The sequence below is a fragment of the Macrosteles quadrilineatus genome, unplaced genomic scaffold (assembly GCF_028750875.1).
Source record: "Macrosteles quadrilineatus isolate MER2022 unplaced genomic scaffold, UCM_ALF_1.0 Scaffold_9__3_contigs__length_116548681, whole genome shotgun sequence".
Classification (NCBI taxonomy): Eukaryota; Metazoa; Arthropoda; class Insecta; order Hemiptera; family Cicadellidae; genus Macrosteles; species Macrosteles quadrilineatus.
The window spans coordinates 14,655,826-14,800,004 of NW_026542602.1; the positions used below are offsets into that span (position 1 = coordinate 14,655,826).

The window sequence follows — 144,179 nt, forward strand, 5'->3', positions numbered from 1 at the left end:
TACAAAGACAAATATATAACAGGTGAAATGGGAGGGTTTTGGACAGTTGGACACAGATATGATATAGACATTCATAATACGCTTAGAAAGTCAGTAAGCATTTTTAGGAGGATATAGCCGTAGCCTGCAATATGTTTTGAGATGTATATGAATGTAATCGTCATAGTTTAATTTTTTAAATGTATACTTGCTCATGACAAACAACATGGGAGTTTATGGACAATTGGGCACAGTTTTATGTGTTAAAATGGCTTTAGAAAGTCACCCATGATTGGCTTTGGAAATTCCAAGTTTTCCCAGGGGATAACCCCCGAACCCCCTTCTTTATTGAGGGGTGCTCCAAACCCGCCTCCTTGACGATGTCCTAGAACCACAACTGCAGCAAACCTAGGTACTTGTTAAACATAATGCAATTTTAATAGGTTTAATTGAAAATCCAGTCGGGCAAATGGAAATTAGTTTAGTCTGCAGGTTTTCTGTGGCGGGGGTATTTTATTACTTGTTCGGAATGACTTAACAATTAAAGAAATTCTGGAATCAAAGCTTCGTGGTAGCTTGGTAGCCTGTTAATATGTTATTTTAATCAGTAATAACCTTTAAGAATAGTAGTTGGATGAGTTGGATCGTTGGATGAAAGATGAAAATTGTATTCATTGATGAAAACTAGGAGGATTTAAAAAAAATCTCTGCACAGTCAGCTGTACTGTAGATTCTTTTTGTCTATGACTGTAGTAAACTTAAATCTGATGTTTACTTCACTTCAGTCTTCAACTTCAGTTTAATTTCATTCAAAAATTCAGTCAGTCTCAGTGCAGTCAGTCCGTCCGTCGTCCGTCGGTCCGTCTGCTAGTGCGTCAGTGCGTGTCGGCTGGCCAATCCCAATGACTGACGTCAAATATAACGTTCAGTTCTGTTTTGTTTTGACGTTTGGTTTTTGATTTTGGGAAGGAAGGGTTGACGATGAAGACTGTAACACAAATTTAAGGTAATGTATTTTCTGTATATTTAATAATTTTGTTTATTATCCCTCCATTAATAGTCTAACAGTGTCAGTTTCCTTCAATCGAAAAAGAAGATTCATTCGACTTTGAAAATTATTTAAACTAGGCAGATCCTAAAATGCATATTTACTAAATAATAATTAACCGTTAACTACCGTACTGGGTACAGTTTCTTAACTGGGCTATGCTAATATCGAATGAAACTATTGATTCGATTACTAAGTAAACCTTCATGTGATTTTTGCATTATCAGCAAGTTTGGTTAGTTAGGTTAGGTATATGACAGTTTCATTAGGCCTATATAACTAGGATTGCTTTCATAGCAGTGAAAGCCAGTTGAGCGGAGCAATCATTTTACATGGTTTTTAATACCTATATAAAGCAATAAATTAAAAAAATGTTTAGAGATATAATACAAAATACAAATGTTCCCTCACAGAGTAAGTTACTGCTAGCATTTACTACTTCCTTCACCACTTCCTGTCGTGGGCCTGTTTATTTCCCTTCCTATAAGTTAGCATTTTAGGATTACCGATACATTAACGTAACTGTTACAAAGGGTTCACACACACTGCACTGCTAACCTTCACTACTTCATTCACCACTTCCTACATCCTGGACATGTATTCCTTCCTTCCCATAGCGTTATAATATTGCAGATACCTTAATGTAACTGCCACAAACGGTACCCAAACTCTGCACTGCCAGCATTTACTATTTCTTTCATCACTTCCGACGTCATGGACCTGTTTTCCTCCCTTCCCATAGCATTTTAGTATTGCAGATACATTCATGTAACTGCCACAAACGGTCCCCACACTCCGCACTGCCAGCCTTTACTATTTCCTTCACAACTTTCTATGTCGTGGACTTGTTCCCCCCCTTTCCATAGCATTTTAGTACTTTTTTTTAGATATACAAGTCCACAACGTAGGAAGTGGTGAAGGAGGTAAAGGCAAGAAGTGTGGAGTGTGGGGAACGTTTGTGGTAGTTAGATAATCTTTACTACCTCCTTCACCACTTCCTACGTCGTGGACTTGTTTAAGCTGACCATTTATGAGATGGATCCATGAATGTGATTCACCGACAAATTGTTTAAGATAAAATGTTATTTGTTATAACCTCATTGAGCCACATATATCAAATCTGTTAAACAATGTTCTTAGAAAGAAGTATGTTTTGTCTATGACTGTATACCTATTCGATCAGTGGTCGTTTCCAAATTGCGACTTAAATGCAAACCTAAGACTTTCTCTGTATTATTTGATCAGTGGTCATCATCTGAAATTTTCCCTGTACCGGTAGACCTACTTGTACTGTGTTTAGGTTGTGTCTTGATTTTAACATGTGCTATGATTCTTTATTTTGTTTACATTTACGTCGTTATTTTGTAACCATAATGAATGGCAACCTAAGTCCAATGTTAAAAATTAAAAACTTTGAGTTAGTTTAAAATTATATAGGCCCCCTGGGCATTATCAAAAATTGAAATTGGTTACGTCTTAACCAACCAAACATTTTATAAAAAAGCCTTGGTAAGTTTGGCTAAAATATGTTCAGCCGTTATTGAGATTGAGTGTTACAAAGATTGCATTGAAATTCCGCAAGTGCACCTTATAAAGGGTTGATTTAACTCAAGCTGTGTTTACAACAGTGAAACCCAAGTCACCCTAGTATTTAGACTTGTTAAGAAGAAGAAATTTTGGCCTGCTAGGTTTTAAGTATCAAGAATTTAAATAACAAGCTGCAATTGAATAACTATTTCATTGATGATGTATCTCTGTTATATCTCCATGCAGTTCTTTTAACACACTTTTGTCTACATTGTCGATTAACAATTGACTCTTTTACAGGACACATTGACTAATGCTTCACACAAATTAACCTGTTAACTGCATGTTTGTACAACCACTAACACCTAGACAATGTCAGTGTCTGATCCTATGATAAAAGAACTTAAAGGTACGTTTTCCTCTCCATGCTAAGCTTTCAGTAAATTAGATTAGGGTTTCACAAAAATCCCATGTCCTCTAATTTTCAGGCTTACCAGTTAAGTATGAGATTGTTTGATTATAACTTTTGGGAGTATCATTGGTTTTTTAAGGAGGTATTGCAAGACTCTACAAAATCTTGTTAAATTCCTTTCTTCAAATTATCAAATTCTTCATCTCAATACCAATGGTTGGGTACTTTCGCTAGGCCTACATGATGATGTTTAAGCAGTTTGATAATTTATTACATTCATCTTCAGGTTTTACCAGGAGATTAAAGAAATGTTATAATGTCAAGCCTGCTAACAGTTACAATATTGTCAATATGGTTTGTTGTATCAATACTGTTCTCATGACATGTGCAGGGTGTGCGGTTCAGTTCCTGAGTGTGCCACAACCCATCACAGATGGAAGTCCTTCGCTCCGTCCGTTCTGTGAGTCGCTGGAGCGTATCCTCCAGAGAGGTCTGCTGGTCCGCATCAATGCCATCGGCTATTGGCGCGATCCTGAGCCATGGAACTGGATGGAGCGGCTTGCTCTTAGCAAATTCGGGTAATTTTCGCTAAAACTTCATTTTGCTCAAATCATTATGATGGTTAAAGTAGCCACCAGTTGTAGAGCATGGTAGACAAAAAAAGTTTTCCTGAAATTTTACATACATGCACAACATTCTCTATAGAAATAGGACAAGGCAATTATAAGAAAATATTAGGTTTATTCTTTGTAATTTTTATAGATGTGAATCTTGTTGGATAGACATTTGGATTGAATATTTTGTTGTGTTGCAAATAGCCTACAGTTTTAGCAAATGTTAAGGTGCGGTTTTAAACGGTTTTGATTGTACAAAATGTCAAAATGTGTCAAATTAGAAGAGAGACCTATAAGCTACTAATAAAATTTGCCATCCTGGGGGTTAAATACAGAGATCATACTGTAGATTACTTACAATTTAATTGACCAATAAATACAGAGATCAACAGCTTTGAGAAAATTAAGAAACGTTTTACAAATGTTTCACACAATTTTAAAACACAGACTAAAAGAGTAAAGTTCCCTGACATGTAGTAAGACTAATAAAATTTACTGCTGTTAAATATGTAATTTAATGTAGGTATTCTATACAGCATTCTATACAGGTTACAGATTTCTTAACCAATTTTATGCATCCATGAAAAAATATATCCATAGGCCCTCTAATGCTAACTGCACAGTTATTCATAAAATTGTATCCATCTATCTTTTGGCACAATCATAATCTAATTCAAGCCTATAAGGTAAAAACCAAATACATTTTTGGAGGGTTTCTATTTGTATTGAAACTTGGTTCAAAAGGCTGTGGTTGATCAGGTGCCTGCAAAATGATTGACAAATGTGACATTGTCATGTCATCAGGTGTGTTATCAACAGCACAATGCCTTTTGAATTGAAAGATAATCACCACAGTTGTGTGCTGGTAACATATTGAAGTCGTAAAAGTTAATGACCTTTTGTTGCAAATAAGAGACAACGTACACAATATCTTTAGAGTAATTTAGTTTATAGTTTTGTAAATTCTTTAGTGTTTATTTTATAGCTTCTTTTAAAAAGAGGTAAACCATAGTCTTTGAAAATATTAAACAGTGATTTTGTAAATTATGATTAGTCTACTGGAGGCTGATTGAGCACCACTTAAAAGTGTAATAAAATATTTCAATATTAAAAAAAATATATTTTTTATGTTTTAGATTTTTTTATTTATTAGTAATTGGTAGGACAGCCAACTTACTTTAAACCCATTTAAAGGTGAAAATTAATACTAAAATAAAAAGAAAATGCTTAAAATAAATATATAAATTTATTTAATGCAAATTATTACCTACAGGGTGCTTTATAAACCAAGCACAATTAGGACAAAGTCCTATATTCCATTGTGCCTGGCGGGGTATGGCCCTCAGGGAACCATTCTGGCATGTGCCTAAGAGAGGAAAGAAACCATACAAACTTCCCTCAGAATGGCCGGTCTGATAATCAGACCTCCCGAATGTGAAGTGACATCTTTATCATGATACTACCTCACTCGGTCAGATTAATACTAGTTAGTACGTTACAAGATACTTAATACTTATACTATTGAGTAATACTAAATTAAATTACATACCATTGAATACTTAATGTACAATACTTAAAATGTAAGTTACTAAAACTAAATAGTCTTCTGTTAACTGATTCATCTTCTTGACTTTGAGTCTTCTTAGATTTCTACTTTTTCTTACTTTTTTTTAGCTCACTCCTCTGCAAGTTCTCCGTCGTTCATTCAGGTTCTTTAATCCTTCTTCAGTTTGAGTATGTATCCACTCTTTTACATCTTCCTGCAGTTTTATTGTTACTTGACAAAAAAATCTCTTTGTTTATGTTTCCTCTTATTTATTGTAACTCACAACTATTCGTTGTTGAACCTCAAATGAATTTATAATTTTCTTCTCTTATCATTGTAAGTTTGAGGTAATTTGTTAGTCATCTGTATTTCTTGAATTGTATTAATATTTCAACTGCTCTTCTCATTTTCAATCATTCAATTCTGATCCTGGTTTTGGTTTTGGTTTTGGTTTAGTTTTCCCCTTTACCTTGATTTATCGAACAAATTTGAATGTCAAAGATGGAATAAGTAAATTATTTGTTTCCATAGAAACAAAATTGTACCCTAGACACTATCTTACTAATATTATAAATCTGAAAGTTTGTGAGTTTGTGTGTATGTTTGTGTGTATGTTTGTGTGTATGTTTGTGTGTGTGTTGCTCAATCACGCATAAACTACTGGACGGATTGGGCTGAAATTTGGCATGCTGATAGCTCACATTCCCGATTAACATTAAAGCATATTCTTATCTCAAAAACCCTTTCGGGCTCCACCCCAGTGGCTCTGTAGTTCCCCATGTTAATCTTATGAGTTTTCATATTTAAAAGGAATTAATGAATCTTAACAGCTGTCTCAATTAAACAAGTTGGTTCTGTTCTATGATGTTCAACAGCATAAAATTTACAAGGATTACCAACAGGGTGCAGCACTATTAATTTCTTTTTTTATTTATGACAACAGCTAATTTCCAACCAAAAGGTGAGTGAGCGTAGCGAACGAACTTCAACCTTGAGGCGAGTTAGCGTAGCGAACGAGCTAACCTGAAGGCAAGTGAGCGCAGCGAACGAGCTCCAACCTAAAGGTGAGTGAGCGTAGCGAACGAACTTCAACCAGGACGTGAATGAGCCATGCGAATACTTATGAAGTTAAACGGGGCGAAGCCCGCGGGTACAGCTAGTGTTGAATATAAAGCCAAAAGTACCCATGAACTTTTGAGAAAACTACAAGTCACACCCCCATAAACCATATACTTAAAATGTTCGTCATGACGAGAAACCTTGCGCAAAATTATCCATTATGTCATAAATTGCCCTTTAAGGTCGTAATTCCTTTCTAAAGGGAACTTTTCATATACCTAATGTTAAAAATACCTCAGCTGTACTTATTTGTTTGTTATTCTTTCAATTTATTACCTTATTAAAATCAGGTGTGATTATTTGTTTCTTTTACTGTATTTTGTTTATTTCAGGTTAACTTAACCAATCAATAGTTTTATTAATACTTATGATGTCAAACGGGGCGAAGCCCGTGGGTAACAGCTAGTGTTGAATAGTGTTCAAACCTGATGTTTACTATCAAGCTGAGCTTTTGGGAAGGTCGTCTCCTATGATTGTGATGACAACACCTACTCTTATTCCTACCCTAGAGAAATCTCAAGTTAACCTATTTACTGTTTGACCAAGGCTAAGTTTGACTAGTTTTAAAGTTAAACTTATTTATTGTGAGAAATTAACTGTTGATTAGTTAGGAATTAAAAAGTGTCAGGACATTAAACAGAGCCATGCTTGTGAGCCCGGCTATAAGGTGTTCATGTAAGTGTTATGTTACTGTATGTGTTTGCAGGGCCCCGTACATGTACCAGCTGGCCGTGGAGAAGGTACGCAAGTGTGAGAAAGTCAGGACTCACGTAGGACGGATGAGACTGCTCATCAGACATTGTCTCAACAATAGATGTCTTCACATACCCTTCCAGCTGTTGGTGAGTTGTTTTAAACAGAGAATATTTGTTACTCTGATTCATAGAAACAAGTTTGTTGCAGATATAAAATATAGGGTCTAAGAGAGCTTTTTTTTTAGGAATTAAAGGAAAGATTTTAGCCTATTATATTTTAACAACATAAAAATATGAAGTTATAGTTTTTTTCATTTAATATTCAACTCAATCTTTTAATTTCTTATACAAGAAAATAGTCTACCGTAAAACTATTATTCTTTTATAATTCAACATACAAGGCTGGTCCGTAAATAATCGTTTCCAACAAGCTCTCATCACAACAAAGCTAGGTAGGCCTAGTTCAAATCTATCACCAGCTTCCCCCCTCACTACTATTCTACTTTAGCAGCTAAATGTAGAAATTGTATTCCCTCACAGAGTTTGAATTGCTTCTTATATTCAGATTCTGTGGAAGGGGGTTACTCCTATTGAAATCCATTGCTGCTGGTTTAAAGATTTTTATTGAGTAAAATGTGTAGATATAAAATATGAGTGTGAGTGGTGAAGGGAGTTTGCAGGAAGCCGTAGAGACCATTTCAAGACGAGGCTGGCAATCGGCATTCATCAGTTTCTGTTGTGACACCAAACTTTGCTTACACATCTGCATATTTTACACTACCCAGGGTTTACTATTGTCCATGGTAGTCTTAGAAGATGTCTACAATCAGGTTAGATATTTTTGACACGGTCATAATGAGATCAGTATCCAAAGTTTCCCCATCTTAAGTCACTAAATAGAAGGCTCATAGTGCAAATGTTCATGACCTTGTGGTGGGATCTGAACTTTCCAACACAATTTACATAATTTTCCAGTAACTATTTTCCATACATATCAATAGATGACTATGGGTTTAATAGGGGACGACCCCTTGGAAACGTAATTCTTGACCGCTGGAGACCAGCCAGTTCAAGCACCTCTATGGACGAGAGTCTGTGTTGGGAAGTGAGATCCTATTACAGATATTGCTGTCAGTGCTGTTGTTGCCTTGTAGACTAAGGTTCTCATTGGACACAGACAACCTCTATTAGTGTATGTGTTGTAGCTACAGACCAGCCAGTTCAAGCACCTCTATGGACGAGAGTCTGTGTTGGGAAGTGAGATCCTATTACAGATATTGCTGTCAGTGCTGTTGTTGCCTTGTAGACTAAGGTTCTCATTGGACACAGACAACCTCTATTAGTGTATGTGTTGTAGCTACAGACCAGCCAGTTCAAGCACCTCTATGGACGAGAGTCTGTGTTGGGAAGTGAGATCCTGTCACAGATATTGCTGTCAGTGCTGTTGTTGCCTTGTAGACTAAGGTTCTCATTGGACACAGACAACCTCTATTAGTGTATGTGTTGTAGCTACAGACCAGCCAGTTCAAGCACCTCTATGGACGAGAGTCTGTGTTGGGAAGTGAGATCCTGTCACAGATATTGCTGTCAGTGCTGTTGTTGCCTTGTAGACTAAGGTTCTCATTGGACACAGACAACCTCTATTAGTGTATGTGTTGTAGCTACAGACCAGCCAGTTCAAGCACCTCTATGGACGAGAGTCTGTGTTGGGAAGTGAGATCCTGTTACAGATATTGCTGTCAGTGCTGTTGTTGCCTTGTAGACTAAGGTTCTCATTGGACACAGACAACCTCTATTAGTGTATGTGTTGTAGCTACAGACCAGCCAGTTCAAGCACCTCTATGGACGAGAGTCTGTGTTGGGAAGTGAGATCCTGTCACTGATATTGCTGTCAGTGCTGTTGTTGCCTTGTAGACTAAGGTTCTCATTGGACACAGACAACCTCTATTAGTGTATGTGTTGTAGCTACAGACCAGCCAGTTCAAGCACCTCTATGGACGAGAGTCTGTGTTGGGAAGTGAGATCCTGTTACAGATATTGCTGTCAGTGCTGTTGTTGCCTTGTAGACTAAGGTTCTCATTGGACACAGACAACCTCTATTAGTGTATGTGTTGTAGCTACAGACCAGCCAGTTCAAGCACCTCTATGGACGAGAGTCTGTGTTGGGAAGTGAGATCCTGTCACAGATATTGCTGTCAGTGCTGTTGTTGCCTTGTAGACTAAGGTTCTCATTGGACACAGATAACCTCTATTAGTGTATGTGTTGTAGCTACAGACCAGCCAGTTCAAGCACCTCTATGGACGAGAGTCTGTGTTGGGAAGTGAGATCCTGTTACAGATATTGCTGTCAGTGCTGTTGTTGCCTTGTAGACTAAGGTTTTTAATATTGGACTCAGACAACCTCTATTAGAGTCCGTAATGGGAAGTGAGATCCTGTTACAGATATTGCTGTCAGTGCTGTTGTTGCCTTGTAGAATAAGGTTCTCATTGGACACATACAACCTCTATTAGTGTATGTGTTGTAGCTACAGACCAGCCATTTCAAGCACCTCTATGGACGAGAGTCTGTGTTGGGAAGTGAGATCCTGTTACAGATATTGCTGTCATTGCTGTTGTTGCCTTGTAGACTAAGGTTGTTATTGGACATAGACAACCTCTATTAGAGTCTGTAATGGGAAGTGAGATCCTATTACAGATATTGCTGTCTGTGCTGTTGTTGCCTTGTAGACTAGGGTTCTCATTGGACACAGACAACCTCTATTAGTGTATGTGTTGTAGCTACGGACCAGCCAGTTCAAGCACCTCTATGGACGAGAGTCTGTGTTGGGAAGTGAGATCCTGTCACAGGTATTGCTGTCAGTGCTGTTGTTGCCTTGTAGACTGAGGTTCTCATTGGACTCAGACAATGCCAGATTCTTGGATGAATCTTGGGAGCTACCCACCTCCAGACAACTCACTTTTGTACCTGCCAGTCAACTTGGACTATCATTGACGTGAGTGAAATATGTTGAATTTAAAGTTCTTCCCTTTGTTTGTTTAACTATTTGTCAATTTTTTAGCGATAATTATAGGGGTCTGTGGACCATACTTATTTACTTAGGGTCAGGTTATATGTGATATGGTAATAAGGTCACAGGCAAAGATCAGGTTGCTTTGGATTGATGAACAAATAATAATTGTGATATTACATTCAGTACATATCCTGCATCATCTCTTTCATTCCAATGAAATCGATGAACACCTGAGGTCAGGGCAAAATTGAGAACATCATCCGCAGTCACATGGAAATTGTGAATGTCCACTGCGGTTGATGTGAATTCAAGAGCATTTTTGCAGTCACAACAAAATTGAGTACATCCTCTGCAGTTACGGAAAAATCTAGAGTATCTTCCATCGTCACTTCAAAATTCAGAACATCTTTCTCAGTCATGTTAAAACTGTGAACATCACCCGCTATTGTGAAGAAATTGTTGATTTTTGATCATGCATCATTGAAAAAATTAAAACCAAAAAACTTTCTGCAATCATTAAAATTAATAAAGTCTTGTGTTTGCTCGAGCCAACCCAAGCTTGGCCCAAAAATATTTCAGGTCCAAACAGACCTCTCTAGCCAGCTGGTGGCCCTACCTGACCCAAAAATATCAGGATCCTGCTGACCCCTAATTAATACAGCATGCTTATTTAATTTTAGGTTCACCGTAAGGTTTATAGAGGTTCATTTTAAATAGCTGAATTGACAAAGTAAGTAGCATACTGTATCAATTTAAAAATTTATCAACAGATTTTGTAACCATGTAACACTATGTAGTACTATGCCCACTGCCCAGTGATAAATAAAAAAAAAAATTTAAAGGACAAACGGATATGAAAAAAGTGTGTTCTACAAAAAATTTAGTTTTAAAGTAGGGAACTGGTTTGTCGATCTTTCTCTTTAAAAAATTTTGTTTTACTCCCCATCCCCCCTACTAACCACACTTACCACATTTAGTTGTAAAATGGTGTTTATCAAGTCAACACAATTTAAAGTGAATTGAACACCAAGTGAAGGTTGGTTCCGAGTGTTATTATAAATAAACTAGCAAACCCATCGTGGCTTCGCTCACGAAAATTTAAACTATTAAGTTAAATGTTCAACCTGAGTAGGGCCTACACTTCTTGATTTTTGTATTCATTTAACTATTAAAAATCTGTTATGCAGTAAAACCATAGATAAAACATACTCCCTTAGTAGATTTATCATCCTTATGGAACAGCTGAAGACAATTTTATTGTTAGTTCTGTACGGTTTATGTAGAGGTCGTGTTTTGTTTACAATTTGTTTCCAGTTATTACAGCCATTTAAAACCTCGTTTAACCAAATAATACGATCTAATCATAAACAATAACTTGTCCCCTAGTTATATAACCAAACAGTAAAGCACAAATCAAGAAATTAACCCTAAAATAATGGAAACAAAGTTTCATCGACACTAGCGCCTTAGTGTCACGTACATGAACTAGACACAAAAAACGTGCTTCAAAATTTACAATGGGATGAGAAGTCTACTTGTGTTGGTTAGTCTATGGTAAAACACTTTATTAGGTAAGTCCTAGTGCATTTTTACTCATGGTACGTTTTTACCCCCTTTTAAAATATTGGTACCTTACACCCACATATTTGATCAATGTCTTGTCTACTACAGGTTTATCGAGGGGAAAGCAATAGCTGTAGAAGTTTTACCAGACAGCGTAGCTTCTGAGGACGTGAGTTAATTGCTTTTAGTTAGGGATGTGTCAAATCTTAATACCGATTCTCGATACCAATAATTCTCTGACATTTCTATCAGTATCTAGAATCGATTGTCAAGAGTCAATGACGATACCAATACCCGACACGTCTCCTAAGATCCTACTTCCCAAAAATTTACCCTTTTGCCTCAATTATTGATGACGACGATGACGTTTGCATGACTGCGGGATACAATGATAATGTCTACTTGATCGCATAAAATGTTTATGATCATGCTGCGATCACTGAAGTCGATTATGATGATCTCGTGACCGCAGAAGACATTCAGGATTTGACCGCGATCGTGAAAGAGGATGATGCCGATTGACTGTGGGAGACAATAATAATTTCTACACGACCGCGGGAGATATTCATGATCAAGTCATGATCGAGGAAGTTGATGACTGATGATCCTGTGACTGCGAGAGATATTTACGATTTAGCCACAATCGTGGAAGACCATGATAACTACAAGACCGCAGGAGATATTCAGGATTTTACAGTAACCGTTGGATATGTTGATGATGTATACAACACCACACCACGTTGATAGATGTTCAGGATTTAGCTGCTTTTGTAGGATACAATGGTGATGTTTCTATTACCTTGGGAGATATTAAGGACATTGCTGTGATCTCAGAAGACAATGTTATCTACATGAGAGCAGGAGATATTCAAGGTTTCATGGCGGAGAAGGCGATTATGATTATGTTTCCGTTGCGGCTCAGCAATATTCGTGATTATGTTGTGACCGCAGAAGACAGTGATGGTGTTTCCGTGACTAAGAAAGATATTCAGGTTCCTGCAGAGATCGCAGAAGATGATGAAGATGTCTCTATGAGTGCAGTAGATGGTCCTGATTTTTATGATATTTCGAGATTGGCTTGATCAAAAATATCAGGCTGGCACTCCTCTAGTGATAAAATTTTCTTTTTGATATTTGATTGCAAGATATTTATTTACCTTTGATACAGTACAGTAGAACCTCTTTAATCCGAACCCCTGTAATCCGAACGTCCACTAATCCGAACCCCTCATTGCTGTACTCTACACACAGTACAGCAGGTCTTTATTGTATACTGTATTTAATTTACAGTACTGTTTATTCATCATGTTTACTACTGTATTAAATAAACACTGTATTTTACTTTATAAAACATTTTTTCACTTTTCCCAAAATAATGTTGATCAATTTTAGCCATATTTTAGCTATTGTTATGTAAAAACAACAATATGTCCTGTAATCCGAACTATTCAATAGTCCGAACTACCCCTGGTCCCAATTAGTTCGGATTAAAGAGGTTCTACTGTATTTATTTAGGGTATGAAGGGGTTTTTCAACCTTGATTTGTCTAGTTAGAATTTGTCATCACTACTTTAATGTTTTCCTTATTTTAAAAACATTCCCTTCAATTTCTTTGTGAAGGGCATATAAAGACTCAAGAAAGGTTGGTGTAGTATAACCAATCCATGTTGGAAACTTTGTAAAATGAAAAAAATTGGTATTGCTATCGAGAATTGAAAATAGATTTTTCAGGTATCGGTATTGGTATCGAGAATCGATAAATTTTGGTATCCTCACACTTCTAGTTTTACTTAGCAATGTTTTATATTTAGTTAAATTTTATTTCATTTATACAACATATAATTCTAAGGAAAGTTAAATTTGTTGTCCAATACAGATTAGTAGTTGATTACATTATTAGCTATTTAATTGTTTAGAGGAATAATTTTTTTGTGGCTGTGTGATAAAACAATAGGCCCCTAAATAAATAAAAATAGATTTTTTCCAAATAAAGCTTCAATGAATATGTAACATTCAGCCAATCTTATAGGACATTAAATAGCTGTTTTAGCTACAAATATTATATTTCTTTGGAAAAACAAAATTGTATAACATTAAACCCTCACTAATGTGGATTCATTATTTTGGAAATCATCTAACATTAATCCAATTTAGTTATCTGGATTAAATTTAATCTTTCAAAAGATTCAGTGTTGTTTTGGTATTGACTGAAACAGGCCCACCCCTTGTATAAAAATATAATACCCCCGCCGCAGCAAACCTGCAGACTAAGCGAATTTCCATTTCCCTAAATGGATTTACACTAAAATGTCTCCTTAAAAATATCACATTTATTCCCTATTTAAATAGAATCAGTTTAAAACATACTTAGGTTTGCTGCAACAGGGAGGGTAAAAGTGTTTTTTTATGTAAAATGTTAATAGTTAGTAAGAAATAAAAACATTTTCCAAATTTGGGCAAAATATGTTTATAAACAAGCAAACTACAACAGTTTACTTATTCTCCATAAGAATAACATGGGAATTTTAAATTTACAATTTTTTGGAATTTTCTCCGTAACCATTAGGCACATTATAACGCTTCAATATACTAAATTATTTGTTTTTTTAAGCTCTACAAAATAGTTTCGAAAGAAATTGCAAAATTTTATGTTTTTTGGGTCAAAAATGGGAAAAACCCATTTTTACCCCATGAAAGCCCCCATAAACCCCCGTTCCCATGGTCCGATCATGCTGGTTCGCGAACTCGTTCGAATAAACGTAGGTTTACACGTTTGTACCAAATTTCATCAAAATCGGATCATTTTTGCTCGAGTTATCGCGCTAACGGACACATATATATATATATAAATATATCTATATATATAAAAGGTAAAGCCCTCACTGACTGACTGACTGACTGACTGACTGACTGACTCACTCACTCACTCATCACTAATTCTCCCACTTCCCATTTACCTAGGAGGCTGAAATTTGGTACACTGATTCTTTAGGCTTTAAATAGGACAACTAAGTCGTTTTTATTCTGATCGGACTCTCGGGCTCCGCCCCAGTGGCTCTGGAGTTTCCCATGGAGTTAACCTTATGAGTGTACTCATATTTGAATGGAATTAATTAATCTTAACAGCTGTTTCAATTAAACAAGTTGGTTCTGTTCTATGATGTGCAATAGCATTAAAGTTACAAGGATTACCAACAGGGTGCAGCACTATTATTTTTTTTTTATTTATGACAACAGCTAATTTGCAACAAAAGGTGAGTGAGCGTAGCGAACGAACTTCATTCTGGAGGCGAGTTAGCGTAGCGAACGAGCTAACCTGAAGGCAAGTGAGCGCAGCGAACGAGCTCCAACCTAAAAGTGAGTGAGCGTAGCGAACGAACTTCAACCAGGACGTGATTGAGCCATGCGAACGAGCTCATCTTGAAAATTAAGAAGTTAAACGGGGCAAAGCCCGTGGGTACAGCTAGTATATATATATATATATATATATATATATGAATTTGAACGGATGGTGTTTTTGACCTCTAGGGACCTCAAAACGAAAAAAAAAATCGGTCCCGGGTCCAGGTCTTACCGTGAGTACTACGGTAATAGCTTATTCCCTATATGGGAAATTCGCTAAAATGAATAGTGAAACTTTTTTACAGAGAAAATCTAAATTAAGTATGAAAAAATCAAGTAAATTACTTATTTTATTTTAGTTTATTTTACATTCCAACAGACAGCTCCATTTTACTAAAGCATTGTCAATTGTGCAACAAAGCTGTGTAGTTTAAAGTGGCACATTCCTAACTTAGGTGAATAAAATTTTAACAAACTTCAATCATATGGCTGTCACAGAGTAGGTAAAGTCCATTTGAATGGGGTCAGAATGAATGAAGGTTTTCTGTGTTCAAAACATGTTTCAGTAGTAGGAGGTGAAATCAAACTGTTGTTTAGATATTTAATATTTATAGGCCTACTTGTTTTTATCTACAATCGCTCTTTTTAAAATCTATTTGTAAAAATATTTACAATGCACAATTTTCACTCTCTTTTCCACTCACAACAGATATTTTGATGAGAAAGACGACTTGCTTTCCGTAATGTACTTGGATATAAAAATGCAATAATAGTAACTTATTCTGCTGTTAATATAGGATCACTAACGCAGCAGGCAATTGCGAAAATAATAGTTTCTAAATTGTGGTGATATTCTTGCAGGATCAGATAGAAGTGGGGGATGTTCTAGATGAGCTCAATGGTGTTGTGATATCAACAGGACATCAGGGCTGTCTGATACAGGTGCTCAGGAAAAACGCAGGACATCCTATCACAGCATATGTAGTCAAGGTAAATGTCTGGCCTAGTCTACACCATTCAAAAATCAAAATTTGTTTAAGAGAGCTAAGGTATTTTAGAATATTTTAGCTTTTGAGTTACGTTTTACAACATTCCCTTTTAACTTGACGATTATGGTTAGTTAGGTTGTAAAAAGTAGTTGTGAAAATAACACAAACATCCGAGAAGAGAGCTTTTATGATTTAGGAAGGGGAAGATGGATTAAACATGATTTTTCACGGTTATGTCACACTAAGACTAAATTTGGTGAATTTCCATGCAGAACTAGTACTTTCTAACTAACCAAGGCTCTCCTTAAACTCAAGATCTATTTACTATAGAAATTTAATTTATAGGAAGTAGGGATGAACGAGATTGGATTTTTAGTTCGAGACGAGACAAGATTTTTTATTTCTCATAAAATTTCGAGCCGAGATCGAGACGGGATTTCCCTTCTCATACTAAACGGGAAATGCACGTTCAAAATTTTTACCTGATTTTGTAACATTGTTAGATGACTGTTTAAATACAAAAATAATGATAATAGGCAAGAATATTTACAATCTTTTATTAAAAAACATCAGCATAACATTTTTTTATTAATCACGCCTAACTTATTAAAAATGCCTACGATTAGGAAACGTAGAGATATCAGTTAGGATAGAGTTCAACTTATCCTAAAATAAAATAAATCACAAAATAAAAGCAATATTAATTTTTATAAAATAGTTACTTGTTTTGACTTTTTATAGTAATAAAACATTCCTCACACTGCGTACACTTAACAAAACTTCTCAAATGTTATTAAAGTAATATTTACATTTAAAGAATTAATTAAATAAGAACGCCTTCGCAAAGGAAACGCAACTGCAACACGCTCCTGTATTGCGGGTATTGCATTGACTTTCTGCAGGCGTTTTTAATTTTTTTAATTTTTTTTTATTCTCGTCTTGATAAAAATCTCGGCCAAAAAAAAAATCTCGTCTCGTGTAACGAGATTTAAAATTTCCCGAAAATTTCCCGAAATTTCGAGACTTGACCATCTGTTCCGTCAAGTGTCTTTGTTTCATCTATTAATTTAAATGTCTTTGTATTTAACATCCCATCATATGACCATTATCCATTGTTGGATTCATTCTTCGCGAATCACCTCTCATAACAACATGTTCTCATTATTTCTCTCATAAATTAAATCTTTTATACCAAAACCCTCGACCTTTTTACTCTTTATTATAATAACACCGCACATTTTTGGTCCTTTCGAGCCGCACATTTTTGGTCCTATCGAGCCGCGGATTATATTTATACATTAGTGCGACTTTTCTCAAGTTAATTTAAATGTCTCGGTTGAACGTATTTCATCCAACGTGAAGCCGCCAAGGACAAAACCGCATCGCCATTTTGAACTTTTCATCTACGTCATGATACAGTCCACACTCCTCTCATTCCAAGTGTTCAACATCGTCATCGTTCCGCTAGTTCCGCTCCGCATTCATCTCGACTCGACTTCATTTCGTCTACATCGCATCGCAACGTCAAACGTCAAGAAACTCAAAAGAAAGGTTATGTTTGTACTTCGAAGACATCGCACCGCATCTCATCGTAAGTTATCAATATCAACACTGAAATAATAAAGAAACCCTGGTTTTATTCCTCAGTCGTCCTTATCCTCAAATTACTCCATCCATTTACAATAACTAGACTTCTTACTTAAAACTCATTGAACGATCAAGGCCTAACTTTAAAAATGAGATTTTCAACATTTTCTAATAGATGCAAATTGCAATTAAATAAATTAAATTCGATCAGTGAGTATATCCAATCATGTCCATCAGAAATAACAGAAGCTCAAACCACTAAACTTAACCTTTATTTGCACGAAGCTAAAACCATTTCTGCCAATTTTGAAGCTAACCTTGATAAGCTTCTTGATGTTGATGACGATACTAACGTTTTTTCTAACAATTAAGAAGCTATTTCAAAGCTCCAGAACGACATATCAGAACTCTCAATTAACATTCAAACTGAAATTTCTCTTTTAATTCAGAACTTTAATGATGAACACTTGTCAAATAACTCTGTAGCATCAAACCCAACCTCTAGGCCTACTCATAGCGTTGTAAAATTGCCCAAGCTAGAACTGAAGTCCTTCAATGGTGACACTAAAACATGGATATCCTACATTAACCTTTTTGATACTACTATCCACAACAACAGTAGCTTATCCCTTGTTGAAAAACACCAGTACTTGATAAGTTCACTTGAAGGCGAAGCCTTACACCTAATAAAATCCCTACCGATCTCGTCTGGCAACTATACAGTAGCCTATAATGCTTTACGGGAAAGATACCACTCGAAGCGTAGGCTAATCTCTGTCCACCTCAGTAAAATTGTCGATTTACCCAATATTAATGAAAAATCTATCAAAAACCTTAGATCATTTTTAAATGAATTTAATGAAAATGAACAAGCTCTTAGTGTTCTTGACTATAATGTCATGGAAGACAACTACCTACTAAGTATGTTGATCTTACGAAAAATGAACTCCAACCTCTGTCAAGTTTTCGAATCAAAACGCATAAATTCTTCTGATTTTCCTCAAGCTAGTGAAATAATCAAATTCCTCAAAGACTTTTGTAACAACAGTGAAGATGCCTCTCTCTGTCACGCTTCACAAGTAGCTCCTCTCCAAATATCCAACCCTCACCAAGTGCCACGTCAAATTGATGAATCATTTCAGTTTCAACATCCTCCTATGGCTTTGATCTGTACACTTCAAATGATTTGAAATGTTTTTGTTGCCATAAAAATCACAAAATATACAGTTGCCCTGTCTTTAATAGTAAAACCCCTCAAGAAAGGCTTAAAGTTGTACGCGACTTAAAACGCTGCACAAATTTTCTTGGTAATCACTTTGCTAAACGCTGCAAGTCGACTAATACTTGTAAGACCTGTTTGAAACTTCATCACACACTCCTTCATTTTTGGAAGCCTACTAAGCCTATGGCTGATAACAGAAATCACTCCAACCAAGAACAAAAAGAAGCAATATCAAATTCAAAACCTTCAAAACTGACAGCTGTAACTCCTGGCCATTTCCTTATCAACTCTTCTCTGACAACTGTTCCTGACCCTACAAAGATCTCACCTCTTATTGATAATTTACCTCAAGACATTACCCAAAGCCTATGCTGCCGTTGGAGAAAGGAATATTTTAAGACCCCTCATCAGCGTTGTTTCAAGTGGAACCTCAAGAAAGAAAACCTCAATGAAGACCCTGTTTGTTAAAACACACCAGCTCCTCCTAAGCTACAGACCAGCTGGATCCTCATTCAAGACCATCATTTAAAGTGTCTTCATACCATTAAGCTGCATTCTTTAAATAATTTTTCAACCCACTCTGGTCAATTGTCATAAAAGTTTTACATTTTTTCAATTTCTCTTTTGTTGAACCTTGATGGTGCAAAGGGGGCGGTATGTTCCGTCAAGTGTCTTTGTTTCATCTATTAATTTAAATGTCTTTGTATTTAACATCCCATCATATGACCATTATCCATTGTTGGATTCATTCTTCGCGAATCACCTCTCATAACAACATGTTCTCATTATTTCTCTCATAAATTAAATCTTTTATACCAAAACCCTCGACCTTTTTACTCTTTATTATAATAACACCGCACACCATCCCTAAAGGAAGAACTCTTATCAGATTAATGACCACTTTTACTGCACGTGCTATAGACTGATCATAGTAAATACAATTATTCTCTTTAGTTATGATTTAAATGCTGCATTAATTTTATTCATTCTTCACAATGAATTTAAATACACTTTGAAAAAGGCAAGAGAGGTGTTATAAGTTGGTAAATAATATGTGGCTGTACTGTTTTATTCATTAGGGGGCTTACTTGTAAAAATGTTCAAATGTAAACCCAGATTGTCGCAGAAGATACCTTGGAACATGGAATGGCACAAGTTTTTTTTTCTTAAGCATGTAACATCTGTTGTTTCTTGTTCCAGGCAAGACATGGAGAAGGATTGTACGGACCTTTAGTGCCTCTTCTACGCAGGGCTGGCCTCAGCCCCAACCAACTGTTGAAGAAGACTTGTGAAGACAATCAAGAGTAAGTTTACTTATAGTTCCTCATAAAGTAGAACTCCAATTAACCGAATCAATTGGTACTATAATAATTATTAAGTCTTATTTATTTTGTTTCAAACGCATATTAATTCTTCTGTGAGCACGTACTATTACTGATTTATAACTTTGTATCTTTGTGCATGGTACTTGTTAAACAATGGTTTTTGCCCCTTGATCATGGAAGACAATGACGATGTTTCTATGACCATGTGAGAGGATGATGATGTCTACTAGACTGCGTATGTTATTCAAGATTTTGCCGCGATCCCCATAAAACTATGAGGATGACAATGTTTCCGTGACAGTGGGAGTCGGTCATGGTGTTTAATTGACCTCGAGAGAGACTAGAATTTTGCCTTGATCTCTGCTTTTGCCTTCTTTAATAACAATTCTTATCACTGTGGTTTTAGGTTTTTTTTAAATATTTCTGTAAGCTGTTAGAGTTTGGATGGTTGAAGTTCTACTGTACTTATATTTCTCTCTTCGTATTTGAGATTGAAAACACCTTGTGGCAATAGGTCTCAAGGTTTCATGCTTGTCTGGTTGCTGGGGCACAAAAATAAATAACAGCAGGTTTAAAGTTTAGAAGTAGCTACAAATGCTTTTTATCCCTAACACTCAAATTCCCACATGCATGCATCTTTCAATAGTAGAAGCTATGCTGAAGCCTGACAATCTCTCATTTTTGTGGCAGTACATACGTTCAAAAGTACCTATCATAGTAATGGCTTATAATAATCTAGTGTGATTTCAGAAGAACTAGTATTACAATTTTGCTCATTTATAAACCTGATTCAGTTGTGTAGTCAATTTCAAGATCTCTGACATTGAAAAACAGGCTAAGCTACTTGTGATGTCATCAACATTATGTTGTAGTGGGTAGCTAGACGAGTGGTGAAGTGCGACACCTCGGTTTCTAAATTTCTGGGTTCAAATCCCGCCAATAACCAATGGCTCTGTGAAAATACTATGACCCTCCAGGCCTATCCCCAAATAAAGTTTTAAACAGTTCCAGGCAAGAAACTGATGCGAAAGAAAGAGATAAACAAATAATTATGTTGTAGCAGCCAGCAGACGATGACATATATGGGACGAGTGTTGACGGCTGACAGAGGAGATGTGAAGGAGATCAGGAGAGCCATCAACCAGCTGTTGGGAGATACCTCACTACAGCAGTGTGTGGCAGTCAGTCTGGAGTGTCAAGACATGGGCATCACTGTGACAAAGCGGGAAGACAACAAGGTATCATCTCAATCTATATATTTTGTAATAAAAAAAACCTTAATACTGTAAAAATAAAAGTTCTCTCTCCTAGATGTGTTTTTAGTCACAATGATCTTACTCCAGGAAATAAATCCACCCTCAGGGCTTTCGAAAGTCACTTTGGTTCTCAAAGTTACTGAAATGTTGTACTATTTTTGTGGTATGATCGTTGACCCAAAAGTAACGGTAATTTGCCGTAGATATATCATATCGTTACTGTAGTTGTGATGCATGTTTGTCTTGCAGGTGCTCATGAAGCATCTCTACATGCACATCTCGTCATGTGGCTGTACTGTTCAAGTGCCAAACTACTTCGCTTTCATTGTAGAGTAAGTTTCTGTCTATATTAAATTAATTCTATATAATTCTTTAACTGTACTTCAAAAATGCCGAATGCTGCAAATGTGCATCATCTTGATTAATGAGCTACTTGATGGATCACAAATCAATAAATACTGTAGTTGTGAAAGATCTTGTGGTGCTAGAAACACTTTTATATTTTGTTTAAATGATCAAAGTTAATTGCTTATCACCCTCTATTTTTAATGTATTTAATTTTATAGCATATGGTTACATAGTTACTGTATCCCAAAGTCATTAGAGCAAGTACACACCTTTTCCGATCAATTTTTGTACTAGAAGCAATAGGAACTCTAAATAATCTCCACTATCAAGAATACTGCAAACCATTCTTAAAAAAAATCTCACATCAATATCCTTGTACTTGGTTGAAGTAATAATTCAAGCAATAAAGTTGGATCCCATAAAACGAACTGAAACCCATACCAGAATACCTACTAGAAGAAAAAATTAAGTTTATTTACCACAGCATAGACTAGGAAACTGCAAGAACCCTAGAACCAGAAACTAGAAACAAAACAACCAAACCAGAAAAAAAGAAAAATAAGCTGCCTCCCTCAATCTTGATGACTGCAGAGGAGAAGAATAGCAGTACGCATGAACCTAAGTAGAAAAGACTCAAATCAACCATAAAATGTTTCTGTGTTAAATCGTTTTGCCCAGTGACAATCAACTATGAGTAGGTAATCTGGTTGAATATTAAAAGTTTGCACAAGCAATTTATTTTTTATAGCTGAAAAGTGAAAACAAACAAGTCAGCTAAGTATACCTGTTTATTAGCCTAATTAACCATAACCAATCACCTTTCTTATCTTCGTTTTTCTTTTTTCAGAGACAGAGATATTGATCCTGACAACAGATTTGTTTGCCACATATTTCATGCAGAGAGTCAAGAACTGGTAAGAAATTTTATTTAAATCACATTACTATAAAACCATTTTAAAGAGTTTTCACAGTGAAAGCTTATTATAGTCCTCGCCACCCTAAGTTGAGGCAGCCCAAGGCCGCACGGCGTATATCTAGTGCGGCCTTTGGCTGCCTCAACTTAGGGTGGCGAGGACTATAATCTCCTTCTAATATGAAAAATCCTTCTACATAAAAATCGGTTATGACTGAGAGAAATCTGAAAGATTTACACATAGCTGCTGTCCGTGGTAGTCACATACATACAACTACCAAGTATTACCCTGGGCTATAGCAGTACCCCTTATTCAGCCCCTTATCCAGTGGCATTCTAGAATGTTTCTGACTTTGTATAAATAAATAGATACTATAATATGATTCAATATATTGTTGTTAATACATTTATTATTTACAATATTTACATTTATGTAAGTTAGGCTACATTTATTCACCTTCATGTAACTTGATTTTCATTGGGGATTCAATTACTTTATCCTACTATATTATTCAATTTAACACGTTCGCTGCTGACCGCTAGATGCCGGGACGGCGCCAGGAGCTGAACTAACGCTCGTCGCTGCGTAAACATTGCTACCGATACACTGAATTACAGTAAAAACAACAGTAGTTGTACTGGATGGCAATGTTCTGCAATAAAACTGGCTTTGGACATAGTACTAAGTGATTCTGATAGATAGCAGCACTACCCAGGTTGCAGTCGGTAAAGTAGTGTCGCTATCTGGCAGGAAAGAGGTGGGGCAAAGCCCTGTTCTAAACGACCCTGGTGGTGATTTTGGGAAATTACCTATATTTTTTATTGTCAGAAAACTACGTCCCCACGAGCTGCAAAGAAATATAGGACTCTCGTGACGAGCTGGCTGTTCCATGGTAACGTTAAACATCAATGAACGGCGACGTTCCAGAACGTTCCTAGCTCCTGGCGCCGTGGCCCGTTTGACGTTCCGGAACGTCCGTAGCAGCGAACGTGTTAAGTAATGAAATATCCACTTTAAACAATTCAGTGTATCTTCCCCTCATAAATAACCAATAATTTATGAGAATGATTTTGTTTACAGATTGATTACACTCTAACGAGCATAGGTAAGCAATCTATCCATTTATTCTACACAATAGTTAGTATTATATTGTCTGTGGTTATATGGTTCAAATATGGATAGCAGTAGGGCCTATTGCTTGTTGATAGTTGTTGAGATGTCTTACTGTATTTTGATTTTTGCTCAGTGAATGAAATATCACTCTCAAATTTAAATGTTGACTATTAAATGTTACCTAGCTCAGACATCCACAAAACAGTGTCAGAGCAATTAACACAAGAAATGTGATCACCCAATCACAGAGTATAAATCTCAAAATCCCACTCTTAGAAGTGTGTTAAAAGATCCAAAATTGGAGATTACAAATAAAATAAAAAAATCTTATTCATATCAAATCCTAATATAATTTGATTTCCTCATTTTGAAAACAGTTTTCACAAACATATAACAGATCAATATTATAGTAGACGTTTGCTAAACCGGCACATTCAGGACTTTGGCGATACCTGATGATTAAAAATGCAGGATTATTGAACATCATCGAAAACGAAAACAGTTGTTATTGGGAGATGAGCGAATATCCTGCTTATGTTAGATCTTTTGCCAATCGCTCACGATGTCTGCCAATCCCTCCCAACTCTTCCAATCGTTACCGTCTCTTCCGATTAGCTGCAATATTACGCAATATTAGGCTGCAATATACGTCTGCTAATTGCCATCAACTCTTTAGATTGCTACTGACTTTTGTGATCACTCCTGTTGTTTGCTGATCACCCCCAACTCTGTTGAACGCACTTATATGGCTTCAAACAGAATTTTTAAAAGTTTTTAGACCTGTATACTGAACTGATACCGTGTTTTTGAAAGTACTGGAGCATCGGATTAGCAGCCTTTTACTGTACTGACATTTACAAACAGTGACACAAAGTAAAATATTGTTCTTTTAAGCATTGCAAAGCTAGCCAAATTCATTTCCTATACCTTGAAGGGATTACTATAGCTTTGGAATGGTTCTACAGTAGACTCCCTCTTATCCGGACACCTTTTAACCGGACTACACTCAGCGGAAATGACATCTCTTTAACCGGACAATTTTTATCAGTATATCGGTTTAACCGGACTAGATCGGCAGGAAATGGGCGGTAGTGAAACGACTGTTCTCGTGGGAAAGATTCCAGGCCAGCAATCACGTGTCTAACAATGCTCCCCTAAATTTAAGTCAAATTCTGTATACAGTATGCATTTAAATGGTCCGTTTAATGAGTTTTTGGGGACGTCGGTTTAACCGGAAAACCCGTTATCCGGACTGGCCTCAGTCCCGAGGAGTCCGGATAAGAGGGAGTCTACTGTATATGTTTTAGTGTTTTGTGCACTTGCCACAATTATTCCTACTTATCTTCAGTCAACTACTTAAGTAGGCCGTTTGTTAAAGAAACCCCAATCTTAAATCATAAATTGAAATTGAGCCAACCAAAAAGTATACTAAATAAACTTTGTATTTTCTAGGCCAAGGGTTCAAGAGGACACATTTTGCTGTTTAGTGTTTAGTCAATGATTCTACAAATATCTTGCTCTTTTACAATGACCTGGCTTTACAATTTAGACTGGTCCCTTGATTCTTCTTGACACAATAACATATAAATCACAGTATTGACCTAATTAGCCAAGTAAACATTGTGTGATGTAGACATGGCTTAAAGAATGTGATTTTAACTGTCTGGTCATTTAAAGACTTGTACTGTATTCTTAAAAGACATATCATATTTTGTAGAAATTTATTTGTATTAAATTAATCTATAGACCTAACTTGTTTTGCAGAACTTACCAAAGAAATAGTTTGTATTACATGTTATATTATTGTTAAAGAATTATGATTGAACGTCTTTAGTTAGGCTACCAATTTATGTCGCCATCTTAAATATTTTTCTTGATTTTCCAAACCTTAGAGCGTTTTGTTTGTTTCAGTTAAAATTTTTGAAAGTTACTATACAGTTATTTTTGTTAATATCAACAAGCAACAGTTGTACATAATCATAATACATTTTGTTGAAATCTTACTCTTCAAATACTATTGAAACAAGTTGCGAAATAAGGCCTAACTGTAGTGTTTTTGTGTGATACCTAGCTGTAGATAATATGGTTAGGTGGTTTTCATATGATCTTTCATTTTATTACATGCAAAAACACCTAAATAAGCATCAATCCTGTTTTTGAAAATAGATTGACTTTTTTTGAATTAATAAGTAAATAAACGGTATCAGCATTCTGACACATACTTTCTCCCATAAGCTTGTCAACAATCTTTATCATGGGTAAGCAATGGGAGTAAATATGATATTTTATAGTTAAAAATCACAAAATTGCATCAACTTTTGAACTGTAATTGTTGCAGCAATGGGGGGTTGTACATTTTTTTTAGAATTATAAGGACCATAACATATTATTTTGATCAAAACCATCTTTTTTCAAAAAATCCAAATTTCCGTTATTTTATTTTATTTTATGGGAAAATAAACATAAGTTACAATAACTTTTTAACCGCAATTTTTACGGAAATGGGATTTGCACCATTTTGTTCAGAATTTAAAGGACTATATCATAGGCTATTAATCGTTCAGGCCATTTTTGAGAAAATCCTATTTTTCTGTTATTTTATGGGTTTTTATGGGAAAATCCCCATTAAAAATCAAAATTTCAAAAAAATGCCTGGAGGTACCGTGGATTAGTATACAAAATTTCATCAAAATCGGACCACAGGTGTGGTCTGTAGCTCGCTCTGTACACGTCCACACACACACACACACAGACATCACTTCGAAAACTGGTTCAGGGTGGCCCAAAATGGATATATTAATTCAAAACTCAAACAGTACAAAAATCAAATGATTGTGTTGGTCATATAGTTCTCTTTGAAAAAATCGTTTGGAAGCCATTACTTTCCTCAGTTTCTACGCTGGATTTATTCATTGTGGTCCTCATCTTTTGTTTGATCATTACACTTTCAGCCTATCATCTGTGACAGTTGTATATCCGTATCTGTGTGCAGTGTGTATCCGTATGGATTTTAATTTAAATACGGTATTTATTAATTCTCCAAAAAATGTTGATTCAGTAAATTGGGGTTACCATACTGTATAACTCAAATTGTGTTCTTTGAGCTTTAAATTGTTATTTGTAAGTTAATTAGTAATAAGTTCTCTGTAGAATAGAATCTCATTTTAGACAATATGTACAAATTAATACATATTTTTGTTTTTCTAAAAGCAATCAACATAAAATAAAAAAAATATCAGTTGCTGTATACAAGAACAAACATAAATCAATAAAGTAATATAATTTAAAATGTCTTCATGAAGTGTAGTTTTAAGGTGGTAAACAAAAACAAGAATGATTTATTTATTGTATTTATTAAGGTGTGTGCAGTAGTTTAATTCTTAGGAAATAGTAATCAAATAAAAGACACTATTTTAGCTTTATTGAGAATTTAAAGGGTGGTGTATTTGTTACTTTATTTTTTAGAATTTTAAAGGGGTTTTTCACAATTTTGTCGATCGAACAAGTGAATATTTGTAATTTTTTAAGTTAAGGGAGTGAGGATTATGTTCGTGTTTTTAAATATCAAAAGCCATAACTGATCATTTGATGTAATATAATATTTGCAGTATTGTATAAAAGAAGATTTTATTGTAATTGTGTTAATGTACATCAAAGACTTCCTGTACACATCCATGTTACTATTTGAATTCTTGTGAATTTGTCAATATATAAGTATTTTGAATTGTTACAAATTGATATGCATTTGGAACATCCTTACCCCACTATTACTTGATCGTCAAAAAATCATAAAAAAACCTTTATTAAATTAAATAATTAAATTAGAAAATTGTATCAATGCTGTTCCTTCTGGAATCTTCACAATAATTCTTATTATTAAGAATCCTCTTTTAACCAGTTGGGTTGGTTAGCTGCTTCGTAAATATTTAGTGACATTTTATATTTTAGTAAAAGAATATGTGTAGCAGGGAGATTCTGTTTTTAAGATTTAAAAATGTTCAACCAATCCTGGGGCATTCTGAACATTTAAAACCCACATTTAGTTTTAGTCCTCCCATGTTTATTAGGTAGCCCCCATCCTCTCCAGTTACTATTATGTTATGTTCTAGTGTCAACAAATTATAGATTATCGAATATCAAAACCTAAATTGTGATGTATGGTTTCTTTTAACTCCAGATTTGTAAATCAATATATCTTAACTATTTATTATAAAGTATTTCAAAGGTGTCCAAGGTTCCATTTTCATAATAAAGACAACTTTTTGTAAACAATTCTTTATTTCTCAACATTAAGTACGACGTGAATTATAAATAAGTTAAAGTTACCATCATTATAAATTCACAATAGTTACCATCATTAATAAATTAATAATAGTCCACATAGAAAACATCTATTAGAATATTACTCATAAATATAATACAAAAAATAAAATTCTGGTCTAAAGCTAACGAGTACCGATACAGCATGAAATATGCATTACTTTCTCTCTAGGTTTCTTGAAAAGGGCATTCACGTATCACATTGTTTTGACAAGCTTCAAACGAATGGCGTTGCCAAGAAACCCAAAGTTTGTATTTTTAGCCTATATTAATGCTATTTTACAAAACAGGCACAACCTGGTAGAAGAATTTAGGGAGAAGTTTTATAATACAATCCTTTTGGGAAGGTTAGCAATAAAAACAAAGCCAGGAGAGAGGTTTTAGTACTTTTTAGTTTCATCAATCATTTCAATCATCGTTTTATCTTACATAGCTTTGGCTGTACTTTTAAGAAAGACATCCTAAGTAAATTTATAAACTGCACTTTAAGGGCCTCCAAACTATTTACATTAGATTCTAATGGTTTGTTATTCTAGGTAATGTTGATATTTACTCAATTTTTAAAATCAATATACTTTTGTTTTCACTTAATAAACCTTTGACAGTGTGTATAAAGGAGCATATAAAAAATAACCTCTCTACCTGCAATAGCTTATTTAGCTTCTAAAAATGTCCAACAATCCTCACATATGTTTCTTTCACACCCTTCGGAGTGTCCTAGCATGTCTATGCTGTGGTTGAGCAGACCCTCAGAAACGTCCAGTCAGTTGACGTATCCAGTCGAGGTAGTGCGCGACCTTGACGTAGACTCCTGGCACTCCGTATTGTCCACAGCCTATACCCCAACTGACCACTCCCACCAGCTGCCAAGTACCTCCTCGCTCACATACCATCGGACCACCACCGTCACCCTGCGGGAGAAGAAAACAAATTTCATTTTTGGAGATTTAACTTGATCAGGTGTGTTGGAAGTGGGTTTTAAAATGAAGATTTGTAGAAAATTCAGAAGATTAAATAGAAAATTTCAGGGGCTTTGAAAACTATCCTTTAGAAATTAGAAATCTTATATTTATTGTCATGCGACTATTTTACACAGCGTCGTCAACCGTTCAGACATCTATCTAATTTTTATTTTTTTTACATTAAATTAAATAGAATAGAATGCAACTTAATTGTTACAATAATCATACATTTTCAGTGTTCCAGCATGGCTGGGAAAACATATGTATCATTGTTAATATTCTTAAAACTAAAAAAATATGAAGATAAATAGGACACAATAGAAAACATCTTTACGGATCGTAATTTGAATTATCATTGATGGAATAAACTTTAGGTAAAAGACAGGACTTAAGGAAGCATTTTCTTTAAGTTTTGAGATGGCATTATTACTACATTGACACTGTAATAAAAATGATTAATTATTGCAGGACTGAAAATATCATCGTGAATGGAAAATCATTTTGTATTTTCCTAAAAAATAGTCAGGACAAATAAAAGCTTTGATTGTCCAAGATTGTTGATGGGCATTTAAATATTTTGTTTTGTATTCCAAAATCTGTTGCCAGTTTTAATGAGTTTTAATTTAATAATAATATAAAAGTGTTAGGACATCAAGAGTTTTTAAAAATTGTAAACTTTGAAGTATCACAGGGTTTTTGATTTATTTGTTTGGAATATATCAAATAGATAAGAGATGAAATGTATAACAGTTGTTGGTACCAACCTTGCATGCGTCTTTGCCCTCCTCTCCGCCAGCACATATGAAGCCTGGGTGCAGCTTGAAGTCATACCCTAGCCTAGTCTGCTGTAGTTGGGCTTGGCACTGATGATGTGATACTACAGGCACATCCACCTCCTGAACAAATAAACAGATTATAGTTAAAACCAGATGAGCAAGAATAGTGAGGCACTTGACTTGGGTGTGGACAGTGGATAATATATGAAAGATGAAGTTAATTTGGAATATCCTTTCATAGTGTTCAATAAAAGAAGTGACAGATTCAGATTATTATACTCTTGATCAAGAGTTCATAAATCTTACATCTCGCTGTAAGAAAAATTGCAAAACTTGAATTTGCTAAAGAGTTATTAGAATTGCATATTGTAACCAAGCAGAAGTGCATTTGATTTTAGCAAGGATAACTGACCTTGCCAGGAAGGTCAATAGTTGGTTCGGTAGGGTTTCATAGTGTTAGACCAAAGAAATTGCAGTTACATATATTCTTCTCTTAAGAGCTCATAATTTTGAACTAATTCCTGAAGGTAAATTCCTTCAAAATTCAAATACAGAGGTTCTGGATCTTGGTCTTACCACAACCACAATCTACTTTTCCAAACATTCGCGCAAAAAAAAAAAAAAAAAAAAAAAACACTTGTTGAATATTATATTACATATTATATATTATATTATTATATATATTATATATTATATTATATTATATATTATTGAATATTATATTACTATTATATTCCTCCCACCAATTTAAATCACTTCATATGAAAGACCAAACAATGATCTAAAAAAATATATACATAACTTGCCAGTCTAAAAATGATTTAGAAATGCACCTCCACTTCAGGAAAGTGAAAGAAGATTGAAGTCTAGAAAAATCTATTACGTTATAACTTGATTAAATCACCGAGCGAACCCAAGCTAGGACTGACAATTTTCATTCTCCACTACCTTGAGGATGTTCTGGTATTTTCCGTAGTCACCGAAGGCGTCCTTGCCCCAGCCCGTGGTCCAGCAGCGATGTCCAGCGTATTCAGAGTGAGGCTCAGGCAGACAGGCCGGACTGATGTGAGGCGACTGCTGGAAGTCCACGGGGTGGTCCAGGCGCAGCAGAGCGATGTCATTGAACAACGTCCCCGCGTAGAACTCAGGGTGAACGTGGAGAGCCGAGACATCTCGCTCTACGTAGGGGTAGAACTCTACATCATGGTTCACATCCCACTCTCCCAGCCGCACACGGAGGTCAAAGTTGGTGTAACTGTAGCATTTGAGGGATTTAATTATGTATAACAATTTAAATAAATGGTATCAGCATCTGACACATACTTTCTCCCATTAGCTTGTCAACAACCTTTACATAGGTAAGCATAAGAGTAACTATGAGGTCAAATCATAAAAGTTGCATTAACTTTTAATTCGTAATTTTTATAGCAATGGGGAATTCAATTGCACTATTATGTTTAGAATTATAAGGACTCTAACAGACAAATTTCAATCAGATTCAGTTTTTTTTTTCGTTAAGTCCATTTTCGGTTTTTTCATGGATTTTTATGGGAAATGTAAGTTAAAATAACTTTTGAACCGTAATTTTTACAGGAATAGGAGTTATACCATTCTGTTCAGAGTTGAAAGGGCTACAACATACTAAATTTTCATCAAAATCGTTTGTGAAAACAATTCTATTACTACCTTAAATAAGGTTTTAAAAAGTATTTTAAGGCAATTGATTAGGGGTTATGGCTGAGAGGCCTGAAGAATTTGAGTTAGTCCTAGTAGTAGGCCTAAATAAAAAAAAATTAAAATCAGTCACATGATATTGTGTTGAAAACTCAAACTTTAATAAGATATAGAATAAACTAAAAAGTAAAGAACACAGAAAATGAAGGATAATGCACTTAAAAATATCAGCAGACTGAAGGCTGTAATATTTCAAGCTGTATTAACCCTTTTAGTGCCAACGTCCGGGGAACCGGACGTTTTTAAAACGAGCCAAAAGTGCCGACGTCCGGCTGACCGGACGTTTTTAGAACGAGCCAAAAGTGCCAACGTCCGGCTGACCGGACGTTTCGTAATGATCGAACAGTTGTCATAACAACAGAATGGATACTCGGATTCTTTTAACCCATATATTAACATTGAGTCGAAAGTTACTATGCGATACATCGATTTTCGTTGGTCGAAATATCGAAAATTCGATTTTTACGAAATTTTAACCTAAAAATCGCCAGATCGCGCTCGGCATTTTTAGCGCGACCTTCGGGAAAAATCATCGGCATTTTTTGAGCGTTACTTTTATTTCTCGCCTGGCACTCTAAGGGTTAAAGCAAAGTTTAAGAAAATAGTATACAAGTATTATGATGTTCTTAAACTCGCATATTCTGATACCTTATGTCTGAAAACCAGCCTCGACAATAATTTTTAAATGAAGAGGATTTGTATTAGTTTCAATTTTACACTGTAAGACAACAAGGGTCATTCGTTTTCACTAGGCCTACTTGTAGTACTGTATTATACTCACGATTTGACACAGTGAGCTGCTGTTAAGACGTGCTGGTGGTCGATGAGGGTTCCTCCACACACATACACACTCTCTTGAGGGTCCTTCTTGAGGATAGCCACCTGCCAAGGGTATTCTCCTGTAAGAGGAAGGGGGCTTTAAGAAATATTTCTGGTATTTTACAGGTATTTTTTTGTTTACCTTTTAAGAAGTTGGTGGCCTCTTATATCTTTGCCCATCCACATAGACCACGGATCTGTGCATGGAATGCATGGTGAGCCGGAACAGTACAAGGAGGTGGAGTGTACTGATAAAAAGTAGTGGCAGGAATCCGAACCCATGACATTGCTGCCTTGGGTTCAAAGTTCGTGGTGCTACCTACTGAGCCACCCATTCAACAACATTGTAGATAAGATACTGTCGAATTTTTAGACAATGCTAATCATGTTTTTCCAAAAGATTGCTTGACTTGCACTGGGGCGAGTTTCAACCCATATATGAGTAAAGAGCTGAGTGTGGGTTGGGTTACATGCTGTGTCTCTTCAATTTTAGTACGCTTAACATACAAGTTATTTTTTTTTTACTTTTTCACTGTATTAAACGTAGATGTGTGTTTTTTAATTTTACTTCTTAATTTATCAACATTTCTTAAGTCGGTAAAGCCTTTGAGTCTGTTCACAACCAATATTAAATTTCTACTATCCTTTCTGATCCATGCTGTCAGTTAAAAAACGTGAAGAACGAACTCACCAAACTCGCTGTCACCATCGACGTAGACAGGGTTCTTGATCCTACCATGGACACCCTGGGTGTTTCTAACTCCACACTGAGGACTGTGAGGGCGATAGACCTGCTGGGCGGGGGGAAGGGGGCGCCGACAACATACTTGGCGGGGGCCACACCTACCAGCTCCACCACCAGGGTAGTAGGCTTGACGCTGTGTGCGAGAGGTACGTTAGTCAAACATAGTGCTAAAAGTTTTAAATAACAAACGGTTTTAGTTTTGGTTTCTCTGAAATGAGTCCATACTTTTTGTTCAAATACACAAGAAATTGGTAAAATCTGAGACAATTCATAATCTCAAAATGAAAATAGATAGTCTAGTCAAAAATGTAACACTGAAATATACTAAATAAAATATTTTAATTCTTTTTTGTTAAAAGTTTTGTTGTGGTCTGGTACTTCTATTGACCTTTCAAAAGCACTGGCAAGGCTCATTCATGTGCAATACAATTTCATGCTAATTAATTGTGTGGCCTGCATGAGTCTCTTTCCAATAATAAGATTTGCAGCATTGATTTAACAGCATTCCAAAAAAGCATTGGGAATTCTACCATCTAAAATAATGCTTTTATCATTCGTTTAACTTTTTCATGCTCAAAAGCAACGCATGCCAAGAAAAGTATAGTTAAAAAAATGTACTATCTAAAACACAAATTTCATAATTCCATATAATTTTACTATGCTGAAGCGCAATGTATCTTAAGAAAATGTATAACTATTGTATGAGATGAGGATGATATTAAGATTATGGCAACTTATATATCTTGTCTACAATAGGTAGAATGAAGAAATTCCATGTTAATTTTAAAACCAAGGCACTACAAGTTTTTTCCTAAGCTAAAATTTGAGATTGTTTAATCTAGATTATCCTATGTTAGTACAAAACTGTTTAAGGCCAAAAAGATTCCGAATCACCAAGATAGTATAGTACCAGTAAAGTAAAGTAGAGAGTTAACGTTAAGTGAAAGGAAAGTTAGTTTTAAGTATACAATTGGTCACCGTATTTTGTTGTGGGAGTAACTTTCAAACCTGTGACTTTGAATTCTGTTGCTGTGAAAAAGCTTGAAACATATCACAAATGAGTCAAGTACATGTTGATAAGATAGAAGTAAAATGCAATGTTTCAAATGTTTCATATAATATTTTGGTAATATTTTAAGTTCTATATTCTGTGTTTTCCTCAAAGCAATACATGATTATTTAAAGTTTATTAGAGTCTTATATTCTGGTTTTAGTTGTTTGTGTCAAGTTGAATACTAGTACCAAAAAGGTGTCAAGTCCAATAAAATCAGATTAAAACCTAATGGGTTCGAATGAAAAAGGACAGTTTTGGGTGTGTTTTCATAATGTTCTACCTTTGAATTATTGAAAAAAAAAAACAAAAAACTGGGCTTTATCTTAATAAAGTCTTATCGTTTTTGTAAATAAGTCATGTTGATTTAATGTATTTTTTTCAAGTTGTTTTTCAAGCCACTCTTACATTCAAATGTTTTTACAGAGTTTGCTGCTGAACAAATATGTGTTAAAATTGTACAATTTTTTAGTTGTGCTCAAAATTTGGTAAAGTTTAACATAATCAGTTGGGTTCAAGTTATTGTAAACATTTTTGAAACCAAGATTGTATGAACAACATAGAATTTAATCTAAAATAATTTTAGAGTTACCTGTAAAGTACAAAGTCATGTCAGTTTATGGTTAGTGGCACTGGACATCCATCTTACCTTTTCTGGCTGTACCTTCTCACTTTCGTTTTGTGAAGTTTCACGTTTTTGTCTATCACCGGCTCTGCGGTCGCTGGGGAACTGGACTAGGTTGGATTTGGACTCTTTGGAGGAAGAGGCTCCCAAGTTTACGTGGGAAGAAACGTTGGAACTGCGGTAATAATCATCTTGAAAGTCATTGGGTCCATCATAACCGGGGCCATCGTAACCAGGGCCGTCATAACTGGGTGCGTAACTGTTGTCGTAGTGAGAAGGTCCGTGAAGGGAGGGTTTGAAGTCAGACTCAACATAGGAAGGATCGTAAGATGACGAAGCTTTGTAGTCATTGTCATAACCAAAAGGTCCGTTATCGGTTCTGAAGCTGTTGAAGCTTGGGGCATAAGGTTCGTAATAAGGCCTGGGAGGGGGACCGTACGAAGGCTTGTAAGGGTAGTAGCTGGGCTTGTGGTGGTAGATTGGAGGGGGTGGGGGTGAGTGGTAGTGTTGGTGATGATGCTGATGAAGATAAGGTGGATAACCACCAGGGTAACCTCCATAGTGAGGCTCCTTGAACTTATGAATGATATGACCTACTTTATGGATAAGTCCATGATTAGGAGTTACGTGAAGGTTGACCAACGGTTTAACGACCTTTTCACCGTATTCATCTTTAGTGACTTGAACTGAAAGCAGGGGATTAACACTGACTAGTCCTAAATCTAGACCGTTCCCTCCCACGGAGCCGTAGTAAGGGTTGATGGCGGGGTTAGGACCATATGGGTTAATAGGATAACCTCCTCCTCCTCCAGAGGGAAGACCAAAGGAAACACCGAAAGTTGGACGGAGTTTGAGGCCGGAGCCATCGGAATCTGAATCATCATCTCCACCTCCGCCTCCGCCGAGACCGAACTTGCGCTGCAAACATCAACCTCTCTCTCAGTCTTGCCAACCTTACAACAGTGTTGCCAACTTTCTACATCATGCCAGAGTGACGCAGTGAGTTCGTACTGTACAGTGTTCCCACGTGTCTTCCGAATACTGTGAACTTTACAACAAATTCTCGTGATTTAAAAAGTGAAAAATTTTGAAAAAAGAACTCTTGGGGATATAATGAACTTTGGCACCATCTGGAGGAGGGGAAATATACACCCGGTGTTGAAATGAGCATAATGATTTTACGCTGGGAGGTGATGAAGTGAATTAAATGAAACCCTCAACCAATGATGTTAATGAGAACAGAAGAAGGAATCTTGAGTTGAATTCAAACAGTGGGAACTTACGCCAGAACTTTCTGCTGTCACATCATTTTCTGTCACCTCATATCTGGAAGACGCTTCTTCCGCGACGGCTTCCCGCTGCCAAGCAAGCCAAAATGTGCGTTAATTGCTGTAAATGCTTTAGGTGCACAACTACACTTCTACTGTTAACTACTGTGCTAGTGAGTTAAGTGCAGTGCACTACTACCAGTTAAAAATAAGTATTACAAATAAAAAAAATAAAAATTGAATTACATCATACAAATAACACTTTTTACTTCTTCTTTTATAGTGATGAGTCTGTTAAAATGTTTTTCATTACATCTGTAAAATCAATTTTTACTATTATGTAATTTTTCACAGTTAACACACTGTTACCAATAAAATTTACCACACAATAATACAGATAAGTAAAAATATTTTAATCCATGATAAGTATTTTACAAAACCTAAACATATTGTTCTAAAGTAAAATCTCATTTATCATAACCCTTAATACAACAAAAACACAATGATACTAACTCTTTTAGTCTGTTATCATCAAAGATATTATTCAGTTTTAGCTGCACTACTCCCCAAACAGTTTATTAGTAGGTTAAAAATGTTAAACAGTTGGTTGAATTTATTCACCTAAAATTACCATTCTCTTTTTTATTATGGGATTTTCAGTTATATTAGACTAAGATATGGATATCTACTTTTTTAGTTATTCTAGTTTACCTTTTGGTAAACTTTTTTAAACAAACTTTCCAATCATAAACATAGTTAACATTTCATAAAAATTGAGATTTTAACTATAGTTCGGCCGCTTAGAAAACGACCTGCGCGCTAATGCTAAACCAATGCTGGAGGAGGTCGCTTTCTAAGCGGCCGAACTATAGTAAAAACTATTCAAGATCTAGCTATGTCATGCTGATGTTTACTTACAGGTTTGTGCTTCCTCTCTTCAGTTTCTGTTGCTTCTGCCACAGCGTCATCAGAAGCCTCTCTCCTTCTTCTTTCTTTCTTCTCCTCCTTCTTCTCCTCTTCTTTCTTTTCTTCAGTTTCCTTCTTGCTCTCCGTATCCTCTCTCTTAGGTTTTGTCACAACAGTCATGGTTCCATTTCCGTCTGTGATCACAACATCGTTTGGTCCCAAAGCCTCGATGGTAGAACCACCGTTGGTCCTTGGGTCGATGAAGTATCCGTCCTCCTTCCGAGCAATTTCGTGAGGCAAGCACTGATCGAACGGGACGCAGAAACAATCACTGTCCACTCGTGGACTCTCGTAGTTCGGGTAACGGTTGTAATTGTTGGTAGAAGCGACGTAGCTGTTGCCAGGATTGTAGTTGGAACTTCCAGGGTAGTTGGAACTTCCAGAGTTGAAGTTGGAACTTCCAGAGTTGAAGTTGGAACTTCCCGGGTTGTAGTTAGAGCTTCCAGAACTATAGAGGGAACTTGCTGTGTTGAAGGTCTGAGAGGGATTGTAACTGCTGCTGGGGTTGAAGCTGGAAGGAGGCGAGTAGCTAGAACTGGATCCAGTCAATCCGTTTCCTGTAACCATACAATTTTAGGGTTCAACAGATATTTATACAATTTACGACTGGTTATAATTAATAATTACCAAGCTTTTTGTTCCATACCGCCTTTCCATACCAGCTTTTTGTAAACTATTATTACTTATTACTTATTAAAAACTAACAGAACTTATAAAATTTGTATTTATTTGTCAAATTATAATAACCCTTGACTACTTGTCACCATAGACTACTGTACTGACCTGTGTGGTGATCTAAGGACAGCAAAACACCATTAGGCCTACAATTTACATAGTCATTAAGTCAAAGCCACATCAACTAGTCAGTGGTGACGACAGAGATAAGATACAGCAGTACCTGAGACCAGTCTCAAGCATTGTCTGCCTTATCAGAGCCACTGTGCTTGGTAAATATACTTGTAAATTTAAAATCCAAAACTTAACTAGTCCTTATAATTTAAATGGGTTGACTATCAGTGCATCTTTCATTGTAATTGTCAAGTAATCAAGGTGTCTTTTCAAATTAGGTACCTATAATTAAGGTACTAATCAGAGAAAGAAAATAATGCTTAGTCTGATCAACACTGGAGTTCAAAAACATGAAGAGGTTTTGAGATAGCCCCATGAATATGGACTAAAGAAGTAAGAAAATGATACGATGATGGATAAAGCTAAATTTTGAAAATGGGCAAAAGAAGATTTAAAATAGATTGATAGAGAGATTGAATGGCCTTTTAATCCAAGGAGTTTATGTATATGGAGTCACTACAGAAACCATTGTGAACTTACCAGAAGAGTAAGAGCCTTTGAGGTTGAGCTGCTTCTTGTAGAAGTCAGGTTTGCCGTAGGAAGATCCACTAGGGTAGAGTCCCCCTGCTCCAGTGGGAGAGATGGAGTTGCCATAGAGAGGTCCGGGAGGAGGAGGTCCGGAGATGGAAGGAGTTCCATAGCTTCCGTAGGGAGCTGTGTCGAGAGTTGTGTCAATCACACCGGTAAGACCAACCTGGAGACAAATATTGAATTTGAAGGTTGAGTGAGTCAAGAGTGGATACCTGAATATTCTGTGTAAATATATGTATATCTATATTATTTATAAAGTTGTTATCGGAGTGATATGAGATAAAGAATTATTGGTTAAAATACACATTCCATAAAGTTTAATTTCGGAATCATTTATGGTTAAGATGTTTTGTACCTCAGAATATATCACAACTCATGTATAGGTAGGAGATTTTCGAACAAACCACAAAATATCATTATTTTATGTCTTAAGCAGTAAGAGTTTTAGTCACCTCCAAATTTGTTTGGTTTCAAGAAGTAACTGGCCTGGATAGTTCCCTACCAATGATTAATTATTTTAGATGGGGACGCCATTTTCCTTAGTAGGAGCGTATTTTAACCTAAATATGAGTGAAGAATGAGTGTTGAATGGTGCAAGATGATCTGTGTAGCTTTTGTTACTGACTAAGATAAGCTGGTTCAACAGTCAAGAGCATTTATTTAAGGCACAATGATCAGGAACAGCTGGGTACCGTTTCAAACCATCAAAAAGCTATTGACTTTTCTCAGGATCAATCCGGTGACCTTTTGATACTTTAATCACTCAGCTATCCGCCTAATAAACTTTAAAAGTATAACACAACCCATACACCATATTATACCATCGAGATTCACCCGTGACGTATTTAAACCCAAAATATGAGTAAAGGATAAGGATGTTAGTATAGAATGGATTGGGATGTTTCGTTTAGCGTTTAGTTCTGTTAAAGACTAAGACCAGTTTTAATAAATAATTTTGTACATCCCAGTTTGGATTTGTAAAATGTTTCACAGTGTATGAGTTAGTTGATTATTTGCTGTTTACCTTGTCTCCATGATGGTAGTGATGGTGTACATGAGTCTGTACTCCACCACCTGTGCCTCCCACCACGACCACAGGTTTCTCCTCTGGCTCATAGATAGGCTTCTTGAGGTAAGGTCTCAGTGGAGGAGGCGGGGGGCCGTAACCTGGTCGAGGGGGAAGAGGCACTGGTCGTGGGGGACCGTAGCCCCCTACAGAAGCGCCCCCTACTGGCACGGCAGGGATGGGTCGACCCACAGGTTTGATGTGGACTGGCTGGGCGTAGATGAGGTCTTGAGGTGCAAGGTATTTGCCTTCAGCATCCAACTCACACTGGAATATCATAGTAAGGTTAGAACTGGACCACTATTTTTGTCAAACACACTCTGGGATAAAATACAACATGAAAACACAATTCATTAGTAACTGATGCTGTTAATTTATCATGGAGGAAGTAACATGATGTAATAAACATTTCTTTTGTCTGTATGTTTTTACATTTTAGACCAATGGAATACCCAATCAGTATTAATATAAGGGTGTGTTGCTAGCCACTTGCTTGTAGCAACTCGGAGTTTGGTGCGATAGGACAGGCTCAATCTATAGCAAATTCATAAACATTTGAGAGTTTGTATAATGTTGGTTTTACTTAATTTTCTGAGATATACTGGTTACATAAGAATTTTATATATAACTAGCTGTGTACCCGTTCTACGCACGGGGATCTTATAATATTCAGTTGAAACCTTCTTATATAACGAACAGCAGTTGGTTTGCATATTTTAAGATATGCTGGCCAAACTATTATACATAGCTTCATTTTATGTTGTTTTTTGTTGTTCCGGATCGGTATGACAATCAATAAAAGGTTAAATTACCTCTGTGTCTGCCGGTCGATCCTATAACGGTAGGCTTACTTTTATTTTTACTATCTGATCTCGTTTGCATGGCTCAATCACGTCCTGGTTGAAGTTCGTTCGCTACGCTCACTCACCTGTATGTTGGAGCTCGTTCGCTGCGCTCACTTTCCTTCAGGTTAGCTCGTTCGCTACGCTCACTTGCCTTCAGGTTAGCTCGTTCGCTACGCTCACTCGCCTCCAGGTTGCAAATTAGCTGTTGTCATAAATGTAAAAGAAATAATAGTGCTAGTGCTGCACCCTGTTGGTAATCCTTGTAACTTTAATGCTATTGAACATCACAGAACAGAACCAACTTGTTTAATTGAAACAGCTGTTAAGATTCAATAATTTCATTTCTCATAAGGTTAACATGGGCTTCCAGAAATTCCACGTCAAAAATCGACAAAAACTTGATTTTCAAGGGTTTACTGTTAAATATCTAACTGTCTCATATTCGATGAAATACGTCTAAAACCATCTCATATATGTATAGTATTTGGAAAATAAGTTTCAGGCGGGACAGTGCTATAGTTATTGAGGAGTAGTTGTAATAAAGTGCGTATTTTAGCGTTACCAAGAGAATGACAGATAGACAGACAGACAGACAGACAGACAGACAGACAGAAATTGAGATAAGGTTTGATTCGGTTTCTCTGACCTATGAAATGTAAAAATAACCAAAAAGTTCATTATTCTAAGCAATGTACAGACAAAACTCTAATTTTATTTATATAGATTTTTTATAGGATTAATTTACCATATAAGACTTTAGGTTACTTAATTGTGATAAACTCCTCTGAAGCTTAAAACACCACAATTGTAACAACTCTTGTTATTCAATCTTTAAGAGAAAAAAAACTTCAACTAACCGCCATCAGCCCAAGACCGCACAGTCGCTCCTTGATGTAGTGTCTGGCCTGTGTCTCGTTGCCAGCTGTGATTGCTTGCTGGACATCAGGGTCCTCGTAGATCTGGCCGAACCCCTCCAGGGACTTGCCCGCTCGGCCAGACTCTAGAATGTCCTCTATGACTGTGACGGAAGTGGAGCCAGAGGCGGAGGGGGCGGAAGTCAGTTGGTCTCCAGGCTCGGACCTCTGCTTGCCCCAGGACCAGGAGTCATTGTCTGCTAGAGCGGAGGCCAGCAGCAGCAGGGGGGTGAGTGCCAGGAGTCTCATGTCTGTAACAATATCAGGAGGTCAGATATTAGGTGAACACGGTGAAGATACTAGAAGCAATTTGCAGATTTTGTTTAAAATTCAACATGAATAATATTGAGTATTGGATCGAAAGTAATTCGTAAGGGAGTGTCTTACAAAGTGGAAATGTATTCATAATTTTACTCTAACCCGAGAACATTATTTAGGAAAAGTGCATAGGACAAAACACTTGCAGACAATGGCAGAGTATAATTTGTAATACATTGCTAATTGGAGTTAATAAACTATTTAATAAAGAAGTACACGCTTTAAAATATGCTCTTATACAGACCATAGACAATTTGTCTATGTACAGACTGCCTGAATTAAGTACAGTATTTTTTTGTTTTTCATCCAATATAGTCTGGTTCATATATAAATGGAAGTTGTTGCTGAAGGGTTAAGTTGCAGTAGGTATCAAGATTGGTAGGTGAATTATTGGGTGTAAAAACTAATTAACCAGAGAAAACATAAATATAAGCTAGAGATGAAAGTGCTCTTCAAAGAGTTCAGTAGCAAAGCAGTTAAAAGCAGGACACTTAGATGCACTCAGGTCATGTGCACGTGAGTAAAGAAACTATTTTGTAGGTAGCTCCCACGAATACTAGAAAAATACCGGTATGGATCATAAACATAAACAAATGACGTTCTAGTATTCGTGGGTGATCCTAAAGGATAATAGTTTTTACGCAGACGACCAAACCATGGAAATGACGAGTAGAACTTTTTTGGTCTCTCAGAGAAAATTGGCAAACACCAGGAAAACAGCAATTTCGTGTTATAAACAAGTGTACAAAAATTGTATTAATCAGCAAATTACAATAGCCTATTGTTGACTATTTGAAATCTTTCGTAAGTATTTATATTCATTGTTTCATCTCTTAGAAGTAAACCATTTCGAAAAATAAAGACTATTTTCTGGTAGACATTAAAGTTTTGAGTTCCGATCAATCATTTGACATAGGTTGGCCAATCTCCAGTTTATTGGGCCGTGATGAAAGTGACGAAGTTTTGATGAAACATACTGTTACAGTAGGAGGATCAGTTTATGCAACAGTTCCTGGTAGAAACCCCGCGTGGGCTGGTGAGAGCTGTCCTGCCCATAACACCTTTAGCCGCCCAGTCTTATCGCAATTTGCGTGTAAACTCATTTGGCGCGAAATTTGAGACCGTTAGAGTTGGGGAATGTGTAGGCGGTCGAGATTTTGTTTCTTATAGACTTGTCTTCCTTGTATGTTGAAGTTTAGGTCTACGCCCCTTTTTAATGTTTTTCGTGGGGACACTACAAACCCGGTCTTTGTTAACTACCTATCAATCATTTAACCTATACAAACTAGGTCCAAAATTGAGATTGGGAGCGAACTGCTTAAGTTTTCATAGAATAAGAATCATTTTTAACTTTAGTTTTATTTTTTCCTACCATTCAAATTGTATAAAGTACCTAAATTAACAATAGCGGCTTTCAAAGTGTGCTGTGCTCAGAACTATCGGACGCCTCAAAATACATATATAATCATTTGGTTAGGAAAGGATAGTTGTAAATGAGTTGCTACACCCACACAATGATTATGGATGCAAAGAAAATGTAGGCCTACTAGCATTATAAATATGAAAAACAATTTATTAAATATTTTCTATGGTGCAAACAATATAATCTAATTTGTTTGCTACTGTCGTTAATGAGTTTTGCTAAGCTTACTGAACCGTAATAGTAATAAACATTTCGGTCAAATCACAATATTTATTTCCTAATACATATTATTTAAATTCGTGTACAGTGTACAGTATTCGTATCAGGGTCCAAGACTGGTAATATTATGTGAATGTATGGACATGATCCAAGTGCGTTGTAGTCAAGTGTAATTGTGTGAACGTTTATTTTATTTTATTGTATAACGTTTTTTATAAACATGCAATTAGGAAGGTCCGGACTCCGGTCCCATGCAGTTTTAGGCGTAACGGTATGTTAATCGTTATGAGTAGGCTTAATTCGTTACACATTTAATTATTGAGAGTTAATTTACCAGTTGAAAAATATTTGTTTTTAAGATGAACTATATTTCTTCAGTTGTTCAAATAATATCGCAGTTATACATAACAGTGGGAGGAATAATTCTAATTTACAAATATCCATTTCTGAACCCAGGGTTTTACTAATTTTCTGTTGTAATCCATACAAACAAAATAATTTCTTGATCAGCATCGTTATACGTGTTATTAGATTACCTGAAATAATAAAAAATACGTCTAATAACACTTGTTATAATAGATTTAAACTTACACTATTTACTCACAAGACGGTAAATACATATCAAAGATGGTACGTGATGATCGAAATTATACGTTTTCTTACCTTTAGGTTATCTATACAAAAAATCAACAAACTTTTGTTTTTACACAATCAAATCACTCAATTGTGAAGCGGGAAATGCTTGGATCAAATGCTTGGATCAAATGACTCTGATGTCACAGTGTTGCCAATATTTCGCCACCCGGCAGCGGAAGTGCATTTTGTTTGTTCAACAAGCCGATGTTTGGCTGCGAAGTGCTAATCTGTTTGCAACCACAGATGTAATGGACGGTTTGTTGGTTGTGCCAGGTTGGGCAACAGTGAGAGTTTTGTCTCACCTACCTATGACACAAATACAGCTTTGTCCTCCTACATGACGTTGGGCAATTGATGTGTGCTGTGCTCTGTCAAACGGAGAAATTGTATGTCATTAATCGAAAGTGACCCGTTGTGATTGCAGTGAATATGTCTGTATGATTGTCTCAACTGACTTGGGTAGGAGTTTAATCGCTGCCCAAAAATAACTGGATTTGCGAATGTATCTGTGTTGGCAGTGTTAACTCAGTTGTAAGTAGATCGGTATGATATTGAAGTAGTAGTTGAAAAGGTAACATTGTTCTTTAAGTCTCACCAATCGACATTTAAGTTTAAGATAAATAATACATTTTAATAAAATCTTTTACTGTCTTTTGTAGTTTGATTAGCAGACAAAAGCCATATAAAGGTAATCTTATATACTGACAAATTTTGCAAAACTTATAATTTTAATTTTGCTAGTCTGACCATACTACTGGATCGAACTACACGCGGTTCGTACCAAATGAAAGATATTTTCCTCTAGATGTGCAGAATCCCTTTATAAATTAAAAGAGGCTCAAAAATAATCATTAAAAATTAATTTTAAATAATAAAAAAATTACACGGGCCTTATGGGTTGATGTATGGGTTATGTTGGTGACGAAATAACAACACAATATAAAGAGAAAATAAAAAAAATAAAAAAATCCAATCACATGTTTTATTTACAGCGTGGGTTAAAAATAGAGAAGTTTGCACAATACATTATTTTGTTCAAGTTTTCGACCACGGGGTGAGCTCTCGTAACAACCTAAAAGTAACGTAAATTGTAAACACAAGGATACTTTTTGACTTTTGATTGGTAACTTCATCATTCACCATTGATGATTTATCAAAACTAAATTTGTCTATTATCTATTTCTAGATATACAGTCAGTAAAGTACCGTTACTGTATAGTACACGGGGAAACATGGGTCGCCGGAATTTTATCCCCCTGGAATTTGACACCCAGAGCAGAGCTGATGCCGCTATGATGTAGTAACCTGAGCGCTCTCAAGTTTGTTCGCGGGGGAATTTTACTCTCGTTGATTTGGGAGTAATGAAAATTGCCAGAGCGCAATTTCAGACAGTTGGTCCAAACCAATAAATTCCATATCTAAGCACAGGGGGTAGTTTTGATTGATTTGTTCTAGATTGTTTAATTGATTATGGAGTTAAGTAAGACTCTACAACAACCTTTGCTGTTACAACCTAAGCTTTGTCCCCGAATTTTCAAAGTGTTGAGGATATGGCGATTGTTTTACTGCATTAATAAATTTTCTCGGAAACAGTAGGAAAACTAAAGTTTGTACATGTATTGATCATTGATGTATTGAATTACTACAATGTTTTGTTTTCAAATTACAAATTCACGGGACGAAATTCCGGTCCGTCCACTCTATAGGGTTTGTAATTTGATTTGTTCTGATTAAATTCACAACCGTGAAAAGTTATTTTTAAGTTCACCTTTAAACTCATGTTGTGCAACTCAAAGGTTTGCGGCCGAAATTTAACCCCCTAAGCTGGGACGCCAGGTGTGCTCAGGGGGTAAAATTCCAGGGGGATAAAATTCCACCACCCCGCAAAAATGTGGTGTGGTGACTGCAGTGATACGATAGTGAGAAGGTGGGTTTCCAACCGCTGTGTCAGTCCAAGACGATACCACCGGGCTTACTTTGGCATTGTTTGTTTATTAGTAGGTCACAGTTTTGCAAATTAAAATACAAATGTGTAGTATAACATTCCCTAAACGTATAATGTTGAATTGAGTTTTCAATATTCAAAAATATATTAAACTACCTACGATGAAAACAATACAAAACATTTCCATTCACGTTCATATTCATATTCGTTTTAATTGTTGAATACAACCATTGGCGTTAGATATTGATGCACACATCCCAAATGCTGATTAAAATTTTTAATAAAAGAGAACCCATAGCCGAATGAGCTTCTCATACAGTAACTAGTAAGCTACTATTCAAATTCGGATTCCTCTTTTAGATTCCATACTGAAGTATAAACGTGGTTACTGAGTTACTGTACCTGATGGCAACATGAAAGTTGCCCAGACAGTCCGATATAAGAATTCGGTGTTTTTGCACATTAAGTAACTCGATCGAACTAAGTTAATTTATTCTGTAAACTAGCTACAACTTTTAACTCAGAGATGGAATGTCTACCTCACGGTAAAGTATCTATAGTCAATGAATACAATAGTCTTTCTCACCGGATGTCGTGCAGGAGACAGACAAACCGGATGTGGAAATAGAAATTGACTTCCGGCAACAAGGACGTCGAAATCGATTACACGGACGAACACTCGCAGTTCAAGGTTCGAGTCTGTTATTGATAAGTGCATCCTTGTGCCATATCATCAGAGAGAAACCACGGTGCAAGGAGAGGTCCACAGCTTGGTAACTCCTGTAATGACAGCTGTGACGAAACTTGAGCTGATAGAGAACTAGAGTAGGTACATAATGGTTTGTTGTACTTAATATTATTGACATTTAGGTAGGTACCTACTGATAAACTCATCTCATACATCATGACCTATGGACCAGCTGAAGCAATTTCGTTTTCGCATAGGCTTGTTGAACAAGCAATCCAAAGAGTGTAGTATGGTACTACAGTCAAAATTATATTTTCTCGCTAAGTTTTTCGTATTATCATCGTTGATGTGACATACTGGATTTTATAGTCTACAATAAGGGTTTCTTTCGGTTTAGCTTGGTTAAAATTTGGCGTATCCGACAAAAATCAGTAATTGACATTAGAGCACTCTACTGCTCTTTCAACTAGGTATATTTTCACCATAAAACTGGCTACAGCTTAACATGAGAATGGGAAGTCTTCTATAAATCTATCTAGTAAATAGTATTGGTAAACCTGTAAAGTTTAATTCAATTATGTCAATATTAAGCAACATTCTAGGTACAGTAGTTTTTAAGTTTCAAACATTTGTTGGGAAGAACCAGCGATTTTATATGTGACCGAAGTTTAATAGAATAATACAGTTTTGATATTCATTTATAAAAATAAAACATATGACTACCACAATCTGCTAATAAAACAAAAAAAAATGCTTTTCTCGGTGGAATAGTGCTTCAGTTCAGTTTGTTTTTGTCAGTTGTTTGCTTTTAATTTCATCTATTTCAGAAATTCGTAAAGACGATCAATTATGAAATCGTACATAAGATTAAAATTAGTGCATGTCTACAAATGGCAATTTATAGGTTTCACACTAGAATAATCAAAATTTAGATGTGTAAGAGCACTTTACAAATTGAATGTTAAAAAGCAATGAACTTAGGCCTACTAAATGAGAACAGGTTTTCTGTATCTTATAGTAATCTAAGGAACATATAAATTTAGCAATGACTACAAACCTCTAGTGCCAAATTGTCTGCCTCCACATCGAGACAAAGACCAATCCCACGTTATCATAGATGGGAAACGAGGAGAAACTTATCTGCCTACTAGATTTAACAATGGGTCAGCACTTTCCCTGCGGGAAGACTCAAGATCAAGAAAGAGTCTATGAAGTGGTCAAGGACAGAGAAAGAGTTTGTGGATGTGTGTGTGTGTGTGTGTGGTGTGTACCGTACGAGACGTCTAGGCCTTGTACCTCTCTGGTGTTAGAATTAGTTCAAACTTTCAGTCCATCTGTTTTATACAATCGACACAATTTTAAATGCTTGGTTGTGTACAGCTACAGGCATATTTCGTAAATAGTTTGAATTTTTAGAACCACTACGTTGTTTTGGCGGGCAAACTGGAATCTTGTTATCAATTTAAAAAGACAAATACAAAAATAGTTAAAACAGATCAACGAAATACAAAAATGTAGTATTCTAGAGATTCTAGCAGGTATTTGAATATTATTTGGCAATCTTGAGGCTAACATCTACAATGATACTGCCACGGTAATTACGTTTGAGTAATATTATCGTGTAAATACATTAAAATTCTCTTTTGAATAACTTTGTACAATGGACAAATGATTTTAATCCGAATTGAAACATAACAAAATACATTCATCAATGTACAAAAAAATTCAGTAAAAAAATGCAGTGGGAATTTGTAGTATAGATCCTATAGCATTGATCGCAGGGAAGGATAAAATAAATGCATTTGGAGTTTCCGCAACTGAAATCATATCAGAACCAACAGATCTCTAACCAAAAAGTTTGAAAACCTAATCTTTCTATGCTTAAAACGAAATCTCAAGTGCTCTGCACCAGAGACCATTGGTCTGTTCTGCTACCTAAAAACCGTGAAGAAATTAAGGATGACACATTAACAAGTAGGGACCGCAATAGCCGAACTTGAACCAAAAAATGTCTGGCTTATTAGCCCAAAATATTACAGTGATCGTAAATCATAATTATTATAATCTACTAGCATGCATGAATAATATAGTCTAGTGTGTATTTTCCCAAGCACGTCGTTTCATTGACGAACACCAATATATTATTCGAAATATATTAAAATTGAAACTTTTTTATGATATTAAAATTCTGCTGGCTAAAAATCATAAACGCAGAGAAAAGATAAAAAAATTGAGTAACAATTTCTGATTAATCTTTCGACACAACAGTTGGAGCGCTTCAGTCAAACCACCCGTCGTAGTCTCTAGGTGTTAAATAAAACAAATATCGGGATATGGTTGTGGTTTTGGACTAGATTGTGTCTGATTATAGGTTAATTAAAGAATTAAGTTCAAATCGTATATAAATTATGAATTTCGATGCTTTATACTACGAAACAAGTTTTAAGTTCAATAGAATAACTCTTTTTTTATCATTAGCAATTTGTGAAGAAATCACATGAGTATTTATTTTTAATATAATAAGTTATACTATTTTATAGAGTTTGTTAATTTCATCCAATGATGAATATAGATGCTTGGTCTGAAAATTTCGTTTTGTTGACTCTTCTTTAAAATGGTGGTTTTTAGCAAATTTTTAGATAACACATTATTCTGTTTCAGTCGTTAGTTGATTTTATTATCAGTTTTATTGTTATTTGATTGGAAATAAATTAGTAGACTTGTTGTAGAATTACTGAACCAGTACAAATAAAAATATACTAAAGAACATAATTATATTCACCCCATTCCGTACGGTACAAATATTATGATGACAAACGGCTTAAGAAACAATAAAATAATGTATTTAATACGTTGAAACATGTTGGCAGTTAAATTGTTTACTTTATGTCTGCTTGATCGTCTAGACAACTGCACGTACGTACTCCTAAAAGCACAGTTTCGAAAGACAGTCTTTCACCGTGTGTAGTTATCCCATAAGAATTATGTCTAATTCGTGTCCTTCCATTCAGCTACTTTTGGTCCGCTACCTCGTTAAAGTAGCCGAACCTTTTTTCAGTAATCGTATATGCTCTAGCAACACAGCACGACAGTCTATGATTCAATAACTTTCCTTTGACATGTTTCCGCTATTACCGCTATTCGCTAAACGTTTCCTGTTCAAAGCTCAGTTGCGTAGTCTGAGATCACCGCTTCCCTCCCCTCTGCCCCCTCCCTGGCTGGCCATGGTCGACCCGCGTCACCGGACGAAGGCTGAAGGCCACGAGAAAGTGAGAGAGTCACTTTCGCCGATCGTTCAACCCATCTCAAGTAAACACGACCATACTTCCTCACCCGATATACTCATGTATGCGGGGAAATGGGGAAATATTTGGGGAAATGGGGAATTGGAGTGGGTAGACTAGTGTTCATGGATTATATGTTTTGTAGGATATAACAATGAAGAACGTATAATAGGAAAATTGTTATTAGTGTATTGCGTTTGGAATTCAAGACGAGGAAAAATTTACCACTACGACGTGACAGAGGAAAACAAATTGTTGAGAAAAGATCTGAAAGTAAAAAAAATGGTTTGGTATTATTCTAGGTGTTCTAAGTGTGTGGTTTTAAAGTTTTGGATGTAGAGTTCAATGGTAACCGAACAAATACTTTAAGAAACGGAATAACAAAATGTTGTTTAGATATAACCACGCAAGCTTAGCGTAAAAAATAAGAGTAAATACCGATCTGTTTCAAAGAAAATTTTAATTAATAAAAATTTACAACAGGCAATATATATCACATCAGTTAAGTAAATATGATTTAAAATTCAAACTATTTTGACTACGGTGTGTACTAGTTCAGTTACTTAGATATCATAAAGCCGTAAAACTGTCGTGCAGGACATCGATATTAATCACGAAACGTTACCCGTTATATACTTAGGCTTAATGTTTTCAGAGGGCTCAATAGAATTCATATTCCTTAAAAAATCTAAGTCGCCCCATAGTTGAGCTTAAAGCAATAACTTAAATTATTTTGACTTCCCTTAACAACAATGCAGTAACATAAATAACAAAACTCCAGTTCTACAGTATATTTCAGTATGAATATATGAACAATCACTTGAGGTGCGACAAAGAAGATGCAATAAATGTAGCTATACAAGTATATAATACCCTTAATGTATTTAGTATGGTGGTTGGGCTTCTATATTGTTAATCAGAAGTAATAGAATAATAAAATTGCTGTTATATTATTTTGAACTATACAAAACATCACAAAGTAGGCCAACTAATAATATAATCATTTGGTGTATTTATTATTTTATTTTATTATTTATTTATTATTTTATTATTATTATTTATATTATATTATTATTTTATATATTATTTATTTTATTGATGAGGGTGTATTTATTAACAAGTTAATTTTTTAGATGGGATTTTAGACGGTGTCAAAGAAGGTAGAATACTATTAAACTATAATCCACCTATTCATTGTGTTTTCAGTAATTAAATCATCACCGTATTCATTTCGCGAATTAATAACTTTATAAATGTATTATAATTTCTAAAATATAGGAATATGGTTGGTTCCTCTGAAACGCAAATCTTAGATTTTGTAATAAGAAAGATTAGAATAAATACTTTATAATCACTAAAGGTTTTTTAAGGATATAGTTTTAAACTTAACACAAATTGTCCTATAATTAATGTACAGGTTGGATTAAACCACAACGTTAGTGTTTGAATAAAGCTTGTTCCTCCGTCATAAATATTTTACATAAATAAGTAGATAAAGAGAAAAAATAGTACATAAAACCTTTTCACTGTGATTGTGAAAAAAAAAACTAGTTTGATTAATTATACTGCAGATGTTCAATATGTTTCATTGCAGTTATCATACTTTCGCCTAATAAACAGTCCAGGGAACCCTAAGGTAACATATTTAACAATACATTCTTTTATATAAAACATTTATAATATTAGGTTACTAAACACTCACAACATTTATTTCATTAAATATAATTTCAATGCTTACGAAACTTTTTTAGGCCTATGGGGGTAATAAAGAAGTTTCTAGGTTGAAATTAGAATAATATTTATTTATTCGTGCTTTCTTATGGTGCTTCGTATGGTTGGTTGATTTATCATAATCGTGAAACAGGGGGCTCTGATTCACAAAAAAGCTCTTAATGATTAATTTCCTTATTTTAATAAAACTAACAAAGCTGAACTGTTTGATTTACTAATGGCTATATTGAGTATGAAACTATAAATACTGATAGTTCCTAACTAAGTTATTCTCAACTATTAATAAAATAGCCAATCGATTGTTTTAGCTTTAGATATCGAACATTTGAGCGTATAGTTACGAACTTTTTCTAAAATTGATTTAGTTTTCCAATACATTAGGATATCAAAGGATTATTTACTAGTCCTCAACTATTACACCTTTGATAAATTAGTTTGCCTAATATTATTTAAAAAATCAATGTGAAAATAATATTTAACACATTACATTAAAGATCTATTAAAATTACAAATATTATTATACAACCTTTTACACGCATTTTACTTAAATTTAATAAGTTAACCTAAAAGGTATGGCAAAATAATTTAATAACATAAACAGCATACATTATTTGCTGGATTCTGAAAATATGCACTTAAAAATATTTTCATTTTTATAAATTAACTTACACAAAATAATAATAAACAAAGAGAGTAAACAAAAACCACAAACCTGTTTCGGGTTCCTTTCTCACACTAGACACTTCCACTGACTGAGCGTCGCTAGGCTCAGCAGCGTCTTATACAGTGGAGAAAGTGAGGGAAGTCCAGGCGGGACTCTAGGAATATTGGTGCAACCCTGAGGAACCCTGGACCATGGACCACTGGGTCACCAGGATCTGAGGGTGTCTAGGAACATTGGTGCAACCCTGAGGAACCCTGTACCCTGTACTACTGGGTCACCAGGATCTAAGGGAGTCTATGGACATTGATGCAACCCTGAGGAACCCTGCACCCTGTAATACTGGGTCACCAGGATCTAAGGGAGTCTATGGACATTGATGCAACCCTGAGGAACCCTGCACCCTGTACTACTGGGTCACCAGGATCTAAGGGAGTCTATGGACATTGATGCAACCCTGAGGAACCCTGCACCCTGTAATACTGGGTCACCAGGATCTGAGGGAGTCTATGGACATTTATGCAACCCTTAGGAACCCTGGACCCTAGGCCACTGAGTCACCAGGATCTAAGGGAGTCTATGGACATTGATGCAACCCTGAGGAACCCTGCACCCTGTAATACTGGGTCACCAGGATCTGAGGGAGTCTATGGACATTGATGCAACCCTGAGGAACCCTGGACCCTGGACCACTGGGTCACCAGGATATAAGGGAGTCTATGGACATTGATGCAACCCTGAGGAACCCTACACCCTGTAATACTGGGTCACTAGGATCTGAGGGAGTCTATGAACATTGGTGCAACCCTGAGTAACCCTGGATCCTGTACAACTGAGTCAATGGCATTCGATAAACACGGGTTTTAAGTCCAGTGGATCAATATCCCATTACCAAGTAAACTCTTTTAATTAACTATAAGACACATTTTATTGTATACATATCTTTAAATCTTATTATTAAATTCATGAAGCTTATTTAATATGTTTGAACCAGCTGTGTAGAATTGTGAAATCAAAATTCATCTGACAGTTAGTTCTGCTTGTTTCCATTTTAAAACTTTGTAGGTTTGTTCTTTGTTACCATGGATACCACCAATCAATATTTACTTTTAAATCTCTCACCTCAAATTTTTGAAAGCCCACGGGGCAGAGCCCTAGGACTATATCGAGGCGGGAATAGTTCTATATGTATCCTCGGAGCTGTAGCTTCAATTGTGTGCAATTTGAGCCCAGTCGGTTCAGTAGTTTTTGAGATTATCTCATACAAACACACACACACACAGACACCAACTCATCTTTATAATAGTATTTATATTTATTTATTTATTATTATTTATTTATAATAGTATAGATAGATAGATAGATAGATAGATAGATAGATAGATAGATAGATAGATAGATAGATAGATAGATAGATGGATAGATAGATAGATAGATAGATAGATAGATAGATAGATAGATAGATAGATAGATTATAAGTATAGTTTTGCTTAGTACAGGATAGAATAGTCTAGCCATAACTTAAACCTAATCCTATCTTAATGGATCTTGTACCCCCTGGGTCCAATGCTTCTTAGCAGAATCTCCCATTTAGGTCCTTCGTAGATCTTTATACATTTGTCATTGGCTTCATTCATAACCACCTGGTTAGTTATGGGAGAGTTTTCTCAGTCCTCCCGGTTTCTTGGGGTACTCTTATCGGTTCTGAGCTTTATTTTGGGTGATCCGCCCTAGATATAATTTTTTCCGGATGTTCCACCCTAGGATAAAACATTTCCGGTTCTTCGCCCTGGCTCTTAGCTTTTTCATGTTTTGATCCGTAAGCTTTCTGACTGGCTTTGTAACCTTCCCTTAGGCTCAATCTTCCTTTAACCAGCCTTTTGGACTTTGTATTCTGCTTTTACCATACTTTCTTCCAACAATTTTCTATTCTTCCGTAAGCTTTTCCCCGTTTTTACATGGAGTTGTTGAGTTTTTTGAGCTTTTTCATGTGATGAACTCAGGCTCTTTGAGGCATTTTCAGATGACCCACCCAGACCCTTTGTGATTTTTTTATTCACAAGCTTGGTTCTTCACCTTTATCTTGATGCGCCAGCTTGGCTCTTTGCCTTTATTTTATGCGCCTCTTTGCTTATCTTCTTTTCTTGTCTCTAAAAGAGTCTCCTTGGCACTTCTCTCTCCGAGGTTACCCCAAGTTATTATCATCTTTTTATTCAATCATATTTTCATTGGGCGGATGTTGTTTTATTCTTTTTTTATTGTAATGTTACGTAGGTTACGTCAACTTTTATTTATGTTTATTTTCATGAAATAAAATATCTTGTAAATTATTATTATATCCAAGCAACACTATTTAACTTACTTCCAGCTCTTACACTGGGGCAGGTGCAACTTTACCTAGTGTAGTTTAATACCTAAAAAAATAATAGTACAACCCTAGTTATATGTCCACAGTTAAAGAATGTATTTCTAAAGAACATTTTTGTCGGTACACCATAAATTCCTTAATTCTTCACCAATTTTCATAAATGAGGTGCCATTTTAAAGCTTTTTTTTAGCCACTATAGGAAAGTATACAAATCACTCATTTTTCAGTAGTTTTTCGTAAAAACTATATATTACTAGTGAACCTGTGCGGCTCAATGCCCCGCAAAAAAACATATGAATTTAGAAAACAAATTCATCGTGTTATATATTGACTCAACGTCAAAAATTAAATACAGTAATAATAAGGCCTTAGAAGGGAAGCAGTCCAGCCATTTTATAGCTGTATACCTATCATATTTAGTAAATGAATAAGTGTTCAAGTTCAAGTATGTTATAGGGTAGTTATTTTTTTAAAGATTTTTATAAACACATTTAACAAAACATTTTATCATATCAAACCAATAGGCCTATGTACCATATTTTGAGGGTCATAAAATGCTGCTTGAAGAAAACACTTTTAAAAATAAACACTAAAAAACAATATTTTTATCACAAAATCACTTCCATGAATACTACAATTTTAGTCCTTAAGTTACCTTCAGGAATATTACCCTGACCAGAATTTTCCGTAATGAATATGGGTATCCTATTAAATGATGTAGCCTTACTTAAAACAACATATATATAGTTGCTCCATGACTGAAATTTGTCTGGCTAAGAACAGTGCTGCTCTTTAATTAAAGTGCTTGTGCTGCAAATGCCAAAGATAACAGAACTTAGCATCTTTCCATTTTAAAAGGTAAGTTTGTTCCAGAAGGGCAAATTTGTATCCTCCAAGTCAAAATAACTCTATTTTCATTTAAAAACTCAGTTGGATTTTCTAGATAGGTGTCACCACCTTCGTCTGTTTTCGAGGACCCACTCTTCTTCCATTTGGCATACTGACAATTAATTACCTAACTTGTCAAGTTCATGTAGTAATTCATTAATACTGTTAGTTTATAAAAAAAATTAGATAAAAGTTACTTGGCTTGGTGCTTTCATAACTGCAAACTCAAAATACACCCAAAAGTAAAAAAGAATCAAAACTATATTTGTGTAAAAACGTTATTTACATGAAGTAGATGGTTTGTTTGATTTCTCGATCAGCTGTTTCGTTTCTAATGAATTAATAATTCCAAAGATTTGTGATTTTAATTACATACATTATCATAGTAAAGTTTTCTAAATCATGGTAACCTAGTCTCAACTAAATTTTTCTATTCCCAGCATTAAAATAAAGTAGTGAGATCCATTATGAGTAAACTTTAAGGTACACAATCCTTGATTGAAATGTAGTATACATTAACAGCCATAATACCCAGCAATTATTATTTAGTAGACTTTGACTATTTTCAAGTAACAAACATATGTTTCTGTAAATAAAAATGATCTCCCATGTTATCCTTATAGAGAAATACGAAACTTTAAAGGGCCCCAGGGCCTCACTCTCTAATTATTTCCCTAAAAATAATGTTTCCTGCACAACTTCACGTTACGCTTTTTCCAATGACACCAAAAACATATCAATCGGTTTAGTAGTTTTGGAGGAGTAATTGTCACAAAAGACCTGCTTGCGTATTAAATAAGTACTAGTGGTCGTCCTGTGGTCGAAACTCGACCAAAAATAATTAATGTACAGACTTCTCTATTTTCTCCCCACACTGTAAATAAAACATGTGATTGGGATTTCTTCCATTTGTTTTGATTTTCTGTTTACATTTGGTTGTTATTTCGTCACCATCATGGCAACCCAGTTGTTCCATGTAAATTTTTCAAATTCGTTTTTTGTGCTTATTTTTTAGCCTACTTTAATTTATAAAGGGATTCTGCACATCTACAGGCAAATATCTTTCTAACAGTATGCATAGATTTCCCCTGCGATGCACACGAGCTGAGAAAAAGGGGTTTAAAGAAACATGCTTGCCTATTAATATATAGATAGATAGATATCAAAGCATTACAAGTAAAATATTCTGCATATAATTTAAACTTAAATGTTGATTTAAGTTATTCGATCAGCTGAAACATGTGAATTAAATTAATAAAAACAAACTATATAATATTTATTTATTTCTCACATCCAAGTGTTTTGTTTGTACTTCATCCATGACGACCAACATACTTAGTCTGTGCTTTCTACGATGAATAAATCCGGAGATGAAATCAAATTACTCGCTTTAAAGAAGTCAAAAAAAGAACCACTAAAAATAAGCACCACATGGATTCTTCAGCTTTTATATTTGTTTTTTCCGACAAAACCTTCATTTTGATATACCTACCAACCATTCTATGTAGGTAACGGAGTTGCAGTTACTAATGTCTGTGCGCTAAATATTGTTAACTAAGAAGGAATTTTCCTTCAAAGTTACCTTTGCCATGACATTAAATAAGGCATATGGACAGAAGCTACTGAAGGAAGGGCTGCGCTTGCCATACTCTGTTTTTTTACATTCAGTTTGTGTGGCTTTGTCAAGGGTGCGCTTTTTCATTGAAAACTATGTCTGTTTAAAAACAAAGCCGTCAAAACAAAAATCGTATATGACCATATTATTAATTCAAAAATATTGTTCAAATAATTCCTGTAAAGATGTAAAAACTTAAATAACTTAACATTGAAAAATGTTATTATCTAAAATGTAAACACACATCTATTCCTGTAGTAAGAACCCATACTTTAATAAACGATGCACTTACTACGCAGAACTAATTATGGTGTGTACCTCAATAAATGGGATTAGAGAAGGATTCAGTGAGAATGTTTCGTATGGGTCGGCTAGTATAAACCAAAATATAATTACTTACATAAGAAATGAGAAAACCATAATGCATAACAAACAAACTGCGAATTCAGAGGAGAGCGTGTGGCGAAGAATAAGTACGGCGTGGAAATAACTATACGTGCGACTTAGCGAGAAAGTTACAGAAAATATTTTGAAATTCGGTGCTTTGCATTTAATTAAAGTTCATTAACAACGGTTTTAATCTATTTTTCGCCAGAAGGTTTTTCTCTGTATATTTTCTTTATTCGGTTTAAAACAGCCAATTCAGCCTAATTATTATATTACTTATTATACATTATACATTATGTGAAAATAAACGTATATTTCATTCATTCATTCACTTAGCTGGTACAGCTTAATGACCCCTTCTTACAATAACAAAGTTGCAGATTTGTCCTATCTTTCATTTCATCAAAACAATTGGCTAAATTTTGCATAAAATATTTTTCCTACTGTCACCCGACAAAGTGAGCTTCCTTCAATGATTATAGTACTGCAAGCTGCTAATCACCGCATTTACTTACTTTGCCGCACACCTTTTACTTTGTCGCACAGTTTTTACTTTGTCGCACACCAGTATTCCATCAAAACGACACAAAACTAAAACAGCATGCTTTTATTATGCACGTATTCCTTGTACGCTTGGAAATAGGTTGGCAATACTTGAAGATACTGCGACTACGATCATCTGGTGCAGCGATTCCCATTTCGTTCAATGTTTGGATCCCTAAAAACGTGTTGTACAGTGTTTGAAAAACTGTAGGAAAAATATAGTGTGTAACACGAGTGCAAACTGCCTTTGTGCCACTTCGCCCTCTCATCAATTCATGCATTTAAGTGCACCCTAAACATTAATTTTTGTTGAATTGAAGTAGTAGTACTGTAACAATTAACAAATACCAACGTTACAGCAAAGCTGCATATAAAGTGGCCTGATTATATCAATACCAAAATATTTTCTTAAACGTATGAGATTTGTTCAAAATTTATATGACTTTAGGTTTAATAAGTACTTAGGTTTGCTCCTAAGGGGGAGGGAAAATTTTCCTAATCAAATGTTAATAGTTCAGGATAAAATAAATAAAATTGCCAATTTTGATCAACATATATTCATAAACAAGCAAATTACAACAACCGTTCTCTTTTTCCCATAAGAATAACATGGCAATTTAAGGGTGCGCTCTACACAGAAATCTCAGAAATCTCAACTCGGGCCTCAGTGGCTATGCTGCGCCATTGAACAGCGCCGCGGAAACCACTTGCAGACGGATTACTCACTTAACTTTTAAAATATTTTAAAGATATGTTCTAAAAATTTATTTTTATGTGTATAATGCTTTAGAAAAACGCTTATTTCGTTGATAAAATAGAAGAATTACCTTGTCCAACCACAGTTGCTGGTATGACAACTAGTTTCGTTCCTTAGAACCGATGTATCAATTATATATTCCAACCAAGGGTCACAATGAATAACACAGCTTATTTAGTCGTATTTACCAGTCACTTCCCACTTAAAATTCTACTATTATAAAAAAATTTAAAAAATACAAGCCTACAGATATAAGCCATAAATAAATTAACATAAATATATTTTAAATTGGTTAAGAACTAAGCTGACAATAAGGGAGATCCTAAACCCTTGCATTAGCGCGCGGCGGAGAGGTAGAGCGCTTTAACAAACTTTAAATTTAGCAAACTTTTTTAAACAAACTTTAGTTTTAGCAATCTTCTCGGCAATCTTCAATTGTGCAACAATGTTTCAATAAGCAAAATTTGTTATGTAGACTAATGTTTTAAGGGCTAAAATATGAAGAAAAAAACAACTTACATTGTATAAGTGAACTTTTGTGTTAACTATTAACTACACTGTTAACTGTAAATTTGTGTTAACATTCTGAACTTAGTATACGTTTTTAGTGAAATGGCTTTCATAAAACAATTTGTCTTCTAGTGTATTTCTATTTCATGACTAACTTTTTAGGCCTTTGGAATGTTTACACGTTTTTTTTAAAGGAAGGGTCAAATCCTGGTCTTGTTACTACCTACGTTGACCTTTTGTTAAATAGCATCATTAATATTATTCTCAGAGGAGCTCATTACCCTAAGGGGGTCAGGAGCACAACCCCCTATTTCATACTGATCCTTTCTTAGCCCCCCCTCCAAAAAATAGCCACCTGCCCCACACTAAAACCAACGTTTAAAGGATTTTCTTAAGGAAAAAACGTAATATTATGCCCAGATAACTTGTCAATACAAAAACGTTTATTAGGAGCACTAGAATTCCAATACAAAAATGATGGAACAGTCACGATAGATATTGAATAATTTTGAAATTAAGAAATAGTCACAAATGACCAAACGCAAGACCAGGTAGCCGCTTCGAGACGGAAGAATGTAGAACAATATTTCTCCCGGTGGAATATCTTGACATCCCTCCGCGGTAGCAAATCATCACCCCCAAGTAGTGTATGAATTGAACAAAACAAAATTATTTAGTTCTACTTAAAAAATCTTATTAAATTATTAATGGCAATATAAAATAACCCCCCCAAATCCCCCCCCCAAAAACAAAAATCTGAGCACCCCCCCCCTCTGGGCATCCATGTGCCACGACTTGCCCAATCGTTACTCATCCAAAATAGATCCTAACTGCAGATTTTTAACGTTATGATTACTCTGCGAACTACCTGTGGAGGTAACTATAAATATTCAAAATTGCGCGTGAACGTCAATCTTCCATTTAGGCTTCAGCTGTTTTACTGAACCTAACGCTTTTGACTAGACCGACGGCAAACGGCTAGGAAGACACATCATTTATCAACTAACCATATCACCATACTAAAAGCTTTACCAAGCCATTAAGTCAACGGATGCAGTGGCAAAACGGAATCAGTGTTGCCAATGTTGAGCTGAGTGAAAGTGAAGACTTGACAGCGGAAGTACCTGGGGCTATATCCGGAGGCATTGTTGTGGTCAGCTGTTATGATACAAGCTTGTACAACATCTTATGTCACTGTCATGTGTGACTCAGGGCTCATGGCTCAGCTGATAATAGACTTGAGAAACTTTTAATTGAGAAAGTGCTGAATGAGTCTGTGAGATGACAATAAGTGTTTCTCAACCTATTTGCCTAAGTGTTTGTGTTTTTACTGTTTTGACATTTTCACGTTAGTTTGGTCTAGCATTTTTATTTGAATGGTAGATATCACAGAAAATTGAGATGAGTTCCAAAAGGACTAAAACTGTCAAAAATTAATCAAAATCTTACAAAATTAGGTTTAACCAGCCCGGCACAGAAAATAGGTTTACAACATTATTCATTACAGTTCGGACATCTAGCACTCGCAACATTCTACGAACCTCGGGATTCCAGAAGGCCTTTCTTCGCCTTAGTGTAGACCTTCACCTAGTTGGGAGGCGGACTTCCCGTCAGGCCTTCGCCCTCCTGGGTCCGCGAGCAGGAGGTGCACGTGGAGGTGTAGCTGGGAATGTTAATCTTTAAAAGTAAACAACAGGGTATTCTGCGTTCCTTGTCATTTGTCTTAACAAATGGTGCAGGTGATAACCCTCCATTAATGTTTATAAATATTTAATTGCACAGATACAGAGGCAACCGTATAATGAGTCAATATCAGCAACTTATCGTGGTTGTTTTGACTATTCTAAAGTTCTGGTTATTCTATTGCTCACATAGTTAAAATTGTAGTGAAACATTTTAACGTACAAACTGGCCACCTTTTCACATCTCTTGCTGATTGATATTTGAAATTCCATGTGGCCATCCTGTGTGTGTTGTAGGATGACACTTTTTAATATACTTCAAAGAATTTCCTTCAGTCATTAAGCATTTATATGATAGTTTATACCCTTTATCAAACAGAAATAATTTAGTAAACCTATAGTTCTTGATTTTTTTGTCATATCTTGTTATACATTTCTTTAGTGAGAGGCAAGTGCCGTTATTGACATTTTAATGGTAGTGTGCTATATACAAAATTTTAAAAGTATTTTCTGTATTATATTAAAAAAAATACGACTGTTGTACAACCATTACTTTATTCCATACACTTCAACAATTGTTTCCAAAATTATTTTTACTTGGTTTCCCAAAGCACAAAAGAAATAGCTGTTGTGGAATCACTAGAAGATCAATTCTAAAACGGTTACAATTTCTTGGATAAGATAACATATATTTCAACTGAATTCATACATAATACAATCACAAACATTGTAACATCCTGCTCATCTGGTAAGTCCTAACCGTTACTTGATGAAGTAATATCACTGCACGTTTGGCAGGTAAGTCACCGCATTGTTTACATCTGATAGTCGCGATGACCCACTGATGTGAGGCAACTATTACGTAAGGGGGATTCCCGTCTTGCGGCCCGCCAAACCCCTTCCAGTTCCCGCGCTAAAGACAGAGCTGGGCCTTGAACCTTCCACAGGTGATGAATGGATCTGGTTTTGGGAACAGTCTTTGTTTATTAGAACAAGTAAAGCATTGTTCCTCTACAAGGTATTGCGTATGAGATTTAAAAATTCATTGAAGTTGAGTCTCCATGTACTCGAGGTACAGGAATTGATTGAACGTTAGTGTTTTAACGTCATTGTAATTTTAGTACATTTATGAATGGGAACCATCAAAATTCTACATTATAATTTCAATCTAACAATATCGTAAGTGATCAATCAATTTGAGTATTTTTGCTTTCTAAAGATGATTTTTTAAATACTCTTCATCATTTCATGAGACACCGATGACATTTGATTAGTTTGTGTTTGGCCTCGATCGGGATCGGCCCAGCAACGATTTGAAGACCATCATTATAATCACTCAATAGTCGAGACGCTCTCACATGTTGCCTAGTACCACTGATAATAGAGCACCATTGTGGTTCCTTAGTCTAGATGGAGACGACAATAACGTAGTAGCAGCAGCGCAAGATGTATGGAGTAAAAGACATACATTTACACATTTACTCCATTCATCTTGGCTGCAGCGTGCCGCGTCAATCATTCAAATGTTTCAAACAATATCAAGATTTATCTGGAGATATTCGAATAATAATCGTCCTATTACTCTACAATCTAGTCAGTGTTTTTGAGTTTGAATGAATTATATACTGTACCAAGTACATGAGTAGCGATGAAAAATGAATAGACACAACAGTAAAATCTATACAAAATACTTATTTCATATTATGAAGTTATTACGTTTATAAGTAATTTAAGTGGAGTATTTGTGTAAAAAAACACATTTTGGGAAGTAATTTCGACCTTTTTAAGGGAATTACTAGGCTAAAACGGCTTTAAGGTAGCAGTAGGCATCCTCAAACAGAAATGCATTTTCATGATGTATTCGCATTATGGTCAAAACGTACCTTGCTGTGTTTACCTGTGGGTACAGGTTTGAATTAATACGCAATTAAAATCCATATAATCCAAGTAGGTAAAAACATTCCTCCTACTTGAAGACGACCTAAGAGCCAAATAACAACATTCGTATACCGGACCTAGTATTTGGCACTGTGACGCAAGAAGATCCGTGAGTCGATTTTCTGCCATTATAGTGACCTAACACCACAGTAACAGTTACGGTATATAGCTGGCAGCTGGCAAGTCCGGTTGACCTGGTTAACCAACGTGCAAAGAGGAATTAGATCATCCTTTTAAAATATAATAGTGTTAATAATGATTATTTTATTTACTCTGTGCACTAAAATGTTTTGAAACATTTCATTGTAGTTAGAGAAGTCCACTTTGTACTCTTAATTTAATCTATAACGATTTTTTATTTCGTTAACCTACAAGGATGAAATGTTTTGAGTTTGAGTTAAATTATTTTTAAGGAATAATTAATCAAATATGGTAACGAAAATGATATTCACACGACAACTAACATGATAAATATTTGCGTCAAGTTCTTACATTATCATCGAAATACGAATGAACATACCTTATAGAATTATGACTATAACCCGCTCAAAATTCAACTCTTGTTTCTGGAGTGAACCTTTCAATTAGGATATTTTAGAGAATGTTCTATCCATCATGTGTCCTTACAAAATAAATATTAATTTACAAACCTAGATTTTATCCATTTTCAAAGCTCTGTTATCATTCAGAGAATTTGAATTTGACACATACTACAGACTCTGAACTACTAATGCATTTATTGAAACATTGAAACAGCTTCGTTTTAATGTATGTCCAGAGCTAATATAATACAAGGAGAGTGTAGAAATGTAGCCCCGTTAACTAAAACCAAGTGCTTATTTAGCTATCAAAGACCAAAGATAGCACGGCCCAGTTTTGAACCATAAAAGCCACTGACTTTTCTCAGAGTTCGATTGGAGACCTTCTGGTTACCGCGAGCACCATAAACACCCAGATAACCAGCTGAAGGTATTTCCTAGTAATAACACCATTCGACCCACATTATCGAAGAACCGCGTCTCTTAGGTAAACAATGCGATAGTACACCTAAACTACGCATGAATCAGTAGTCAACGAGAATGATGGAGAAATTCATGAATCATGCATGGTTGACGACCCTGTTAATCACTGAACTTAACCTTACAGACGTTGATTGATCATTCAAGGCCTTGAGGCAGTTGAGTCGAGCTAGGATAGCCGATGTTGTTTTCTAAACATACAGAAGGAGTTTTGTCCTTACCAGTGTATTTAAAAAAAAAACAATGCCTCTATTTTAGAATTAGTTTTGGAGCATATTTTCAAAATGTGAGTGTGAGTGATAAAAAATATTGACTTGTCAAATTCAAATATCGGTTAAATATTATAATTTATAATTAGGTTTAGTATTGATTTCTAGTTTACATAGACGATATTTTAAACTCTGAATCATTGAACTTCGAAAATAGTTTGTAAAAGACGTAAAACAGTAACCTAGTCTTTGTTTATGTAAATCTAAAACCTGTTTTGGAACAAAAATGGCGATAATTTTACATAATAAAACAAAAGAAACATCCAATATTCTACTTTGAAACTAAAGCTTCTATTACACAAATCTAATAGTATAATATTATACCAACATGACATGTCTTCACTGTAATGTCCAAAATTATCTTCCAAGGCTTTATTTTGTTGTCTCCAGCGCCTGTCAAGACAGTAGCGTAGTAGACAAAGACAGCAAGGAGAGAAAGTGATGACGTAACCCAAGGTTGAGATGCAGATGACTCGTCGACGCTTCACTTGTGGGGTTTGTAAAACAAAACGGGCTATTTTAGAAGCCGATAGGGTATAAATATACTTTTGCTATCAGTATGAAAAATGGTAAACGGTAAGTGAGAGTGTGGTGCTAAAAGAACCCTTTTGGGGAAACTTTTCTGCAAATGCTCATAAATTGTAGTTAAGTTTCAGTTGATTTGAGATTAATTTGATTATCAGGATAAGTAATGATATTCAAGTGTGATAAATTTTGGGATGTTTGAAATCCAACGGGATACAAAAGGACGCATAACACATATCCACTGTAGTCTGTGGGATAAAATTGGAAACTTTATATTTGGGAGACTTTAATGTGACGGATGACGATCTTTGTTGATGGAATTATTTTGCTCACAAATTGTACTTTTATTTTCAGGATGCTTGGAATAAATGCGATTTCTAAGGTCATAACTTAGGCTAAGAACGGGTAAAGTTTGGAATATTTGTTTTTTCAGTAGAGTGAAATGATGTACAAAGTATAGCAACAATAAGAGGATACGAAGTCACGGACCAGAGTCAGCGAAGACAGTAAATTGAATTGAGTAACAGGATGCTTGATGATGAAACACTCATTTCTTTGATTTGCTAGTCCTCGTTACTTCGGTATGCATATACTGGTGCTGGTAGCATTGTTGCTTCCAAACATTGCATCAAACAACTACAGTAATGTATCCAGTACTCTCCAGTCTCCAGCCTTTGCCAAATATATCCCGACTTGCAACATGCAAGACCATCGGCCCCGGTATCGTGTCCTTTGGAATATATGACCTTTTAAATTTTCAGTTAGTAAGGCAAAATTGCATAACGTCTGCCCAACTAAGCAAACCAGATATTAATGGATCAGGAGAGTTTCCTGATTTTGTAGAAAGTCAAGATGAATGGCGACACTGGATCTGATTAGTTCTGTTTCATAAGACAATCCTCCCACAGCACAACCACAGACAAAAGAGTAAATATTGTCTGTGGTACAACAGTCTTACGGTGATTCTGCAACTACGAATCTCGTACAAGTTAAAACTAAAATGTAAAATAAGATGAAGGTAAACTAGAAGATCAGAAAGAAATCAAATGAGATTTTGTGGATGATTAGATCTGAAAATTTATATAATGCTTTGATAAATAATTGCTGGCCGAAAGTTTTTATGACAGAATTTTTTACATTTATGTTTAGTGACAAACGTATTTATGAAATAGTCACCTATTTTAATTTCATATATTAAATGTAATATAGTATAGATAGAGTAATTAAAATCCCTTCAAATTTTTGACCTCGTCTAAAATAACACTATTTTTAAATTAAAAAAATAAATGGATAGTATATAGTTTGTTTTTACTTTAGACCTGTAAGTCCTCAAACCTAGGCTGTTCCACTATCACAAATGTCAGTAGTTGTAGGTTTTGTTGAAACATTTGACATTTGAACGAAACAGTTTGATTTTATAGCTCAGGAAATTTAAATTTGTGGTTGTCAACTTTAAATACGAACTTTAGGATGTTATAAAATCTATATTTAGCGGTTCAACCGAACCCAAGCCTCTGAGACAGCTGTGGTGACACCAGACGTTTCGCTTGAAGTCCCTCCTAGCGTCGTCAGCGTCAGTTGCTCAACTGAGGTCTTCGTTTGTGACAATTAGCAGAGATTTACATAAGGTTTGTCACCATCTGTCATCCTGGACGCTGTGTCAGCTGGGCTGATGATGGAATAGATATGTGAAATCAAGAAAGAATATACGAAAAAGTGTGTACAAAAGTGTATGTTTTGTAATACAATTATTGGCAGAATATTTTGCAATATTAAAGCACAAAAGCAATTACGGACAGACATTAAGTTGAACCACTAGTTTTATAAAAAGTGTATCAGTCTACAGAAAATACAATCAATCCAAACAAATATTATGCTGTATGCTATTTATTATATCTATAATATTAAGACATAGGTATATAGTAGGATATTCTAGTGATGGTACATTAGCTATGTTAAAATTAATCACTTCTTACTACAATTATTGCACATTGTCAAATAGACTTTAAAGAGTGATGTAATATTCTACAATAAAAATCGACATGATTTCAGGTACTGGGTTCTATGGACCTATTAAGAAAATTATCAATAAAGGTATGAATAAAATTACCCTTATAATGCAAGTACAACTTCTAAAGTGTCACACGCTTCTCCAACGTATTGTCTACATATCCAAAACAAGTCTGCCAGCAATTTTTAACACATTTGAATATTTTTGGTATAATTCTTGAGTTCTTTCAACATCCGCAAAAGTCCGCCTTAATACAAAGAAACTAGTAATTTGTGCTAAATCTTGAAATATAAATCCGTCTTTTGACATACAGTACCGTTGTAAACATGCTGTAAAAGTAATTTTATAGATTACTATTGAAATAGTATTAACAATGTGCGTTTAGTTTCAATGTTTGTTTTCAATGTGTTTACACCTAGAAAGGTTTTACGATCCAACACGATTGGGAAAACCTCTTCTACTTGTCTCAAAGAGAACCAACTGTATACATTTTTCATTTCATCCTCGAAAACTTATACAAATATTTATAAAACATACTACCTCAAACTATTATGTTTATTAGCATTGAGAGCATTTAGCGATATATCGGGATGACTTGTGGTTACGTAAGGTATGGCGAACGCGGGGTCGGACTCGTGGGTTCAGTGAAAGCTCATTCACTTTCATCCGAGACCAACCTTAGACAGAGTCATGCCATGTCGCGCCACCTTGGACAAAGGAAAGGTGGAACCGGCAATAAATATACACCTTAGTAAGTGTAACACAGCATGAAACTTGGGATAAGCACCTCAACAATACGTCGCATGTTGTAATGTATGGAACCGAGACCAACCTTAGACAGAGTCATGCCATGTCGCGCCATCTTGGACAAAGTAAAGGTGGAACCGGCAATAAATATACACCTTAGTAAGTGTAACACAGCATGAAACTTGGGATAAGCACCTCAACAATACGTCGCATATTGTAATGTATGGAACCGAGGTCTACCTCACCTCAACAGTGTAACATATATTCTATAGCTAATCGTATATAATATTGTAAGTCTATAGCTAAGGATGGATTTAGATCTACAAAACACATTTCCTGGAGTATGGAAATAGGGCAAACATACACTTAAAATATACAAAATAGTCTATAGAATATAAAACTGCACAAATGTATATAGCTTCAATTGTGTTATCGTCCTAGAATGGGATAAATTTGTTAATTTGGAGCACAAGAATGTGGCACACGTTGAAATGAAAGTTGGATTGCAATGTACAACATTAACTCTGCAATATTTTCCTTTAATGGCTGTGAACTATTTGCTCTGACACCATGCGTATCCATACACAAGCTTTTGCCTAAGTATACTTTTTTTGTTCACTTTAATAATACACTGCAGTATATGCTTTTTGCTGTTTATTCAGCAAAACATTTTGTATAATTTATCGGTAATAAAAAAATCATACATTGTGTTTTAAGTGGTAACAAGTAGTGCAAATATAAACTTTGCTCTTGATGATGCCATATATGTGACGAAATCTCCATCGGGTTAAATCAACGTACTTCAAGAGCATGTCAACCATAAGGCAAACTTGCATATAAAATACGGTACGCGTGTTTACTTTATTTATTGAATCTCACTTTTCTCTGACAAAATTTTCACCCCCTAATGGAAAAATTACCAAAGATAAAAATTCAGACGAGAAACGATTTACTTAAACAAAACTCAAATTCAAGCCCCAAGCTGGCAGTAGCCAAGTAAGTGGCCGCGACAAGCTCACTGAGGCATTGAAGCCTTCTTCTGTCACCGGCTTTCTAGTTCATTGTCTTGCAAATAGCGGACCAGGGACCACGCTCGTCTAATGGACTAATTGTTGGAAACCCAGGCTGTTGCCGGAACTGCAAGAAGAGCGATCCTGCAGGATCTTCCTGCGAGGATGTCGTTACACGTAATCTTCAACACTTCCAGGACGATTACATGGGTTGAGCTGCTGGGTGTCTGAAGAACACCAGACCAGTTCTGAGGGATCAGAAATATGTTTCACGGAAAATAATGTCTTGGTGAAACTGGACGTACATGTTCAATACAAATTTACGGCTGAGTGGTGTTCTCTTAACAATCTAAACGCAGGTTCGGAATTTTTAAGAAAAAGTTCACGTTTAATGGTTCGAGTCTTCACCTAGCTAAATGAAAATCTGATCTTTTTGCGATCAGCCATTTCATTCATCCCTCATTCATATTTTGGTGTAAATAAATATGTCTTAAATGCGTCCTCATCTTGAAATCGTTATTAGGATTGTAATAGAACAATCTATTATATTAATAATTTTCCCAGTCTCTTGCAGCAGATTCGACCAACCAGTACTGCATTACCGATAATGTATCGTAGTTGGACATTTGTCCGCACACACCCATCGGTACAAAGGGAACTCAGCGAGATGAATTAGTTGATGATGACAAATACTGAACAGTTAAAGATCCCAAATAATTCCTTATACAGCATGTGCATACGATTGTATTGATTTGTTACGGTGCGATAATTTTGCTTACGAATTAAATTTATACTTTTAGCTGTGACCTACATAATAAATCCAACATACAAAACCACACAGTTGTTCGAGCCTTTAGTACAGCCAGTTTCCCAACCTAAAGATCATGTAAGGAAGCGGTTAGTTGCGAAACTGCGGGTTTGCCAGGATTTGCACCCACGACTTGCCATGTTTCGCGAACAAACTGCGCCTGCCTCACTGGTGATAAAATCACATGTTTTAACAGTTGGATCTGTCTTGTATACCTTCTACGACACCGGCTTTAGTAAATTGTCTCATTATGTTATTGCCATTTACAAGTAATAAAAAACATCCCATCACTGAAACCCATAAAATACACTTTAAACATTTAAATATGTACAACTATTACGGATATGTTTGATTTAGAGAATAATTGTGCTACTATGATTTTTTACAATTAAGGTTATACAGTGTGATTGAAAAATCCCGGAACGGTGTAATATATTTTTGACCATTATAGATAAAGTAATGAGATTTTGTATATCAATAATGACCATAAATTTGTACTCTTTTAAGCTATTATTATTTTTTATCCCTTAAGAGCTAAAGGGGTCAACCCACGAGGAGTCAGACAACATTTGTAAATAGCAGCATAGGTCGAGTTTGGACCTACAGTAAAGGTCTTATAGAACACATTGCCGCAAACCCGATCTCAAATGGACAATCGAGTCGAAAATGGCATCAGTTTAAACATTTCTTGAATGTGCCATTTGAAATCTTTGAATGGCTGCCAGTTTTTACTTGGTTGTTCTTTTAAGAAAAAAATTGCATTGTATTCTACTTATAGAGACCTTTAATTGGTTGTGCATATCGACCTATGCATAAGTTTATAATTTTATTCCGAATATTAGCGGGCGCTCCTGAGGAGACCGAATAGCATTGCAAATTCAATGAATATTTGAACAGCTGTAACTTTTGACTCGGTTGCGGTTTGAGTTTGAGTCTGTGGTAATGAGTTTTTCCATCTAAGACTTTTAATTTTATACCAAACTCGACCTATGCTGCTAATTTAAGAGTTTTGTCTGACTGTGAAGATGGAAGAAGTTCCAGTCATAAATCATGGCGTATGAAACAAATATATATTCATAAAAAAGTAACTCTAACTACGTTTATGGAAATTCGAACAATTTAAGTGAAGACACAGTACAAATTATGAGGACTTTCTGTATAAGATACTTTGATTTCCAATATTTCTATTTATATGTATGATCTTACTAACGCCACTTCTGCAGGTGAGAAGTCAATATCAACTCAAGTTAGCTCAAGTCTTAGCTCAAGTTTCTAAAATTCCACGAGATTACACTCAAATGGTTTTCGTCATATCTTTGCCACAGATCTCAGGTGACAAAGGTGAATGGTAGGTGCTCTGTCTGAGTTGCTTCAAAGAGAATTAGGGGTCCCTCAGGGAACTTGTCTAGGACCAATACTTTTCATATTGTATACGCATCACCTCGATAGCATTCTAAAATTCTCCACTTTATATTCCTAGGCTGATGATTGTCAACTAGTTCTTTCCTACACCCCTTTTGATTTTCATGAAGCAGTCAATCTCATCAACGCTGACTTGCTAAGGGTAAAGCAATGGTCTGACGATCATGGTCTAAAACTGAATTCAGAAAAGTATACTATGCTTCATTTCAGGTCTTCTAGTTTGCAACCTAAAAATAGTCTTGTTGGAAAGGTAGAGCTGGACGGTCAAATTCTTTTGGTGTCTGATTCTGTTAAGGTGTTAGGCATCAAAATTAAATCCCAATTGAGTTTTCGCTCACATGTTAGTTACACGTGTCAGAGAGTTTCAAATAGGTTATAGTTATTTGTGCAACTAGTGAGAAAAGTGAGCAATTGACTCACTCGAGAGAAATCCTTACTCACAATGGTTTCTCGAGTGAAGCAATTGTACTTTGAACTCGAGTTGCACATTATACTTTTCCTACAGTTACCATAAAACAAATAAATTGGTGAAGAAACATCACCTATTTTTACACAGAAGTGAACTTTTAATATAACATTTAATGTGAAGTGACAAATACAACAGTACAACAGCTGACCAGCTGATTTACAGCCAGTGCTGCCAACGTACTTCGCGCGCATACGACGTTGCCTGCATGTTACGCGCTCACTATTTCGTGCATTCACGTTGCAAATCTGGAGTGAGACAAAGTAATTAGAGTGAGACAATGTTAACATTGTCTCACTGATGAGCGAATTGGCCACTTTGCTTTCTCAAATCAGTGAGAGAACATGTACATTGTTAGGTAACTGTAGGAAAATAATTTTACACCGATTGAGAGGGATACTTTCTGAAACAGCTAAGCTACAATTGATAAAATCATCAGTCTTCCCTATAATTCACTGTGCACTTCCATCTTTTGGTGAATGTCTTACTCTTGATTGTAGAGTTCTTCTTACGAGGTTGTAAAACCGAGCCCTAAGGGTTGTCTTCAATCTGAGGAAGTTTGATCATATATCTGCCTATCGCAAACAGGCTAAGGCGCTCTCTTTGGAAAAACAATGTTTTCTACAAAGTGTTTTGATTGTTCATAAGACACTGTCTTCTAATTTGCCTCCCTATTTGAAAAGGAAACTTGTGCCTCGAACATCAGTTAGGAAACGCTGTACTAGGCAGGACCAGGACGGCTTGCTTGAAATGCCGAGAGTGCGGCGTGAGACAGGTAAAAAGGGGTTCTCATACTTTGGACCCCAGGCATACAATACCCTTCCAAGAAATATGAAAAGTCTGTCATGCAATTCTTTTAAGGTCAGCAATGTATTGTTTGTAACTTGAGTTGCCTTGATAACCAGTTTTGGCTTTAAATAAAGGCATTTTATTATTATTTAACTCATAGCTCAATGTTTATTTAATGTTTGGTAAAATATCAAATAAATTGGTATAACGTTGTATTAATAACACAGTATAATGCACAGTTAGTTAGTTAGTTAGTTAGTTAACAGTATAATGCACTATTTGGGAGTGCCCGAGCGTTTCATTTGAGAATTTAGTTACATCAAAGTGTAGAGCAGAGCATCTCTAAGTTGCAGGAGCATAGAGTTAAAGTAGCCGACCACTCAGTATAGCCCCCATTTTGGTTGGGGTGTTGTAGGAATTTCCTAGGGGGACCGTTTATTACTGACTGAGGAATTCTCTTACTGTTTAAATTGACATGTATATAAATAAATGGCGATGGATTTTCAAAGGTATCACAACATGAAAAGTTGATGTCCAGTAGTAATTAGTTATAAAGTTTCAGATGAACACCAAAATGTTAATACAAATCACGCAAGATTTCAATCGGACGGGACGGGATGACATGTTTTAACGTAAACAAAGGTTAAAATTGTGTTTTTAAAATGCGATATGCGTACTTGAGAAAATCTTAACTGAACGTTTAACAGTACCCTATATATGAGTGCCCCAATAAGGAATCCATAGCTAAAATAAAAGTCAATACTTTAACGAATAGCTATGAGGAGTTTTTCCCGTTATTACTCTGCACAACAATAAAATTAAACCATAAAAGGTTTACTTGCAATTTTTTATACGAACCCTATGCCAGTTTGTTTAGTTTGCTTGGACTATTATATTAATTTATAAAAAATATTATTATTTAAAATATGTTATTATTTTACGGGGGTTATTTTTGGTTGTAGGTAAATGTATTAGGTATCATTTTAAAGGTAATTTCAGGAGGGACATTAAATGTATTAGCGACTTTTCACCAATATTTTGGCTGGAAAGTCAGAATTTCAATAATAAGAAAAAACTACTGGATTTGGCCGCCATTTTGAAAAAAATGGTGGTGTATTTTTGGAGACTTTTGATATGTTATTCACAATACCTTTCACTATCGAACAACAATAGTTTCATCTGTGTTCTAATTATTTCTAGGTTTTGCTATTTCTTTTCTTATTTTAAGGCGCATATAAAATAACAATTAAGGTAAGTGAGGGTCAATGACATGGTAAAATAATACCCTGATAACTCCGCTCAATTGTGTTGATGCCTCTGCGAACACCACCTAGTAATTGAGTAGGTTTTTATCTGGAGCCTGGAGTGGAACGAACTGCTCACACTATAATCATAGATTAAGTAATTACTTCATCTATGCTATAATTCTGCGTATGTTCTGGTTCCTCAGATAGCTTCGTCACGTCATAATTTCGATTATTGATCCCGCAATCATTGGCTGAAGCGTCCGGGCCCTTTCTTAGAAATTTGGATCACTTATTAACTCTAGAACATTGGTTTAAGGCTTTCTTATATAATATTGTAGTATGTATGAGACTATTAAAGTAGACAGGTGTCCCACGAATGAATGAATGAATGAATGAATGAATTCTTTATTATTTCAATACAGAACATCAGTTCAATGGTACAAAAAACGTTTTATGAAATATGAATCCCCAAATGGGGACGAAGAGGCTTAAAACTTTTAATTTTGTATTACCTGCAGATTTAAGCAAAAATTTCAGCTCCCTAACCCTCGTTGAAACAAACTCTTTGTCTGTGGTATCCGGAGAGGTTCCTCTTCAATTGATCGTTTTAGTTCCTCATCATTATTGAATCTATGAGTATAAACTTGTTCCTTCGAGTAACCCCATAAAATGTTCACACACAGTTAAATCTGCAACGTAGTAAACAAATCATATAGTAACTCAAGAAAGATTTATATAGGAAGCAAATTGGTAAAATAGTTAATATGCCACCATTTCCTTTCTACAAGGGTTAGATAGCTGAATGTTTCCAGAATATTTTTAAAACCTACTTTTTAATTGGTGTAAGGTTTCAAAACTTTCCCTGCATAAATAGGCTAGTATTATAAAATCAAACTTTTAAACCTCTTTATGGGACGCCCTGTATATTAACCAATATATTTCTTATAAATTACACAGTCCCAAATAGACAGAGAATAAACTAGGGGTGTGCTCCAAAGTTATACATGAGAATGATCGAAGACGATTTCATGCATATAAATTGTTTGTATTAAAAGTAACAGTATTTTTACCAAAGGACGAGTTGTCTAAACAGTTTTAATTTAATTTAAGTCCTACTTTAAGTTCATACAGCTAAAAAAAAATACCGCAGGGTCCTAATGCAATGTATTACACAATTATTTTGAGTAACGCCATTAAATAGTTTATTAATAATTAATTACCATTGAGCAACTTTTGGGTCCAGGAACTAAACTATTATTTATTCCGCAAAAAATATTTTTTACTTGGTTTAATTGATTATGTTACTGAACGGGAACGGTCAAAATTTCCTGGTAGTAAAATTAGTCCCCACCAAAGTGTCTCCATCCATGCTTATGAAATTGTCTGCTTTTAATTTACTGCAATTTCAAAAAACACTCACGAATCACTAAAGTAGATTACCATTTTCTATGAAGCCAAAATGTTATTACAGCATCGAAATATCTTATATTTTAATGAATGAGTACTATTTAGTTAGATATCAAGAAGCAAGAATCTATTTTGGTTGGGAACCGGAAAATGCGGTACCAACTCATCACTACTAACCAGAAACATTTTCCATATGTTAAGGAAGAAAACAAAATAGTTTTCTTTATTCCCATATAGCACACTAATAACATAGCTAGGTTTGGTTGTGGATAAGAAAATTAAACCACGAATTTTTCTCGATTTGAAGTAATAAATATAAGGAAACTAATTCACAAATCTTTGTTGATTTGACGAGTTTTATGGCTTGAACTTAAAGTCTATAGCCAGATTGCATATATGTACAACTAGACACGTGTTTTAGTGAATAATATATGAGGGTAAATTTTTAAACAAAAAGGCAATGTCAGAATGGGTTTTCTCCAAGAGATTGCTAGATACACTAGACACTATAACTAAGAAATAGGTATAAAAATCGTTAAAACTTTTGTGTTTACTATTTAAAATTTACCTTCATTTTTGTGACTGTTGATCAGGTTGGATACAAAAATAATTTAATCCATTTATCAATTTATAAATACACTGTATACACAATTAAACATTAAAGCGTAATCGTCCACTGTATACACCCATTGTCTGAATTTCATCCTCATCTGACTAGAATGGAACCTGTCCCAGTTTGAAATAGAGGAATATAAAAATAAACAAATTAACCAGACGTAATAAATTTTAATTCATAAATAAATGGAAGAACAGTTGGGCCGTATGGTACAAAGGGTAGGAGCTGCAGAGAGAGATGTCTAGTAGACGATGGAGTAGCCGTGCTGTTCTACAGGCTCGACGGAGTGGTAGACAGCGGGGGCGGCATGGTAGGCGTAGGGGGCGGGCACGACGTACCTGGCGAAGGGGGCGTAGGGGTTGTAGTAGCCGGGGGCGGCGAGGACGACGGCCACGAGGGCGGCGAACAGGACGATCTGTAACAGAGGAATGAGAGATGAGAGGTGCCTTCTGGAGAGATTAGAAAGTAAACTATTTGAAGGTATCAAGATATTTTGAAGGGTGATAATTGTAGATATCAAGTCAACTGATATCTGCAAAGGAAATAACAATGTGATTTGTAAAAGACAGTATTTAACTGACCTCTACAATAGAGATTACAGGGTGCATTAACGATAGAGGGTTTTTTTTTTGTTTCCAAAAGAAGTAATGTATTTATTGTGTAAGAATACTGAATTAATTGCAGTCGGATGGGATAGCTACAAGTAGGATAACGTTTTGAGGGATAAATTAGGGGGCGAACAAAAACACTAGGGGATTTAATGAGAAGCTTTCTTTAATTCGCCAGAGTTACTGAATATAGAGCCAATTTTACATAGAACATGAAGTTTTTAAACTTTGCTCAACTTTTCTATTCAAACTACGCAGAGAACCTAATCATTTAGTGTATTGATCGTTTATTTACGACCCTTCTGTAGAAATTCAGCATGCATTTTATTCTACTATTCAAACCGTAATTCAGTTAACAATTTACATTATATATATTCAGGATTACAATTTTACAACAATGGTTACATATTAAGACGGATACACCTTTCATATTCAGTTGATCACTTACATTAAAAATACTCCATAATAAAAAAAAACATTTTCACCGAAATATTTACTGAACATTAATACAAACATTAATTAATTTTGGGGAACACCAAGTACAGAGTTGGCGAAATATAATGCACAGGCGAGACATGGCTTTTCCAACATATTAATAAACTGCATTTTACAAAACTCTGATTAAAACTATAAATTATTTTACATACTCATACAAAAAATGTTTTTTTCTGAAAAATAATCTTGGTATCCGTCTGCAGCCTCGGAGCCAAGACTTGGACGTAAGTTAGTGAGGTAAGATACACGCGGCGGACCACGTGGGGTGGAGGGGTGTGCAGGAGGGTGTTGTAAGGAGGAACCCCACGCAGGACTTGCAACGCTCAGCCCGGGAGGCGCACGTTTTTTATTCCGGAAAACGTGCTTTTAAAAGAAATAGTTACATAAGACTAGGCTTCGTGATGCGTATAAGTAGGAGAATTACTAAGGTGCTCTTGGGAGAAGTTAGTTGCCTTTTGTATGGGGTGTAGACTGTAGAGTAAGGGGTGTTTTTGTAGACTACTAAAGATTTGTAATCATTTGCATATTTGATTCAAAATCCTGATTTTGATAATGCTGGATTATTTATTCAAAATAAAGAATCATTGTCTTACATACATCATCAATTAAAGATGAAACCTCTGTGGATAAATATTTTGCTTAACATACCAAATCAATTTGATCAAGTAGAGCTTTCATTAATATAAATAATATACTAAGCTAGTCTTTTATTTAATTTAAAATGCATACAAAAGCCAATGGAATTAAATACAACCCAAACATTTATTTGAAACCTTTTCTCCAAACCATGTTTTATAAAGGCTTCGAGTGACGCGTATTGTCTTATGTTATCAACGTAGAAATTGAATCAATAAATGAAGAATTAATAATTTGTCCACTGATTTACATGACAATGCAAATATTTAAAAAAAATAAATTTAGAATAATAAAACTAATTTTTGAAAATGTAATTGGAATTTAAATTTTTAATGACACTAGATAGTGGAAAAATACACCCTGAGCTATATTTGGAAACACAAAATAATTATAGATATAAAACATGAAATCGAGGATAATTTTATTTATGAAGAACTATTATACTTTTGTTGGATTCTGGATTCAATCTTCTAGTAGATAATGGGAGAATAACATGGCGGTATGATTAGCAATGTTTAAATAGCAAATGTTTAAATAGTACAATAAAGAAATGCACGAAAATGATTGAAGTCGCCACCCGGTTGTAGCAACTCTACAATTCAACGTAACCTTGAACCTATATCTGTATCCGTATGGGAAGTTGTCCACGCCCAAAGTGACCTTCACAATGTTATACAAGTATACACAATGCAAGTCCAGTTAACATTACCCAAATAGACCACCATTGTACTGCATAAACCTACGTAATACTTGTGGGGTCCGACCGCTGCAAATAGCATTAATTGTGTCTTGGCACCCCTGTCACCAGAGGTGTAACAGTAAAACCCTCCCCTGGGGGGAGGGGTTATTTTCCATGTAACATTACATTCTCCGTAGACCTATTATAGTGTGCCAAACACAAAATGTTTTTACAAGTAAATTAGTACAATCATTAAATGCAAATGAAAACTTTTCTTCATTTTATTTCGATGCGACTTGAAAATTTTGAAAACACTCGTGAAATTAAATATATGAATATAACCGAATTAACTAAGCGGAAATAAATTTGTTGGAATAATCAAATTGAAAATACAAAAACATAGTCTAAAATCAAACAGTTAGATGAAAGTAATTGCATAAAACAAAATAATTTAAACTAAATCACTTCACTGATTAGTTATTAGAATCGTACTTAATTAAAAAAAAATGGGTTGGAATGTAAAAAAGACTAATTTTTTATAGCTATTGTATATATTTTATTGAGCTAAAGACCTCTCAAAAGTTACCATGAAGCTTAAAAATAATAATAAACTTGACGATGTTTTACTAATAATTAAACTAATTCAGAATTGTACAAAAAGTAGGCCTATTTACGCCTAATGCCTGGTTCATATTTTTACAGTATTTAATTTTGTTAACGTTTAGGAATTCATTAGATGAGCAAAATAAGGTTATTATTTTGTACATGTTGTACAATTATAGTTTGTTTTTATCAATCATGCAAAGAAAAGACAACATTATATAAATTATTTTTTTATAATTGTTTCTCATATGAATTGATTGCAAAATAAAAAATGATAGTCAAGAGTAATGTATAAAAAAATATTAAAATATTACTTACAAGTCTGAGCATGTTGTCTGGTGTGTTGTGCCTCGAAGGATCGACTGCGCAATAAGTTGTAGATCAGTGCACAGGCTTATATACCGCGCCTGCGCTCACGACCTCGTGGCAAACCCTGTGTTGTTCCGGCCGCGCGCACACTGGGGGAGAGGGTTGAATAAAATAATATGCTCTTAAAACTGTTTTAAAAACTCAACCGGTAATATATTTGCTATTTTTTTTGGGGGGGGGGGTTCTGTAAAAAATAGGGCTGTGCGAATTGATCATGTTTGTGGTTTTATTCATACAGAGAAGAAACACTATAGATAGAGAAAAGGATTAAATGACAGGATACAAGATAGCACGAACACTATTTCTTTTGTACTTGGTTTGAAAAATAAGTTTAAAAAAGAAAACAAAACAAACAGTAATAACTTGAGTAAGGTCTGTGAAGAAGGAAACTATGTTTGTGTGAATATGCTCTGTGTTTATAAAAATAAAAGTACATTAAATATACCATGTAAAAATAAGAGGAAATTGACCTTCAAAGAAAAATTTTGCAAAAATTGGCACTAAGTTAGTTTAGGAGTTTATTCTGTTTAGGATTGAGGTATACAACTATTATTAAAAACTAAACGACAGTACTGTATGCTGAAAAATAAACCAATTTTATAAAACGTAAAAGATATGGTATGGCTAATACCAAACATAATTTTTCAATGGAGGCTTATTAAACTGAGATTGCTGTAGAGAAATTTTAACAAAAAAAGCTAGTAAAACCAAGCTTTTAAATACAATGGTAATTTTAGACTCAGGTTTTACATAATATAAATTTTGTAACCAAAATGTGTACAATTTATCTTTGAACTGTGGCAATATCATAATAAACAACGTTTTACTGAGGTGCGATCAATATTTATTGAAAATACTGTAATTGTAAAAAAATATTGAAATGAACCCTGGAGAATATAAGTTAATAAATGACAATATTAACACCACTAATTAAAATATCGTAAAGTTATTTTTTTCAATCTCTAACGAACCGGGATTGCCGAATTCAAACATCACCGTTTTTATTTCCTCAAACATACCTCAACAGTGACAGTTGTTATCAAGATAAGCCAGGGCTATTTACTGCTGCAGCAGAAGGGGAGGGGGATGGTTGTGTTATCAGTTATCCAACCCAGGGTGATAATAGCTTGCCATTGTCCTGCTGATGTCCTGTGTATTTGTGTCCTGTATCCTGCAGCGTGGCCTAGACCATCGATGCCTAGACAACAGCTCTGTTTACCTAACGTAATTCTGCGTAACTTGTGTAACCCGGACGATAAGGGGTGACAATCAGGTCATGTAATGAGGTCATACAAGGTCATACATTAGTAGATAAAAAGGATTTTTTATGTCTAAATTGGTTTATGTAAGAGTTTTGAGTTAGTTTGGAGGAAAATGTAAATCATTGGTAAATCTAGTGGTATCAAAAACAAAAATCTTCATCAGGGTATTAATTTGTTGATAGTAATTTAAATTACATACGAAAAGTAGCATAACCAAGATTGTGTGAATTGAAGGTTATTTTTACACATAATTCCTTTTAACTACCAAACAAGGAAAATTTAATCTTTATCTGATCAAGTTGAATTATCCCTGGCCATAACACCAAATTAGCCACAATTGTGAATATCAGCCTAATGATGAAGTTTACCGAGAAGCCAGACAATTTTCTACACCATGTTGGATTTAAATCCACAATATTAACTGTGATAATTCTGCTGGCAAGCTTTAATTGAACTTAAACTTGCTTTAAAAATGGGGTTGGCTAAAAAAATGTACTCGTGAGAGTGACTTTGATGTGATAATAACTTAACTGAATAAAAGAGAAATCTGTACTGTACTTTATAACATATTAGCATAGTTATTTCAAAATAAAAATATATATTTTTATCTCACAAGAGTTAGTTGTTTCTTTATTCGTAACTCTAGCCCGGACAGCCTGTATTGTAATTCCATTTTACAACCACTATCGCAATCACTACAATGACTAATATTTTTTTTTGTTTTATTAACAAAATGATGAGTTTCTTTAAATTAAATTAGCTTATTATTGAGTTTATGATATCTAATCTAAATTATTGATGTTAATAGTTGATTTTATTTAAAGAGTTTTATTTAGAAATTTGGTTATTTTATTTGATGCCATTTAAAAATATTAAATGTTTCTGTAATACAATAAAAGTACGATATATTTAACATAATTTTATGCTGAACAAAACTATATAATTTCCATTTTTTAGGGATTATAGTTTACTTTAAATAATAATTTTGAAAATGATACATAGAAACCAATAAAACCCAATTTTAGGGTGTATGACAACTTTTTTACAATATGAAATTTTTTAAATTTTGGTTTTAGCTTAAGTATAAAAGCCTGTTACAAAGTAAAAATGAGTTATAATACAAGTTTTAGCAATTTAAGTAGTCGATGTCCTTTAAAAAAAGTTAGTTTCTTAAAAGTAAATTGGTTTATCATTGAGTTCATAACATCTCAAATTATTGATGTTAATAGTTGGTTTCATTTAGAGGTTTAATGTCTTAAAAGAAGTTATTAGTTTTGCATTCAAATTAGGTAGGTAAGAAAGTAAACGTTATTTGTAATACTTTTAGTAAATTTATTTCGCATCAAATTACTCATTTCAGGTCTAATTCTTAGTATTAAGAGATCAGTTAACATTACTATCCCTGCATTTATATTTACTCTTTTTAAAATTACAACCTATCCAGAAACAATTGTGATAATAATGTGATGTAATCGCCCCAATGTTAAGCACATCAAGTGGTGATGTAATAATCAATGCTTAATATATCCCGTTGACATTTTCCCACAGATTGCGTCAGTCGTGTTTGGATGTATAAAGACTTATGTTTAGTTTTGTTACAATTGCAATGGGTTTTGACCTACTTTTTATATAATTGTATTAAAATAATAAATTTTTAATCGGACGATAACGTTGAAAAAATATACTGTAGAGTAACAATTTTAATATATACGAATACTAGTAGAGTGCCCGTCCTTGTACGGAGTTGGCGTATAAGTATAAAATGCTTATTGCAGTTATACTCGTGCTTTGCGTTTGCATTGAGAGAGTACACAGTTTAGTTATTTTAACTTACGGTATGCCATAGTATAGCACATATACCATAGCCGTCGTAATTAATGTTCTTCCACTGCGCCTAAACAGTAGAAAAAAGTAAAGTTCTCATAGCTTGTCACAGATTTTTGTTGCTGCTTGGTTATAATTAGCTGTTGTCATAAATGCAAATAAAATAATATTGCTGCACCCTTTTGACAAACCTTATAAAATGTTAATGCTATTGAGTATCATCATAGACAAATAGAACAAATAGATATCATAGAACTAACTTGTGTAGTTGAAACAGCTGACAAAATTCTTTAATTCCTTTCAAATATAAATACTCCTAAAGTTAACATGGGAATCTGAGCCACTGGGGCAGAGTCCGAAGGCAGTTTGAGGAAGTGAATTGGCTTGTGTTAAGTAGGTGCATAATCTACCTTTGTGTAAAAAACTTCAACCCTGTCGGCTCAGTATTTTTCGCATTTACTTGTCACAAACATCCATCCATACGTCCAAACTTTCCCACTTATGATATTGGTAAAATAATGTTGATTTGATTGTATTAATATATAAATATTAATACCAAGTTATTGAAGTCATTTTACATGATAAAAGAAAAATCTATAAGAATAGAAATAGCAAATGTATCTTTATTTTTAAATAATGTGAATTTAAAAAAATCATAGTTTAGCGAAAAAAGAATAACTTATATAGCTCGTATTTATAAATGTAAAAATCAGAAAATTGTAACTAAACATATGTATGAATATAGCATATAATTATCTTGTAGAAGAATTCTATGGAATATTTCATGTGCAATACTATAACTGAATTGTTCAAACGTAATTATTTAAATCAGGATATAAGAAATGTCATGTCAATCGTATACGTAGATATCATTAAATTACTTTCAAAATCTCGTAATATCAAATACTGCTAAATATCCACAAGCTTCATATTCGTCCAGCTTCTTCTTCCAGCATCACTCTCCGTAGAAATATAAACACAACAAATCTCAGATTGAGACTATTAACCCAAACTAATCAAGCAGGTTCATTTATGCAACAAAACCGCGACATGGGTTTTCAATAACTGTATAAATCGAGATAGCCATCAAACCGTGCCTTGAATATTAATAGGCTCTTGGTTACTATCAGCATCAGGCTTTAGTGATGCTGCAGTAGGCATCAGCATATAGTTAAGAATCAGCAGACTCAAATACGTGGTTTATAGAGCTCTTGAAAAATATGTTATTTATAGCGCTCGTGTTGAATATCAGAATCGATTATATCTTTAGGAAAACGTTATCATACTTTTATGATTCCTTGAAAAGAATGATTTACTTTGGAAAATGGTTTCTAGCGATTAATTTACTAAATAATTATTTAAGCTGAGCAGTTGACTGTCTTTAGTAGTAATGGTCAAAACCAGACAATTCAAATTTCAAAACCAAATGAAAAAAAAAACAATTTAAAATTTCGAATCTTGAAACCTTAACGCAAAACTTTATACTTGTCTAGGTTACAAAAAATATATAATTATCTTGCAATCATGCATATATAAATTCAAATATATTACTGCGCAATCAAGACTCCTTACCCTTACTTGGGCTTAAAAGTATGACTAATCCATTTCTTTAATAACAAACACATCATTGCTTTATAAACAACACACACTGATACAAATTAAATTCCAGACATTGCCATTTATCATAGAAAAGAGACAAATACTTGAATAAATAAGCAGATCGAATCTCAAAACCGAAACTTTTACAAATCTTTGGGGATTTTGAGATTTGAGATTTGGTTTTAACACATCACCATAAAAATAGTTGGTAGCACTGGACCCAGCTGTCCCTCATCTTTGAACCTTCAATGGTCCTGGCTAAGCAGCTGGTTATCTTAGTCAGTAATAATCTCCATTTTACACTCACCCTGCATTCGGCTTATAACACGTACACAAAGTACTAGTAACTATGTGATGTATTACTAGGAACTAATATTTTTTAACAAGTTTGCCAGTTAAAGTCCAAATAAGGTCATAGTATACTTATTGAAAAATAATTTGTCATTTAAATGACTTTTCTTTCAAAGGGTGGTTGACCCTTAAGCTCTTTAAAACCCTGAATAAAACTCAACAAGCTCTGTTAAAATTTCAATTCTGGTGATAGCAAACACTCTCAAAAGTGCACTAAAAGAGATTAATCCCAGTTATATGGGGGTTTTAATCCGTTGTTGAAGCAAAATGCGCATCGTCGCATCCAGATATTGACCTAGGTTTACTGACCCGTCAATGTAGGCCATTCCCTTCGCTGTTTGTTCAGCATTTGAATACGCGTGATTGCGAATTAATGAGAGTTGCGAAATGAACGCATCAACCAAACGGTCAAAAACCTCTCTAATGCCGTATTTCACAACATCTCGCAATATTTAACAGATGATATTATTCTGGTATAAAAGCTGTTGAATGCCAGGACTACAATTATTAGGCTATGTTAGGTTAAGTTGTAGGTTAGATCGCTAGCTTAGGCCATACAGCTCTTTACCTCGTGTTAAATAATTGGAGATGAAACGTTGTTTAAGGATATTGTCAGAAGATAGTTAAAATACAATTTATTGTTCCCAAAAAAACTTCATCACACTTAAACCAGTATCCAATAGTCATAGGTTTAGAGTGAGAACCTTTCTTCATGCGGTGAAGGGGATGATGACATTGTTTACACACAACAATAGAAGAAAATAAAAATGTATCCGTCTTAATATGATGATACTACCAATATATGGATTGTGTTTGATTACTCGTTAGTATAATATGGAAATTCGTTGTACTTCTCAGATGTTATGTAAACCCGAACAAATCGGCAATGAAGGAGAGTAACGGTCCTAATAAGATAATTAGGTAGCGAGTTAAATTGGTTATGGTTATACAAAACAGGAACTGCTATCTTACGTTTTGTTTAAAATAAGGTCATCAACTGGGAAAGGCCAGCGTAAAGAGCCTTTAAGTCAATTTTAATTATACGCTAATTTAACTGAAACTTTTTGAAAATTTTATACAGAATCGAGTTATTCATTACTCTGGCAAAACATTTCATAAAATAGTCACAATATGTGATAAAATGCTAATATTCTGGAAACTCTAATTATTCCGTCTGTAAAGCAATATAGTAAAAGACAGTTAGGGATTCCTAGATCAACGTTAGTTAGTAACAAGACCATCAGGAACCGTTACAAACAAATAACATCTCAACGGGTGTATAGGGCTAAAATAATGAAAAAAAAACCGTCTTTACTGTAAAAAATACCACAATGCATTGGGTTATCAACAAAACTAATAAAAACTAAATTTAGCCATAACTGGCGAGTCTATTATTATAAAAGGGGGGACTGGGAACAACAACAAAATGACGCATAAGTGTTAATGACTGTACCGTGAGCTAGAGGGTGTGGCAAGGTCAGGACGAGGCCTTGAGGGCGGGCGTGGTGGCGCTGGGCGGCGCGGCGGGCGGCAGATCCGGACTGGGCGGCTAGCAGGTGACCAGGAGGCTACGAGGAAGAGTGTGCATAGGTCAAGTTGAGGGATACTATCGGTCGAGATTGGTTTGTTTGTGTTGCGTTCCGTCATTCATAGAAATGCACAAGGGTTTCGGTGACGAGTTTCCAAGCTACCAACATAGGTCAAGGCTAGAATAGCATTTTTGCCTTGTTATGGGGTTTACTTATAAGTTTAAATTACTAAGTTTAAAGATTGATTAAAAATCGAAAAGCAGCGGGGTATAAACCTGCAACTTCATAGGCAGGCTAAAGAAGCGGACCAAACGGCAGTAGTATACATCGATGTACAGTAATAACTCTATCGATTTTAATATATGGTGAAGTAACTGCAGTATAGAACATTTTCTCATAAGGACATACTGTAGTACAGCTGGCCAGCTGAGGTTTGCAACGTACTTTACAATTCTGTCTGACTAACCACCTTGTATTCGATACATCTTGGCATAAACCATAGCTGATTTACTGAATTGTACAAAGTCGGATTTATAAATGGAATAGAATCGGTAAACTTACAATATATTGACATTTGTTTTGAATTCAGAGCTCTAGCTCCTGTTAAACTTAATTGTTTGGGAGGCAAGGGCATAAACACTAAAAAGGGGATGTAAATTGCACAATGTTAGACAGTGTAACTAAAATAAACTGTACTATTTCATCCTTGGTTTACTGACAGGGTATGGGAACCCTGGCCCCCTCTAGCGTGATAAATTGACAAAAATAGTAACGGTTGGTAGTCTTCTATCAAGACCGAGAGAATTTTCAGAATTAAATATGAAATATTGTTTAACATTATGGTATACCCTATTTTATAATTCGATATAGTTAGTTAGAGTCGTATTATTACGCACTACATTTTCCGAAAAAGATGTATACTTTAGCATTATATATTTACATTAAACATTTATTAAATTTTAAATCAATATATTACACGACTTCCCCATGCATGAACTTCATTGTCTGTAATTTGTCAACCCTACATATGTCACAGAATGCACTATTTTACACATGTTATTTTGGTTTTATTGTGCCTGTAAACAAATTAGCTTGGTAGTTCCTGTAAGTAGGGTTGTGGTGACCACAGATGTTATGACCACATAAATGTGGTTGAACCGGTGGTTTGATTATGATTAGCGGTTCAGTGGCAACCGCATATGTGGCTGATTGGCAATCATAAGTCACCTACGTTGTGTTGCTGCATAGTAAACTAAATGAGTGTCCACGGATACTTGTTTACGCCCATAATATAAAGATATTATAATAAAATAATATAAGATAAGGTGTATTGTTTGGATACATCTTATCTTATCATTTAAAATTAATATATTATTAACGTGTTACTTATCTTACAATTATATGAACTAAACGAGCATTGTGATGGGGGTAGGTTAGTTCCGCATTTGCTACCTACACTAATCCGGGTCCCGTAGGGTGGGTTATAATCCGGTAGGTTAGTTCCGCATTTGACGGCTTAAACAATAGATCTCTTGAAATTCTAAAGAGCAGTGAAGCGTACAAAAAAGCCAGTCAACCGAAATAATCCATAAAAATAAGCAAGATCTGAATGAGTTAAAGTTGAAGTAGCATGTTTCAGTGTCTCTAGTTTTGTACCAAAGCTGATGCAGATATTTCTTTCACCGATCCTAGCCAATCAAATCATTATCAACTCGGTATGTACCATTAAACTGTGTATTGCCAACAACCTGCCCTGTGAAGCCGCAATCTTTAAACTAAAAATCACACTACATCAGCTGTTGCTTAAATACGTATATGTTACAAAATGCTAATAACTGTTTCATAAAATGATATAAGCTTGTAATATAAGATTTACCTGGTAATATTAAATTATAATACTAGTATTGTGTTTCATATAAATATAAGCTTGTAAAAAAAGTTATAAGTTTACCACCCCAAAATACCAGTTATAATAGTGTTTACACAAATATTGTTTCAAAAACAATAAAAACTTATATTATAACCCAAAAATTTTGAGTAATATATTATGAGCCTTTTTTGACCCATAGAATTTTTACTTGTGACGTGTATCTTCTAGTAAGATGTAGTAAAGTAAAAATGTATTAATAATTTTATCAAAATAGAGATGCAATCAAGCGGATCAAGTGATGAAATAGACATAGTGATGGTTAGAAGACCAAGAACATTTACACAAAGGATTTATTACTTTCAAATTCAATAAACTTACGAGTTGCATGAAAGGTATAGGATAAGTTATGAACTATATTCATTAAAGTTATGAAAATTTCAAAATTATTTAAAATACAATCAAGCCTGCGTTACAGCACCCAATAGGAACCATCCATTAACACCCAAAGAACAAAAACAAATTGCACTCATTGGTTTGGTAGTGGTGTAAAATAACATTACATAGCAGAAAGGCACGCCGTGTCAAAAGGGACAGTTTACCGCGTCATAAAAAATAAAATAAAACTAAATTAAATGCAATTATTAATGAAAACTTATTGAATGACACTGTTTGCTCGCCAGAATTTGTAGGAGAAACAATCAATGCATTCAGTCAGTAATATCGCTGGCATGCCTCTTACTTGTTAAAAAAGTTTACGTTTTTTAAATTCTTCATTTCAGGTTTGCTTGATATTTTGATCAAGTTAAAGTTAAAATATTGCAGTAAAAATTAACCTTAAAAATCAAACAATTTATAAAATAAAAAAGTAAAATAATGCAACAGCTGTCTTATAACTTATATTAGTATCAGTGTCATAATTTATTATTATTTTGTAGATTTTTTATGAAACAGAAAATTACCAACTTATAAAATAAAAATGTATAAGCTTTTATATTAGCTTATAATATTAGTACTTTGATGAAACAGGCCCCGATGGTAAACTAAACCTGTCATAGGAAAAAAAAAACTTTTAACTTTGTAATCATCTTATAACAAATTAAAAATATAAAACAAAACTAGTGCACCTGTTGCTCTAAATCGAGCAGTTTTCTAGTACCGGTACTACAGAAGCTATATTAAAACTAGTAGTCTTAATTTTCTATGTGTTTAAAAGACCCTACTTAAAGGGTATGCAACTCATGGAAATACCTACGCTGATAATAACAGTTATAATAAACAAGTCTTGAAAATATTGTATCATATTTCAGAAGCTGACCTTGTTTTTACTGTTTTCGAAAAAATATTCCCGTCTTACCCATAGCCAAAACCTATACTGATTACAAATTGCAGTCATTTTTCTTAAAGAGATATAATTGTTCATCAAGTATTACTGATATCCTGCACTAACAGTCTGTCACAGTTTAATTTGCTTCGATTGGTTGCTACAATAACATTAATTTTTGAAACGACATAAAATAGATGTTCATAGATTTTTTACATAGCTATTATCACAACTAATCCTAGTGTGTACGGTATCTGTGCAGTATCTTCTATCTATAATATTAAAACGTGATAGGGTTTTTTTTATTTCACGATTCTGAATCAACCACTTGACGGATTTTCATGATTTTTGTGTTGAAAGAAAGATAATTTTGAGAACCAGGGAATGTCGAAGCCATGATTTTAGTTTAGAGTTTCAGTTTTTTTGGAAATTAAGTTTTAAATTTTAAAAATTCTAGCAGCCGACGCTAACATTATACTCTAGCTTTTGGTATAATAACAACACTGTAAACATTCCGCGTTTTTCGACACAAATTCAGCTTTTGGATGAAAATGAAATGACATACGTAGAATTGACTTATTTATACTATGTGTATTGATATAACCATTGATAGGTTAAGATTGATAGGTTAGGTCGGTAAGAGAATAAAAGTTTATTTAAATATACATAGTAAAATAATAGATAATTTAATTTATTTTTTTGAGCAGTCTTTAAAATATTTAGTTTGTTTTAGTGAAATATAATTAGTTATAACTAACAGCTGGTTGAATAAAAAATATTCTATAGATTTATGAGGTTAGTTTATTTACTCTGAGATTTTGCCATTGATTATAGGAAATCAGTAAGATTCTATAACCATTGCTGTATACGAATCGAAGCTCAGGAATCTTCAAAAAAAAAACTTATGAGAATTATTTTACTATTCGACTTTTTGAGGAAAGGTTGGGGAAATAACAATGATCACATGTTTTAACTCATCTTGGAAGCTTTTTCTCTAACAATTTTGAACTGCTTAAACTATGCCTGAATTAGTAATGTAATAGATACACTATATACAGTTTTAATGGACTGCTCGATTCCCGTACGTAGGACGGGCCAACAACTCGTTATTACTAAAAAGTCGAATCAGTATTATTACTAAAGTAATTTTTGTTAACATTTATGAAACAGGTGAATTTCCTTACATCCCAAACCTAAAATTTGTAGAGTTTGTATCATTAGTATTCCGAATTACTTATCGGATACAAGCGTATCCAATCTTTGGATTTTTAACTTCAATATGTTCAATATTCATTCATTGCGGAACTAACCTACCTACTTAAGGGGCCCACCAGATTCAAATGCGGAACTAACCTACCCATTTATGGCCCTAGGGTCATTATCTGCGGAACTAACCTACCACCTAGGAAATAATGTTTTTAATCACTTTCATTAGATGGGATGAATCCCATTGTTGATGAAAAATATGTAGGGTGCATTTGGAATTTCCATACACTGCGTATGGAAATTCCAAATACATATCTTTTCGTTCACTGTGAACGCGCTAAAACCCCGGATACAATACAGCAAAACAACAAAAACTTAATTATAGCAAAAAATTACGTCTTAATATTTACCAAGTCCATTATTACTCACGTAAGTGCTACATTTTAACAAAATAGAAAAACAACATTAACGAAAACAAATAATCTCCATTGTCCAAGAAAAATGGGAAATGCCATTTTACTAATAAATAAAAGCCATAAATCAAATCCGTGGCTTATGTGATTTATGACGTTTATTAACACGGTGCAGCCTGGCGCTCCTACCCCATAAAACTTCCTCTTAAACAAGCACCACTTCAGTACTTTGGAATCAGCAAGGAGCTCTCGTAAAGGCGCCGTTAAATAACTACTAAACCACATGATTGGCCATAAAATGATGATTACACATTACATTGACCGAAGTCCAAGAATGGTGTCCGCCTCCAGGTACCTCGGCTGTGGGCTCTGCCCCCGTGGGTGGATCATGGAAGGAGAGCAATCCCGGGTCTGCGTTGTGAGTAGGAGTGGAGTAATGAATCGATACATGTAAAAGGGAATCTGTGAACTACAATTACAAGGTTGAAAGTCTCCGCGGTTACCCTATAACTCTGTCTATGGTTTCATTACGGTGTTTAGTTCATTTAACAAACAAACATTTTCCCAAGCGAAGGATGGGCCAGACAGCTCGTATATATTTGTTAATTTTATAAAACAATACTAAGAAATATCACAAAAAAATAAAATAAAAACATAGTAGTGTAACTTTACAACTCACCTAAGATTAATGATCTTTTAAAAAACGAAAAAGATAAGTCTTAGTTAATGGAAAAAAACAAAACAAAAAGCCTTCTTACTTGACCTTGCACCTTACAGTATAGTAGATTTTAGTAATTTCAATTTAAATAATGTATAGTATTTTGTAATGTATCGTAACTGTTTCTTATTGCTAATGCAGGTATTAAGTAACAATAGACCTGACAGTATTCGTGTAAATAATTGTTTACTGTATGATGAATAAAGACTTTTTGAATCTTGAATCTTGAGTGTTGAGAACAAACAACATTTTAGTTTTAAAATAGGATTAACCATTGAATAAATATACTCCTCAATAAAAAGTGTATATGTCTGTTTGTTTACATTATGATTTTTAATAGGACCATGGCTAATAAGTCTTAAAAAAATAATGTAAACCTATAAAGATTACAAAATGAACACATCATTATTTTACCAAGATGGCATAATGAGGAATAATATATTTCCCTGAGCAGAGCTAAGTAACAACAGACCCTAAAGCATTCTCCTCCCCTTGCATTCACTATGAAAAGTAAACTGATTAAACTGTTAGAGAGATGTCTGCAATCTGCACCTGTATCCCGTGACGTATGCTCAAGGATGTGTCTGAACTAGCGTACTCTAGTGGACGACCTTGATATAATTGCAGTATGTACATTTTTACAAGATGCAAGAAACTCGAACAGTCTTTATTATCCAGGAACTCATTCATGTAGTAGCAATGTGTTGCGTAGTATGTTGTGGCCATTAACAAATCTGTTGCTGAACTACAAAGCATTGAGTGAGTGACTAGAAACACATAAGTTTACAGAAATGATGTTTTTTTTATAATTTAATAAAAGAAAAAAATATTTTCTTTCGTTATGTTTTTTTTTTTTTTTTGGTTCGGGTTTAGAGAATAGTTTTTAAAAGAATAATGTAGGCCTATTGCAATTTATACAATTCATACGAAACATTTCCAATTATGAATCGTTCTTAGACAACCGAATATAAATTAATGCCACATTTTTCTACAACAGAGGTGGAAATAAATCTCACTTTAAATTTGTTTACAGATGCTAAAAGCAAATCTCGACTGATTATTCGGTTATATACTAGCATCCTGCATTTATGCGCCATATGGATAACGAGTTCACCAAGGTAGTATGCCTACCGCATACCTAACTGTTTATAGATTACCGAATGGCCAGCTAGAGTCAAAAGATGGTTAAGAGTAGTTGTAGTGTAAAATAAATGTAAAATCAACAAATAAAAAATGTACAACCGAACTACATTTGTTGCTATTACCTTTACCTAGTGACATGTTCATGCCTGGTTATGTTAGATATCAATGTATCCACATCCGCTAACCACAAGGAGGTTGTCTGGTTGTCAACTTCAGTTTTGATATAGTCCAGGATGCGGTGTAAGATCCGGGGTGGGGTTCTATAGCCCCGGGGGTTACGTCCATATATCGTTCATCCGCCTCAACAATACGCCGACACTCCTATAGTGGAATACTTATCACTTTAGAGGTAAATAAATCAGATTTTGACTCAAGTAACTGCAGAAGTTCATGTGGATTTTTGAAAAGTGAGTGTAGGCATATTTATTTCCCACAATGGTTTATGTGGCTAAGAGGTTATAGTGCTCACCTTCAAATCTGAAGGTTAATAGGTCGATGCCAAAGGGGTCGATTCTGGTACCACATGCAATTTAATTTAATTTTAGCTGTAAATTAACGTTGCTATCCAACAAAAGGTAGGTTCATTAAGGAAGGTAGGTTTATTGATATACTGTAGTACTAATTTATCATTAGTTATTCTTTGTATTATGTTCTTGCTGTTACCACTTATGTACCATTGCATATGTATCCATCTCGTTAATTTTGGATCCATTTAATAATTAATTAAGCTGTTTGGAAATAAAAAAGGTTTATGTTTGAAATTGACCGGACCAGGGGTTTGACCGAAGTGTTGCCAAAACGTAGAAATGTCATTGTCGTTGAAACACACAAAATAAAATTAAATTTTAGGTTAAGACAAAATTCAGTAGGAGCCCAAGAAGAGCAGAAACGTCTATATTAGATGTGCAAGCGCATCAAAGTCCATCCGCGCAGGGAGATATATACTGCTGGCGATGCAGCGTGATCATGGGTAACAAATTGTTTCATCCAGTTTTGATTTTTTTTGTACCCCTGATGTGAGAAGCTGTTGGCCTCGACACGCCCAAACCAGCGGTCTAAAAGAAGATGGCAGCCCCGCGGCACAACTGGACTCGTAAACACCTTTTTCTGTTTTTTCGGAATCCTCTCGAAGGAAGACAATTCAAAAACCGCGTCTTAAAAGCATTTTTGTTTTAGTCTGAATATAAATATCGATTCATGTTTCGTTTGAGTTCACTAAGTTGAATGTATGTCTGATGGATGTCTATTTGTATGTCTTTCACCCATTGACGAACTTTGTGTTGGATCTCTAAGAAAATTCGGGAAATGCCTCTCAATCTGCAGCCGGTTTCTGTCTTATTGCCGATCTTAAAATATGCCGTGACCCCAGGGCTCTAATTTCGTCATGTCAAAAGTTTGAGAATTATTTTATAGATTGTTTCAAGAAAAGTTTCAAAGGTTATATTTATTTTATTTTACAAAATTAGGTAAAGGTACACTTTACATGCTTTATTGTACATTGTCACACAAGTTATTTAGATAAATAAGTAAAAACTTGCGAAAATTACTTCTTACGTTTATTTATTTTGTGATTATGGTATTTATTCTCATTCAAAGTAGTTATAAGAAATGTGTAAAATTATTAGCATCATTTCTAAAAATAACTGTTTTTTGTGGCAGCGTGAAATGGATTGTTTTGATAATTTTAAGCTGATAACCAGCTTAAAGAATTATAAGTCCATACTACAATTCATAAAGGTAAGAACCATAGTGTTTTTATGGTGCAGGGTGTTTTTTTTACGCAACCCAAATTACAAGTACCGTAAGACACTTTTTTACGGACAAAACAAGTTCATATGTTGGTATCCCTGGTTTCCTTACTTCATTGCCAATCAGCTAATATAGTTGGGAATTCATTGTAAATAAGGCATAACATGGGTTTTCACAAGTTCAAAGAGTATTATGTATTAAAAGTAGTATAAATCATTAGTTTTATAACATGATGCGTTTAAAATAAGGTTTCCATGTGTGATTCCAGTACCTAAAAATGAACTAGTCTATTTATAGAATTGTCAAACATTCAAGGAAATCGGATCTGTAGAAAACAAAACTAAAACGTAGACCTCTATACATAGTCTATTTGAGCATGTGAAAACATCATGTTGAGTCTTATTTACAATTAATTCTCAATAACACTAAAACTCGTAGATATATTTGCGTAAATGCATGTTAGCTGATCGGTGATAAAGAAAATAGGGATGCCAGCATAAGCTGGTTTTATCGTTAAAGTATCTTACGGTAGTTATAATTGTTTGGGTTACATAAAAAAACACCCTGTATGGCAGTAAAAATGTTTTAACGTTAACCTTATGTAACTTATACAACATTGTGTCAGCTGGAAAAGACAAAAGGTGTATATAATACAGACCTTAACCTTTGGATTACTGTGGTAATATTACATAAGTAGGAACTACGTGTAGTGTTGCAGTGTCCAGGTGTTAGTAGGCAGTAATACTTCCGATACTACCTACATCTACAAGGTCAGTGACTTGCCGGGCGGAGTGCCTTGGGGCAAACATCGTATGACTTGCTAGTTCAATGGATTTTCATGGACGAAGATCTCTAATTATTAGAGAGTTCTCCTCGTCTAGTGCTGTTAACTGATGGGTCACACCTTAAGGTGAGCTCATTTCTGTGTGTTTATTTTTGCGTTAATCTATTCCATTGGCATTTTTACGTTTAAGCACAGAATAGGGTGTAAACTACATCGTGTATCTTCATTCTGTAGATACATAACCTTTTCACCTCCCACAAACCAAGTTGTTAACAAACTGTAAATGTACTCTAGGATGGAAGTCCAGCGCTTTGACCACTGGAACAGCTGTGCCGCAACTGGCGTATTGTAATAGGAATCACTTAGAAACTTGTGGTTGACGCCTGTGAAAATAATATGTAAAATGTATTAATGTCAGAATGTCAACTATTTATCAAAAGATAAAGCTTTTGTTCAGCATCGACAAACTTATGATTGGAAGTGTTATGACTGTTCCCTTTGTTCATGACATTATTTATTAAAGGGGCTTGGACAAAGTTTGTTGCTCGTCAGAAATGACTACATTTCTGAAGGTAAAGGTAAAGGTTAAGGAAATATACAGATTTAGTTACACACATTATATTATATGTAATCCTAAGTACATTGTTTCATTTGACAAAATTGGTCAGTTTAGAATTTTTAACCTAACCAGTGAAATATTAGAAATTTCGTTCTTGAAATTAACAATATTATGTATTTACATAAAGACATTTATCTCAGAGTACAATACTGAATGTAAATTAAATAGGTTAACAATTTGATTTTAGTGCAGCATGAACAAAAATGTTTAGATGAACGTAAAAGTTGTATGCTGTTTTCTTCAGTATTTGCATAATCGGTTTTTGAACTCAAGGATTGTGTAGTAATTGAGGTGTAGTATTGCTTGGAACAATATTCCAATTCTGGTCTGGGAACTGTTCTTTAATTATTCAAATTTTGAAACTATACTAAAACCTAATTGTGCAGTAGTATGGTTTTTACTAAGTTGAAATAGTTTGAGTTTTGTTTCTATATCCTATCATCGCTTAATGTTGTATATGAAATGTCAGATGAACTTCAATATGAGCTGTTCGTTAGCTGTTAATAACAAAACAATTAATTAAGTAGGTTAACATAAATAGGAAAAATATGTTAGAATCTTTTTCATTACCAGATGCTATAGTGCACTTTGAAATACAACACCGGATATGCTAAACTTTCGTCGCATGACAGATGAAGTTTAGAGGTAGACATATCCTTGACCTTATGTGAACTTCCCGGGCGACTTTTAGGCGTGGCTGCGCCTTTGGTGGTAAATCTACGTTATTGATTGTTACAGATATGTTACGTTCATAGCTTCATACAAAATGTGTTTTTTTTTTTTTTTAGATAATAACCTAATCAGTTGCTACATAAAAAAGGTAAAATTGTAAACTAATTTGTGTTGCGTTATAATTTCAATATTAACTTTTTGCACTTTTTTGATCGATTCTATAGTTTAAACAAGTTTAATTAGTATGTACTAAATAAAACTCTTACATTGGAACTACTGCATTTGGAGCTAAGTTAAAACAAGGATCTAAAAAATCTTATAATTATGAACGTACAAACGCGCTTAGTTGAGATACTAAATTTGAATTGATCCTGTACTTTACTTACATACATAATAAACATAATGTGTAACTTAGATAATTGTTGTTAGATAATAATATGTAACTGTTGACTTAGATGATTGCATGCTCTACCCTTTAACGAACTCTATGCTTTGTTTAGTAAATCAATTGCCAAAAGTCTTATACGAGTTTCATATTTCCAATTATTGTAAAAAAAAGGACAATAAAATCAGGGTTTGAATACAATTTGATGTCAAATTCGTTTTATAACGTACAATCCCATGGTGAAATTGTAATTAGAATTGTTTTGTAATAACTAAATAATAATTGTTATAATTCTAGACTCGCACCTCGTTGCAAAGCTACTGGTTTCATATAATAGAAAGATACAAGTATTTAAAACATTCAGTTATATTTAATTGGTATAGCAGTCAATGATATCAATCACACTTTGTTCTGGATTACTAACAGGCGCAGTGCTATCAGTCTGTCAATCAATGTAACAATTAATCAGGAAACCTTGACATTTTCATAAATAATGAAATATACGGAAATCACTAATGTGTCATTGGTCGAATACAGATATTCCATTATAACAGAATTGTCACTGAAGTAAACTATTTAATTTAATTCACCCAAGTGAATTTATCATTTAGTTCAGAGCAGATGCTAAAGGTTTTAATTGGAATCAAACTGTTCATAGCTAAAGAAAAAACGAGTCTGTGTAAGTTTTTGATACAGGAAACTCACTACTTATGATACCAAGCTCAATAGTTTTTATTGAATACATAGCGAAGAATTAAGAAACCTTAAATTTATAAAGACTGTAGGATACAAGATGAAGATGAAGGAAGGCTCAACTCACAGGTTTATCCAATATTGGTGATATTTTATGAGAACCAAACAAACTCAAAAGGATATTTAAATAGTGACGATAAAAAGAAAGATTGCCTTAAAACTATGAATTCGTAAGCAAGTTGTAAGAACTGAGTGCTGGCTAAAATTGTATTTATAAAAACTTGATTGTTGTACTTTGTTATTATACTTCTGCGCCATGCTAAGTTATGTGGATGCATAAAAATAAAATAACAATTCCACGAAATATACCTAACTATTGCCCAAATTATATGAATACTCATCCAAACATAGCCACATTTGAGCTTGTATTCAGTTTGTTTATATTTTCCAGGAGTTGAAATACCTGAAGTGCTATCCTATGTGAATAAGATCAAGGCCGGAATAGTTGTACTGTAAACTCCCTGAAATAAAGCGTTTCATATTGATATTGAGTGAGAATTATACTCGCAGAAAACCCCTTTTATTGTATTTTAGTAATTCAATCCCATTCATGAACTAACATCATACATTGCAAGAATAATACGTTTCACTTTTGTACTTATAGTAGAAGATAGAGTAACATACAGTAAAACCTTTTAAGAGATATGTAAGATACATAATTATATAAAATAGATTATTACTGTTCTAGACTATATAAAAAAAAAACTGATTTGATTAAGTAAAAATATCTTAACCCTCCATAATAAGATGATTTAGATGAGAGATCTGAGATAAAACTCGTATATTATTTGAGCATGTCATTTGGTTAAACCAGTCTCTATGACAACGCAAAAACTGGTTTTGCTCCAATTTGACTCCTCAAAAAGGCAGTTTCCGATTATCTAGCCTACACAATCTTTTTGGACAAGAACTTCCTTTGCATATGTAACTTGATTATTCCAATACTGTAGGCCTATCAGTATAAGGCCAAGAAGATAAGATGTGCAAGAAATGAACGACTTTATTCATAAATTCTATGTTCATGTACGTTGGTTAATATTTGCTTTGGAATACTACTTATAATTGGGAGCGATCAAAGAAAGTTAAAGCTTGTTAAAGTTAATAGTTAATAGTTTGACTAAAGTAAAATGCACTGAATATTCAAACTCTAGATAATAAAGTACAAACCACGGTAAATATTAAAATAGGTAATAATAATGAAACCCAACCATGTAAGAGTAAAAACCGAAGCCACTGAGAAGTCAAACCTCAGAGTTTTATTGCTTGTCATATAAAGTCAGTAACGAACTATTTTTCCCTAACGAATTAAGTATCAAGCTTTATTTGCTTCTGTCTGAAGGTGATATGGTCTACATGACAGCAAATTAAGGATTATTTGTTTGACACGTAATTTCTTCTAAGAAAATTGTATAGGCTATATCTTTATGTACTGTATATCATAACCCTTGGTATGTGGCAAACATTTGATGATCCACAATATTTGAAATTAATATATTTTAGGCATATATTTGATTAATTATCTTTTAGAAATTGCTTTAATAATTTAATTAAAATACAAAAATTTCTGGATTATATTTAGTATAATTGTAATGAAAATCATATAAACGTCTAAAACCCTAAATTAATATCATAGCACATGTAAAAGACATTCGTTTGAAATCAAGGTATAAGGAATAAAGAGGAAAAAATCCATTTTGTTGTATAAAATATTATAATTAGTAATAGTATTATCACAGTTTGCAGCATTTATAACTTAGGTAGGAAAGATAATTCAAATACTAAGACCAAGTCAATATTTTATACTAATTTGATAACCTAGGTGGAGAGTGAGGTTTAGTGAGCGGGTGCGGCGTAAGCGTAACCGTGAGCTGGGTAAGCGTAGGCGTGGCGAGCAGCGTAGGCGACGGGGGCGGCGTAGGCCAGAGGAGCCGGGGCAGCGGCCACAGCGGGGGCGCCGTAGGCAAAGGCAGCGGGGGCGTGGATGGCGGGGGCAGCTGCGGCGTACGCTACGGGAGCAGGAGCGGGGGCGGCAACAACAGCGGGTCCCTGAACAACTGGAGTGCGTACCTCAACCTCGCTAACGACGGGAGTGTGGACTGGGACATCCACGGGAACCTTCTGGACAGAAACCTCAGGCTCCACCTGGGTTACCTGGGGGACGACAGTCTGCACGGACCTGGCGGGGGCGAGGACGGGGGTCTGGGAGACGGTGTGAGCGGGGGTGGCAAGAGCTCCGAGGTCTGGCTTGACAACGGTGGAAGTGTAACCAGTGACCACGGGTGTCTCGGCGTAGTGGACGGTCTTGGAGATGGCGACAGCGGGTGCTACGGCGGGAGCAACTGCAACTGCGGGGGTGGCATAGGCTACTGGGGCAGGGGCGGCGACAGCAGGAGCAGCGTAAACCGCAGGTGCAGGAGCGGCGTAAGCTACGGGGGCGGGAGCGGGGGCAGCGTAGGCAACAGCAGCTGGAGCAGCAGCGTAGGCGACAGCGGGGGCGGCGTACCCGTACCTAGCGAGAGGCAGGGGTGCCGCAGCGGCGGGGTAGACGGCTGAGGGCTTGGCGGCCACCACGGCCAGGAGGGCAGACAACACCACCTGCAAAAGAGAGCCAGGGTTACATAAATAATTTAACTGTGTATTTAGGAACACCTTCCTCCTATACTCAAGTGTTGTTATGTATCTAACAAGAGATAAAACGGTAGTAAGAACGTGGAATCGCTTGAAATTATACGTTTTTAATGATTTTCAATGTAGCTGTGTCTTGCCCCTGATTGACGATATAGGTGTATGAGGTTAAATTATTTATTGTTTCCTCCTGTCCAAATCAAATGTGACCCTCGAACGTTTTTGTATTAACGTCAATTAATGTGGTCTTGTGAATATTATGTGCTCGTCAGATTTAAAAGGGTATTTCTTACTGAGGACGGGGTGGTAATAAAATCGTAATACACATTTTATTAGCTATTACTGCGGTTTTGGGATTGTACAATAATATTTAAATATAAATTAGATAAATTTTTATTTAGTCATTTAGTTGATATACCTTAAATGTAATTTTAAAAGTGAATGGAGTTTAGTTTTGAAATTGAAGCTATTAATAGAACTATACATGTTATGAGAGATCTCTATGGAACGAGCAATAGAGCAATGTCTGTTGCTGCAGACGCCTTCAGTCAAACCGAGCGTTGGAGTCTCTAATGTAAACAACGACGTCCCAAAATAACTACATTTAGTACCTATTCAAAACCAAAGTAGGACCTAAGTTGTTATTTTATCATTGAGTATAGTAGGTCAGTTATAGAGAAGTATAATGTTAAAGATAAAACATACTGAGACAATTATTTGTCAGTATTATTTGTCTCCTCGGGGCGTGGTCGGGGCGCCGTGGCGTTGGCCTTGTGGCACATCCTTGTCAGGCAAAGACACCACTTTTTGGATTTTCATCAGCTCAGAAAACACTTCGGGAGTGACTAGGTGTATATGTGCATGATTCTAAATAATTTATAGCTTGCAAGACATTAAACTATTATTTTTCACAAGTTGTTAAGAAGATTTTTTAACCATAAACCAACACTATCATAAAGATTGAATAAAAATGCATAGCCTACTTCATAAAAATAAATAATTTTTGTAGCAGTAACATAGCAAGAATAAATCACCAATATTATTTGAAAATTCAAGTGTACTAGTAGAAAGCATTTCACAAACAATAAAAAAAATGTGTTTGATTATTGTTTTACAAGTTTTGTTATCGTTAACCATTCGCAAACTTAAAATCAACTTGGAAACAAATAAAGAAAGATGGTCCAGGAGAATATTTGGCATTCAGTGACAGTTTACAATAGATTTTACCACATCAATGGATTCCATACGCTATCTACGGTAACATCCAATACATAGATTACATGTCACACATTTATTCACTATAAGTAAAACATTTTGAGTAATCAAACTGCTCTATAATAATTAGTATTTTAAATGAAATAATTGATTTTTTTCCTCAAACATAGTTGTTTAAAGTAAAGCCTAAGATGAGTTGATCATTGATATACATAATGATGTACACACTAGTGTTGTGATTGTGTACTCACCAGCTTGTACATGTTGCAGGTCTGTGAGTCTAGACTGTACCGTCGCAAGTACAGGTTCTGCGTATATATACGTCCTCAGGGCGTGGTCGGGGCGCCGTGGCATTGGCCTTGTGGAACATCCTTGTCAGGCAAAGACACCACTTTTTGGATTTTCATCAGCTCAGAAAACACTTCGGGAGTGACTAGGTGTACGAGGAAATTTGCTTTTAGGAAGGGATAAACAAAACACACATTCTTACAGATTTGTTACCCTTAAGGATTGTATGGTTGGATGGCTCAGTGGTCAGTGGTTATACAGTGGTGCTCGTCTAATCTTGAGAAAGATCTGTTGTTTTTTTATGTGTCCAAATTGGGCTCAATTGTCCATGATAATAGGGTTATTGGGCCTAATAAAGGGTTATTGGACTATAAACACATGATCCTGGCTAAAGAAATATGTGGTTAGCGACAAAAGCTATTCGAGGAATCACTCTATCTTACGCTAAGCTCCCTGTTAATTCACTTTTGTGATAAAATATGCCCACTTTCGTTTACATTTAAATTTTTAATAGTAATATTTCCTTGGAGGTCCTTAGGAAAGCTAAGAAACGTTTAAAGTTATGTATATGCCAAATGTACTCGTATGTAGAGTAAGTTTTTACGTTTGATAAATTCTACTCGAATAGATAAAAATTAAGAATAGCAACGTTCTTGATCACCCGGTTTGTTTTAGTCTGCAATATATTTTTTTACATTATCCTGCATTACCCTATTTAACAATTAAATAAATAGCCTAACATCCAAATATCCCTGAGTTACTAATAATTGATTGAATAATTTCTTCATAAGAAGAGTCATGAGATTTTGAACAAAAAAATTATGCTTAGGCCATAATAGACTTAACTAATAAAAAATATCTATCAACGAAGGAAAGGAAGCTTTTACACAAACTTTATACTACAATGCAACGAGTGAAATATTTAGAGCACAACAGGGATTAAATTACATCTTTCAAAGGACTAGATTTAAAATCATGTATATGTAAATGATTATTAGCGTCATTCGTAAAGTTTATATATAGATTTTTGTTAATGTAAAAATTGTTACACTTAGGAATGTGAAATTTTATCATATACATTTCAGGATAAAAGTATCATCTTGGTATTGAGAAACTATGTGTTTAATAAAGTAAAGAGGTGAACATAAGTTAATTGCCAAATGTCAAATGTTTGCCAAAGCTGACAAAGGAAAATACTTAAGATTTCACGGAGATTTTAAATAACTTAAAACCGGTCCTCTTGGACACACCGCTGAAGGACAGTAAGTGTCCATAAAATGGGTAATTAATGCAACTCAGCAAATATAATTATAAAATTCTACAAGAATTAAATTGATCATTCATACTTAGTTTTATAGTCTAGCCCAATCTGTCCAACATACCAATCCCGCCAATTCCAACCCAATTCAAGGGAAGGGGGATTGTAATCTGTACAAAAAAGAAAATTCCTTTTGTTATTTACTTCATTTGAATGAAAAATACACAATATTCGGGAATCTTATTACGACGGAATTTTAAGTATACCAAATGCATTGTGGTTATTGGTTAAAAGGTAGACTATATAGATTCAATTATATAGGTATAAACTTACATTTTAAGATATACTGACGGGTAATCAGTATAATAGATCCGTTGTATATTGGGCTATATATGAAGTAAAGAAAAATATAACATAAACTATAATATGATAAAACTATTGGAACTGGTTGAGTCTGTAATATACATAATGTGCATATACATATATATGCTGTATATTATACAATTATGCCACATTAGTTAAACTAAAATTAATTGGAAAAAACACACTTATAACAATACAATATTGACCTGAAATATCCAGTTAAACTAACAAAACGTTTAACGATAAAACTGTACCTACTTATCAATAAACTACTTGAATACCTTCAAGTCGAATTAATTAGTCTTAATGCTCAGTCAGATTATACACATTTTTTTAAGTGTTTACATTTTGTTTTGACATAACATTTTTATTATTACATAGATACATCATAAGAATGAGGTTTTTTAGTAAAAAAATAACATTGATCTCTTTTGTAAACTATTAACATGGTTTAGAGTGGTTTTCCGTTATTAAATACTCAAATATTACGGAATTACACAACACTTTCAAAATCTGTAAAGCAATAAACATAAAACAAGTAATAATAAAAAAATATGTAATATTGAGATAATGTAGAGAATAATAAACATTATGTGGGTTCATTCTACTGAACACTTCTTTTCTCCAATGCGATATAAATATGAATCGTCGAACTCTCTAGATGCCTCGAAACTCAGACATTCCTTTAAGAATAGGACAGCTAAAAATGTCTTCACTAATATCAAAGTTCGATTTCAACAAAAAAATATCATATATCACTCGTGTAAATGAGTGTTGCCAAAGTAAACAGCAACAACAAATACATTCAAAATATATTTACGGCTCGGTATAACCGCAAGAGGTTTTACATTTCACATTACAACCGGATATCGAAACAATAAGATCTCAACTGTAGACTGTAGACGTGTTACGTAGCCTTGTGCAGCACCGTGCTGAGCCCAGGTGTGTAGAGTTACATCTGTAATATGATGCACACTGCTGATTGGTCTAACCGTTATGCATACGACTTATTCAATGATGGCACTCATTGTGTATTGTGCACTACTTTGTTTACAAAGTGTCACTCAACTATTGCAAAGTAATCATTATTCCAAGTATTAGTAAGTTTATGGTACCAGTACCCAAATATGGTTTAATATATCTATTGCTACCAAGTTACTTGTGTAAGCTCTAAACCCAAATGTAACAATCAATAACATTATTGTTGGAAACATCAGTATTGATGTCACATAAAAAAAGGTCTGTGTCTTTAATCAAAACTTCTTTATCAAGATTGTGATCCAGTCCATCCTACCTGGTCCCTCAAAAAGGTAGTTATTCTTTTTTTACTTATTGGCTGAATATCAGTATATCAGTCAAATTATTGACCAATGTAATATAGTCAACAGGATAAGTAGTCCAAACTCAAACTCGGTTTCATGTTTTGACAAGTCAAAGATTGTTTAAATAAAAGGTAATATTGAAACATCATGATTGTATAATGTGGTAAGAAATAAGTTTAATTTCCACACATTTCTGTAAATGCTTATGAGTTTGAATAAGAGCCTAACGAATATTTACAATTTACTTATCAAATATTGAACAACTACTTTTGAGATCGTCTTTGATAGGTTTTTGATAGAAGTGTGAATAATTACAGTTTTAAATCAATATTAGATGAGATTTGACTGAATACCTTTTAGCTAAAATTTACTCAAACAATTTAATAACTTCACAAAAGGGTATTATTTTAAACATAAAAAAAACCATCACAATATTTTTATATTAACTGACTGATAATTTTTTTAAGTTAACTGTACGAGGTAAACAAGAATTTACATATCGTTCTACTTGGATTATAGGCAACGTAATGAAAGATCAAGTGAAATAATGCAATTATATAAGGAAAATCTAAATAAAGTATTTTCAATATTAGCTATTATTGATCCTAAAATATTTAAAGATTTAATTATAATGTTTTATTGATAATACACGAAGGGGTTACCGTTTCCGTTGTTATCCACTTTATAATTTCCCTAAAAATATTATTTTTTCAGCATGTGTTTTTCTGCGCCTTCAATTTGAGTAGGAGACGTTGTGTCAACGATCTGATATGTATTTGACGTTTGATAGAAGAAGGCACTATGTAGTGCAATAATTATTTAATACACCTAGGCAAAAATGTTCCTCTTTTTATAAGTAATAGAGAATACAATACTGTATTATTTATTTGTCTAATTTTAACCTAAAATAACTTCAAATTTAATATTTTATTTTATAACTACAGAATTCTATTAATTTAAAACAAACACGCAACACATATGAAACAAAATTTTTGTTTAATTTTCATGCAATTTAACAGACAAAAATGCAATAAGCCTAGCTTAAAATATAAACTCTAACACAATTAAAAATATAATTTAATTGATTTAGATCAGTATAGTTTTGGCATTTGTATTGTTATAACTATTATGAAGGCTTTTCTCAGTAGAGTCACAACATTACTACTTTGTTCTGAACCCCAGAGACTATGCATTTTTCATATATATTTACCTCTCTAAATTTACAGATGCATAACTGTATGAATCAGCAAATCTTTACTAATCTTGCAATACTGTACGAAGAGCGCCGTTTCTGTTACAATACCACTAAAGGGACTTGTACGTTTTGCGTTTCACATCCTACATATGGAGGAACTTGTCGAGACGAATTTGCTGTGGATATAAACAACGCTATAAAAAATAACATTAAATAATCTAAAGTAAATTGGAACTGCTGTTTGCATAGGGTTAAAATTATATGAAACGTGCAGTTCATTTTGCTGTAACTTGTTATTAATGTTAGTTTTACCATACAAACTGAAATGATATATACAAAATCCTACATAAATTAGGTTGTATTGTGCTTGATGTTAAAGAGGTTTTCCAAATATTTTATGAACGTAAACTCACACTCTGAAGTCCAGAGCAATACATTAAACACACACGTACATTCCAAGACTTGCGTGACGTAAGCTGTATAGCTTGATACATTCAGCAGATGCTCTGCAGATCAAATTGTTTTAGCTTGCTGTAAGCTTTAAGGTAATGTAAGCATAAACAAATTGTACTACTGTTCGGTTCGGTTTGATTATGTGTAAACTATTTATGATAACCGATTCCTTGACACAATCCTCTTTCTACGGTTTCGTGGTTGTCTCTTTTCTTATTTTACTTTGTATTTACAACTCCCACGGTCTAGTGATAGTAAAATGAGGTAGCCTATACCTTGTCAGAATGACGGACAGGAGTGCTCTCCCTGTCACTCCTGATAGACCACACTTCCGGTCAACGTTATGTCACTGGTTTGAACCAACAATGGACTTTGTTATCGGACTTCTTCTTCCTCTCCGTTTCCCGCCAAACATCGCCACTGTTCTCAAAATGAGGAAACTGCAAGGGCGGTGTATGGAGACCTGGAAGAGTTCTAAATGTAGCGAATCTTTAATTTTGTTAAGGTAATATCAATATTTTATTTATTTTATTTTATTTCGCAACGGCATAGCCACTTTACAATGAAAAAACATTCACAACTTGAAATTACAGGAAACAAAATAGTAAATTGTACGAATATGTTGTACAAAATATAAGTTGTACAAATATGTTGTATAATATTCGTGAGTAGAGGATGAAGTTCGTGAACTAAGCTGTGACGTGCATTGTCAAGGCTGTAGATAAAAGTAGGCAAATAACATGTATTTTCATAGTATCTTCAAATGTGAGGCTTGATGTTTTTTAACCAAGTATGAGTTTAATGAGTTGCGTGAAGTTGAGAAGGATTAATTATTGATTCGTTGTGTAGCTTTATTAGTAAAACATCAGAATAAAAGAAACTGAGCGAAAACTATTATTCTGTTAGCATCGATAACCAACTGATTAATTATCAATGGCAGCTAGGTTTAGTTTTGAATTCTAAAACAAGTTACATATTTTCTAAGGACTGAACCAACGCTGAAAAGAATAGTAATAGTATAAATATTTTTAGAGTAAGATTAGATATAAAAGCCTAAATCTATTAGAGTAAAATAGTGAACAGTTATGTTAATTAGTTGCTTCTTTGAGAAACAAACAAAAAAGTGTACAAAGCTATGAGTTATCTTTGTTCATGGTTTTACCACTTACTTAAACCCAGAATTCTCTAAAGTTCGAATTAAGTGGCCGACAGTGAGTATTTAAGTAACACAAAATGCTAAATATAAAGATTTTATCTCTTCTTGGCACCAAACCGATCGTAATTAATATAAATTCAAATGGCTATAAGATACCTATGTAGTATGATGGATAGTTCCTGAGTGGTAATATAATAAACTATATAATACATGAAGTTCATAGATTAGGTTTAGACTATTGTATAATACAACATATATTTGCTAGTTTTTCATGCCTAATCAATTGCCACAACTTACAACGTCAAAACAACGTTCATAAAATGCAAAATATTCTAACTTAAATGGAATCGTTCATGACCGTCTATAAAGAGAAAAAAAAACCCACCGCTTATATGAAAAGTAAATAATAGATTCATAGCAACCAAGATAAAAGTATTTGAGTTTCGAAAAAAAATTCTTTGCGTATTTATATGCCAAAGAAATACGAGTATTGAAAAATACTTTTTATTTAACTCTGTTAAATAATTTAATCAATAGAATACGTAAAAAGAAACCGACCTTAATTTAGTTTTTTTGTACTATCAACTTTTAGCTCAGTGTGTCAATAAAATCAAAATAAAATAAACATTAATGCGGTTAAAAATTACTTGTACGTATACCTTGACACATATGGGTTACAATGCAGATTATTTCAAAGGTCAATTCGCGGCAACGAAATTAATTCGTGTGGGTGTGGGTTTGTGATGGCGGGAATAATATCAGAAGTGTTGTAATAAATAGGCACAACACATGCCCATGTCCTCGTAATTACAATGTTTTCTGAAAACTAGAACCAAAAGGTAACCTTGGACACGATAACAGAGTTGTAGTAATTATACTTCGTGAAAGCAAAAGGTTGTTTCACACCTCATTTTGAGTTAGCACTGTTGAATCAATTTCACACTTGGTAAGCAATTTTAAAGAAATCAATGTGTATGAAGACATTTTTTTTTAGGGTGAGGGATATATACAAAACCACAATACTTTCGTAAGTTTTTCACAAGTTTCATTGTAGTCTATGTGGTTGTAGTATAAATTGCTAGTGACCCAAATCATTAGTAATGATCAAGCTGACTGTGTGTTAATAAGTATGGGTACTAACAAAAGAAATAATGGATTGAAAAAATAGTGAACTGTTTTTAATGAAAGAAATATGAAGAATGAAAACATAAACAGTATCAATAATAAAAAATCTGGTAATTAAATTATTATTACATACTGGAAACAAAGACGTTTAAAAAGGAAAGGTATGGTTGATAATAAGTATTGATTATAAGTACTGTCAAAATACGAATCAGTAGGAATCTGAGTTGGTGGAGACCTGAAATATTACTCATGTGAATCCATTGCAATAGCAAACTAAATAGGCTTCTAGAGTCTTTTAATAATATTCAAAATCGTGAAAATCTAAAATGCCAGTGATTTAAATCCTATACTCTAATACGAGCAATGTTTGCTTGTATGTATGTATGCTTGCTTGCTTGCTTGCAGAAAGATCTCGAAAACGGCTCCGACGATTTTCTTCAAATCTTGTAAATAGCTTATTTTTGGCCTAAAAACGAGTTAACTGCACTTAGAACTGCCAACGAAAATCTAATTACGTAGAAAAATGAAACTGAAAGTCACATTTTTTTAACATTAGTCTTATGGGTTGCTAAGTAACCATGTTGGTTGAATTTAATAACAAGGAAAAAGTAAACAAAAGACTTGTAAGTAGTCTATCCACAGTATTTTAGCAATTACAAAATACAGTTGAAAAGGAAAAACATCAGTTGTTACTATTGAGCAAAGATTATACTAAAGATTACTCGATACATTGTAGCAGGACTTTTTTTATCTATGATTGTAGTAAAGGCTAGCAGTGTGGAGTGTGGGAACTGTTTATGACGATTAGATTAAGGTATATGCAATCCTAAAATGCGATGGGATGGTAGGGAAACAGGTCCGCGACGTAGGAAGTGGTGAAGGAAGTAGTAAAAGCTAACAGTCCGGAGTGTGGGAACTGTATATGACGATTAGATTAAGGTATCTGCAATCTTAAAATGCAATGGGAAGGGAGGAAAACAGGTCCACGACGTAGGAAGTGGTAAAGGAAGTAGTAAAGGCGAGCTGTCCGGAGTGTGGGAACTGTTAATAAGGATTAGATTAAGGTATATACAATCCTAAAATGCTAGGGGAAGGGAGGGATTTTGTCCACGGCGTAGGAAGTGGTGAAGGAAGTAGTAAAGGCAAGCAGTCCGGAGTGTGGGAACTGTTTATGACGATTAGATTAAGGTATCTGCAAACCTAAAATGCCGTGGGAAGGGAGGGAAACAGGTCGGTGACGTAGGAAGTGGTGAGAGAAGTAGTCAAGTCGTGCTGTCCGGAGTGTGGGAACTATCAATGATTATTACATTAAGTTATCTACAATCCTAAAATGCTATGGGAAGGGAGGGAAACAGGTCCACAACGTAGGAAGTTGTGAAGGAAGTAGTAAAAGAAAACAGTCCGGAGTGTGGGAACTGTTTATGACGATTAGATTAAGGTATCTGCAATCCTAAAATGCGGTTGGAAGGAAGGGAAACAGGTCCGCGACGTAGGAAGTGGTGAAGGAAGTAGTTAAGGTGAGCAGTCTGGATTGTGGGAACTGTTAATGGGGATTAGATTAAGGTATCTACAATCCTAAAATGCTATGAGAAGGGAGGAAAACAGGTCCATGACGTAGGAAATGGTGAAGGAAGTAGTAAGGTTAGCAGTGCAGAGTGTGGGAACTGTCTGTGGCATTTATGTATCTGCAATTCTAAAATGGTATAGGGAAGGAGGGCAAACAGGTCCACAACGTGGTGAAGGAAGTAGTAAAGGTGAGCAGTGTGGAGTTTGGGAGTGGATTAATGTATCTGCAATACTAAACTGCTTTCAGAGTAAACTAATGATTTTCTTCGAGCAAAGCTCGGTCCCCAGGTACTTAGTAGTAAAACGAATAATTGGCAGTGTTCCGAAATATTAGTTATGTTGAGCAGTAGAATCTGAACCCTAAAGATCCCATTTGGTTTTGGTGGTGAAGTGATTTCAATGCAATCCGAATCTGTAGAAATCGATTTCAGTACTATCTCTAATCTGAGTTTGTTGTCATCCGAACTCAAAACTATTAGCAATCCGAGTTGTTAGTACAGTATAAAACACAATTTGGAACATCAGACTACATTTATTAAATTTTAACATAATCCCCCACAGCAACAGAATCCTAAAAACGTGACCATCCACCTACCTCATAACATATAGGTAAGACAAAGCTGCTTCAACCTATGTTACCAAAACAATAGATTATGTAAACCAGGAAAGGCTTTTTCTGACAAAGGGCACGTTAGAATTATTTAGCAAAAACGACGTTTCACAGTTTGAGAGTGAGCTTGTCCATCGACTCATGTTCCGATGTAGGCCACAAAAACGTGACAATAACGTACGTCTAACGTGACGGCAACGTGTCGGTCGTGTTGCGCATTGCGCAATCGATTGCTCTTGGTCTCCCATGGACCGAGGCTCAAGTTGCGCCGAGTTTTTGCAACTGTCTGCTGCAACTTGCGCAATTACTTTTTGTCAATTGCAAAACTAGTGGATCACCTAGACACGACTAGTGGTCAGCATGGTTTTATGACAGTTTGTTGTCGGCCTCACTTAGTTTATAAGTGGTTTTAAGGTTTAACACAACGTTCTTGTAGAAAGAGGTAGTAATAAATACTAGGCTTTACACTTTGCCTTTCTTATGAGATATTTGATACTTCTGAAAGCCATAACGTACAAAATTCCATGTAATAGACATACATTCATCATATTGCGGAGTTGGATTTCGCTTATCATTGTCTGACAGTGGAAAATTGTTCACAAGTTGATCAGGAGTCAGGTTCTTTAGTACTTAACTACTTCACTGGCATCGACGGATCTTACAACTAACTATTCTCAGGTTTTACAAAACATACCTAATTTTATAGGTTTTCACCATCGAAATAAGATACCTAATTTAGCACGAAATAAGATACCTAACACGTTATATGTACTAGAAATCACATCTCCGCAAATAAGTGCAATTTATTGTTAATTTTCTACACAAGATCTTTATAATTACTACAACTGTCCACATATATCTCGTATAATCTAGAATCAGCAGGATAATGTTTTGCGTTATGTTACCTTTCGTTATATAGAAATTAACGGTAGTTAATGCTCATCATCAGGGTTGATCTCAAAAATACATTTTGTTTAGCCATTGGGGCCGTAATTTCTAAGTTCTAACACAAAGTTTAACACTACCCAATAATTTGTTTACATTATGAGTGTTCCCAAACAAAAAGCTTATTTACATAAAATCAATTAAGTTCTTATTATATGTTTACGTTTTGTGTCTTGCTTTTCTTAACCCCACCACAGTTCATTATGTGCTCATTATAGTCATGTATAACAGGTATCTCGCAAGTCACCAGGAGCACTGAAACTGTTACCAAGCCAGTAACTGTTACGCAGCAAAATTACAGATACCTCAGCAAACCAGTAAATCGCCACTAATCAACACACAAGTGACTCTACATCATCGCTTTGAGATCTCTCTTGTTGCTTTCCCTCATATAAATCTTCATACGCAGTCAAATGACGGTTTCTAGACGCATAACAATCACTTGGGTTTCTCGAGAGCTCAGCACTCAGTTGAGGCATGTGATCTCAGTAGATGAGCGGTGTTAATATTGAAATTGTTATTACTGACACAGATTTGTGTAGGTCCTAAAAAATTACCGTTATTGACAAATCTGTAAAAATGTGTTGTTTTACTTTTGTATTTCATCTAAATGAACCAAGAACCTCGGTGCCGAAATTGTCTGTGTACTTAGGCTGGGCGCACACTGATCCAGTATTATACCTGAAGCAAAATTTTGCACAACGATTTGCTTGAAGAGTTTTGTTTATTTGCTTCTCCAGTGTGCGGGAGGTTCAAGCATGATTCAGCATTTGGCTTCAAGCAAAATTTAGAAAAAAAATAGAATAAATATTATGTTTACTGGTCCTATACACTACAGTATTGTTTTAACATAAAAGTGACGAGAAAGTCAGTGCTGTATATCAGTGTTTGCAAAATACTGGACTAAATAGGAAGACAACATTGAGTTCATCCAATCAATCTGTTGATAGACAGCTTTCTCTTTAGAAATTAAATCAGATCCAGGGAAATTGTACAATTATTGTCAAATAATAGCTATACTATTTTATAGAAGGATTTTAAATACCGTAAGAAATTATTATTAGATAATGCTGTGATGGTTATCTAAATAATGATTCATGAACTGAGTAACCTTGCTAATTTCTTAATTATTTTACTACTTTGCATGGGCTGTATGACTACCAAAGTGGTAGCAAGAAAATTAAACAGCAATGTTGTTCAATGGAAATTCAAAATATAAATGTTACTTTTTAACGAAACTCCAAAATTCAATTTTCAAAGAAGAGTTATTTTTCAAACAACAAACGGTCAATTGAATTTTGAAAGCTATTGGAAGGGATTTGGCGCATGTGCATAGCGTTTTTCTCCTTGAAACATCAAACATCGTGCTGTATGGGATCCATTCGTCGAGCAGATGATCAAATGTTTCAAGGGGTTGCGATGCGCCTCGGTGTGTGGCATCCCATTGAAATACATGGGGAGCTCGGTACCCAGCGAAACATTTTGCCTCGCAACACTAGGCGAAACGCTGCATCAGTGTGCGCCCAGCCTTAAGACACAAAGATTGGCTTAAAAATATATGAAACATATTTTCTAGGTATTTAATTAATAAATACTGAGGTTGTCATAAATGTTATTTTTACATATACGGTATAGTTAACTTTGTATATTTTTCGCTCATGGACTGGTTGTTAATTGAAGAAACACTTTTGTGATCCTCAGAACAGTATTCAAGTACTCAATGAGATTGATTTGATTTGTAGCATAAAACATTTTAACAGCCTGAATAACTGTCTTGCCGGGAGCATTTAATTGTCGTGTCTTATCGAAAACGTCTCCTCTCAGAACTGACTGTAGTGAGTGTCCAGTCCAAGGTACAGAGCGTGACCAAGAGGCACGACTGTAGAGGTGTAGAGGACATGGGGACATTCTCCTGGACCTAGGGGTAAGTGTGGAGTGTGGGAGACTACAATGAGAACAGTACTGTCTACTGTCACTGTAGGTGAGCAACTTATGTTCTCACGGTACTTACATGATTTGAGATGCGATGTCTGTAAATAGGGAAATAATAAAAAAATATCCTGATTAAAACAGCTAGTCTTTATTCGAAACTAAGCTATTCAGATAACTATACCCTATCCTATCCTATAGTCTAAAACAAGCAAGTGTACGGACAAACTTTTATTTTTGTCCTATGCTTAGTACTTTAACACTTTACTTTGAAATGGCGACCATACTTATCAATATACGTATAGGAGCGAGGTGATGTATTGGTAGATTGTGGGGCACTAATCTAAGTGATAATAACGCAACCGGACACAGCCCCTTGGTCTAGCCTGAAGTAATGTGAAAAATTATCCAAGGTTAGTGTCTAGTGTCCAAGGAAGAAAAAACTCCACTACATTATCATGTTGCACACATCCTGGTGTTACATTCTCAAACGTAACGATGACCATATCAATGATGTGCTCAAATGAAGATTTGAGTTTAGATGCTGTGATGATGTCATTTCAAATTTAGTCGGATATGTACCATTAATTTCCTCCGATATAATACTCGTGCATAGCTTTATAGCTTTACGGTAATGACAAAGTGAGCTAAAAATCATACGTAACCAATCAGAAAATGATCAAATGACTTAATAAATAAAAAAAAACAGGGTTTTCTACTTGTCACAAACCCAAAGATATAATTCTTAATAATACCCAGGATTAATAACATGCATAAGAAAAGTCCGAAAGAAATACTTACTTTTAATTTAAATTGATTCTGATGCAATTCCAAATACTTCATGTATAGTTTCTTATATTGGTGTGCTCATGGTGTGCTCAAGCTAAGAGTAATAATTGGCTGATTTTATAACAAATCATTAGTTCATTCAATGGTGTTGTGTGTTCTATTTAAAAGGTCTCTCCTGTCATTTTACTCTTGAATAAAAATAAATAAAACTGTATGGAGTGTATACCCTTATGCATAACGAACTTATTAAATATTGTATGAATAATTTCATGATAGCATGTCTGTTGCAGAAGACAGGCATGATTAATATCATATGTACTGTAGTATGAAATACATAAACACGAAATTTACCCAACAACTTAAGATGTGTTCTGTAGAAACTGACTTATTAAGGTTTTGCGAATATTCTAAACAGTATGGCTGCTTGCTCATGTTAAAAACCGAATATGATTGCATCACATGACACAATGCATAGAAACTTACAACTGATTCGAAACTAGTTTCTATGGATTCTGAAACGTTCTCCGTTGCAACTCATGCAGTTGCCAATTAGCAAATCAGCTGTTGTGAAGCAACAATAACCTGTTCTACATTTACACGTACGAGGATGTAATATCCTCAATCAGCTGATTATCCACAGCACATAATTCGACTGTCGATATCCGCAACCAAAACTGATAATTTCCCGCGCTGGCAGCAACCCGTCCACAGTTTCTAAATGATTACTAAGGTGTTATACTGCGTGATAAAAAGTTCGCCCAGAAAAGCTCGAAAACGGCGAGAGAAGGAATTAAACAGCGCTAAAAGTGTTAAGAAATATGGGCTAAAAGTATTGGGCTGTTGTTGTTTGTTTGAAAGTATGAGAGCGTGAGATAGGCAAACACTCGTTTTACAAGACCGTTTTGCCACCAAACCAAACTTAGTGACAATATGAACTGTTTTACTTCCTAGAATTATGCAAAGAATAAACTTAAGCGTCTACTGTTCCATTACAATAATGACAAATCTAATTACACCCTCTACGTCTATAAAATATATACAATGTCATTTTAACGAAAGTTTATATTCTTTTTTTTTAAGGAATCCCACCAAAATGTAGCTACAAGTCAACAATAATCATTTATCACAGAGTAGAAATAAGTGGTTAATGACTTTGCAATGTTTATATAGGCCAAAACATATAAACACACTCATAACCACTAATCTCTTTCCTATTGCACATGGTCCAACTTGGGTATCGGATAGGGATAATACAAAAGAATTATCGTTAATCGTGTTGTTAATTTTTTGAACTATAAACAATTACAGTAATCAATGGAATTATTCATTTAATTAAGCTCTGCCTCTTGAATAAAGCACATCAGTACATTTATCTCTTTTTCCGACTTGTGTACACTGTTAACATTCAGCAGAGTATAACGAGACAATACCACAGAACCTGGTCATTCAATTCAATTCAATTCAATTCAATTCAATTCAATTCAATCATTTATTTTCACATAACGTTTAAAAATCCAGCATAGCTGGGAAACAGGTGAAATGGTCATATACATAAAATACATAAAACTATAATAACTACAAAATCAAATAAATACATCACCTAAAAAATCATTAACTTTATAATACGCTCTGTCAACCAGCAATTTGGCAACTTCTTTCTTGTATTTGTCAAACGATTCTAGTAATTTAATATTTTCAGGCAGTTTATTGTACAATTTTTTCCCTAGATATTGTGGAAGGGTTTCAAGTGAGGTAAGTCTGTGAATGGACAGTTGTAAATAGTTTTGATGTCGTGTTAAATAATTATGTGTATGGTTTTCATTCATAAAAGATCCAAGGTTTTTTTTATCAAGATTAATGTTTGCAGGATATAAACTGACGGAAGCGTTAATATTTTCAACTCTCTAAATAATAGTTTACAGGATCGTCTGGGTTTTGAAAATGTCATAATTCTAAGGATCCTTTTTTGAATTTTATAAATGGTCACGGCATTTGAGCAGTTGCCCCAGAACTCAATTCCATACATCATGTTTGACACAAACAAAGCATAATAAACAATCATCCTTGTCTTGAGGTCAGTAAAATGCTGCAGGACAGACATCTGGAAACAGACTGTGTTAAGTTTATTAGCTAGAATTGATGTATATTTATCCCAATTTAATGTATTTTGTACCTGGATACCTAAAAATTTAGTAGATGAGGTTTCATTAATAATTTCTCCCTGAATATTAATATTTAATTCAATGTTTTCTCTATCATGAGTAGTTTTGAACCTAATAACTTGATTTTTAGAACAATTAAGACTAAGTCCATTTGCTGTGAACCATTTGTTTAGATCGTCAAAAGTTTGGTTTTTCAAATTTTGTAAATTGTTAGGGCTGTTTGATTTTAATATAGCTGTTGTATCATCAGCATATAGAACAAGCTTTGAGTTTAAATTAAAAGGCAGGTCGTTAATATAGATTAAAAACAACAAAGGTCCTAAGATAGAGCCCTGAGGTACACCACAATAGCTCATATTCCATTGTTTACTCATTTTAGGTTATCAATTCTAGGAAATAGAGTGTTGGAGTAAGAAGATATAACACCCCTAAAATCCTCAAAACATAAATGCCAAAACAACATTAAACACTAAAATTAACACTTTACATTTACAATTTACTATTTATGTATATTTTTAAGGTCCTATTTCTGTAATCAACTGAAGCAATTAATGTTGGCAATTATATGAAAATAGGAAATAGTCTTTGATTCTCTCACTTAAAATTTCTTTGAAATCATATAATAAATATGTAGATTTTCAGTTTTCAAGGAAGTAGGATTTTTTATGGCTATATAGTATTTTATTGCCATTTACCATACAAAATATTTGATTTATTTATGTATGAAAATCAACCATTTACATAAAGGTAACAAATAAGCTATGTTCGAAAATTTCAAACAAAAAAATTTAAATACTGTTTTTTTTTTTTTTTTAATAAAAACTGCTTTTGTCGTGTCCCACTTAATGTATTCGATCCATAGATCAACTGACCTACTTGTATTACATTATGTAAACAACATCTATTCCATCAAGAGTTGCACATTTATATCTTTGAAGCCAAGTTCTCGTAGTAAAAACCACATAAAGACAGGTTGTACAGGCTGATTTATCTAAAGTACTACAGTAGAATCATTGCGCATCTAACATCGAGACGTGATTGTTACATTTCTGATTACTAGTCAATAAATAACAATGGCCAGCTGATTGTTTACTAGGCAATTCACTAAATCAGCTGATCGTTACCGCGCAAGTCAGTTGTGGCTCTCTGCGCAAGTTACATGTAGTTTTCTGCGCATGCTCTACTCCAAGGCCAGGCGTGAGTGATGCTATCGCCTGGTTTGTTGTGTAAACATCCATAAAGAGAATAACTAACCAAGTTACGTTCAGATTTTATCAGTAATCGATCATTATCAGAAGGTTAATGTTGTTGATAACCTTCACAAGCAGTTTTGACTATTGTTTTGTATCTGAGGTTATGAAACTAGAACTAGCATGTTGGTAAATGAGTAGTATTCGTTAACAGATTTGGGTCTCGATTTATAATTATGAGAATATTCTTGCTGTACTATAATTATAAAAAATGTAAACACTTTAGATTTTTGTCCTTAAACGTTATTAATATGGGAGTAGATTTGAATTAAGTTTGATACGCTATAAAACATTGCATCTGATTTAAAAAGCGATAAGGAAGGGGAGTAATAACATCCATTATAAATAAAAAGTATATTTACAAATAATACATTTTTACAGTATATTAATTAATTATATCTTAAAAGTAATGGAGTCAAATTTCACTTTTGTTTTCAGTGTTTAAGAAGCCAGCAATATATTTATACTGTTCACAACGTGATGGTACAAATGCAGTAAAAAGCCTTATGATACAGTACCACAATACATTATTTGCATGTAAACAAATAGTTAGTACTGAATTATTAGCTATGTGATGGGATCAGAAATTCAAAGGAATTTAATGATCTCCTTTGCAAAATCACTTATACAAGGCTATAAAGTTAGATAAATATTTTAAAACTATATTAAATATATAATATGTGATCTGTGTGGGATATCTGATTTAAAAGTGAAATACTTCCATCACAATTTGTCTGGTATTCAACATCAGTAATACAGTTTTGATATAGCCTGCCATCTGACGAGAATAGAAACTTCAGTCAATACAAAGACGTATTAAACATTAATTCCAGTTAATTTAGAGGGACAAAAAATACGAAAATAGGTTTTAAACTCACAAAATATAACACGTCACAATTTACAACATTAGTGAAAATCAAATATAATATTTTTCATCTTCTTACTCTGGTAATATGGCTATAGGATTGTTCAAAGACTTCATAAAACATAAATCAAAATAGATAAGAAATAAATTACAATACAAGGTTATCGTCATGGATGGTAGAGGCCGTGTAGGTCATATGTGTCAGGTTCGTGCTCTCTGCCAGGGAGGATGGCTCTTGCGACGGAGTACACAGGGCGTACCCTAGCTACGGGGATGAACCCGAACTCGGGACCAGCGTAGTACCAGTCGTAGAGCTGCTCCGGAGGGTCGTGGACGATGATGGCGCAGCAGACCGTCAGCGTCGCTCCTACCAGCACCAGCGGCTTCAGCATCTGCAGAAAACAATAAGAAGAGGTATGAGAGAGGGTACATCTTGCAACACTGCGCCAGCATGTACAGCTGGTAAAACCAAACCTATGGGAAAATTGGCTCACAATGTTCAGGAAAATCCGTTTCAACAATCCTAGCGGTCTTAGGGCGCCAAGACACCTGGCCGCACATTACCGCACATTCACCCCATTCCCATCAGCAGACCTCCCCTACATCCCAAATACTCTCTTCCTGATGGGGTATATTATGGCCTTCAGATTAATTCTGTCTATTTATGGGTCCGCCCGATAACAATGTCCCTTCACTCCTTTTTCCCATTAATGATGAAGACGCAGCAAACTACCATCAATGCTTGCTCAGCATCTCAGCAAAAGAAAAAGCCTGATGATGACCAAAAAGTTGCTGATAATTATTTCTTATTTATTTGAGCTAAATATATTACCATCTTCCATTCGTCCCATAGTGTAGAAGAGTGTGAAAATCGAGTTCATAATGTTAAGTAGCTTAAGCGTTTGCATTAGACTATAGTGGGACAAAGTTGATTACAAAACCTGATTCGAATTAATAATAATTTAGTTTCCACAATCACTGAATATTTTTAATAGGAAAGTTAAATATAATTAATTCATCCTAAACAACTGCGTGGACTTTCAAGCGTACGTACGATACATATACGAGCGTACATTAATAACCATATCACTTAGATAGATTTTGTTATTGTCTAGGATAAAATACATTTTTATGAAACTAAAAACTTTCATAGGTACTTTTTATACTATTTTCAAGGAAAGTTGAAGCTTAGTACTTATTGATGGGGAGATAAACCAATAGAAAACCATAAATAAATGATTGCTTTCCCATTCGTTTTTATTTAACCGTGATTAGACCACGTAACGAGTGTTGGATAGCAACTTAATCAAGGAATGCTCTTAGCAGTACATAGATACGAATGGGCATTCATGTAACTATTTATAAATAACAGAAACTCTGATAAATGTGTAGTGAGGTAGATGGACCTTTTGTACGTTTCTACAAACAATCTTCGTAACTCAGATGGGTTCTTTAGCTTTTTGGGAAAACAAAGAATGTAACTGTTAACATATCCATTTTCCCATAAAATTAAAGGAAACACCAACCTCGCACTGATCACAGCACTTGTTAGCATTTAATTAACGTTTAATTCCTCGGCTGTGATTTCCATACCCTTCATCCTCCGGTTACTGCCTAAACCTTGAATAACAATTGTTCCTTGAACATGTTTTATTTGCTTCCGGTCTGGAGACCCTCTCCCCTTCAAGGGCCGAAACGTTCCCCACGATTTGGCATTTGGATCAGTCCAGGGCTTCCCACGCGGGACTGCGCGAGTCTCACGTATATCAAACACTGCGCAAACTGCAAACTGCGCACGCGCCGTGGATCCCGCCTCTGATTGGAGGAAATGTGATTGTCACGTTTACACCGCGCTATGAAGTGTACAACGCATGCGCGTTTAATTGTTAGTTACTGGTGGTTTATTTAATCGGGTCAAGACAGGTCAGTTAAATGTGAATATGTGGTTTATGCTTATGGTATATTCGAAATTGCAAGACTTTGAATACCGATACAATCTTGTTGAAAGAGCTTGCAAAATTTTGATGGTTATTATAGTGTGAGCGTGTGAATGGAAATTGAATTGTTTAAACATCTAAATTCTGAATACAAATGCTAATTTCGATGTAAATAGATTTAGAGCCTTTACAAGTACGTTGTTTTTAGTAGGATTGACTTTTTGCAGTAGACATGATTTTAATTGGAGTTCAATACTCTCGCAGTGGAGTCTGATAACTCGAAATTAACTATTAACTTCAGAATTCGAGCAAACATAACATTTTCTCAATTCTGTTTGTCAACTATAATCACACAATCCATATTTCAATCAATGTTAAATAAATGTTGGATTTAGTTTGTACCTATTAGGTATCAAATTAAGAAATTAGTTCTGGATGTTAGGAGATTTTTCCACCACCACTTATGCATAGAAATGCTGATTAATTAAAAAAATCAAACATTTTCCATTTAATAATAATGAAAATTTTTGAAATGTTTTTATATTACGTGTTTTAGATTTTTATTTTAATTTTTGTATTTTGTTTGTTTTCACGCCAGTGGAATGTTTTACGTTTTGAAAGGGAACGGTCCAAACACTGGTCTTGTTACTTCCTAACGTCGACCTTGTAAACCTTTTTGTTAGATAGCATCATTAATTCATAGCCCAATTACAAATCTTTCAATTGATGTTATGAGAAACCAAATAAGAATTGATTGCGCTATAGTTAACGGTAAAAACGGTAAACGCATTTTTAAGAATTATTTTTATTGATACTTGAAAATTATGATTTGAGGGATAAACGAATTGCTCGTATTTTTGTTAAAATCAATGAAAAAATATGTACTATACAGACGTGGATTAGGGCGTTTAAAATAATTGAAGCGGTTGGTTTTGACTTCGATGCTGGAACTTTCACCACGTAAAAAATCTTCCCAATTGTCAAAGATTAGCAATCAGGCTGACAATTGACTCAGGATTTGTCACGAATGTTTTTAACGATTGAATGGAGCTTTGTCTCAGATTTAAAACACTTTCAGTGTAAACGACACTATCTGGCCACTGTTAGTTGGGAAAGTGTGTTGGCGAGTTGGCCAACGAATCTGTCACGCTATTGAAAACCTGCAATGGTCTGTCAAAGATTTGCCACACTGGTGACAACTGAGACAACTGTATGAAGCTGTGCTGATGGTGTCACTAATTTGGTGTTCGTGGGCTTAGATAAGGAATTAGAAACCGCTGGTGATATGAGGCGTAACCAAAACATTGGTCTGTGGGAAGATGTTGTTTCAAGAGTAGCTTTACACAAGATATTCCGTAAGTAGGAACCTTATTTAAAGTTCTTGTTTCTTGTCTACGTTGTCAACGGTGGATCGGTCTACAACACGACGAAATGTGATATAATGACCGCAATGTTGGGGTTCAAGTCTCTTTGCCCCCAATAAATTTTCATCGGTTTACTGATTAACCTTAGTCACTAACAAGACTACAAGATCGCGCCACTCATCCTACACTCATCTCCATTCATACTTGACTTAAAATACCTACTATGTTTGGTCGCCATTTCATAAAAAAGTATTAAATTATTCACTTCTATTCGTAAACTTGTTTACTTTCATCCCTTGCTTTGTTCCATACATTCGAAAATGTTTTAATAAGAAGCTGATAACCTAATTAATCTAAAATATGAAACATCCTTTCCCTATTTAATTTGAATTTTGATTTAATTTTGCATATTAAACTGTTTAACAACAACTGGGTGTTTTTCTTTTAGGATCGGAGCTTGATAATTACAACAAAACTGGATTACAACTGCTGGATAGATTCTAGCCAGTAAAGTGTATTACAGTAGTGTATTTAATATTCAAATACATGTATGTAAGGTCATACAGGTATGTATGAGTGGTAAAACACAAAAATTATATAGCCTAAAAAAATAAAAATAAACTGTAAATAGGTTATGTTAACAGCTAAGTGAAAGTCTTAGCACTTAGAATAAGGTTAAATTAAATAATTTATTTACACAAACAAATCTTATCTCAATTAAAGTATGACCGTTACGTTCCCTAGTCAAGGTTCTTGTTCCATCGCCCTCATCTCCAAAACTTCGTGACTGTTTCAATCCAAGGTGTGGCCTTTCCCTGCAGACTCTCAGACTTGGAATGGAGACATTTTACAAACGAGTTTTAATTTTGAAGTTATTTGAATACAAAACATTGTTAAATGAGGTTTATTATGTTGTACCTGTTTATACCAATGTCTATATTCTCTAACCGTCCAGTTTTCTTACATATCTTTTGAGTTTTTGACAAAAGTAATTGAAATAGACTCATGCATAAATTTCGCCTATCAATAAATATATAACCTAACTCAAGCTAACTATTTTCCATAAAAATAGTCAAATTGTCCATATAAATCCTACCTCACTACCCATAAGGAGCTACACAGCATGCTAATAAGCAAACTTAATTGTTTGTAGTTCACGATAGTTATCGTTACACTGAGATATGGAAGTCTCAGATTTGAGACTTAGGTTACAACAACACACTCATAGAAGGCACAACAAAAGGTTAAAAAGGTTCAAACTGTTATGTCCGTGAAAATGGCCAACGAACCCAGTGTTTGTAAACACTTCACATAATAACCACAGTCAATAAACAAGGAAAATGAGTGTGCACATGTATTGTATTTAGCAATGCGTCATAAATCAGTTATATAAATAAACAAATTTCAACAATAATAGTATTCATTTTTGCCTTTTCCACTGAACTCTGAAATTCTTCAACATTATTTCCGATTAAGGTTATTAATTAAACTTGTATTTGAATGTTGCAATTGAACGAATATTCAGCTCCACATAATTTTTCTTTATTTGTCCTGTAAACGTTACCTAAAGGACCACCAAAAAGAATAGCTTTGTCACAGAGGTTTCTAAAGACTGGCTAGGTAGCTCAGTGGTTATAGTGCTCGCCTAGCAATCGAGAGGTTGCCAGTTCGGTCCTGAGAAGTCAGTAGCTTTTGGATGGTTCGAAACTGGACCCAGCTGTCCCTGATAGTTTTGGGGTTCTAATAAATGATCCTGGCTACTGAAATGGCTAATTTTAGTCAGTAGAAAGTCTACAAAGATCATCTCAGACACACCCCTACACCCTTCCTTCACTCATAGCTAAAGCGCACCTAAATCGCGGCCCCGTCTTAATTTATGACATTTACAAAATTGAAAAAATTGATACATTTTAACTTAAACTATATTTCAAAATCGTAATGTATTCCATTATTTTGAATGCATTATTTTGTGAAGTCAGTGAAAAAATTTAAATTAATAGGTAATATATTTATCATAAATTTAAGACAAAGTTTGAATAATAATTTTTCTATTAGAATACCTTTCGTGTAAACATGCGAAGCTGATTTTCAAAAAACATTATAGGTAATATGTCTTGCCTTAGGGCTTAGGTCATAGGGTTAGGTCAAAGTCTTGACATGTCCCTCCACTGTCATTGTGTTTGATTCCTTTTTTTTTGTAAAAACACAGACTTTAAAATTATTATCACAGCTGATATGTGTAAAATGGTCTTCATAGAATGACGCCTCAGAATCGATTTTTCTATGTAAAATGGCACAAGACAAATCCATCCATAGAAGGAAAATCGATACAATTTTTATAACATCAATCAAAACAGTCACAATGTTCGTTATACCTATTCAATTTATGATTTTACCTCAGAAACAATAAATCTGAATTAAGTTTTATAATAAAGTATACAGCAATTGATGTAGAAAAAAAATGTATTGATTGTAGAAAGAAGCTAATGAATGAATTGAAATTGCATATATTTTCAAATGAATCTCTTTATACCATTGTCGGTATTTTAGACAAAAAGGCATTTTTGATCTTAAAGGACAGAACCCAGGGCATAAATTATGAGAGAAAAATGAGTACCCTAAAAACAAAATTAATAAAAGATTAAAGTTGAGAATAATAAATGAAATTCCACAAATCACTAAAAAAACAATCAAATCATCAACAAGTTATTAAGAAAGCTGAAGATGAAAAAAAAAACGAAAATATACTAAAGCTTGTGAACAACGACATGCATCGTTTACTCCTCTTGTTACAAGTGTTGATGGAATTTTTGGGAATGAGTTCCAAATGTTTTTAAGGGTTATGGCTGAAAAACTATCAGAGAAGTGGAAAAAACCATACAGTTTAGTAATAAGTTGGATAAGATCAAGAACAATTTGTGCTGTTTTAAGGTCAACCAGTATGTGTTTGAGGAGAACAAGAAAGAAATGGCGGTCAGCGAGAGAATTTGAAGATGGAGCTGGGATTCCAAATTTTTTTGTTTAAAAATTAATTGTTAGTTTCTAATTTTACAGTCCTCTACTCTTTTTTGTAAAATTTCTATTGTAATAAAATGATTATACTGAAAAAATCAAATCACATGGTCTAGTTAAAAAAAAAATACTAAAGAAAATTTTTTTAATTAATAAAAAATATATTAGTTAAACTACATAGGTTAAAGTAAAAAACAAATTAAATGATGTAAAACAATCACTACACTAGTTGAGCCTGCATCTGTAAAGAGCATTACCTCTGGCAGTGCAATGAGCGTATCCTTCCAGATCCTTGCTCCTCAACGAGGTCCTGACAACAACTAACACTGTCTAGCTCCACTACAATACCTCCTACCACACTCACTACTACAGTACACTCTTCCTGGAACTGACACCGTGGTATCGGGTTATATAGGTCAATGAACCAACGTGCAGTTGGACTGGACTGATGATGTACTTACAATTTAGCTGTTTATATTGATGTAAATGCATGTAAGTCATCATTTGTAGGAACAGAAGATTTTTATAAGCCCCCTTTCATCTTTTAGTAAATTTTAACATGATTTAAACACAATGCATTTGATCAGCATATGTGAAAAAATCTTAAAATCCTAATGTTGTAAAACACCATTTTGTTCTTTCAATAGAGTTTTAAAAAGGGTTTGATTGTTGTAATTAGAGTTTATTAATGTTTTCACAACATCTATATTCTATATATTAATTATGTAAGCCGATTCTTTGCGTCAAAATTGTGGGCGACTGAGAAATCGTAGAACGACAGGAGAGGTCATATTAAAGGTCTCGATCACGTGACTACGGGAAAAATTGTGAAATTCCCAAAACGTTAACACAAAATTAGATATAACGTTAAATGTTCTCCATAAGAATAGCATTGAAGCCATTTACTGCTGATTTTTTTGTTTACTTCAATACAGCTCATCGTCATTTATCAAGCCAGTAAGCAATATTACATTTCCATTACTCATTTGTCAGTCAATTTTGCAATATACTGTATACTATATCAAATCAGGGATGACGTTACCTAAAATAATTAAGGCTATATAGTTACGTCTTAGAAAGTTGAAGTCAATTGTTTTACTGTGAAATTTGTAAACTTGTTTATTTAAATTTGTATAAGTAAATAAGTTAAGCGTATGATAAGTAGTAGAATCATAGGAGACGGCTCAAATCAAAGGAATTTAACTTAGAATGGCTGAAAAATAATAAAGTTTTTGATTCTAATTTGAAGGTTATTGTTGTGTCGAAGGAATGTTTTTAAACATGAAATTACCACATTGACTAATAAACGATTAAAGATTAAATTGAGAACATCTACTTTTTTATTTCAAAACTTATTTTAAAGATTTATTTGAAATTTTTTTGTTAATTTAATAATATTTGTATTTAAGATTTACTGTAGTGTTTAATCAATATTTTGTGTGAAGCAGAAAAACCTCAAACGCTACTCTTAGAAAACAACCTGGGAATAAAGAAAGATGAAATACTTTCGTACAGGTATTTGTTCATTATGTAAGTACTATGACAAGTTCCAATGGGCGGAAAACAATATTGTTTGGAGGCGATTTTAACCAGGTACTGCTTGCTGATATCTATCATGACACATAGACGTCACTACAGGCCTCTAGTTCTGTTTTAATGGCCTTTAGTCCTGGAAATAGCTGTTAGCCACCTGCTTGATCAAATGATATTTTATTATGTACTCCTGTATTTCATGCGTATTTCTGGACACCAGCTGATTACAATTAACACTTTGGTTAAATATAACTAATTATCGGTGTAACAAATAAATTCAGAAACTAAATAAATAAAAATAACTATATTTTTGCACGGCAATTTATAAAAGTTACAAGATATGAATTGTTGAAACAATAAAAATTACATGTAGGCTTATTATTTTAGATTTGTATATGAAGCATTAGGACTACAATTGTACTAAACATGGTTAAAAATAATTGTATTACACGTTTTTCCAATAGCCAGAAAAATTTGGTTAATTATAATGTCTTTTGAATTGCTATTTACGTTATCTGTATTACTAGTATAATTCAATCCATGACAATGAATTTAAATGACATTACCCTTATATTAATTTGTTTATAGTTTTATTTATCTTTTGAAATAAAAATAAGCAGGCAAATATTAATAATGTATAATGCACCGCTCTTGTCCCTGTATTCCTAAAAGATCATATACGTATGATAAATATAAAATTCAGAGAATTTCAAAATACAAAATTCCTCCTCTCTAATTAATTTCTACTCAATTACAAAATAATGCCAATCCAACAAAATAACGATCAATCTAGTTCTCTAGACTGTGAGGGTATCCATAGGACAGCGGTCTAGACTGGGTGAATGCAGGTATGACCTAACCCAAGGGAAGTTGTCATGGTATAGGCAAGCAGGCCGAGGGTGACGATACTATATCTTATAACTTGTAACTTGACTCTGGCTGAGCCCAGGATATATATACACTTACCCCGTGTACCGTTAGACACTCTCTCACAATGCGAGCTCTGGTAAGTATCTTCAGTTAAGCACTTTTCTATACAGTAGTTGAGAATTAACTATTAAGGAAAGAAAATAAATTCACTTTAAATATGGTCTCCAGGAACAATTGAAGTTCTATTGGTAGCTTTTATTTACAGTAAGGGACGTTTTCACTTAAATAAACAACCAAATGCCCTTGAGTGCATGTTCCTGCACCACTGCACCACTGTTCATACATTGCAAATCTAAAATAATTGAAATACTTTTAAATAAAATTTACGCCACATAGATTTAAAATTTTATTTTACGTTAAAACTATTTTCGGGAAGAATGTCTTTGATAATTAACAAATTATTGTTAGAACACTAATTCATTTGGTTGGCTTGCAAAAATCCTAAAACCGTATCACTAATTTATTATGCTAAATTTAAATTGTTTAATGTAATCTACATTTTGTCCTATCTAGTTGTATTTCAACTCAAAGTTTTGTAAGACGAATCCCCTAATGTTAGAAAAATATGAGAACAACTGTTTGATGGAAGAAAAAATGTAATTATTCAATAACAAAACAAAAATGTAAACACAACAACAACAAATAGATAACAACTTAAATGTAATAGGACTGTACCAAGGCCCCACTAGAAAAAACACTGGACCCATGTTAATGAAAACTAAATTAAAACATCTGTTTGATGGAAGCAAAAATGTAATGATTTAATAACAAAACCAAAAATCTAAACACAACAACATTAAGATAACAATTTAAATGTAATAGGACTGGACCAAGGCCCCACTAGAAAAACTATTTTTTTCTAGTGGGGCCTTGACTGGACCCATGTTAATGGAAACTAAATTAAATTCCAAATAGATATGCCAAGACACTACTACTGTAAATCTCTAAAGGGTATACAATACACCAAAACGAAGTCAATATGTGTTATAATTTTAATAATAAAACCAAATTACAATGAAATGATTTCAAGTTTCCCATAAAGAAAAAATCCTGTCAATACAACAACCACAAGTAAAAAAAAAAAAACAATTTATCCTTTTCCAAACAGTTCTTATAAATGTCCGATTTAATTGATATTTCTCTAACACATCAATCAACACACTGGTCAATTCTGTAGTTAGCACTCTTTACGTAACTTATTTTAACTCCTTATGTCTAAACATCTTTTTAAAAATATATTTCTCTTTCTACAGATAGGTCTCTCGTTCATCGTTGCCGCCGTGTCGGCCGGCTACGCTCCTGTCTACGCCCCACACCCCGTTGCCTACGCCGCACCCGCTGTCAGCTATGCCGCCCCTACAGTCTACGCTGCCCCCACATACAGCTACGCTACGCCCGTCACTTATGCTCAGCCTACTGTATACCCTCAACCCAGAGTCACCTACGCTCACGCTCCTGTGAGCACCTCCTACGCTAACACCTACCGCGTAGCCAACACAGCTCGTGCCATAGTACCTGCTCCCTACGTCCCCGTGGTTCATGCTCCAGTTTTCGCTCCGGCTGTCAACTATGGATACTCAGGGTACAACCCTAGCAACGCCAACTACGCTTCCCGTGGAAACTACGCTCCTCAGACTACCTACGTGACTCCTTCCTCCACTATTTCGTCCAGCTATTCAAGTGCCTCTAGTAACTACGACTCGACCAACAACTTCTCTTCAAACTACTTTGGTAGCTACAACGGTGTAAGTGGATATTTTACTCCTTCCAACAACTACAGAGCTTCAGGATATTCAAGACCTTCTGTTAACAACAACTACGTCGCTAGTGGTTATTCCAGCCCTTCCAACAACCAGCCTACAGTAGGATATTCCAGTCCATCCAACAACTATCCTACGGTTGGATATTCCAGCTCATCAAATGCCCCTAGTGGATATTCTAACCCTTCCAACAACTACCCTGTGAATGAATATTCCAGTCCTTCTAACGGCCCTAGGGGATATTCTAGCCCATCCAACGGGCCTAGCGGATATTCCAGCCCATCCAACGGACCTAGCGGATATTCTGGCCCTTCCAACAGCCCTAATGGTTATTCCATCCCATCCAACGGTCAAAGTGGATATTCCAGCCCTTCCACTAGTTCTACTGGAAATTCCAGCCCTTCCACTAGTTCTACTGGATATTCCGACTCTTCCAACAGTCCCAGTGGATATTCCAGACCCTCCAACAACTACCCAACCGGCGAATACTCCAGTCCTTCCAACAGTTACAGAAGTGGCAACTCGTACGAGAACTAAATCTTGGTTACCAAACACAAATTTGTACATACAAAACGTAGATAGTTAGTTATTAAAAGAAAACTGCAAAGAATTTGTAACTTTTATTTCGTCCTATTACAAACCCACTTATTTTTATCAGTGCTTGGTAGCAGTTTATTTTTAAATGATTTAGAGTGCACCCTTTATGTGATTCAGTTACATACTTTGATTCGTTAACATTGCTGTGTCGATGAAGCTAATTTGTCCAAAGTCTCCTCGTGTTGTGGATGATGTATTGTAGTTTTTCTGACGTGTTTAAGACAAGAAACACATGTCTAGTTGATGTTTCAAATTGAATCCACGAAAAATTATGAATTACCTCTTTGATACTGAAGAAACAAGTAGAACGAATGTTTAAGTGTGTGAAACAAGTTTTTCTGCCAGAGATGGCGAGTTATTAACAGTTTGATCAAGTGCCAAACTTTCACTGTGGAGAATTACAATGAATTCATAATATTAGCACATAATGGTAAACCTCGCGCTGAGAAATATCACAAGTCCTCCACATATATCGGATAAGCAGCTAGATAATAAAGGCGATAATTATAGAAGAGGTTGGCGTCAAATAGCCAACTAGGTGTGATGAATAATGCGCTGGCACTAAGATTGACCATGACTGGTAAAATGGAGATTTTAAATACAGGAAAGAAAAGTGTAGTTCTATCAGAATAGCAAATTTATATTTTGTTTTTATAACACCGTCTTGACTTACTGTAAGAAAATCATGTAAAATAACGAATTTAATTTGCAATTCTTTATAGTTTTTAAATAATAAGAGAAGAAATAAACCTTTACGGGGATCATTGATGCATTTATTCAAAGTAACTTAGCACATTTGCAAGTGAAGAATTACAATATGATAAATAGTTATAAATGTAAAACTTCCAACTTGGCCAATCTATCGAAAATGCCAATTTAAAACCAAAAGTCCGTACAAGGATATATCAACGTTAGCCTTGTATTATATCTCTCTTTCTCTCTCTTGAGCACGGCGTTACCTGGTAGATATTTGATATAAACTACTTTGGATTTATTACAATAATAATCAACAACATTTAGCCCAGTCAATAAAGGGATTGTGTCGGAAGTAATTAGTGAAAGGCTGATTTTTGGCCCATCGACTATTACCATTTAGACAAGTGTTCAGCCAAAAGTCCCCGCCCCTACCCCTCTTGCTTCCCCCCCTGTGCCCCCCTAAACATATTAAGTGTAAGGGTTTCATAAATCACGTTTTTCTCGATTGTTAAACGACATATTGAATTCCAATTAGTTTTATTGTCTTTCTTATAAAATTTCCTACAATAATGTTCAGTTAACTTTCGTCGTAGCTGTTACCTTTTGTTCATTATTTGTATACAAAAGTAAAAATTTATATATTTTTGAACATATAATTTAATTTTTGTTGCCTTAACTTTTTCCGCTGACGTTTTATGGAAATATGCTTAAAACAAAAGTTGTAGCTGCTTTCATTAGCTTTAAAATGATGTATAATAGTACTTACTTTAATAAAAATCCTGCAAGGTTCAGCCGGTGTAATGGAGTATGCGTACTCAATCAGTGAGCTAAGTTGGGCTGGCGCGGTGTTGCAATACTATCATTGTTGTAATATGGAGAGTGTTTTTTTTTTTTTTAACTTAAAGTATACTAATGCATTATCTCTATTCCCTACCGCAGCAAACCTGCGAATAAGCAAATTTTCATTTACCTGGCTGGATATTTACTCAAACATTCCCTTAAAATCGTCAGAACTATTTCCTGATCAGATTATTTTCATGAATACTGTACTTAGGTTTGCTGCTACAGCCAAGGTATTGAAGAGTGTTCTTTTATCGATATGTTGATAGCTTTTTATGAAATAAATAAATCTAATTAAATATATCTATAAACAAGCAGACTACAACAGTTTTTTTATCGTCCAAAAGAATAAAATGGGAATTTTAAAACTTAATTTTTATGAATTATCTCCGTAATCGTTAGGCGTTTAACGTTACTCCAATATACAAAATTATTTATTTTTTTAAGCTCTACAAAATGGTTTGGAAAGAAATTGTAATATTTTGTGGTTTTAGGGGGGAAATGGGAATAACCAACGTTTAACACATAAAAACCCTAATTAACCCCTATTCCCATAGTCTGATCATGCTGGTTCACAAACTCGTTCGAATGAACGTAAATTGATATATTTGTACCAAATTTCATCAAATCAGATCATTTTTGTTTGAGTTATCACGCTAACTGACTCGTGTATATATATATAAAGTGATTATATATATATATATATATGGATATATGATTTTAAGTTTTAAATTTTAATTATAAATTTTAACGGCGGAGGGTGTTTTCGGCCTCTGAGGACTTCAAAATCGAAAACTAAATCGGGCCCGGGTCTTGGTCTTACCATGAGACCTACGGTAATAGTTTATTCCCTATGATGAATTTGCTAAAAGAACAACCGAAACAAAACCCCTATTTCTATCCTTTGTAATTTAAAAGCATAAAATCATTTTATATGTACGTAATAATTTTATAGGATGTTATTTTTGAACAAAATATTTGCATTATCATGATTTGAAGTTAAGAATTACTCATACATCGAATTCAAAATTTCCCCTTAAAACTTCTTTCCCCCCATATCTTATATTTTCAACACTGGGGTAAGACGACTCCTCATACACTCAGTTTTTAATTTCTTGTCTTATCAAAGCCGCAGCTGTAGAAACAATTCTCTTATAATCTTATCACCGTTATGCCTTTTTTTAAAGAGTACCAAGTTTCAGAGAAAATATTGTCCACCCTATCTCTTAAACAAACTATGGAGGATTTATTTTTATGTTTGTAGTCTAATAAGAAGTCTTTCACCAAGTGATTAAGTAATAATTTTTTGAAGTACTTCGTTTCATAAACCTGGTCTCTGCCTGATATATCTTTCATCAATTGCAAAAGGTTAGGAATACTATGCTGGCAATCATCATTTTCCTCAATGAAATCGCAAACTTTCACCTACACACGACGTATCGGTGTGAATGTGCTGTTTCAAAACATTTACTTATAGTTTGTTTAGTAGTTAAATTACAGTATGAACTCAATCGACTGCTTTCCTATTGTTTTTTGTGTCTTAAAATTAAAAAAATCGAGAGAATACAATAATGGGTAGAAACGTCTTGCTCGAGTGCGGTAACGGATCAGCTATGGAGCGCCACATAAAAATAGTACATACGGTCTCTTCACGGTTAATATCTGGTATTACATAACCATAAAGTACACGTTTCAATATATCATTTTAAAGCTGATAGCAGTTACAGTTTTGTTTGAAAAATGCTTTCATAAAATGACGGCGTTAAAAGTTTTGCAAAAAAATAAAATTACGATTAAATAAATATTTATCTTTACATTATTCTACGGATAACAAACAAACGGTAACAGTTACGACGAGATTTAACTGGACATGATTGTAGGAAATGTTATTACAAAGGGAATAAAACAATTGCAATTCGATGTAAGTTACATTTTTAATTTCCAGATTTTTGTTTAAAGATAACATCCTTTAAAAATACTACATACCTAAAAAAATAACTACATGTTTTTTTTATGATAAACTAAATAAAATTTTTAAATTAATAAAAAAATAACTTTAAATGTTATTAACTTTACATGGGGGTTTCGATTGTTTTTTTCTAGGATAATACAATAGTGTATCTTAATTTAAAAACAAATTCTCCACATTACAACAATGATAGTATTTCGCGCCAGCCCCACCTAGACCAAACCCACTGATTGAGTACACATACTGCATTACACTGGCAGAATCTTGCAGAATTTTCATTAAAGTAAGTAGTGTTATACTTATACATAATATTGATGCTAATGAAAGCAGCTACAACTTTGTCTACAACATATTTTCATGAAACGTCAGCGAAAAAAGTTAAGGTGACAAAAGTTAAATTATATGTTCAAAATATATAAATCTTTACATTTTTATACAAATAACGAACAAAAGGTAACAGCTACAACGACAGTTAACTGAACAGGATTGTAGAAAATTTTATAACAAAGACAATAAAACTAATTGCAATTCAATATGTCGTTTAACAATCGAAAAAAACGTGATTTACGTAACCGTTACACTTTATATGTTTAGGAGGGCACAGGGGGGGGGAAGCAAGAGGGGTAGGGGCGGTGACTTTTGTCTAAACTCTTGTCTAAATGGTAGTAGTCGATGGGCAAAAAATCAGCTTTTTACTAATTTCCCCTCCCTAAAAACACAGGTTGACTTGACTAACTATACCATCGATGTATATAACATAGTATATATAACATATAATATATAACATGTAAGGTTATATACATCGATGAACTATACTCGCGGATCCGCGCCGCGAGCGCTCTTGCGCCCGACGCCGCCTCCCGTTTTCGGACTGATTCTGTCAACTGGCTGCAATTAAAATACGTAAAACCTATATCATTTTAAATATTGAGAAAAACGCTAACTTTTTATATAAAACACTTGTCTCTATCTTGTCTCATTCCAATACAAATCAACTTAACACACGAAGGTTGAAATTTAAAATTGAAAAAATTTACATTCAAACTTAAATTACAAGAAAACCACTGAATATATCGATTACACTCTTATAACGTTTTTTGTAGAGAATATTTCAAGGATTGAAATGGCGAAACAAAATTTATTCTATTGCTGTTTGTTTCTGAGATATTGATAAATTGATAAAAGATTACACAAATAGACTTAAAAGGGTGTAGGGGGGAAAGCAAGAGGGGGAGGGGCGGGGACTTTTTAGAAAATGTTCCTTATATGATCTACTAACATCCATGAAAAAATCAGCCTTTCACTAATTACTTCCGACAAATCACTATTTTGACCCTTTATTGACTGGGCTAATTGTTGTCTGGTCAAAACCTAATTTATTAATCACTGGTCAACTTTGTAGGAGTGACCTAGACCCTTTTCTTTCATAAATCAAAAGTACATTTAAGAGCATGTGATCAAGGCAGTATAAGGTTCAGTAATGTTTTACCGAACTACGTCGTGTTAATATTATCATGATTTACGATACATTGACTGTATTCGGAAATGTCAATATAATTAACGTAAATTATGGAAATTCTTTTGATATACTTTGTGCTGTGGTACAATACTTAGTATTATATACATAGTATAGTAGATATTAGACTATTTTAATCAATAATCAATTGATTCATAGTGTTGGTAAAACTATGAAATAAATTAATAGAGTGAGGTGGTAATAGAAAAGATATTTATCAAGGAAAGACATTTTTAAACCTCTAATCACATCATTCGCTGGTGGATCTATTAAAAGCATTATAGAGAGAAAATACCTTACCCATACTTTTATATGACCACGAAGTTTTGTTATTTTTACGAACATAAATTAAGATACTTAAAACCAACTTTAATGCATAAATTCAGTATCCAAAGTTAATGAATCACATTTCTAACCAATCTTTTGAAAGAATTGTTTATAGTAAAATCCAATTTCTTAAAATGTACAAGACTGAATGTTCTTTATATACGTGTATTTAGGATGGGCTATGAAGCACTAAATATATTACAACTATGGTGGTATTGAATAAACATAATTTTCGTCATACTGCAGCAAAAACAGTAGTTTTTAATGTATGCATTGTGGGTCTAAAGTATAACTTTTACCCTCTGAGAGTAATAAAATCTTTTTCACCACACTATGATGTTTTTGGCTGTATTACATACGTTAATTGGTGGCTGAAAGTTACGTTTTGCTGGCCATGCCAGCTGTCATCGTAATTTGGGGACCGAGCAGGTTTTTACAGGCCGGGGCCGCAAAATCAGCTGTCCGCATACTTACTTAAAACATGAATGCATTTTAAATACACAATCAAAATCCATAGCATTGCAATTGAATTGTTTTATTATCACCGCTGCCTAGCAACTATTTATTTTTATTTTTGCTGATTCCTCAAATTATTTCTTCACATAACCTTAAAGTTGTAGTTGTGTTGACTATCAGTGTGCATTATTATAGTGGTGAAAAGTAGGGTATAGTGGTGAAAATAGGGTATAGTGTGGTGAAAAATAGCGTTCGTACCACAGACCGAAATGGTTTTGCAGCTCTCGATCGATTTAAAAACTATCTCGAGCCGGCAAAACCTCATTTTCGGCCCTTGGTACGAAATATACTATTTCAGCTCCTAGGGATTAAAAATCAGCTTTTGTCAATTCAGTTGTATATTTATATTGTATGAGTCGAAAGTATGTATCGATTGTTTAAACGGTTGTAGTTTATTGTAGTACACTATCACAATCGCAATAGACAAAACGATTGAATTACTACCAAACAGCTGCTTGTTTTCATTAGACAAATTAAATTGAAAACAATGCAGAAGTAGTTTTGAAATGGTATCTTTCAACAAAAAGTATTCGTTTTGTAACATCTTTGTTCAAATAATGGTGCAATATGACGAAAAATATAGTTTATCACTCGGGCAAAAAGTGTATTTTCAACCCTCGCTCATTTTCCACTCTAGGCCCTAGTGATGAAATATACTAATTCCATAAGGTAACTTAAATCATCATCAACTTAGCGAATATACTTTTTTATTTGCCTAGTAAATACAAGAACTAGGCGAGCTATGCCTTCATAGAACAAAATCTTTCTTCGAATGCGAATATCACTATTTTTTTTATCATCATCAAAGTCCCTAGTGCTGACTCTTAATTAGATTTTTTCCTGTAAATTGTGAACGAATTAATTAACTAGTAAATGTACTATGGAAGAAGTGTGAAAGAAGTTGCTAAATACCATACACCTCAGGAGCTACAAAATGCCAAGCTGTTTTCGCAGACGCCTTCACTTTGTGTTACCATAAGTGTGAAATGTTGTGTAGAATGTAAAACTAGTTATAAGCGTTGTTTCAGCACTCATTTAGTGACAACGAGCGAGTTCAGTAATGTTTCGTGTAATGTGTGTACGGGACTTGGAAATGTCAAAAAGACACATGCAAGTTGTTGCATTTAATGTATTTTGTAACAATTATACTGTGACGTTTTAATTACAGTTTGTTACCTCTCCTAGGGCAGCGAATTATTAAAGTGTTAGTGAAATAGAAATGTGTTCAAAACTTTAAGGTATGTGTTGACGCATTTTATATTTTATATTTTGTTTAGCTTTTCTTTTTTGTTGACAATTTTTTATGAGCCTTATGAAGGTTTATAACATTTAAGAAAACTGTTTTGAATTATATGACGGAAATTAAATTAGATTAAGCATAATAAAAAGATTTATAATTAATGTTTTTATTAAACATATAGTATTAAATTTTATTAATACTGATTCAATATTAAAAATTAATATTCCACGAAGACCTCATGTCTGGATATACGGATTGTATGAAGTAAGGTAAGATATACCATAAGACCATTCCAGAACTTGTGAACTTTAGCCATTCAGAGAACAGACTTTGGCTTTGTATCTTGAACTAATTTGTCTTAAAAAATATAAATTAAATTCGAAAATTTAAGAGTTGTTCTTTTCTAGGGTTTACGAATGTTTATATATTTGCTGACGAATTAATAATCACAGTAAACACTCTAATGATTAAAGAAACCCTCCAAATACCTAGATTATATGAAATGTTGACGGAAGATTTCTTTGATTCAAAACGGCTTAAAGTATTAAGGATATATAAATATTGTACAATTTTACCTGCAGAAAAATATCTTTAACTTAACGTTTATAAATCTCAACTAAGAGTTAGTGGGAAGATATTTTATAAATACGGTAATAATTTAAATGCATAACCCGAAAGAGTCAACACAATTTTTTAATTGTTTAACTAAGTTTATACACTATTTTTGAACTTTACTTTATTTTATTCGGTCGCAAATAAAACGACGACCTTTTTTGTTATTCCTTGTGTCATTGACACATACAAACATTGGAAAAATATGGTAACTATATTGTATTTAAGAAATTTAATTTTCCACCGCACTAAATATTTCTAAATTTTTTATTCTGTGAATAGTTTCTCCACCTTATACCAGATGCAAAGACAAACTGTTTAAAAAATGTAGGAAGAGCTTAAACACTCTTCAGTTCCTCTTTAATAACTATATTCTTCTAGGAAAATTCGCTTGAAGTCCAAAAAACTTCTTCGCCAGCAATCAACAAGGCCAAATTGGAGACAGAGCAGAAGCTTGGATATGTAGAAAGGCACAAAGGCACAGAGTTTCATGTTGTGTATCACATAGTAAATGAATGCACTTTGGTAGCTCTTATTACTGGTGGACTAGCGAAGCTGGACTTAAATGGCTTAGCACCTATTTTTATAAAATTTTGTAAACAAAGATCTTTTTTGGGTGGATATTAACGCTAAATCCATGTTTAAAATTATGTAGTACCAATGAACATTTATTTGATAAAGTTAACGAAGGTTTACATGTTGTATGAACCAACAATGTTTGGAATTAAGAGACATTAGAATAGAAGACTAAGAACTTGCTTGGATCCTATGACACATGATGAGTTTTAAATAGTTAATAAATTAAATGTAAAATTATTATTACTCTGGATATAAAGAGGCAACAATATTGGAACGGACAATAATTTGTTATCTCATCTATTATTAGAACGGGAACAATTGGTCGGTTGTTATTTATGCATGTATGGCACTGATTGACAAAATAACGGGGGTTTTGAGCCTAAATCTGTTTGATTATTCATTGGTTTGCTTGCCGTTGCGTACAACAGAATTAGCAATCACGAATAATATTAACGTAGGGGGAAAATGATATAGTATTTTTAGTACGTATTCCCACAGATATTAAGGTTATATTTGATCTAGCTAGATGATATTTTGTGTTACTTTGGGGCAGTGACTACTTTTATTAATGGGAAATTATACAAATATATTCTGAACGTCGATTATTTGGATTTGAATTAAAATACGAGTGTATAGCTATAGTTTTGATTCATAATAAAGACAGTCTAACCCTAAATCCACTCCTTTTACACCTTCGGTTCACGTCATACGACAGGTTACTTTTAAAATGGCAACCAAAAACTTACATAGGTGAAACACTATGTTATGATTTTTTTTAATAAAGTTTAGGCGTTAATAAAAGTAGATTATTATACCTTAAAAACTGAAAAATACTTATTTTGTATGCTACAAAATTGTTTTACTTTCTATGAGACGTGAAGTCAGATTACTTGGCCCGGAAATATTGATGTCATAAAAAGAAGATCAAGAATAATTAGGAATCACGATTTTATATTACCACCACAACCTCAGCCGGGGTTTATACAAAGATAAACAGATGGATGACATAGATTGAACACAACGTCAACATTGACCTAGGATACTGCAATTAGACAAACCATCCTTTTATGAAATCGTGTTCAGTTGTGGTTACGTTTGGGGACGCCGATATAGGCGCCCCCAAACGTGAAAATATCACTTTTATTTCAACTATGAATATATTGTAGTTAAAATTAACTAATATGGGAAATTACGATGTACATTTATTCAATGAGGGTGGGTGCTGGTAATTATCAAGGATAGAACTGATAACGGTATGGATAATAAACATTGACAATTACGTCATTAGCTTTACTAGCGTGTTTACTTTTTATATTCCTGCTACATGTGACCAGTTCTTTTTTCAAATGAATGTTTTTTGAACCAAACAGCTGTTTCAAAATAAACTGTTGTTGTTTTTACTTTTCTTTGAGTGAAATTGATATAAAGGATAGGTGTGACGATTAGTTTTGATGTTAGGACACCAAAGTTAAATTATGTATACTGTGAATATTATTGGATACTATCGTTTTATTTTAGGTCGTTTCTATTCAGACCTTCTGGAAATTGTGTATAGTAGTTGTATTGTGGTGATAATAATTATGGAAGAGGTAGGTATGCTATGGAAGGTGGTATCGTTGACTAGGTATATACATACACTTCTCAATTGACTATTACTCTCTCTACTGTAGGCTACTTAATCAGTGTGCGTCTGTGCGAATCGGCTGCGAATCTCACTTCAACGCTTTTCACATCGTAAAAATTGCAGAATTGCTGTTTTATTGTAAAATTATCGGATTTAAAATGCATATCGTATAGGCCTATGATGAAATAAAAACATATTTGGTCACACAAAATTTGTTTAAAAGATGATTTTTCACATTAAAACTGCAAGAAACTTTGTCTTTATATGTGTAAACTAGCTGATCTGAATTGTACACGGTTTTAACTGACTACTGAATTCCCGTACGTAGGACGGGCTAACACCTCGTATAAATAATTACAAAAAATATAAATAATTAGTAGGTACTATAACAAATTTCCTTGGTTTTACAATCAATCTATTTGTATTTACCATTTTAAAAGTGAATGAGTCAACTACAGACTTTGTTAAAGGGGTTGGGAAATACTGTGATGAATGTTTTGACAAAATGTTTTGCTTTTTAAATCATATAAACTTATTACAATGTAAAAAATATAGATAGACTATGTAGTTTTATTATAAAGCTGATAGCAATGAAAACCACTTTTGTTTACATATTCAGTCATGTAAAGATTATATTACATAGGTAATTAATACAAGTTAACTACGAGTACAATTAGTAAAGCTACTTTTGTACCGGTTTTGTATGTAGTGGAACTTATGTCGGATTTTAACACAACATAAGAAGAGAAACTATATTCATTGGAGTGTAAAGGCCATCTCTAGCAACCTTCAAAGTACAAGGTCAAATAGTTAACTACGATTTGCAAATGTATATCATTTACATTACAAGTATTGAACGCGCATTTACCTGATATTACTAGAGATATTGCTCATATAATGTATCTGACACTCGTATACCTGTCACAAGCAGTGCTCTTCCAACTACTGGAAAATGCAGATATTTAGTTGTGCGAAACATATTTTGTTGTTAAATGTAAATTGAATGTAAATCAATATACCAGTTATGGTTTTTTGTGATTCATTACCATACACTTAAAAGTAATAAAGTGCAAAATAACAAATTCAGCTTTTTTTCGTTATAAAATAAAATTGATATAGTTGAAATTGATTTAAACACAAAATATATTACAAGTATTATATAATTCTTTCTAACATTCACATACATAAAGGTTTTAATCAAATATACAAAAAAGACGTATATTTAACCGTATAAAATAGCTGGTTTTATATTTATGTTTGTTCAAAAAAATAGTCTAATCGCAATACATTAAAATAAAAATCTATTGAAATTAATACCAATTTATAACAATATAATGTAAAAATTAGACAAAATATGGAATTTAGTTAATAACTAATAATAATAAATAATAAACCTCTAACATTACTTGACAACTGTAATGTTTGGCACTAGTTAGTATATCCTAATTATTGTCCTTTATAGGGTTTTAATTTTTACCGTCATAAATATTCTTAATGAATCCTTTGAAATATTTAATTTTGAACATCTTTTAAGTGATGAAGTATATTTTTGTATTAAAATATTTTTAAAATAAAATCTTGTTTGTTTACATTTTTATATTTATTGTTTGTTGTGGCGTTAATGTTCACTGTAAATTTATTTACTGTTTATATACTTATTTAAAATATTTCACATTTTAATATGTATTTATGCAAAATGTTGGAATGCAATTAATTTTGAACCATTATACAACTAAACATAAGAAGCTGTACTCAGTCTTTGTATCTGAGCTTCAAAATATAATTTCTGCATCCATGTTATCCGAACCTACTGGTCGTGAGCTTATGTTATTGAGGTCACAGTTTTTGCTGTAAGTCTAGCCTCCGATTGCAGCAATGATTCATCTAAGCAGGGTGCATGTAGAGGAAGTCTATGCAGAAAACTGCAATTCACACATACATTTATAAATTAATTAGTAATGAATTATTATTTTACCTAAGAATAAATTGAACAGAAATTTTGTAATAAAAGTAATCCTAAATTTTATAATTAGAGCACCTATCCAATGTGTGTAGTTGATTGTGAACAAATTTGTTTTAATTTGTTGTCATACTATTTTGTATTATTAGTATGATAAAATATTCATGATATTTTGTCCATCTTTAGAGATATTCATCATGGGCTTTACATTTCGGTTTTATGAGTTTTACTATTGATGTTCGTTATAAAACTTAGTAGATATTGAATTTTATATAGTATTTTACAATAATGATTAAAATCCATTATTTTTTAAGGTTGAAAGCAAAATAATAATATTATTTTCAATGACATTAGCCTAACTACTATATAACTTTGGTGACTATGATGCCATTTTAACAAGTAGTTTTTTTTAGAAAGTTGTGCTTTACGTAGCCACTTTAGTAATCAACCTGTACAGCACAATTTAGTTTCAGCGTTAAAATTAAATGGTTGTCTTTTCACTGCAATAATTACAATATTAAACGTGTTTCAACCATCCCAATGCTAACTAGAAAATAATAAATCCTTTAAATGTGCTACTGTTTTTATGGATAAATATAGACGTATATTAACTCTTTTAAATGTTTAAACAAACGTGTTGAATAATTTGTCATTGACCTGCAAATCATTATACACATTTAATTTGAATTGTGTTCTATAAAATTGAAGTTATAATAAAAAAAATCAACAATATTAGGATAATGTACATTAACATTTTCTCTTTATCTTTAAAACTGGAACTAAATTGGGACTTTATTTAGTGGGCATGTTTTAATACCCGGAAACCACAGAATAAAATTACGCAAAGTGAAAAGGAAAGCTTTACATGCGAATCTCTCCCATTTGCCAAAGAACGACCCTCTAGGGAATTTATCATGGTCCTTCCTACTAACAATAATGTTATTAAACCATTACACTAGAGGCATACAAATATTTTAATCTAGAAACTATATTGGTTAGTGTTAGATCAACCGTTTCTTGAGGTAGTGATTGCAGACGGATTCCTTTATACTCTTGATTTGTTTGTGAATTAGCTAATCAAATTAACATATTTAGTTTAGTTTATTAATCTTTTTGACCACAAGAGTTTAAAATGTCTACGTTCAAAATTGTTCTAATATAATGCAGCTTAATATTGAAGTTTTTGAGTACTAGGTACTCGATTACATTATCAGGTAATCATTTGTTTTTTGTAGTTGTTAATTATGTTAAGCAGTGATCTTTGAAAGGGTGGTTGGTTTTAAAAACTGAAAGATTAGACTATCTGTTCTTCAAATGGGTTTTTGAAATTACGATTAATTCGCATGTAAGTGAATACAATATTGATAATAGCAAAAATCTACTCACAGATGATGTCTATCATACATGCACAGACTATAACCTTGACTTTTGGATAAAGCAGACTGAAAAGAGAATATTAACGTCACAGAGAACCTGTTAGTGTATGTTGTAGCTTTTCTAGTATATTTAAAATTATGCTTTGCAGTTTTTGATCAAAAACGTATCTCTTAACTGTGGTGCTTTTTTAGTCGGCAGACAAAGTATCTGCTGTCTAACAATAACTCAATTGCGCTGTTTAATTGCACAACAATGCAATGAAGTCAAGAGACTCGTTCAAAGACGGATTGTCAGGTCTAAGTCACCGACAGAATTTATATTAGACGTCAACAACTTTGATGTACAAAGCTTTGAGGCTCATGGCTGGACAACTTTACGACAGAGAACCCGTCGTTTATCGTAAATACAACAATGGTTTGAGCAACATTTTGTTATAAATAGTAAGTGCTTGTTCAATCGTTGCAGTTGATATTTCACTTACTATTCCAGCCCAGTAACTAACTGTGTCAGTATTATTAGTCATTAAATATTAAATAACCAATTACAGTACTTTCTTAATATCACAATATAGCCGATAAATAATGTTTTCTGTTATGTTTTTAGCAAAGAGACTAAATATTAAAGAGATTAAATAGAAGTCAAATATTGTCTACTAATTTAATCTATGGTTTTAGTTTGAACACCATTTTTATGTCCTACCATTAAATTCTAAGGTGATAGGCTTGGTCCCATAAAGAGATATATATGGAGTAAGTAATATATACAGTAATATGGAAGAATATTCCATCTTACTCTAGGCTAGGCCTAGAGTGGGTGGCAGTATTATTATAGCTATTGGTGATTTTTGGGATTTGAACTCATAGCCTCAAGGACAGAAGCGCCATTGCTTTACCACCATACCACCTCAAAATCCAACCTAAAACTAATGTAATTGAGATATGTACAATTTTTATGTAATTATGTTATAAGCTCTCGTCCTCAAACCTGTTATATATTTTTGCAGAAATAGCTTTTCAAACTTGAGCAATGAATCATGAAAATAATTTGAAAATATTCTAGTCTCAAATATTATAGTTCATTAATTTACGGCACACTATTTAGGGACTAGTTACAGTTCAATTAATAAGTACCGAGGGACCAAGCCATGGCTCGGTATAGTTTATTCTACAGTCTATAATAAAAATCACTCGTTTATAATAGCTTTAATAGCCTATACTTGCATAAACTTTATTTTAACAGTTTGTTCAAATTTAAAACCTGATTTCAGATTTTTGTTTAAATGTTAAATGTACATAAAATATATATTCAGTATAATATTGTATATTAAATATTTATTTCACTGTTGAACCATAGTTTGTTAACGATTACCGACCATTACTTCGGGGATTAGGTTTTAGTAGGAGAGAGTCAAGTATAATAATCAGTACTTGATCGTAAATATGTTTTTCTATATCGAGTAATCCTTGCTAAATAGTAACAACTGATGTTTTCCCGTTGTACTGTATATTGTAATTTCTTAGTATACTGTGGATGGCTTGTTATAAACACATGTTACAAGTATTTTGTTTAATTTTTCCTTGTTATTTTGTCCAATCAACATGGTTAATTGGCAACCCATAAGGTCTAAGTTATTTTTTTAATTTTTAAGTGGTGAATTACGAACTTCCCTGAGGTAGTGACTGTCACCAATCATGTTTAGGGGCCATAAATCCCTAATGACAAAATTTAGTCAAAATCCTTCCGCAGAAAGACAGACAGACAAACAGACATAGGTCGTATTAGAGTATAGGATAAAGATGGAATCAGAAAGGCTATGGACTATTGGGTACGTTATGTTGATTAGGATATGCACACTGTTAACTGTTAACTGTATAGTGTCAGTGTTTGTAGAGAACTCTTGACAGTGAGACTATTAGAGTCACTTGGCTGCAGCCTCGCTCTACTTGCTCCTCATATATCATGCCTTCACTTCTCTGACCGCCGCACTGTCTACACTGTCTACCGTGTCTACAATGTAGTGTCCAGACACGATCTCACTGCCGTTCCCACGTATATTGTCCGGTAATTGTGATTATC

At 34.2% G+C, this 144,179-nt stretch overlaps 4 protein-coding genes and 2 long non-coding RNA genes across 9 annotated transcripts; 2 read left to right on the forward strand and 4 right to left on the reverse strand.

The window, feature by feature from the left end:
• Nucleotides 1-879: 879 nt before the first annotated feature.
• Nucleotides 880-27,363, forward strand: LOC129004374 (uncharacterized). Of its 2 annotated transcripts, XM_054432941.1 has the most exons (14): nucleotides 880-985; nucleotides 2,855-2,963; nucleotides 3,358-3,544; nucleotides 5,255-5,314; nucleotides 6,952-7,087; nucleotides 9,719-9,933; nucleotides 11,623-11,683; nucleotides 15,718-15,846; nucleotides 19,855-19,958; nucleotides 21,040-21,217; nucleotides 21,485-21,567; nucleotides 22,431-22,497; nucleotides 23,578-23,602; nucleotides 25,063-27,363. In XM_054432941.1, the coding sequence occupies exons 2-14, from the start codon at nucleotides 2,927-2,929 to the stop codon at nucleotides 25,095-25,097; spliced, it is 1,317 nt and encodes a 438-aa protein (XP_054288916.1). In that variant the 5' UTR covers nucleotides 880-985; nucleotides 2,855-2,926; the 3' UTR covers nucleotides 25,098-27,363. The 2 variants fall into 2 exon arrangements, with proteins under 2 accessions (XP_054288916.1, XP_054288917.1); XM_054432942.1 differs by lacking the exon at nucleotides 5,255-5,314.
• Nucleotides 27,364-27,898: 535 nt separating this feature from the next.
• LOC129002466 (serine proteinase stubble-like) lies at nucleotides 27,899-52,087 on the reverse strand. Of its 3 annotated transcripts, none has more exons than XM_054430297.1 (11): nucleotides 52,038-52,087; nucleotides 41,025-41,332; nucleotides 39,281-39,589; nucleotides 38,206-38,419; nucleotides 36,829-37,433; nucleotides 34,667-35,560; nucleotides 32,913-33,099; nucleotides 32,184-32,301; nucleotides 30,617-30,923; nucleotides 29,657-29,788; nucleotides 27,899-28,841 (listed from the first exon to the last, which is right to left on the reverse strand). In XM_054430297.1, exons 2-11 carry the CDS (start codon nucleotides 41,328-41,330, stop codon nucleotides 28,680-28,682), a joined length of 3,234 nt encoding a protein of 1,077 aa, XP_054286272.1. In that variant the 5' UTR covers nucleotides 41,331-41,332; nucleotides 52,038-52,087; the 3' UTR covers nucleotides 27,899-28,679. The 3 variants fall into 3 exon arrangements, with proteins under 3 accessions (XP_054286272.1, XP_054286273.1, XP_054286274.1); XM_054430298.1 differs by lacking the exon at nucleotides 34,667-35,560 and adding an exon at nucleotides 35,926-36,000; XM_054430299.1 differs by lacking the exon at nucleotides 34,667-35,560.
• A 23,073-nt stretch (nucleotides 52,088-75,160) lies between these two features.
• On the reverse strand, nucleotides 75,161-78,469 carry LOC129002954 (uncharacterized). The gene is made up of 2 exons (XR_008491605.1): nucleotides 78,350-78,469; nucleotides 75,161-75,425 (listed from the first exon to the last, which is right to left on the reverse strand). It is a non-coding gene; the product is annotated as an uncharacterized LOC129002954 (long non-coding RNA).
• Nucleotides 78,470-98,290: 19,821 nt separating this feature from the next.
• LOC129002614 (cuticle protein 16.5-like) lies at nucleotides 98,291-100,729 on the reverse strand. The gene is made up of 2 exons (XM_054430555.1): nucleotides 100,690-100,729; nucleotides 98,291-99,193 (listed from the first exon to the last, which is right to left on the reverse strand). Exons 1-2 carry the CDS (start codon nucleotides 100,699-100,701, stop codon nucleotides 98,432-98,434), a joined length of 774 nt encoding a protein of 257 aa, XP_054286530.1. The 5' UTR covers nucleotides 100,702-100,729; the 3' UTR covers nucleotides 98,291-98,431.
• A 16,459-nt stretch (nucleotides 100,730-117,188) lies between these two features.
• LOC129003216 (uncharacterized) lies at nucleotides 117,189-124,372 on the reverse strand. Its single transcript, XR_008491628.1, has 2 exons — nucleotides 124,285-124,372; nucleotides 117,189-118,106 (listed from the first exon to the last, which is right to left on the reverse strand). It is a non-coding gene; the product is annotated as an uncharacterized LOC129003216 (long non-coding RNA).
• A 2,178-nt stretch (nucleotides 124,373-126,550) lies between these two features.
• LOC129003103 (prisilkin-39-like) lies at nucleotides 126,551-128,852 on the forward strand. The gene is made up of 2 exons (XM_054431340.1): nucleotides 126,551-126,566; nucleotides 127,744-128,852. Exons 1-2 carry the CDS (start codon nucleotides 126,555-126,557, stop codon nucleotides 128,785-128,787), a joined length of 1,056 nt encoding a protein of 351 aa, XP_054287315.1. The 5' UTR covers nucleotides 126,551-126,554; the 3' UTR covers nucleotides 128,788-128,852.
• The last annotated feature ends 15,327 nt before the right edge of the window (nucleotides 128,853-144,179 follow it).

What these genes read in the sequence shown, in the direction of transcription:
- LOC129004374 (XM_054432941.1), top strand. Translation starts at nt 2,927, where the DNA reads ATGTCAGTGTCTGATCCTATGATAAAAGAACTTAAAG. An exon ending in TTAATCCTTCTTCAGTTTGA is followed by an intron (nt 5,315 to 6,951) that starts GTATGTATCCAC and finishes ATGTGTTTGCAG; the next exon opens with GGCCCCGTACATGTACCAGC. An exon ending in TCACAGCATATGTAGTCAAG is followed by an intron (nt 15,847 to 19,854) that starts GTAAATGTCTGG and finishes TTCTTGTTCCAG; the next exon opens with GCAAGACATGGAGAAGGATT.
- LOC129002466 (XM_054430297.1), bottom strand. Translation starts at nt 41,330, where the DNA reads ATGAGACTCCTGGCACTCACCCCCCTGCTGCTGCTGGCCTCCGCTCTA. An exon ending in GCGGTCTTGGGCTGATGGCG is followed by an intron (nt 39,590 to 41,024) that starts GTTAGTTGAAGT and finishes ATGATATTCCAG; the next exon opens with TGTGAGTTGGATGCTGAAGG. An exon ending in AAGAGAGGAAGCACAAACCT is followed by an intron (nt 35,561 to 36,828) that starts GTAAGTAAACAT and finishes TGATGTTTGCAG; the next exon opens with CGCAAGTTCGGTCTCGGCGG.